Raw genomic sequence first — 121,896 nt, 5'->3', positions numbered from 1 at the left:
TTTCCAAAGTTTTCTTTTTCCATCACTTAATTATTTTCCTACTTACTGAATTTGCATATAGCTTAAGGTTAAATATCAAACATATTTGGGCATATTTGTTCATTTGATAATCATTATCAGCTCATAGCTAACGCTAGGACTCTCCTGCAATGGTGTGCTATAAATAGCCCATTTTGTTATATAACTCAGTGGAAAGATTTAGAAGCCTTTGCCCGAAGTCAGAGATGTATCAGAAGGGTTCAGGTTTTTTGATAGCAATTTTATCTCACCTGCTCTGCAACCGGATGCCTTATAAGCAGAGGAATAATAAATAATAAAATTCAAGCTAAAGGTTGTGGTCAGTTCAGGCACAAAGCCTTCCCTAGGCCTGATTTTGGAGAAAAAAGCTGCCATTCCTGTCAGCTGCCAGAAGTGATTTCAAGATGCTGGACTCAGCAGTGCCCTCTTACTGAACCAGAAGTCTCACAGGTATTGGGGCAAGTTTGTCTGAAGTTACGTAGGGTGAGATCCATAATAATTGGATTCTACGCTCTGGTACCGAACCCAAAAGAAACAGAAGACCAAAAGGAACAAATGGGAAAGAAAATGGCCCTCTTTCAAACTTGATGATTGCGCAGAAGAACAGGAAAGCTGTACTGCCCTCACATCCATACAGTTATGGTTGTGGAGCTGTGTGGCTGTGCAGAATGGCAGAATAAGATTCTGACATTAAGAACGTGTCTTGAAAACAAAATGAAACCATTAAAATCCGTACTAAATATGATTAATGATGGTAATAAAATGTTGGCAGTGAAAATTCCTTATATTCCGTTCACAGAATTTATAACTCAGCAAATTGTCTGACCATAAAAAATCTTGTATGAAAGTAAGGATACCGACTGTTTGGAAGTGAATTTGTGCTTGTCAGGCTCTAATTTTTCACTGAACCTTATGACTTAATTAGGATACTTGAGGAGTCAGTTGCAAGCAAAGCGTGCTCAGGTTTCTTGCTCTGACTGTGCTTCCAAGAACTTCGGCAGGTAAAATTAGCAAGCAAACATGATCGCTGGGAAATTATATTCTCTGGAGCTTTGTTGTCAACAGCTAAAACCTGAAGGCAGCATTTTTGTATATGGCTGAAACCAAGAGTGGTTTTAGTAGCGTATGCAAAGAATGGGGGAAAATGATCAGGTCAGGATGTCGTCTGAGGAGGAAGACCAGCCAGAGATCCCCACCGGCTCCCCTTGGTCTTGGGTAAGAGCTTATGCCCTAAGGTTGCATAAATAACACTTAAAGCTCTAGAAAAAAGTAACAAGCTGTGCTGTGTGAACCTAGATAGAACTGAGTATCATCAGCTTTTTTACTCTCCTGTTGAAGTTTGTGTTTCATGAATGGTTAGATTGTCTGTTCTAGTTCTACCTGTGGACATTTAAAAAAAAACTGAATGGGAAAACCTTCTTTTGCTTCTGCTGTGTATGTCAGATGCTACCAGAAAACCTGGCTGATTCTGTACTGTTTGCTTTGCTGTCTCACTGGCCATGTAAAGCAGCACTGTTGAAAGATACCTTTTAGGTATAATGGAGGGAAAATGATGTAAACAATAGTGTAAATGTTTGCTCTGAAGGTCTGCATTAAGGAAAGAGCCAGTGAGACCCCTATTACAAATACAGAAATGTCTTGCCGTAATTTTTTTAGTAAGATGGAAGCTGCCTTAATGAAAGAAGCTGCCTTAATGAAAGACAGTCTGCACTGATGGCCCACCAGCAGTGGTTGCATGGTCCCGTGTTTTAAGATCCGGGCTTGATGCCTAATGCTGCTAGAGAGGATGTGGGTCAGTATGGTTTTCTGATGGAAAGATAGAGGATGCATTCATTCCGAAAGGGCTTTGAGTGAAAATAGGAACAGCTTTACTGAATGATCTGGGAATTCTCTAAATTTCAGGAAAAGAGGAGGGGGTACCACCAGGGCTTTGAATTACTTTAAGAAAAGCATTAAAGTGATTAAAAAAAATTATATGTATGTCTTGAAATTAGTATTTATGGTTTCATTTCATAACCTTAAATTTCCATGTATTTTTATAGACATACACATCTATGATTTTTCTGGAAACGTCAATGTTTGAAATGGTTTCTAAGTGTTTGTGGTCAGGCACGAATGTGTGTGTAAGCATGGAACTGATATTTCCTGCAGGTACCCAAGGAGTTATCAGAGACAATTGCTTTTTGAAGGTAAAAGGCATAGAATAAATTGGTTTAGCTGATGATAGGAATGTGGATTTAAAAGTCTCATCTTGGGAGGAACATGCAGGGAGGATGAATCATAGAATCATTAAGGTTGGAAAAGACCTCTAAGATCATCGAGTCCAACCGTCAACCCAACACCACCATGCCCACTAAACCATGTCCCTAAGTGCCTCATCTACATGTCTTTTAAATACTTCCAGGGGTGGGGACTCAACCACTTCCCTGGGCAGCCTGTTCCAATGTTTAACCACTCTTTCAGTAAAGACATTTTTCCTCACGTCCAATCTAAACCTCCCCTGGTGCAACTTGAGGCCATTTCCTCTCGTTCTATCGCTTGTTACTTGGGAGAAGAGACCGACACCCACCTCGCTACAACCTCCTTTCAGGTAGTTGTAGAGAGCGATGAGGTCTCCCCTCAGCCTCCTCTTCTCCAGGCTAAACAACCCCAGTTCCCTCAGCCACTCCTCAGAAGACTTGTTCTCCAGACCCCTCACCAGCCTCGTTGCCCTTCTCTGGACACGCTCCAGCACCTCAACGTCCTTCTTGTAGTGAGGGGCCCAAAACTGAACACAGTATTCGAGGTGCGGCCTCACCAGTGCCGAGTACAGGGGCACGATCACTTCCCTACTCCTGCTGGCCACACTATTTCTGACACAGGCCAGGATGTACCAGTTGTTCTCACTATCAGGACACAGGTTTCCTGGTGAGCAACAGTATTTGTGTGTTGGTGAATGTCTATTTTTGATGGGTAGGAAGATCATTTATAGATGTTGATTTCTTAATTCAACATAAGTGGAAACTTTCTATTTCCACTGAAAATCCCCTATAGACTGAGCAGAATGGAGGCTGGGTGTGGAGAGATAGGTACTAAATAGTTAGCAGACAGTTGGAGCAGTAAGGAACATCTAAACCACATTCGATATAAACCAAACTCTGCGTATAAACAAAGAAGGCAGGGATTTTTTTTTTTTAAACTTCAAACATTTGCTATCATTTTATTACATAGCTATCTGTTTTATTAAAAATTAAGATGCCCTACACAACATTTTGTCTGTTGCATTTGTATGATGTGTACTTTAGCTTAAGTTTCCTTCTGGGAATTTCCTTCACATATAAGTCTCTTAAATTGCCAAGAGAAATCATGGATCCCACTGTTCTGTGGAACAATCTGTTCTGCAACAAATGTGTAAGTTTTATTAAAAGTTAAATAAACAGTGTTATTCAGCATATAAAGCATATTGGATTTCTGATAGAAATAGATGTGCTAAAGATCATTTGAAACTGTTGCTATTGGCCTTTAGGAGTTGCTGACTCTGGGCTTCTGCTAAGGACTTCAGAAAAGAAGGACCATAGATTTACTGAAGTGCTTCTGCATGTCGGTCTATCATAGAGTACAGAGAACATTGTGGTCCTTGGAGAGGATGACAGAATACATATATTTGAGAATATTAAAAGCTCATAATAGAGAGGTCTTCGATAAAACAATTCCCTAGGTATGCAAGGATAAACATATGAGCCCTAGGCTTTGAAATGTAGCATGTGATTAAAAAATTACATGCTTCCAGAAGCAAAAATTTGTTTTTGTAAGCATTTAGACCTCAAAACACTTCCTCTGATTTCCATGACGTTGCAAGAAGATCACACAAATATGATTTCATGCAGACATTTTCTTTCCCTAACGATATGAATGAGATTGTACATTTCTGTCCTTTTCAGAGGAGGAATAAAGAAAAAATAACAAATAAATTATGCACCACTGAGAGAAGCTGATATAACACGGTGGGGATGGTGGTACTAGAATTTAAACACAAGTGCCCTTAGACTTGAAACAGAAAGATACTTAGGAAGACAGCTTTATGGTAACCACACAAATTACGTAGCAAGAAAAAATTGCCCTAAAAATCTGCATAGTCAGTCCAGTTTCTTTTCCACTTTTGACCAGTCATTGGCAATGTGACAGCATGTGAAGTTTCAATAGAAAATTGTGACTAACCTATGTTGTTGGAAATGGGAATGTTTGGAAGGGAGGGCTCTGCCGGAGCAGTGTGACCTGAAGCCCAGGTTGCTGCTGGACTATTTAGGTCATGCTATCCTTAAGTATTTGCCTTTCTAGAACTCCTGTGAAAGTAAGATAGTTATAAATCCTCTGCAATTGTTACAGTGCATTGCCACAACTTTGTATGGATAATGCAAAGGTGGATACCTCTAGCCCATTCTTGTGCCAGTTTAGCCCATATCTAAATTGGGGAGAGGCTGCCATATGCTACAGTGCTCTCTCGTGTTGGGAAAGCTTATTTCACAGTTCTGGATAGCTTTGGGAAGGGCAGACTAAAGCCTCCCCAGTCCATCCCTGCCCCCTGGAAGCACTGTACTGGCAATATCCCCAGACTGCGCCCTGCAAAGGTGGGAGCAGGTTATGGCTGGGGAGGTGAGAAGTTCATGATGTACAGAAAAAGGGGTAGAAGACAACACGTCCACCTCAGGGGAATGGTCTGGCTGTGATGGAGGAGCCAAATGTGGCAGTGCTGTCCCACCAGTGTTTTGACAAGGCTGGCTCTTCCCCACTCCCCTCTTCCCACTGGTGATGAACCCTTGGTGACAGACTCTACCAACCTGCAGCGAGTGACAGTGTCTGCAAGTATCTGACAAGCTGGGCCACGTGTTACTGGTGAGGAGCTCGTCCCAACCTCACCATTAGTGTAGGGCTGGCACTGGGACTGGAAACCACATTTGAGCATATTCCCCAAACGAGATGGGCTCGGGGAGCTGGAGGGGGCAGGGACCATTCCTGCACTCACCTGTGCCTCCCTGAAACCATGCTCACCCTGGTCCCAGTGGTTGGGCACTGCTGTGTTGCGGGGTGGCCCCATGCTGCCTTGCTCTGCTCTGCTTGTGCCCACACAACACCAAAAAGCCACACCAGACCATAAATAACAGGAGCAGCGAAGGGGTGCCGTGGTCAGGACAGCTGTGTGCTGGGCACGGAAACCTGATTTCCCATTTTGTGACCAGGGCAGGCACATGCGGCAGCTGGGTTTGAGTCACGTGCTGTTGTTGGCAGCCGGGCGCGAGCGTGATGTGCGGGGATGAGGCTGGTGGTGGGGACATGGAGGAAGGCCCTTTATTCCAGTGATTAGTTCGTTTGGATTCCAGCTTTTTCATTGTTTTGCCTGTTCAGTTGGGGGTTATTTATGTTGTTTTTAAGAATGTGCTTGAAATCCCCATGCTCCGGGTCAGGCAGCTGTCTTGCCAGTGAAGGATGGTGTGAGGCTGCTCTGGGGGAGACATGTTGGGCTGTACAGCTGCTGCTCTGCAGGGAGAGCCACCAGCCGGAGTGGAGGAGTCCCAGGGTGGCTGTGGAGCTTCTCTTCCAACCAAATATTGCCTAAAATGGCCACTGCTGGGCCACGTGTGGAGAACATTGCTGCTCCCCCAACCTGGGGCAAAGAGCAATTGTATTCAGCAGGGCGACAGGACTATCTCGGATGGAGACATGGTGCCTGGCCTGACTTGCCCACCGGCATCCCTGGGCACTGCTGCCCTCCTGCTGTGTCCCCCCCGCAGCCCCAGTGGCTGACCCATGGGGGGGGGGGGTTCTGAGTTACACTTTGTGGTGGGCATTGAAAGCTGGTAACATATTTAGCAAAAAAAACCACATTGGAGAAAAGAGATTATTAAAACATCTCCAAGCTCTCCACACGGTGGTGTTTCTTTCAATTTGACCCCATAAAGATTTTTTTTTTACCTGATAACTAATAAAATACTGTGGGCTGCGTAGCTTAGGTAACAGGTGCTGTCAATGCTGTTCACAGTTAATTACAGAAATATCCAGGAGGGACATTGAAAGTACTCACCCACCTTCATTATCACCAAATTTTAGAGCAGGACTGGGCCTGTCAAAGCATAGCAGACACAAGGAGATCTGTGCAAATTCCTGAATCAAATACAAACTTCTCAATCGGCCCTAGGCAAAATTCAGGTTTTATTTTCCAGCGTTTCCACTGTAGGTAGCTCTGCTCTGAGATCCCGGCTCGAGACCTTCACATTCAGAGGAATTTCTATAAATTTCACCTGAACCGCAAGGGCTGAGCATCTGTGAAAATCACTCCTGAGCCCTTGTACTGGGTACCCAAATTAAATGGGCACACTTAAAAACTGTAACCTTCATTTCGCTCCTCCCCCCAAATTTTTTAGGTTAATTTAACCTGAAGCTTATACTGTGTTTTGAGATCCTCTGGGAGAAGCCTTCTAGAAATGCAAAGCCTTTCTGCAATTAAGTTGCCATCTGCTGCCAGTGCTACAGCTGCAGTTGATGCTGCCATGGGAGAGGGACCGGTTGGCTTAAAGGGCAAGTTTCTATCAGTCTTCACCCAGTCCCAGGCCAAACCACCAGGTCATTGATAAAGCACTGTCATTTCTCCAGAGCTGCAGGCAGTCCTGGATTTACCAAATTCCAGTGGGGGTAACAATTTAATTAGCATCAGTTTCTTTGGAAAGCTAAAAACATCTGCGTGTCTCACTGTGAGACTTTTACTGCAAGAAAACTGTTATCCTGCGTAAATCGGAAAGGATGGACTAGGGCCAGAGGCTGCTCTCACCCCACCGACGCTGTGCCGGCTCAGACCAGCTGGAGATCAAAGCCCATTTACCCAGTGGCTGCGGTCACCTCGAGTCTCCTGCGCTTTACAGCAAGGATGCCCCCAGCTACTCTGACAGCAGGACTGTTCCCAGCTGTCCCCACAGATGGGAATGGTCTGGGCTCTGGGACTGCCCCATCCCGTGGACCTTCCCCAGCGAAGGATCTCTCACACGGGGCCTGATTCCCCCCTGGCTTTCTGACCTGCATCTGATCTGTACCACTTCAGGCACAAGGATTCAACTACTGCCCTATGCACAAGGTCCACAGTGTGGGCTCTTGTTCTGTTTTATTTTGGTGGGCCTTTTTGCAGTCATCTGCTGAGCAGACCTCAGGCTTTTCAGAGGCAGGAGCTTCCTTCCCCCACAGTGGCCTTACCCCGCCGTGCCCGGCAGGTCAGCAGCTGCAGCCCGGGGAGCAGGTGCTGCCTGGTTGCAGCCCCTTGCTCCCATTTCGGAGGGCTGACACTTCAGCGACTGGAGGATGTCTTTTTGCAAGGGTAAATAAGTCTCAAAGGTATTCACCACAGATCTGCTTTCCTTCAGCATCAAGCACGTGTGCTGCCTTCCCACCTACTGAAAAACTAACAGTAAGTTGAACCCGGACCCTTCCCTGTGGTTCACACCAGAGCTCCCAGAGCACCTCTCTGGGAAGCTGACGGGAGACCGAGTCCTTTTGCATTTTATTTAGAGCAGATTGCTGGAGGTCAGCAATCCTTCTGTATCTGGAGATCATATCTCAGAGAGCCTGCCCTGTCTTAATATAGATTTGAAAGTTCAGCTTGGTCGATGGGGACAAAAGGCTGTGAGGGCAATAAGTGGTAGGCAAATAATATCAAGACTGTCAGCTGCTTCGCCCCCCAGTTCCTGTCACCTATACTGCCTTTGCATGATAATCTTTCTTTGCATGATGAGTAATGCTTTAATAACACTTATTTATCTTATGCTGCCATAAATGCAAACGGAGTGTTAACCTCTCTGTTTCCGACTCCTACTCCTTGTAGTTGTCTGTGACAGCTGAATCTCACCTGGAGCAGGAGTTTGCACCACGTCAAGGCCATGGCCTAAGGACTGGTCAGCCCAAGGGCAAGCTTCAGCAGCCCTGACCGAGCGGCTAAGCAAAACCTACACTGAGATCGGAGCTGCAAGTACAAAACACTCCTAAAAGTGGAGCACATAAGAAAAACCCAGCCCAAACAGGCAGAAAGCACAAACACATCTCCAAGAACCAAGGCTGCCTTAAAATCTGAGATTTTTGAAAGCAGTGATAGATACTTGTTTCCTGCTACCCACTTTCAGATGTTTGCGTTTAAAAATTTATCAAGCTCTTACCAGTCATGGCAAAGGTTAAAACTTTTTTCCATTTAAAGTCCCCTGTCTCTGGGAGATAAGAAGAAGCTTCCTGAAAAGCAGCAGAAGTCTGGTGCTTACACTGCAGGCTCCCAAAGAGTTTCTACTCCAAATCAACGAGCAGATAAGGACTGGGTTGTCATCAGCTGAGCGTTTCCCACTGCCGTCACCCAGGGAGCCACGAGGCCATGGGTGCCATAACGGGGTGCACATGAAAAGGGACCATTGTGTCGGCACCCCAGAATGTGCGTCCTCTGGTTTTAGTGGGCACAAGCTGGGGAGATCATCAGAGAAGAGCATTCGTGGCAAAATGTTCAGGAAATGCAGAACTGCCTTCTACTTTGCTCGAAATTATATATGGGGGGGTGGTGTTAAGGAAATGGGAGCAAATGGTCCTGTGGATCTCATTGCTTTTACAGAGCTAGAAATAATTAAGAAATTGCAAACGGAGCTGCAGATGTCAAGGGCTAGAGACGGGCGTGGAAGTGAGTGGGGAAGCAGAAAGCAAAGCTGTGCTTGCCTGTGGAGTAAAGGAGCAGTGAGAAGAGAAGGGCACGTTTTTCTGCAAAGCCTTGCGTATGCCCATCCTGACAGGGCACGCTGCTTACAGCTCAAGCCCCCATGCTCCCAGTTTAAACGCACTGTGTATTAGAAACGAGGCACACCCCACCTGGGATTGCAGTTCATGAAATGAAGAAGGAAAGTGTCCCTGAGACCATGCTCAGAATTCTCTCTTTTGGTACCAGTAGCTACCCTCACAGGAAAATCATCCGCCATTTTTCTGAGAGATTACCAGTATAATGTCATATATATGAGTGCAGAAGGAAAAAGAAATTCCTGAAACTATTTCTCGTTTAACCTATGGTCTGTATTGTTCCAGCTGAAGCTTGTACCTTCCGTTGCGCCTTCATCGCCAACCTTGAGCTCTCTGTACACCTGTGCCACTGCCCGTCATTGCTGTATTGGGATGGTTTCCCTGCAAAGCTGACAGCAAAGGAGAGTCTCCAGTCAGCTTTGCGGAGCCCGTTTGCATTGTGTCCTACAGGGGCCTGACACACCCCTTGTGGGCAAGAATTTCGTGTGCATGCGTGTGAGTCTTGTTTAGGTTTCAGCAACTGAAGTAACAAATGAAGTGGATAAAAAATGTTAAAGGTATGTACTTTTAATAAGGCCTCCGGGGAGATGGAGTCTTGGAAAATTCTGCAAGCACTGCCGTGGCACTCAGGGGCAGGAGTCAAGAGTCTGTTTATCCCTCAGTAGTACCACTTAGAAGTTATAGCTCTTTAAATCTTCAACAAGTGTGATTTTTATCTTTACAGTCTCCCAGGAAGTTCATCATCAAAATCACAGACCACAGCACAAAAGAGCAATCATTTACTCGAACACAGCAGGCACTATATCACAGGCACTGTTACCAGGCAATAGAGACATGCCCATTCACAATAGATTCTCCATCCTTCCTCCTGAAAGGCCAAGAAGAAAATACTTGATGGAGGGATTTATGTGGTTTCTATATTCTCTTGCCCTCTCTTCCTTTTTTCCCTTCTGTCTTCTGAATTTTGCAAAAACCTTGGTCTGATCTTGGAGTAATGCAGGTTTTGTGGCATCGCTGCTGAAATCACTGCTATAACGGATGAGCAAATTGTCCTTTGCCCAACAGAGATGGGGAATACAAGGGATGAAGGGGTTGCATGGCTGCTCCCAAGCAAGAGAGACCAGGAAGCAGCCCTCTTTCATGAGAGCCTGAGCAAACAAGAAAAACTGCAAAAAAGAAAGAGGCTGAACATGGAGGCTGGTCTAAAAAAACCATTTTTTATTCAGACACACTCTGCCTCTGAAGTCAATTGTATCAATCACCTAAGGCTGACCCCCTCAGAGGAGTAAGATTTTGCAGGATTAATCTAGAAATTAATCCAGTACACAGAATATCGCTACTTTTCTTTGCTCTTTCTTTACTTCTTCAGTGGCAACAGCCTGAAACTTGGAGCCTTTGAGCTAAGTGGTAGATATCTGATCCACGGATCAGGTGTATAGTTTTAACATTTTCTCCTTTTAAATACAGAGCCAGTAACGTGTCTGCATAGCCACAAAGACAAAAAATATGTTCTTTTTCATTCTAACCCAAGCCTATAGTTGTTTTAATTCATTGATTTATTAATGTTATTGTCTTTCAGGTCAAAATGGCCACATTGCAAAACTCTGTAATATGGAAAAAAATTAGCGAGAATAGCTGTTTCATAAAGATAATTTGCTATAATTCCCTAAAGCCCTTCTGGGCCACAAAATATCCTAAAAGGAAATAAATATTTTCCAATGAATTTTCATGAACAAGTTGCGGACTCCAGTGGTGTTCCTTTCTGCTTTTGCAGAAGTTGTATTGCTGCCAAAAGGCCTCTAAAGTGGAGGATTTCTAAACCAAAAGTGACCTCCAGTGGTCACACACATTATTTATGGCTGATGCCTAGTATTCCTCTTCCTCTTAGAAATGAGGCAACGTCATAATTAACAGCCTGCAGCAGGCATGGTCAATTAAATTGGATGTATCCCTTAAAAAAAAAAAGGTCAGTTAATCTGGATGTATCCTTACATCCAGATATTTTGTATACCTGCTAACCAGTATGAAAGTTTTTCATTTATTTACCTTTACATCAGTGTTTTACACCTCAGGGGTGGTTTTTCTGCATTATGCTGGGGTATAATGCACCATTCTCTTTGCTGACCCTCTGCACGTAGTACAGCTTTGATACTAACATCCTCCATATAGCCAACTGCTACAGGATGGAGGTGACCTTTTAGAAAGCAAATAATACATCATCAAGCATCTCAAGGTTAATTTTTACTTACACAAGCAATTAGGAGTTCTGCATAGCTTTGCTAATAAAATCATTAATTTTCCTTTAAAGTCTGGAAATCATGATGGATTGCCCTCTTTTTTCCTAAGTATTTGAGGATCCCATGGACTCATCATTTCTTGGATGCTTGAAGGCAGAGAAACATGAGGCAGAGGTATAAGTCGGGGCTTTGTGGGATCTCCACCCTGGTAAATCTCTCTGAGAAATCTCTAGAGTTCAGGGATCTCCTTTCATCATAAATGTCTGAGCACCTCCAGTCTGCCAGCTTTTGCTTAGAGGTTTTTATGAGTCAAAGGCATCTGCAGGGGGGTTTTCCTGCAGAGGGACACTTAGGAAATTCAATGGAAATATACTTTTTAATAAAGAAATAAATTGCAAGAAATATTTGTGTGAAAACTCTCTTGAAAAACAAGTTCCTTAATTTCTATTAGCCTAATTTAAAATAGAACAGATGATTAAACTTGAAGGAGAGTTTTCCCATAGGTATTTAAATGTCCTTCGTCTTTATAGCCTTAATTAAATTGGATTCACTGGCCGAGTCCTGGTATTTTTGGAAGGTCAGTGGAAATGCAACAGTCATTGCAATTGAGCTAATTTAAAGCAATACAGACATGACCTTTGGTAAAAATGTTTGGGTACTCATAAATCCCTTCTGCTGGAAATTTTATGTTGTGTGTGCAAGAGAGGCCAAAACTTGAATGTAAGTCAAGTAAGACTTGGCTCTCAGCTAAGATTGAGAAATAAACCGTAGCTCTTGGCCTAATCAGTGCAGCGCTGGCCCAAGACAGGGTGACGAAGCTATTTTCCCTTATGCTGCTGGATGAGTTTCAATAACCCACTGCAACTTTCTCAGTTGCTCCATCTGTTAAAAGGGGATTATGCTAATAACATCTTTTGTAATATACTTTGAGATTCATGGAGGCTGTGCTGTATATAAGAGAGGGGTAATGCATTCAATAAACAGATTATAAACACAATAATACTTTTCTCCCCCTCCTATGTAAAAAGTAACATTAAGTGAAGGAAGTTAAAATGATGGAAGAAGGAAGTTTGCTTTATTTTTCATTTCATCCGTCCCTTCTGCTCCCCTCCAGCAGCTGCGTTAGATTTGTAAAGTCGGAGCCCATGAAGATGGCCACCAAACATTTCTGCAGCAACACATTTGGATATAAACTGTGCCATAAAGCTTACGTTTTGCTCAAAATTAATATTCTTTCTCTCTCTTCTCCCCCTCCCCCCGAGTGGTAGGTTGTGCATAGTCAGGCCCTCATGGTATAGCTGAGAACAAGTAGTTTCCGGTAACTCTTATTTATGTGACTAGTTCACTGATTTTGATATTCTTCCTCCTCTTGTAAGCGCTGCTCAGTAGATTAGGAAATGGTACAGAAAAGAAAGCTGTGTTAGGACCTGTGAAACACAAAGAAGATGGATGGTAGAAGGGGAACGGCATTTTATCTTGGCATAACTCTGTGACAGACAAAAAGGTGGTTTATTAATAGGGGTTTGGCAGACATACTATACCAACACTTAATGACTGCAAGAAGAAGACCGAAGCAGGTGTCTAGTTTCCTGCTGGCAGTATGTGCCTAATGGGTGACAGGTTAGTGCAGCAGGAGAGGCAACGGTCAAGTTTCCTGACTATTTTCTCGGCGGTTCTGGGTAGGAGAGGAAGGTTTCTGCGATGGTTGAGACACTATGAAAATGTTCTGGGCTAAGTATTAACCCAGTGCTTACTGCGGGACCCAGATATTTAGCTTTTGCATGAGAGCTGGGAACTTTTCCTGTAGCCTATAAGTAGGAAACGACTATTAGTGGGACAGCCTGTGGGGACGGAGCCGGATTTGGAAGAAAGGCTGGGCAGAGATAGGGGGTTAAAGACAAGCGTGAATTGGAATCAGGGGGTGAGGGATGACAGATTGTTGTGGTTTAACCCCAGCCGGCAACTAAGCACCACACAGCCGCTCGCTCACTCCCCCCCCGGTGGGATGGGGAGAGAATCGGAAGGGTAAAAATGAGAAAACTCGTGGGTTGAGATAAAGACAGTTTAATAGGTAAAGCATAAGCCGCACACCCAAGCAAAGCAAAACAAGGAATTCATTCACTGCTTCCCATGAGCAGGCAGGTGTTCAGCCATCTCCAGGAAAGCAGGGCTCCATCACGTGTAACCGTTACTTGGGAAGACAAACGCCATCACTCCAAACGTGCCCCCCTTCCTTCTTCTTCCCCCAGCTTTATATGCTGAGCATGACGTCACATGGTATGGGATATCCCTGTGGTCAGTTGGGGTCAGCTGTCCCGGCTGTGTCCCCTCCCAACTTCTCGTGCACCCCCAGCCTACTTGCTGGTGGGGTGGTGTGAGAAGCAGAAAAGTCCTTGACTCTGTGTCAGCCCTGCTCAGCAGTAACGAAAACATCCCTGTGTTGTCAACACTGTTTCCAGCACAAATCCAAAACAGAGCCCCATACTAGCTACTATGAAGAAAATTAACTCTATCCCAGCCAAACCCAGCACACAGATCCAAAGGGATGGGGGCACTGGCTGTTGGGGAAAAGGTTTCCTTTCCACAGAGCATCCATATAAGATGTATGCAAGAGCTGGGCTGCATCCAGCCCAGCAATGCTCTCCCTTAGCTTCTGGCAGGAGCTGGAGGGAGCTTTCAGCCTCCACTGAGGAGGGCTGCCAAAGGCCAGAGACATCAGCCTTTATCCCTTCCTCTCATGGCATCTGGGGAAGGAGCCTCAATCCCAGCCACTCCTGGAATTCCCACAGGTTCCCTGGGCGCCCCTCCTGCTGCTTTCCCATGGGCTCGTTTCATCTCCACCCACATCAGAGGGAGCGAAATAGGATGCTGCAGGTTTTTTTACCACATTTGTGTTCAGTGGAAGGAAAGGGACGTCCCTACAGAAGGGCTCGTTTCCCCAGCTAAAGACAACAATTGTGTTGGACTACATCAATCCTTGAAATCATCTCTACCTCTCCACTGCCTACAGAGGGAACTGTAAGCTCGCTTAGGCTTCTGCTAAGGTTAGGGAAGATGCTACTCACTGGGGATCTGCTCGACATTTCTACATGGGAGAGGCAGTTCCTCACTTTAATTGGCTTCTGCCAGTTCACAGCTATTGAAAAACGGTGGCCTTATTTGCTTGGTAATGCCAGTGGTTTATTTTCTGCTTTGTAAAAGGCCTTTATAAATCCCCAGACAAGCATCCCTGAAACCAGGACATTGGGAGTGCTGGAGCAGACACCTCCTGACTGCTCGCTGGCCTCACAGCAGCCGTGCAGCACGTTCCTCACCCTGCCATACACATCAAGCAAACATTTCAGCTCATCCTACGCTGCCTACATTAATGACCTCTTACTCCTTATTATATTAATAAAACTGGTGACAAGCAGCAGCCAGTGAATGACTGACCAGGCTTTTGAATGTTAATATTTGGAAATCCTTCACTTTCTTAAATTAGGGAGGATTGCACAAAAGAGAGAACATGGCACAACCTTTTTGTTTTGTCCCTGTACAGCGTGTAGCAAAGTGGGCCACAATTAAAGCTTCTAAGCACTGCTAAACGCCAGAAAACAGCAGTATCAAATGTGAGTCTTAGTGCATGTTCTTTACCTTTGTAAACCGTGGGATAAAAATGAAGCTCTTTTGACTGCTGTACTGATTTTCAGGATTTATTTGCATTTGTTTTCATTTTTCCACTACCACGAGAGCTTTGCTGCAGAAAAGTTGACTTTGTTTCATGGAGCTGCAACCCATGATGGAAGCAGTATGCTTTAGGCAAGGTACAAAAGCAGATCTACGCTGTGGGGAAAAAGGGTGAAAAATATAAAGGAAAAAGACTAGCGGGCGGTTACGGAGATGGTCTTCCCAAGACAGGCCAGAGGTCCATTTACAGAAAACAGGCTATATTTCAGTGCTCTTAAGGTAGGTCAGATGGATCATGCTCTAGCAATGCTACACTTCCTGTTGATTACGAAGGGAATCCAGACGTAACCATCTTCATTATGGATGTCTAAGGTAAGAGGGGCAGCCCCAGGATCTGATCCCACTTAAGAAATGTGGCCTTGAAATCAGAGGGACTATTCTCTGTCCTTAAAGTCCAATAGGTGCATCTGGGCTGAATACAGGAGGACTCTTACATTAAACATCTTTGCATTGTATACCATGGGGACTCCAAATCTAATGCTATCTCACTAAAACTAACACTGACAAACCAACCCAGAGGCAGGAAATCTTTCTACTCAACTGATGCCATGTAATGAAAACTCTGACCTGGGTGAGAAAGGCTTTGAAAAGGTAGAGTCCTGTGTTGCCACCTCAAGCAAAATAAGAACAGCTGGACCTGTGTGCTTGCTCTCTGCAGGAATCCCTTCACATAGGAATAATTACATTATGGGCATTGCATAATGAAGAGAAAACAAGTAAATACGCTGGAGCCTGCTACAGTGAACAGATTATCTCTTGTTGTCACTATCTCTCTTTTTGCTAACTTCTTAAGTTGTGAAGTTAATTTAAAAATGGAGTCTGCTAGCCTGGAGTATCAGGAGGTGTTCATTTTTCACAGAGCAGTTAATAATCCTTCATCCATCTGAATGCAGGAGTACCTTTAAAATCCAACATACTCAATAAAAATGATTCACAAAATGGAGCTTTGAATTCCTTGATTTCACTTCAGGTGAAAACCAGCCCTGTGTAGGTAACAGAAATACCAGTCAGGATCCTCCACTGACAGAGGTGGATCTCTGACTTCCTTGGCCATGTCACTGGACTCTGGGAGAGGTTTGGGGCGCAGGTCTTGAGACCTGTCTCTCCATATTGTTCTTAAGCTACAAATCCAGAAAACAGAGAGCCCCAAGGCATTCCTGAGGGCAGCTGGTTGTTGCTGTATCAATCCAGTGCTGTTTCACCACCAGGCTAGCAGCAATGGCATCTTCAGGAGTGTAAAATAGACACTTGTAGTTAATGTTAGGACCTGTTGCTCTATTCTGGGGTCAGCCAGCACCATGTGGAGCATCCACTGGTGACCTAAACTGCATTCTCTACAGCCGGGGATCTGTAAAGCATCACCCATAGCATTGCGCTGCCTGCAGAAAAGCTATATGACATTTAACAAAAGAGAGTGATAGATGCCAGGCCACTGAGCCTGGTTTAGGCAAAATACTGGGGGAAGTAGGAGGAGAGGCAGGGAACCTCTAAAAGTGTGATATTGTTACACGGTGGAACAATTTCAAAGCCAGTTCAATTATTTTAGTATTAATTAAAGCCCAGTTAAGCCCAAGGGATTATTAACATGTTCTAAAGTACTTCTAAAGACTTTTAAAGCTTTTTATATGAAGAAATACTAAACTTGCTCCACAGGAATAGTACGCTCCTGCCTCATTGCATTCTGTGATGCTTCTCCCCAAGAATTTGAGTTAAAAACTTCCTCTTGTTCCGCACGTGCTGTTTACCTACTAGTCAGCAAAGTTGAGGCATATTTTGATTGGTTTTTACGACTGCCTCCTTATTCCTAGAAATAGTCCTGAACAGCATGTAGCGTTAGTGAGAAAAACAAATCACGTGCAATGAAAGGCACACTTAGCTTTCCCCTCTTCCTTATTTTCTGATCTCCAGGATAAAATCCAGCAGGGAACTGCTTCCAAAATCTGTTTATGAACTTGTGTTTACTTTTACATATATGTGGTCTTTACTACATGTGAACCCTATGTACTGACCCAAGGAACTCAGAACCTTTGTGAACACTGAGAAATTCAGTTTCATAACAGTAGTCTGAAGTTGATGCTGTTTTCTCTATTTTATATTTAAAAAAACAGAAGCTGGGTTGTGCGGCAGAGCACAGAAAGCCTGCGATAGTGCCAGCCACAATGGAAGTTTCCAAACTTCTGGACCCACCCCTCAGATACAGGATTGTTTTTCCTCTACTGTTGTTTCCACTTCAGGAATCTGATCTTGGGACAGAAGTTCTGTCCTCTCCATATTACAAACATACCCATGTTCCACAAAAATGACCTAAACTTACTCCCTAAAAGGCTAGCAAATCCCTTTTAAAAAACTATGAAGACTACATATAAGACAATGATACATTTTTTCTGTGGTTAATAATGTGCATGTGAGGCTTTAAGATTTGACTGCATGAAAGGTTTGAAAGAATCATAGTAAACCTATCTGTATTTTTTTTCCCAGATGGACAGAGAAAAGTGGAAAAAAAACCATGTATATTTTAATTCACTTGAACTTTAGTGCAGGCTTGTTATCACTCTTTCAAACCTGTCATGAAGCCGTATCTTGAAATCTGATGTGCACATTACTCTGTTGGTACACTTGCTGACTCTGGATGGTAACTTATATGTAAGTACTTAGATATCAGTACTGACTTGAAGCAACTTCAGTCTGTGGCAAAATTTAATCTGCTCTGAATAAATTACATTCTGATGGGAGGCTTACCACAAATCAATGGGCAGAGGGAGGGGAAGCATCACCTGCAGTCTAAAGTAGCTATGATACCCACAGGGAAGACCTCTGAGTAAAAGTCTACAAGCAAACAAAGCGAGTAAACAGAGAGAATAAAAAGCCTGGCTGATTTTTAAAGGTCAGCCCCAGATGTGACCATTACCTCCCACTTGCTGCCGTGACATTTATGCCACGCTACAGAGGCAGCTGCCTTAGACAAACGGACAAAGGATTCAATTCACAACACAAAAGGCTCGTACAGCTTTTCAGCGTGCAGCACCGTTGTGTACCTGTCATCTTCCTAACCCCATCCCCACTCCTGAAACTCATGCCCAGGTTTACACAGAAAAACAAATGGGATCAGAGAAATGCTCCTTTCTGAAAGCTCCCCACAAGCTTCTATAAGGTATTTGTATGTGACCTATGGCAAAATTTACTAGCAAGTGAAAACACACACAAACTGTGCCAGGTGTTATTTAAAGAGCAGGCAGCAGCACAGCAGTTATAGCAGTTTTCATTCCTGAGCACTTCTGGGTGCCGCAGAGCCTGGGGATCCAGCGTGTGTCACAAACCCAGTTTCTCAAGCTTGTAAACAGGACTGCTCTGGGTTCAGCTCCGCTGCCATACCTGTTTGACCAGAATACGTCTGAACTAAGCCAAGAGCTTCTTAATAGCTCCTGCCTTTTTTTCTTCCTGAGGGTCCTCTGTGTACGTGACTTAAGCACGTATCTGGTGTCTCAGTTTGAAAACCAATGGGACAGGTAACAGCTTGGTCTGTTCTCTATTTATCATGCAAAACCCAAAGTTTCCAGATTCTTCATGGGTGCAAATCCCATATTCTGCCAGATCTAGCTCTGAACTCATCTGCCTCGTACTTAACAGCGAGGGTCCGGACGACCCAAAGCTTGCCACAAGGCTAAGCCCAACATGCAAGGGCATGTATGGTGCAGATACCACAGTCGTGCAGCTCCACTATCTGCCAGCTTTCTGCCCCTAACTGTGAGGAGGAGGCAGTCATTTTAACCTTCCACTGGTGAAAGCCGTGTATAGCCTTCCTCGGGGGTCCGGTGGAGAGCTGCAGCCAGCAGCCCCCATTTCCAGGCGTGAGGGTGAGGCTGCCCCGTAAAGGAGAGGGCTGGGAGGCCCCCAGGTCTGGAAAGGCCGAAGCCACGAGGGAGGGTGTGATGATCGAGTGATGTGGAAACATCACCTCATGAAACACCTTTTGGTAGCCTGGGGTAGTTCCTAAGAGGAACATTCCCAGGTGCGGTGTTAACTGCAGTCATTAAAATATCTGCCAAAAGCAAGCAGCAGGCGTGGCGGTGGGGCCACCAGGCCAGCCAATGGAGGCAGCGGTCAAACATGCTCCTCGAGCTGAATGGTTTGCTGCAGATGAGGAAACGGCCTTTATCAGCCGTCAATAGATGTGTCATAAGATTTTAGATAAACAGCTGAAAATTTTTACCGTGACTAACGTGGGGTTAAGAAATGGGAGGAGCTCAGCAGAAAGAATTCAGACCTGGCCTAAGGCACCTGGGCTGGTGTATTTCAAAGACCTGCGCTGGAGTCCCATGCGTTAACCCAGTGCTGAGATGTACTCAGCGAGGTGCCTGGCTAAATAATTTAACTGCTGTGTAGCGTTCCTCCTACCTTTGCTCAAACTCACTTTCAAATGTGGTTAGCAAACCACCGTGCCTGGGCTCTGCTGCAGATTGCAGCAGTCCAACAGTTCCTCTTCTCCCACTGATGCTTAGCAAGAAGATTGGAGCTCCAGGACAGAAATGCCATGGATGCTGGGTTATTAAAAAGCATTCAGCATAGGTCTAGATTTTAAAATAATTTAGGAACTTGAGGTAGTGCAAAATGCAGCTATCCGTATTTTCAGCAGTGACAGGGCAGGGAGAACATCATGCTTGTGCTGCAGGAGCTGCCCTGGCTCCCACACTATCCCTGGAGCAATGCAGGCTGTGAGGGCTGGGCAAGTAAGAAGGCTCCATGCTGCTTGGGATCTTCCCACCCTATACCTGTGCCTCCCTCCATGTGATGCCTTGGGACCCCGGAGCTACCAAAATGCTTGAGCATAATGGCTCCTTTGACTTGAAAGTGATGATGCAGGCCAAATTTGAGTGAGGTGATAAAGCAGAACTGGTTTCTTGTTGGGCCTCCTCCGCTTCATATGATAAAGCTTGACTATGGTTTTCATGTTGCAAAGTACTTAAACTGTGCTGTGCTGACCTCCATGTGCTGTAGCCCCCCATGTGGCCTCCTACAGACCAGTGGCTATATTTTGGTAGCCTTCTTGTAGAAAGTAAATGCAGACAGCAATTCTTTGGCTTGGTGGGTTAAGACGTCAGGCCATTTGACTAGGAACTCACTACTGTAGTTTCTGACAGAGCTCTCTGTAGTTACATTTCTTTGACATTATTTACTCATGTCCCAAGCTTCACCTGACTCTACTTACACCTCTCCAGGAAAACTTAATGTTTTCAGTCAAACCTGACTATTCCAGATACTAGGAAATGGTTTTCTTTCTTTGGGTCATTTAGAAAGGTAATTTGGTCATATGCTGAATTTAGGATTGTCATCTTATCTTAAAAGAAGGCAGCCCTCCTTCCTCTTTGTTGCTTAGAAGATACTCTGTAGTAGAGATAGCATCCCCTCATCAAAGGTACTGGCTCTGGGTCTCTGTGAAAGAACAGATCAGCTGCTCTGCACTAGGCACCCACACTACAGAGAAAATGTAAGTCACCTCTGGGCATCAGAGGTGCGTCTTATAATTGTTTTGTAAAATCAGATGCTCCTCAGGGAGGGAAGAAGTAGGATGTTTCTAGCTGGTATTAGCAGCAACACACATACAGTGTGTACTTAACTACATTAAGAGGCATGATTACTGTAGGAACCAGATTTAAATTACCTGAGTAATTCACAAATGAGTAATTTTGTTTACAACATCTGTTGCATCAGTGTGATGAGTTAAACACCAGTCAGGTGATGTTGTGAGACTGAGTTGGAAGCTTGAGACAGAAGAGCCTCTTAGGTCACCCAGCCCGTCCCTTGGCTACTCTGCCATGCTTCCCTACAACTTGTTTCTGCACTATTTTCTTAGTCAGATTCAAAATATTTCATGTAACAGGGTTTTCGCCACCAGTTTATGATTCTTTTCCGCTGTGAGATTTCAGTGCTAGGGAAGAGGTCCTGAAAATGCAGCCTCATCCTGCGTGTCACTGTCACAGAATAATAGAATACAAGGCTGGAAGAGACTCAGAGATCATCCGGTCCATTTCTATGCCTACAGGCAAATTCAGCTATAATTAAAACATTTCTGACAAATGTGTGTTCAGACTGCTCTGAAACATCTCGGCCTCTTCCGGCAAGCCATACCAGAGCTTGCCTACTCCTGGTATTATAAAGTTTTCCTAATGCCTAAATGACTCCTGTTGCATTTCATGCTCACTGCATCTCCATATCTCTCCCAAGGAGACATGGATTACAGTTACCACCTTTTCATTTTTTCCTTGCAATATTTTTATATATTTTTCACTCTAGTGAGAGTATGAAGTATAGACTAATCTGTTCTCCTGCAGATATCATGCCATAATATCTGTTATGCCTGAATCTTCTCTTGTTTTACTCCATCTTCTATCAGCTATAAGAAATCTCTTAATTCTTAAATGCTTCATATTTAGCTGCGAAAAGTACAGCTTGGCTTAATGCTCCCAGACTGCCCAAGATGGGGTCATAAAGCCTCGCTTTAGGGGTCAAAAGGCAAATTTTGCTTTGCACTACAAGTTACAGTTTTATTATGAATATTAATGAATTTACCCTGACAGCTTAGGAGGATATTATTCATAGAATCATAGAATGGTTGGGCTTGGAAGGGGCCGTAAAGATCATCTAGTTCCAACCCCCCTGCCATGGGCAGGGACACCTCCCACTAGACCACGTTGCTCAAAGCCTGGCCTTGAACACTTCCAGGGATGGGGCATCCACAACTTCTCTGGGCAACCTGTTCCAGTGCCTCACTGCCCTCATAGTGAAGAATTTCTTCCTTATATCCAATCCAAATCTACCCTCTTTCAGTTTAAAGCCATTACCCCTTGTCCTATCACTACATGCCCTTGTAAAAAGTCCCTCTCCAGCTTTCTTGTAGGCCCCCTTCAGGTACTGGGAGGCTGCTATAACATCTCCCCAGAGCCTTCTCTTCTCCAGGCTGAACAACCCCAACTCTCTCAGCCTTTCTTCATAGAGAGGTGCTCCATCCCTCTGATCATCTTCGTGGCCCTCCTCTGGACTTGATCCAATAGGTCCATGTCCTTCTTATGTTGGGGGCCTCAGAGCTGGACACAGGACTCCAGGTGGGATCTCACGAGAGCGGAGTAGAGGGGCAGAATCACCTCCCTCGACCTGCTGGTCATGCTTCTTTTGATGAAGCCTAGGATATGGTTGGCCTTCTGGGCTGCAAGCGCACATTGCTGGCTCATGTTGAGCTTCTCATCAAACAACATCCCAAAGTCCTTCTCTTCAGGGCTGCTCTCAATCCATTCTCCACCCAGCCTGTATTTGTGCTTGGGATTGCCCCGACCCATGTGCAAGACCTTGCACTTGGCCTTGTTGAACTTCATGAGGTTCACATGGGCCCACCTCTCAAGCCTGTCCAGGTCCCTCTGGATGGCATCCCTTCCCTCCAGTGTATCGACCGCACCACACAGCTTGGTGTCGTCGGCAAACTTGCTGAGGGTGCACTCTATCCCACTGCCCATGTCGCTGACAAAGATGTTAAACAGCGCCGGTCCCAATACCGACCCCTGAGGAACACCACTCATCACTGGTCTCCACTTGGACATCAAGCTGTTGACCACAACTCTTTGAGTGTGACCATCCAGCCAATTCCTTATCCAGCGAGTGGTCCATCCATCAAATCCACGTCTCGCCAGTTTAGAGACAAGGATGTCATGCGGGACAGTGTCAAATGCTTTGCACAAGTCCACGTAGATGATGTCTGTTGCTCTTCCCTTATCCACCAATGCTGTAACCCCATTGTAGAAGGCCACCAAATTTGTCAGGCACGATTTGCCCTTAGTAAAGCCATGTTGGCTGTCACCAATCACCTCCTTATTCCCCATGTGCCTTAGCATAGTTTCCAGGAGGATCTGTTCCATGATCTTCCCAGGCAGAGGTGACACTGACTGGCCTGTAGTTCCCTGGGTCTTTCTTTTTTCCCTTTTTCAAAATGGGGGTTATGTTTCCCCTTGTCCAGTCAATAGGAACTTCACTGTATTGCCATGACTTCTCAAATTTGATGGATAGTGGCTTAGCAACTTCATCTGCCAGTTCCCTCAGGACTCACGGATGGATCTCATCAGGTCCCATGGACTTGTGCACCTTCAGGTTCCTTACATGGTCTCGAACCTGATCTTCTCCTACAGTGGGCGGTTCTTCATTCTCCCAGTTCCCGCCTTTGCCTTCTGCGGCTTGGGCGGTGTGGCTTGAGCACTTGCCAGTGAAGACTGAGGCAAAAAAGTCATTGAGTACCTCTGCCTTCTCTGCATCCCAGGTAACCAGGTCTCCCATTTTGTTCCAGACAGGGCCCACATTTTCCCTAGTCTTCCTTTTATCCCCAACATACCTATAGAAGCTTTTCTTGTTGCCCTTGACATCCCTGGCCATATTTAATTCTATCAGGGCTTTAGCTTTCCTAACCTGATCCCTGGCTGCTTGGACAATTTCTTTGTATACCTCCCTGTACAATTCCCTCCTGTACAATTCCTGTTAGACATCAGGAGAACTGAGCAACAGGGCTTGTGACATGTCCACATTCCTGGAAGGAAGAAAGCTCAGGTAGCTCCAGAGGACATCTGGATCTCTTGGCTACACTGGTGCTAGCGAACTAAACAGTGACAGTGTCCATCCTCTGGCTTTGATGCTACCTGGCGTGATCTAGTCACCTCCATGCTATTAAGCTCCTTCAACCCTCAAAGCCGGTTGGCCCCATTCTGATGCCTGTTGGAAATGCTCTGTGCTCATTCCCAAGCTGGGAGCTGCTAGCTGGCTGGGGCTGCAGCTGTGCCAAGTGCTGTTCTTCCAGCATCACGGCACAGACCAGAGTGTCCCAGTGCCTCCGCCTGTGCCTTGACTCTGTTTAGTTTTCTTGTACAGGAATAGCCCTTGTGTCCTATTTCACTAGCTTAAGTGCAAGGTCACCTGTTCCCTACGCTAGCTTTGTTCTCTAAGGTCAGCAGGGTGACTACAGACACTGGCACAGCGGAAGAAAAGATTTGATGCATTGTGTCTGCTTTAAAATAATTTTTACTCATGTCAGTTTGCATTTCCAAGCCTACTAAATAGGAAGGGCAGACAGTTGATTTATAACAGTCATTCTAAACAATGGAAAAAAAATCATTCAATAAATCCTAATTTTTTCATTAATTGCAGGACTGAATGAAAGCTCCTTAGGGTTGTTTTTCAAATGTGAGCAGGAGCAGAGATTAGACAACTCTAAAGATCAAATACTTCACTGCAACATTAACTGTACTTTTAAACTGCTGGCAGGGATCCTGGAGAGTCGCGTGGTTGTTACACCAGTACACAAAGAATGATTTACAGGACTGTCTCTGATCGCTGTTTTTCAGAAGAACTGAATGCACAGGCAGCAGCACTATTGTACCATTACCAACTCTGTTGCAACACATTGTTGACTTCTCTGCTAATGAAACATACTGTTTTCCTGTGGCAATTCCTATTACTGTGTTTCTGAGATTTATTATTTAATCATGGAACTTTGATTATTTTTAAGAAAGGAAGAAAAGGAAAGAGAGAGGGAGAGAAAGAGGGAACAAAAGTGAGGGAAAGAAAGAGAGAGAAAGAAGGAGAAAGAAAGAAAGAGAAAGAAAGAGAAAGAGAAAGAAGAAAGAAAGAAAGAAAGAAAGAAAGAAAGAAAGAAAGAAAGAAAGAAAGAAAGAAAGAAAGAAAGAAAAAGAAAGAAAGAAAGAAAGAAAGAGAAAGAAAGAAAGAAAGAAAGAAAGAAAGAAAGAAAGAAAGAAAGAAAGAAAGAAAGAAAGAAAGAAAGAAAGAAAGAAAGAAAGAAAGAAAGAAAGAAAGAAAGAAAGAGTGAAAGGGAGAAAGAGTGAAAGGGAGAAAGAGAGAAAGGAGGGAGGGAGGAAGGAAGGAAGGAAGGAAGGAAGGAAGGAAGGGAGGGAGGGAGGGAGGGAGGGAGGGAGGGAGGAAAGGAGGGTCAGTCTAGTCCTTTCATGAATATAGATATTTGAAAATAAATCTACTCATCTGAGCTGTTTTCTAGTTGGGTGGTCTCCAGACCAGACTGCAAAGACTGGAGAAAGAGGAAGAAGGGATAAATTAATACAAACCCCCCTTGATCCACCCTGCCAACATGTTCCTGATGTTGGGAGTAAGAAGGCGGCACTTCCTAGTGTACTGCCTGCCCTCACAGCTGCTCCTTCCAGCCCATCCTCAAAGCAGCTATTCTGGACCCAGCAGTGTGCACAGGTGGCAGATTGGGACCCTAACTGGTTCTTGTTTTGCACTGCTGATTTCCTTTCGGAAATCCAGAGGCTACAGCCAAACTGTGGGGCGGGCATTTTCCAGGGAATGAACCCAGTTGTTCCCCAAACACTGCATCCAGCTGGCACATCTGGGTTTCCTTCTTACATGTTCAAGACATGGATGGGGCTGGCACCTCTCCCTGGGAGGTGGAAGTGCTCCTAGGATTAAAAAAGTGACAAAGACTAAAGACATACACTGAGACCCACACCTCAGACTGTAAAATGGGATGAAACTGTGATATTTCATGTTCTAAAACATTTAGTGTTATCACTGAGCAGTCAACTGCTATATCTTCAAGCCACCATCTTGGTCAACAAAGCAGCAAGATACCTCTTAAACCCAAACAGGCACATGCAACAGAAGAAAGTAATTATATTAAATCCAGCATTTGCATACAACACACATCTGTATTTCAATTACTAATTTAGCCTGCAAGAGTATTTATTCATTTAATTATTGGTGCAATAATGTCAGTATTTTTGTTCTGCTTCTGAGAATAGAAAGGATAGACTTGTTAAAACAATGGCCATATGGAAAGAGATGTTTCTAATTCTGATGCTAGACTTCCTTTGTAACACAGAGTAAGTCATTTAATCAGGGTGTATCTCAGTTTCTTCATTTGGAAAATGGAATTAATAATACCTCCTGGCCCATAAGGTTGTTGAGAGACTTGGTAAATTGTGTTTGAATAGTGTGGTGCAATCCCTAATGGAATGCTCAAGTCCAAGGTATCACCGTGAACAGAGAAGGGCTACATGCCAGACCTCTACTGTCTTTTCCTGATGGTGCCACCCCAAACTTCCTTTAACATCACCAACGCAAAATGTTATTCTAATTGTACATATAAAAGAGTGTGTGAGTGAGTGCAGCGAACATTAATGGAACGCTTAAGAACTGCACCTACCAGAACTGGGTGAATTTATTTCTGTAATGCTTGGGGTTTTTTATACTTCTGATTCCTACTTATTTGTTATTGTTTCATTAGCTGTATTTAAATGAGAGATTTCAGAAAAGGGATCATTTCATGCCTTCTCTATTTGCTCAGTAAGATTCCACAGAGTATTCTGGGTGTCATACAACTTGAGAATGATAAAGAGTAGAATGAGTTTGTTTTTTTCTGGTGAGCATTTGTGCTTGAAAAATTTTGAGATTTGAATATGAGGGAATATGAATGTTTTCAGAACACACACCACCAGCAAACCTGGACATATTTGAATGTTAATTTTTCTACACACCAAAGGAAAATCTTTCAAATGATTTGTTCATATCATCATATTTATCAATCCTGTAGAATTAGTCCTTTCAGTGTAAAATTCCACTATGGAATAAAAAAACAGTATAAAATGCAGTACAGAATTTCTCTTCAATAACTTTTCCTTTTATGTTAAACATGAATCCCATCATCTCCAGCAACACTGGAAGCTTACCCTTTTTACTAGATATTAGTTTATTTCAACGTGTCTTGCAACTGTGGTTTCTTTAAAAATGAAGTCACCATCCACTCTTACTTCTATGTATTCAGAAAGAGGTTGTCATTGTAATCGTGTGCCACCTCAGCTTTGGGGGTCTGGCTCTGAAAGGACAGCCACCCTGTTGGGGCTCCTGTGCTGCCTGTCAGGAGGGGACTACTCAGGGAATAAAGTCCTGGCTCTGCTATGCAGCCCCTGACTCCAGGTTGCTTCAAAGGACCTGAAATGTGCTCTTCGTGTCCTACAGAATTCCTTTTCCTGTCCTACTGGGTATTAGAGGTCTTCCTGTACCATGAACAGATCTAGGGATGCTGCCATATGAAAAGATCTTTTCCCTGGCCAGCAGGGTGGGATTATAGCTCTGCCTCTGTCCCTTGCCTTGGGCATCCTCATCCTGCAAAAGAATAAACAGAGCTTGTTGTGGTCCATGCTTCTTCAGAGCTCACAGGGATCCCCTGCTTCCAAGCTCTCTCCAGCTGATGATACAGATCCTACTAGTAGAGGATTAAATCCTTCTGCAAAAACCCTGAAAACTGAGATGGTGGAAAGAGAGAATCGAGAACATCTCAGTACAGATAAAAAGTGAGGATGACACAAGGGCAATGTGGCTTACAAAGGAATCACAGGAGAGGTATTCATTAGAGCAGCTGGGCTTCAAGGACCATAATTGAGGCCTGGGTACATTAACTTCCGTGCATGGTTAATTAACTGTATTATTCCTCATTATTCTTTGTTTCTTTCAGATTCCATTGATGAAAGATCCTGGTTGGATTCGAAACGTCTGGACTCGCAATCTAAATGTAGGAATTTAACTGTTCATTTGCTTTTTAACTCCAGTGCCTTAGGACTGGCCTAGCTTGAAGCCTGGTGGGTCTTTGGGAAAACAGGGTAAGGCAGTGGTTAACTCTTGTCCATCTTCTGGTACCCAGCGCAGCATGTCCAAGTGTCACCCTTTGGACACTGTGTTACTGTATGTCCACCGTGGTATTACTATTGCTGTGAAAGGTTGGGTGGCTCTGTGAAACTGGTGGCCCTCACATGTGGCCGGTACTAGCAGGATAAGGATGGAAACAACACAAAAATTTGGAAATTTGGCACTTGACCTGGGCAATAAGCACAGAATCAGCAAACCTGTGGCAAATGTGAGATGTGAGACATGTCCCAAGCCAGGTAAAATGTACCCAGACACCCCTTCTGCTGCTCTCCTGGAAGGCAGAGAGCACATCTGTGAGGTGGTGGTCTTGGGACACAGCCATGAACTGGACAGAAGAACCACTCAGGAGAAGTAATGAGAAAGGGAGAATGGCACTTCCCACCCCAGTTATAGAACTGCCACTGCTGAATGATTGGTGAAGGAGGGAAAAGAGGCAGATCCGGGAAACAACCTGATGATTTCCTAAGTGACTCTGGTCTGTATTCCTCAGAGTGACCTACTCTTACGGTGATGGTGGTGCAGAATATTTAGAGGCTGACGTGTTTGAAATCACAGGTAGGACCACAGCATTTCTACCCAGCACCAAGCAGAGCCATGTAGACTTACTTCCACTTAGCTGAACTATTGGAGTCGCTGTACAGCTCTGTGTAGGTTTCACAGGAGACTGGGTGGAGTATAATGTTAGCATAGCTATACTGCTATCTCACGTAGATCCCACTCAGGTGTTTCCATACAACCTACACAGTGCAGCATAGGATATACTCTACAGTTTACGGAGGAACCTTCCTGATCCAGGAGTCTATGGTGACTTGCATGTAGATCCTCGGTGTGCTAGCTGGTTGGTAGAGCCTGGCAGCTTTTCAGCTTGGGTCTGGCAGATGTAGGTCAAGATTTCTATGAAGGTACGTCAACTTTTACAAATTGAGGATCTAACCTTTACGATGAGTTTGATATTAGCAAACTGGACAGGTGGATAAGTCGAACAGGCAGTCTGAAATGAGGGTGAGGTTGATTGCTGTTGGCAGGGGTTGGGTTTGTTCATCCAATTCAGTAGCTGAGCTATGCAGACAGAAAGGTACCTGGGAACTCAAAATGCCAGTAAAATAAACAGGGATTAGCAAAGGACAGCATAAAATCTGAAAATTAAACACATGTAAAGCAATACTACACATGTAATCTTTCATTCCCAAATTTTGGGAACATTCAGGTCCGCATTCAGGTGAGATTCTGAACATCTCCTGGGTAACCAAAACATGTCACGTGAACTTGTACTGTAACTTTGAAAGAACTGAGAATAATGCATTCCAGTAAGATTATACTTTAAGAAGAATCAGTTTATGTTTTATTTGGGCAAAATTTTGAATTCATTTTTATATATCTTTATTATGCTGTTTGTCCTAGATTTCTCATAACGTAGTACAGAAATACATGAAGAAGAGGAGGAGGAAGAATTTTGTAATGTGGATGTGCTATATTTAAAACATGCTACACAGATGGGAGATCATGGGAAATTAGCAAACCACTAACGATAAAAAAAATCCCAAAGATGTTGCAGACAAAAGACGTGTTCGCACTAAGCTGTGCCTATGTCTGTACAGACACGTTAGCAGTATGAAACAGAAAGTGAGAAAACCATATCAAACTGAATCTGCCACAGGAAGCAGAATTACACAGGATAAATGACACCTGACCTTATGAGCAATAAGCATGATCCCAATCCCCTGCAAGCAGCATGCAAAACACGCAGGGTGAATGAGCTGGGCTGTCACCTAGGGCTGCAGGGGAGGGGCATCTGATATCACTGGGATGACTGCACGGGGAGGCTTTTTTGTTTGTGCCCAAATTGCACTGTGGGGGTGGGCATGGGTTAAAACAGGGTGTCTGAAGAGTTCAGATCAGAAGCAGACATGTACCTTGATGTGACTCTGAGCTACCTGTGGGTATGACTTTGTTTTTTATTCTATTAAATAGAATTATTTTCTGTATTTTCTGACCAGGCCTTTGTCTCTTCTTGTACTATGGCAAAGCTTGATACAAAGTACTACATGCTTGCCTGTTCCTAGTCTTGCTTTTTTAAAAAAAAATTCCACCTGTTTGAAACAATGAGCAAGCTTGTGTAATACAGAGTTCACTGGCTTGCATGGGATTATGTCGCTTTGTGTGAACTGAGCATCAGGCCTGATACTTTTCAGACTCTAAACTCACTGGGATGGGAATTCTCTTTGCACATGATACGCTGGACACAGTGTCGCTGACGTGCGAATAATAGTAAAACAAGCTTGTGTTGCTTTTGTGGGCAGAAGCTGCTAGGTTTGAGAGACTGTGCATGGTATGTAGATTTGTCTGCAGTAGATAAACTATATGGTAAACCGTGAGGAGTGTAGCAGGAATGGGGCAGAATCTCTGATGAATTGTTAGATTTGCATAACGGAATATCTAAAGCATACAGACCACCAGGACAAAGGCTTTGTACCCCAGAACATGCTAGATCTAACGAAATGGATTCCACCAATTTCACTGAAGGAAATGATTTCCATAGACTTATACAAAATGCTTGTTTTAAGAAACACCTCTGCTAAATATATGGAACAGGGATGAATGATTTTCACAGCGTGCTAATTCTTGAATGCAGCCATTTTCTCAAAATAACTCTGAAACATAATTTTTAAAAAAAGTTCTTGTATGTATGTGCAAATGCTTGTAAGCCTTTTTCAAATTGTGAACAGAAATACATGGACACAGAGTTGACCCTCATTGGCTTTTATGTAAGGGCAGGATCTAGAGAATGATACGTAGAGCAGGCAGGGTTGATGACACATTCATTTACAGTATTTTAATACTGCACTAACTAAAATTGTTTCAACTTTCTCAGTTCAACATTGAATTAGATTTCTTTATAAGGGATTATTGCCTCCTGAGAGCCATTCAAATACATCATACTTTCTGGCCAGATTACATATCCCTAATAACACCCCTTTAAGACAGGTGTTTCACTTGCAAAAACTTGTGTGCATTTTTTACTTCAAGACTCTTTTATATTCCAGAGTCTTTGTTCAAATATTAATATTCAAATACTGAAATTTCTCACAACAGCAAAAATCAGAAAAAGGAAATCCTTCCTTTCAATCTACAGAATGTATTTCCTCCATTAAATAGTTCATTTTCCAAATCTGAATTGGCTGATATATTCTTTGTCACAGCAAACCTAAGTTTAATTTTCCAAATAATTATTTTTGAACTGATGGAGATTAAATGCTTTTTAATTGCAGTTCTAAAAAAAGGACTATTTTCATGATTTTGCAAAGCCGGTCACACCTATTAACTATGTAAGTACTCCAGATGCAGAAATCATAAAAATGAAGCCAGTTCCCCAGATAAGGTCACATAAATATGCATGTTCTTACAGAAGAGATAAAGAAAGATAGCAGGTGCAAAACTGAAATAAATGACAATATTCCTGCTTTAAAATATCTGACTTAGGGGCACCAGTGAGAGTTTTATATAAGTTCTCAGCCTAAACCAGGGGAGTGAACTGCTTAGATAAGAAAAAGACTGCAGTAAACAATGTTATTTACTGAGAAATTGCGCAGACTTGATGCAAGTAATTAAAGAGAATTTATTGTCCTGTGACTGCATGCACAGGATTTAATGCTGTGCTGCAACTTGTTTCTAGGATTTCAGTACAATTTTGATCATTATATCTTTATCAGTAACAATATATTTATGAGAACAAATCATCCTGGAAGCAGTAAGATTAAGTCAGTTCTGACAGCAAGCAAGACTGAAAAGATAATTTGTTTAAGCCAAATACATTTTTAAACATTATCATTGTTCCATACAGCTCAAATTTTGCCTGAAGAAATTATTATCACAAGCATTCAAAGGACAACTACTTTAAATCACTAAAATCCCCAAGAATGGAATTGCAAAGAAAATGCCTCTAAGACAGGTTATCCCAAAACAGTATCTCACCTCTCCCCTCAAATCACCTGATACTGAGTCTAGAGGTTAAAGATCAGAGAGATCTGAAATCCGTGCTGCCAGGTTAAGGTGTCCTCACAGCTCAGCACACGAGAAGGAATGAGAAGACAGTGTGGAAAGACCTGAGGGCCAAAGCTCTTGAACAGACTTGCACCCTTGCCCCGGCCTCGCTGTTACAGAAAGCCCTGCGGAGGGAAAGCGGGCGCCCTTCAGCTGGAGGCACAGGATCCACACCTGCTGCACAGGCTGCATTGGGAAAAGTAGAAATGATACACACAGTCGTTTAAAAAAAATGCCCTAATCTGGTTATATTCTACCACTTCAAATATTCAAGAAAGTTGAGTCTTAGTGAGAGCAAAAAAAAAGAAAAATAGTAGCAAGGGGTTGGATTATCTCACTTTTTTTCAGCAAAATTCATAAGATAGGGCTGAAGAGGGGAACTTTCAGGCAAAGCTTGCAGAGGCCTCTCCCATCAGTTCACTGGCGCAGGAGAAAGCACCAGGGTCCGACTCTCCTCATGACAGCCTGCTCACAATCCTCCATCTGCCTCTTTCTTGAGGGGAGATTAAAACCCTTTTCATCCAGTTTATAGGCAGCCTGAACTAATGACAGTACCTGAGATAGTGCAGAATTTTCTGACTTCAAAGCCAAGTAAACCTGCTTCTCGTAACTACAAGCAAGGGACGGAGTGGCACCAGGAGCCACACACAGAACAACCATTTTTGCACCCTAGTCTGCACAGAAGTGAAGAATTTTTCTGTCACGGTGAGAAGCACCAAGTATTGTTACTTTTAGTATAAAACTGATGTTAGACACTTCACTCTCTCAGTGGAGTTACAGAATGAACTTCAAGCTGAGCTCTATTAGCACGTAATGCTTAGCCTACCATAGGAAAAAGCTTTATACAAAATATCTCTTTATCTTCCTATTATCTTAAGTTGGCTATAGCTGTTACATCTTTGCTAGCTACAGGAAAGAGAGACTAGTTTGCATAGTAAGGAGGTAACAATACAGTGAACTAATCAAGATGTGCTACTTTAGAACCCCCAAGCAATAACTTTCAGAACCTGTTTGCGAGGATAATTCAATATTGGTAGGCAGTCTGATGTAGAAATTGCAGACATGAGGCTGAGAGGAAAGTAACAATCTTCTCAGCAGAAGGAGTTGATTTCCAAGTATCTTTTCCTCTTCAGGATTAAGGCTGCTATTTTCGTTTGCAAGAGATGCAGGAATAGTAAAGAAAAGATTATACCCTGGGAAGTAGAGCAGCTTTGTTTGAAGTTCTCAAAGCGTGTTTTGTACTATTTTGTTCTAAACAAATAATACTGATGATCTTGCTTTTGATTTGCTGTGCTTTGAAAACAGTATTCTGGGCAAAAGCTTTGCTAGTCATGCATAGATTTACTGGACTGATGAAAAGCTAGCTTTTGGGCTGGAAAGCATTTCAGTCCAAAACAGGATGGAGGGGTTTGCCATGGAGTTGTGTATGATCTCTCATTTCTTGTGTGTGTGTGCATTTAAACATCCGTATGGATTTTGCCTGAGCAGAGTACAGGTCTGTGTTTGAACATGCCTATGCAGGAATTCTGGGCCTTGGTTGAAGAAAGAACATGTCGATGATTTCACTCTCATATCCTTAATCTCATACACTGTGATTGCTTTGCTTTATCAGGGCTCAAGATTTTCTAAGCTTTCTAAGATTGCATTTAGAGAGCTCAAGCTTGGTTATTTACAGATTTGGAGCTAAATTACTTTCTGATGAGATTGGGCTGGGACAAGTGGACCTCCAGCAGGGTTGATGTATTTAGCCTCTCTTGTTCCTAATTTAAATATTCCTACACTCTTTTGCTTTGGCCATGTTTGGATCATAGGAGTCAACAGATACAGTTTCTCAGTAGCCAAGTATTTTGTTGCAGAGAACTGAGTTTTGGCCGTGGGAAGAGCTGCTAGGATATAAAGGAAGCATCGAGGTTTTCATGTTTTTGCAAGGCTGGATGAGATCTAGAGGAAAAAGCAAGGCTCTTTTGAGAACCTTCATCATCAAGACTTGTTGTATTCTGAGAAGGAAAAAAACCCTTGTCTGGTAGTTCGTCGGCTACAGATCCCCTTTTTGGGACTATATTTTCTGGGTGGGGGGGGGAGGGAAACAGTGTATCTGTCACAAAACCAAGCCCGAAAGTACTTGGTTCAAAATCAAGTTTGGTTATGCAATGCAAGCCCTGACGCCATGAGAGCTGATAAGCGTGTTATTGTTACAGATGAGCATTTTGGTACATGACCAGTGCCTCCTGCCCTGCTTCTAATTCCAGCTGCAACAGTTCCTGGAAAATTACAGTCCCACATTTGATCATTTGACAAAATAATCCTCTCAGTTTCCCTTTTCACCTGTCACCCCCCGCCTCATTAATGACTTAAATTTTATAGTACATTTTATACTTCTGATGACATCACAGTCCTCCTGAGGATGATGTCATCATCTCACCTCTTAACAGTGAGGCCAAAGAAGGAAGACAAGAAATGATGTCAGAAGTGTATTGGCTAGCATGTGTCACTGTCAGCAGACAATTACAATACTCGGGAACCGTGACCATATGGAAAGCAAAATCCAAAAGCTAAAGTTGGCAAAGTGCAAGGAGCTCAGGCGGGGCAGACTTGATGGCTGGTGCAGGCCAGATGCACCTGCCTAAATGTGACAGATTGAACACACTGCCAAAAGCAAGATGGTTTCATACGGAATAAGGCCGTCCTGTATGGCTTTATGTTGGACAAGGACGGCATTCTTTCTCTTTTCAAAGTAAGTTGTTTACTACTCAGATCTTCAAGCACCTGATACTGAAACAGTGGGAGCAGTCGATCCCAGAAACAGAGACAAAGCAAAACCAGCAGGACAGACAAAACTGGCAACAAGTTAAAGTCAAGGGGGCCAAATGTTTTAGAAATCTCTGCAACTAAATAACATCTACTTACACTTTTTAAAAGAAGTTCTCAAATAAATCAAGCATTAAGAGGCAGATTAAATGCCAGGATTTACACGCTGCAATAACCAGCACTACTGCACCTTCAAATGAAGGACAAAATGAAGTACTAGGTAATTGGACTTGAAGGGAAAAGAAAAAGAAAGGGAAAAAATAATGTGAACCAGACAGAGAATTCAGTAGATTATCACAGGTAACTGTAGGTACTGTATAAAAATATTTACTTACGTTAGGAGAACTATTCCTTTGTTAAGATGTTGGGACATTTAATTAGGTAATTATAGAATCAGAGTCCAACTACTTTCTGTTGTTTACACTGGAATAAAACTAGATCAACTCTTAACTTATATTGCCTGAGCTACTCCGAGTTTAATACTAATACAGAAAATGTCAGCACCAGACTCCAGAGCCATCTTTGCTTATGAGTTCATTATAAATTAAAAGCTAAAAGCTCAACTTTTCTATTTACTGAATCATTTTTACATGCACAGTGTGCATGCATTAACAATTGCAGTCATTCATAACCCAGCTACTATGTGCCTGAACATGAACTCCAGTTTTAGTGGGGGAAATGCCAGACATTACTGATAATGCATTAGATAATTAACTTTTTGGTTTGAGTGGTTATTTTGCTCACTGGCAACATACTTGCCAGGAAAATCTAGTGTCCCAAGCTAGAATTGAAGGCCTTTCCCCCCCCTGCCCCCGCATGAACTTATATAATGCTCTCTATGAATCTGTTCTTGAGTTTTATTAAGCTCTTATGTGCTTGTAGACTTTTTTTAAACCCAGTTTTATTAATTTACAGAAGACTACACAGCTTAACTTTTGTTTTACTTGTATTTTCATAGTAACTATGAGCCCAGATCATAGGCTAGAACTCCACTGTGCCAGAGCTGTACAAACACAGAGTGAATACGTAAACTATAAGCTCTTTGGGACAGGAATGAAGAGTTAGGTAATAATGGACAGATATAAACAGACCAGCAAAGGAGTGGAAAGAAAAACTTTCATGAGCAGATCCTTCGAAAGTTTGTGGACAGTTTTAATTCAAACCTTGGGAAACAAACTTGTGTTGCCCAACACAATGCCTCCAGAAAGAAACCTGTCAAGGGGAAAATGTTCCAGGAAGAAAACAGTAATAGTTCAGAACTTCATAATTCCTGAGTGTGTTTTGGAAATGACACCGCCAGGGACTGTTCTCTTGCAAGGGCAGAACATGCCTCCTGACTGTACTCCCTCAGCCATCTAGTTTTGTGGGCAACTCCAGATTACTTTTCAGGAACCATCCCTGACCATATTGTCCTCCAAACTCTGCATTGGGCTGAGCCAAAACCACAGCCATGACCGTGCTAGGGCTTGGATGGTATGGAAGATTATGTACCAGTGCTTGGTCGTCTACACAGGTGTAACTGGTGAGAATAGTTATCAGCTGAAGTGCAGCACAAGACAAGTAAGGATTTCAGAATCAGTTGGCAGAGGTTGTTCCAGAGAAGTAACCTGAGGAACATCACCCTGCACCGTGGTCACACAATCAGTAAGAACAGAGTAAAAAAGCACAGAAGGACAAAGATGGTGCCCTGCTGTTAACGGAAGCTTACTGTTGCTGCGCAAGCATTTGGCAGTGTCCACAGCGTCTTGTGTGTATCATGGCTATTTTTACATTGCTCCGTAGGAAGAAAAAACATGACCTTGCACATGGAACCATTAAAAATGTAGAGCATTATTCTGTGGGTTATTTTATGTCAAGCAGCAGATGGTTGGACATGATAAATAATAAAACACAACAGAGTATTTCCAAAGCTGAGGCTCTAGCTTCTGGATTTCTGAAAGAAGCAGAGAAGCTTCTTGTTGAGGCTGTTGTTGAGGCTGCGGAAAGACAGTGGTTTTGATTCAGTCTGTTACGATCATGTTTTTATTTTAGCATAGTAGTGAAAGACTGTAGTGGAACAATAAGTTACAGCAGTCCTGGACGGTGATGGCTGGAGGATACCACCCCCTCGGAGGGATCGTATTCCACACAGACGTGGTGGGCAGAGCACTGGTCAGGATCCACAGCCAGCACAGGCACAGCTTCTTGTATTTACATTGGGGATGGGATTATTTACCAGCACGCCTCATTGCCTGGAATGACTGACTGCCCACTCACAAGGGATTAGATACAATATGCCTGGGAAACAAAACTGCAGGTATTTCTGGGCTCAGTTGCATATTGTTTTCTCTCTGGGATTAAGTAAACACCCTTTTTTGTTGTGCCTGGGCAGAAATTGTCTTCACTGACTTTTTTGTTCTAAAACCGAGGTGAACTCATTAGTGTAGCTGTGTAACTGGGAATGGAGGAGAACAAGGAGCAGGGATTCAAGTCTGTGAGTGTGCACCAGGCCCCATCAGCCAGTGGTTCCGCCTTGTGCGCTGTACAAAGACTAGCCAACATGGAGGCAGAGTTAGCAGAACTACAGGAGGAAGATGTGGTGGAGAAAAGCAGTTTGAAGGACTACAATCGGCTGATGACCTAGAGGAGATTGCACTGTGATTGTTTTACAGTATAACTGGAAAGTTAACAGAAAATGGAAGGCTTAAGTGCTAATTACTCAACAAGGAACTCTTCCCAGGCTTCAGCTGCCTGTACATTTTGGGGACTAGAACATGTAGATGCACAAAATCCAGCTCTGAAAAACTTGTTTTCAAGCCTAAAATTAGCAGGCTCTTCAACTAATGAACTAATGCTTTTTTGGTGCGTATTTTTTGTCCTCTTTTTGCAGTGTTACTCTGTTTCCAGCTCATTTGTTTTGCACTTAGCACCGCCCTCTTCTGCCTTCTGTAAACAGACTTGAAAATGCCTGGAAGATTCCTCTATCAGTTAATTTTTATCACGGACATCCACTTCCCTATTCAGTTGCATGAGGCACTCAGTGTAAAAGGAGGTTACAATATGATTATAATGGAAGGGAACCACCGTCTGGTGTAAAAACTTTATTTCATCGCATTTATTCACAGCGATAAAGCATATGATCCTGGAAGAAGTGCTTCCTATGGCCATGAGCGTTGTGCTCTGGGAACCCTAGCTTCAATCCGTGCCTTTCAAGGACCTGCCCATCAGTCTGAACTGATGCTGAACTGGGCTGAATGATTCCCTTTTCCACTCTCTGGTTTTCCCATCTACAAACCTGAATAAAGATGCCTTATGTGTTAAACATTTTTGACATTGACTGAAATGAGCTGGTAAAAAAAGAAGGTATTTCTGTGACTATCATTTCAAGCTTGAAGTAATGGTTTAAGTAAACCAACAGAAACACTACCCCGAGCTGCCGAAGCTCCCCGCCGGCCAAGGCACAGCAGCGGGCGGCGAAATTGCCCCCGCCGGTCTCCGGGGAGGACCCATGAGAGGCGCCACGGCCCCGAGGGGCCGAGAGGGACGGCGGCCGCCCGCCCCCGGCCGCGGGATCCCTTCAGCGCGCCGCCCCCCCCGCGCTGACTCAGCGCCGCGACGCCCCAAGGCCGCGGCGCCCAACCGCCGCCGCGCGAGCGGCCCAACAGCCGCTCCGTCCCCGGGGGCCGGCCCGGCGGCCGCTACGCGATCACCCGGCTATCGGCCCCGGTGATGCGGGGGGCGGCGGCGGCGCTGCCCGGCCCCCCCGGCGGTCGGTAGGCGGGGGCTGGCCTGCCCGCGGGGAGCTCCGGCGCACCGCTCTGCCCGCGGTGCGGTTCGCTGCCGCCGTGCCCCGGCGGGAGGCGGGTCAGGCAGGGACAGCTCCGGCGCCGGCCCGGGGCGCTCTCCCCTCCCTCTCTCTGCCCCCCGCCCCGCCGCGCCTTCCCCGGGCGCTGCGGTCCCTCCCTCCGGGGCGGGACCGGTCCCCGTCCCCGTCCCCGTCCCCGTCCCCGTCCCCGTCCCCGTCCCCGTCCCCATCCCCGTCGCCGCGGCGGGCAGCGCGCACAAAGGCGGCGGCGGCGGCGAGCGGAGCCTGCGGGAGGCGGCGGGCGGCAGAGGTGGGTGCCGGGGCTTGGGGCGGCCGCTGCGCGGGAGGAGGAGGAGGAAGGGGAGCACTGCTCCCGGCGCTGAGCTGGGCCGGGAAGGCCAGGCTTGCCCCGCCCAGCGTTGGAGCCGCTGGAGGCAGCGGGTCCGTCCGGCCTGGGCATCCCGCCGGTCCTGGCGGGGCTCCGGGCGGCTGCCCGCAGCACCTGCTTTTCCCTTGCCGACGAGTCTGGCTTTTGGGAGTGACAGCAAACAGCGGAGCTGTTGGGTTCATCTGGGGTTGATAGTGCTTTGTGCACGGGGTTGGAGGGAAAGGGGCAATCTGATGCTTTCCTGGTTTATCTTCGGAGGGAGGTACCCAGCGCGGGGCAGCAGCGGGGAGGTGTCGGTTTGGGGTCCCTGCTCCTGCCGAGCTGTGTAAGCTTGTGAAGTCCAGTGCCCCTCTATGCGCTACTTCTCCTTTTACGTTAGAGATGATATTTTGCCTCCCTTTGGCTGGCAACTGCTGATGCAAATTGCTGCATTAGTACCACTGCTTCGCTAATACTTTCTCTGAGATGGAATAATGAAAGCAGTAACAGGCCAGAGGGATTTAATGGCATAGCAGAGCCTGGCTGGCAGTAATGCAATTGCTACATACGAAACTAAACTTTCAGATATTTTGGGTTTCTTTTATGTGATTTTTTTTCCCCTCTAGAACAGCTATTAGTTTTTCTGTTGATTAGTGTATCTCCTCTACCTTCAAGCAAAGAAAGTAAAAGAGAATGTATCTTGTGGAGAGTGGGGAGGAGACAAAACTGTGGAATATTTTTGTTATCTCTGTCAAAAAGAGGAATTGTGTAGAGGCCTGTACTAGTAACAGGATCTCAGCATTGATGTTGCAGACTAGCAGATCATTTTTCCTTTCACATGTAAAGTCATCGACCTTGATAGATCTATTGACCTCTGATTTGGTTCACAGTCTGGAGGGTGTTTTGGAGTGGTTTGTTTATTTTATTTTCTGGGTGGCTTTATCTGTGTCTCTGCTGTCTTAGGAAACAAATACTGGCAAATGTTTTGTGTACATAGATAAGGTTTTGCTGTCATCAGTGTACCCCGTTAGAAGTCAGATGGATATAATCCTATTACATTAAAATGAGCCTAATTCCATGAAGAGAACTGGAGAAAAAGCGGGGAGACAGTGAAGGAGATAAGATGGGAAAGACTCAACATAATTACGTTATGATTTTAGGCATAAAGCTATGAAAATAGCTTCTAATGGTTTTAGATACTTTCTGCTTTTCTGATAGCTCCATTTCACTAATGTGGAATATAGACTACCTGGTAATATCTACTTACCTGACTCAGCGTGGTCTGTTTGTAAGGGAGTTGGGCAAGTTTTAGTCTTTGGCCCTTTTCCATACCTGTGGATGTGCAGGTGCACACATTTGTTTATCTATGAACACACATACACTCAGCCATCATCAAAAACAGTTGAAATACAGTAAGACCTTACTTTAAACTCTGAAAATGCAGAAAATGTAAAGTTATAGCCTAATGAACAAATTTATTTTCCAATCCCACTTAAAGAAAGGATGCCAAGTCGGATGAGGTATCAGCATAGAGTAGAGCTGCTGCTTGTGCTTCCACTCTGATTTATGTGCCTCCTCTGACATCAGAACAGAAGCACAAGGCAGCACAGTACATGATCTACCATATATTCTCTAGTTATTTCAAAAGTTCTCGGTTTCAGGCATCAGTTTTTACTTTTCGATTTGTTGTAAAGTTTGATCCTATTTATGCAGCATCAGTCCAAAGGGGTGTCAGCCCTTGTGTGCTTTCCCTCAAAGTGTCTCTGTGAGGAGGGAAGCACTGTACAGTTGGGAAGCTGAAGCACAGAGAGATCAAGGGAAATGTGGAAGGTCTCCCAGGAGATCTCTGGGAAAGCAGGAGACAAGTCTTGAGAGATGATTTCAAGATTGCCTGAAATACCAAAAGAGGTGTCCCTGGTACTACCCACCACTGAGTCTTTCTTAGCTTCTCTCTTTAGTTGATACTAGCAATTGTATGGGTATGTGGTGAGTCAGATCATCCCATTGATCCAGCTGGAAATTATTTTTGTATGACTTTAGTGGTGTTAGTTTTCAGTGCAGACACAAGGGCAAGATTTGGAAGAGCTGGGCATGTATGGTTGGGAGGTTGGTGTGGGGACCATGGTTGTACACTTCAACTGGCCATGAAATAATTCTCTTGGACTCTTGTGTGCCAGTCTGATACCCTGACTGTGGGACTATAGGCCAGTCCTTCCTTCATTTGCACATGAGGATTCATTACAGGCAAGTTTTGAGCCTTCATTTTGAATTTTTTATTTCAGCCGCTCGGAAGAAAATATTCTGTCCTTTACAGGGGACTTTGTGAAGTATTGGACCAAGTAATGTTTCAACTATTTGAAAGATAGTGCAATACCAGAACCAAGTGAACAGTCAACTCATAGTCAAAGTCCGTATCTGTGAGTGAGTGTGAGTGAGCGGGTTCTGGGAGGGACTGGCAGCTTGGAAGATAAGTTTGACATTTGATCCATTTGACTCTTTGGCCATTATAAGAAGTCACAGTTTCTGGCACTGGCCTTGGCTAACTTGGAATAGGAGTCAAATAGTTCCTAATAGAATTAAGCCCAAAATAATCCCAACCCTAAAATATTTCTGGAGATTTGACTGGTAGGAAGCAAAATGCTCTTACTCTGGTGTAGAGCCAGCCACATGCTGCATGTTGCTTTCTGATTTGGGATGTACAAGTGAATTGCACCTGTCTCCTGACTGACCAGACGTATTGTCAAATCATGTGCAGGAATGTGGTCTGTCCATGCCGCTGTGACTATGGGGAAGTCTGGAAAAAATGTGCACATAGTCAGGTTTGGACAGAGTTTGCCCTCCTATTTACAGAACAACCAGAATCACGCTGCTCAGCAGAGTGGTCTGGAGTTCTCCCTCAACAACTTGTCCAAATCAGGGTCAAGGCTGCTTATGGCTTCCTTCCAGGTCATGTGTCCAGGTTTCCTTTCCCAGGAAAAAAGAATATGCAAGGAGAGTGCTTGTCTATGTCTCACTGATGCGCTTGGCATGCTGCAGTTGAGATACAGCCACACTGATAGACCCTGCTTGAAACCAATGGGAGTTAAACACTCTCTAAGATCTAAGACTTAGTAACTTGCCCAAGACTGTGTGGGAATCTTGTAGGAAAGACTAGGGACCTAAACTGAGGTCTCCTAAGTCCTGTGCAGTGCCTTCACTGCTCCTCTAGAGAAAGTAAATCCAGGCTCTGAGTTTGCTCTGAGAAATGCACAACTTTGGGGTTCTGGCTGGGACTTTACTCAAAAAAGTGGGATGGGAATTCGTGACAGTGACCTTGGGTTGGATTGATGCAGGAGCTAACAAATAGTTAAGAAAAAGGCTTTCGAAAGTTCTTAATGATTTTCAGTTTCCAACCTGAAATGAGTTAAAATATTAAGAAGTTTGAATGTGATGGTCACATAGCATTAGTGACTTTACAATGTGTTGACCATTTACTAATAAACAGAAGTACCCCTTTAAAAATAATGGAATGACAGTTATTATGAGTTTTTGTAGTTAAGAAGTTATGGTTGTGGTACAGACACGAAGGGCTAAGCTTAATTTTGAAAAAATCCATCTAGGGAATCTTCATCTGAAATATTTCCTTCTCTCCCCTACATTTTATCATAAATAGAATGTAACCTCTGATACTGTTTTTCATGGTAAAGAATATGTCAATAGTAAAATTCCATTAATTGCTGTAGAGGGAGTTGGTGTTCAATACTGCAAACAAAATGAATTGCTTCAGAGTCAAGAAAATAAATGTTTGATATGTAATAAAAGAGTGGCAGTAAGCACTTACCTAGGAGTCTTTGAAATACTGTCATTTACTTTTTTGTAAATGAGGAATAATTCTCTTGAAGGGGCCACAGTCTGATTCCCAAATATAGTCCAGTCTCTCTCAAGCTTCAAAACAGAAGCCAAGGGCATTTCAGGGGACCAGATGGATCGGGTTTGTAAAATTGTCATAGTTTCAGTGTCAGCAGCAGAGCTGCAGTGATTTATTTTAACTGAACACTGGCCCATCAATTTTTAGCTCCCTTTCACCATTTTGCAAGTTGTATGGAGAAGTTATTAGGAAAGTCGATTTGTTTTGTGCTTATGCCCATCACTTCAGTCGTGGACCAGGGTCTCATCATGATATCAGGTATTAAAAGTGTAACCGAAAGATGTTTCTGCATGTGTTGTTTTTCTTTGTGCTAAGCATTTGGTTTGTGTTATGTTTACCATTGCTGCAAATCTTCCTCTCATGGCCTACAAAACCAGTGCACAGTCATAACTGTAGAACCTGAGAAAAGGGGCTGAAAGGGACCTAAATGTTACATCCCTGCCAGTGAACGAAACGGTGCCGACGTCTGTTCGTGGTGGCCAGACCAGCTAGCACCATCTGTTCACACCTATTCTATAAAGCTCTCTTAACCTTTAAAAGAAGGTGACTACTTCTAAACTGGCCATGGGAGTAGTCCCTAGTCCACTTATCTCATTAGCTGTGCTGGGAATTGTTGGGAGAGTGCTTACTGGCCTGTGCCTAAAATGTACCAGAAGCAGATTTTGTAATTTAAATAGATTCACTATAGATGACCAAATAGTAATGGCTGGCTCTGTGATGTGATATGGTTTGGTTTACTGCTTTGGACACGGGCACAGTGACAATCTCTGTCCCAAAGATGACAACTGCCTGTTCCTAAACCAGTCCCAACAGATGTTTGTCCTGCTTTTCAACATTTTCTGTACTGGAGATTTCATATCTTCCAGAGGAAGTGTGTTCCAGTTTTTAATTACCCTTACAGCATGCTACCTAAATCACAGGGTTTTTTTCAACAACTGTTGGCTTTAGAGCATGTTGAATAGCACTTGTATTCCTAAGTAATTTGGATGTGTGTGGATATTTAACCTGCTACTCATTGTGTTGTGGCACCTGAGGAGACACTGGGTCTTGCAAAAGGAAAAAAAGCCTTTAGTTCTTATGCCTGGTAGTATTTTATTTTACAAAATACGGTAAAGAAAGATGAAATGGTATGGGGAAGAGCTGGGCTGTAAAAAACGGGCCACAAAGGGTACAATTACTAGCTTTTTCAGTGGAATTAGGACATAGTCTGTGTACCTGTATGAAAGAAGTGGATTATCTAGATGACAGTGCATATGATCTTACTGTGGCATGCAGAAGAGCAGGACTTTAAAGAATTAACTTTGTTAGGTCAATCTTTGCTAAGTTAATAAATCAGTTAAGTAATAAGGGAACACCTAGCTATTTATTTTTCACTTATTTTTCCACAAGATGATCAATTCTGAAATATGACTGCTGTCTTTAACAATCAAAAGAGTTGGAAATTTTCTGACCCTCCTGGCAGGTGATGCTAGTTAAATTGACATTAAAAATACTTTTAATTTCATAATAGATGCATAATGTAGAGCTGTTTCTTTGCCGGTGTCTCCTGGCAAAGAATAAAACTCAAGCCATTTGAAAATCCTGAGAGAAGCAGTACAGACTGTTCTCACTTGCTGCAAGCTTAGATCAAAAGGATTCTGAATTTTCCCAGCAGCAAAAAATATTCTATGCTATGTCCACTAGCATAGTGTGAGAACAAGAGTTTTACTAAATTCAGTATAATTAACAGGCAGGCACTGGGGGTTTAACCCATGACGTAGACTCATGTTTTCTGCTGAAGTTGCTGCTGCCTGGTTAGTAAGTGAAAGACTTCTTGGAGCGGCCAGAGTAAAATGTTGCTCCAAAACCACATGCAGTCTCTCTGGGGTTTGAGGAATGTTGGTTTCCTGGAGTACTGACATCATATGAACTGACTTTAGGTTCGGAGTATAAATTACAAACCTCAGACTCCAAACAATCTCCGCTTTGGTTGGCATGTGTAAAAGTTAGGATAAAGGGCCTACATCCATCAGAGTCCAATTTCTGAACTCTCCCCCATTTTAACTACAGCATTTTTTGTTCCCTGCATTTGAAATATAAAAGCATTTTTGTCTGGTTTCCTGAGGAAGTGGCGTTTGTGTGATTAGTCTCCCAGTTTGTCTTTTAATTCCACAGTGATTTTGTTGCACAGGCCAGGTTCAGCCCACCTTGAAAGGAGTGTCTATCACCAGCTGACCGTTTGAATGTGGCGCTTTCTTTTCAACGATAAGAGATTTTCACTGTATGGAAGCGAGCTGTACTGTGCCAGTTGGCCTCAGAGCTTGAGGATAATGTCTAACTTTTTTGATTCACTCGCATAAAAATAATCTCTGTGTCCTAAGACAGGACAGCCAGTGCAGCTTTTGTTGTGAAGAAGAATAGTTGCAAAATTCTCTGTTTAGGAGTTTAGGAGACCTGCTGGTGTAACTTGTTAAGAGGACGTGTGAGTCCTCATATTTGGATTGTTTGCCCATAACTCTCCTGAACAGTGGGGTGTAGGTACTGTCCCAGCAACTCCTTCCCCACCAAGGAAGTTGTGGCTGTTTTGTACCTAGAAATTTTGTTGCTTCAGCAGACCAAGCATTAACTGGGGTGAACTACACCATGTAATTTTGAGTCTAATTGCAGCCATCTTTAATCTTAGCTCAATAAGAAATGTGTTTCTTATTGTGCTTTAGGTTAGAAAAATCCCCAGTAGAAACTGAAGTATTTTTCCAAAGCAAAGGGAAAATTTTAAAAGTTTGCTTACATCTGTCACCCTGGAGGCTCACTTCTGAACTTAGGTCTGTGCCTGTGTGGTGCCAGCTTTTTAAAGAGTTCAGATGATGGCCACCAAGATAATTAGGGGACTAAGAGCTCATGACTTAAAAGGAGGGGCTGGAAGAGCTAGTTTTGTTGTCTTCAGGGTATTCAGTTACCTGTTGGGGGGTATAGAGGAAACAGAGCCGGAACCTTAGAGGTGCGCAGGGATAGGACAAGAGGCAATGGGCACAAGGTTCAACAAGGGAAATTCAGGTTAGATATTGGGAAGAAAATTTTCACTGTGAGGACAGGCAAACGTAGGAACTGGAGTGCAGGGAGGCTGAGAAATCTCCATCCTTGAAGACATTGAGAACTCAATGGGACCAAGGTCGTGGGCAACCTGGTCCAACTTGGCCCTCCTTTGGGCAGACTTTTGGACCAGGTGACCTCTAGAGCTCTGTTCCAACCTGTTGTTCTATGACCCAGCATAGGGTGTGGCATGAGTTTCAAGTGGAGTTCCCTATGAAAGAGCTTACCACTAGATTTTCATTCAGGAAGGCATGTTTCTAATGTATAATAGGAGCCCAGAAGTGCTAATACCAGTTAAATGCTGGAGAACTGAATATAATTGCCCTTTCTGCCATGAAGTTTTCGTGTGTTGACTTTTCAGTAGGTGGCACTTTCTAGATGCTTGAATTAAGGGCTGTGCAGAAATACTTCTCCAAACAGTATTTAGGGATTGTTCTTTCATTAGTTAACATCGTGTATACTAAATACTTCAAAAAAGTCTGTTTGGTTTCCAAAGTTAGTGCCTAATTTTAATCTTAATCTTTTTGTGATTCAGCTCCCCAGTTGTCAGATGGGGAGACCATCATCACTTTTCAGGGGCAATGTAGTGATGACTATCGTAAAGCCCAAAAGAACATAAATAATTCTTCCTTCAGAGCATGGTTTGTGTCCTGATACCCATGTATTGCAATAGAAACAGAGAAGAAAGCAAAGCTTCAGTCCATCCTATGTGGAGGGACTTTTGGAAAAAAACACAGGTGATCATTAGTTAATTAGAGCAGCTATGCATGAAGAGACCATTATAGCATTTCCTAACTTTCCAATGTTTTACTGTAATGCTTTCGCTGTATTCTTTTAATAGTTTTTTGTTTCTAAGTATAAATCAGTTAAAAATTGGAGCTATTTTTACAGCATTTCACACTTGCATCTTTTTGTTGTTTATGAAAGAACACAGCTGAAAGGGAGTCTCTTGTAGCAGATGATGCTGGTTAACACATGCCGCGCAGCTCAGTGCAGTGACTGTCTCTCAGACTCTGAGCTCAGTTCTGTTCTCATCACCATCAATGGGAGTTTCAGCGTTGCCTACCCTGCAAGTGTCTCTTATTGATGTCCAGGTGATGTAGTACAGCCTAGCAAAGAACTTGTATGTGAGGCATATACTTTATACTGAGTGCACAAGGACTTTGCCGAAATCAGTATCTTAGAATCTGCAAGAGGTGCTGGAAAAATAATGAAAACAATAGACATTGGAAGTCCTTAAAATCTGTACTGTTCAGGAAGGTATCTGCTTAAATTCACTGACATTTTGAGAGCCCTTAAAAGACTTTTTCAACTTTTAAGTATGTCTAAGTATGCATGCTGTGCCATCTAGGGGATTAAGTGTGTTGATGGATCATAAACAGGATGTGCCTTAACAGAGTAGAAGCAGGAAACTAAATGCTAAGTACTAAATAAATCCAGGAGCAGGGGAAATAAAGCCAATCACTTCAACCATCAACACATGCCTAATTTTTAATAAACCTGCTGATACTAAAAGACTGTTCTGAAACAAGAACGGTAAAGTTGCATTAGGAAGCACTCTAAAGTTCAGATGCTCTGGTTTGAAGGTTGCTTGTCAAACCCTAATGCATATCTATTGTGCATATGCATTATAATAATCTTTTAAGGGGAGAAATCCCTGTAAAGTGGGAAACTAGTCTTTGACTTCAGTGTAGTGGAAAATTAGATCTCCTTAAAACCATTCGCTTGCCCTGCCCTTAAAAGCCTGTAGAAATACATGAGAGAAGTATATTTGGTGTTGAGGGCACAATAAATGATAGGAGGAGATATTATTTTGGAAGTAATGCTTTTCTCTTCAGAGATAACTGGAGACATTTATGAGCTAAAGAGTCTAAAAGTCTGACAGTGGTTTTGAATGCAACTGATTTTATGAACTTTTGAAAGTTGTTACAATTCTCTGACTTACAAGGTCTGTTTTGCTTTTGTCTTTTAATAGCTCTCTACAAACACGTGTCAGCTGTAAATAAATTAGGTGGGACATCCTGATTCTATGTGAAGTTGTTAATTTGTGAAACAGGAGAATACCCCACTGCTGGAATCTCCATCTCTCAAATGTCTCTAAAATATAAAGCAGGGATCAAAACCTTATTTGTTCTACCTTTTGCCTTTCAGGTCCAAACCATGAATTACGTTGGACAGTTAGCAGGGCAAGTGTTTGTAACTGTGAAGGAGCTCTATAAGGGACTAAACCCAGCCACATTGTCGGGATGTATAGATATAATTGTTGTACGTCAGCCAGATGGAAATCTTCAGTGTTCCCCTTTCCATGTACGCTTCGGGAAAATGGGAGTTCTACGTTCTAGGGAGAAAGTGGTAAGAAAATTGGCAATTTTGATATGTTCTGTCTGTGGGTTAACTCTAATGGCATGAAAGTTACTGCATATTCTGTGGTATGCTAGTCAAGGTTTTCTGTAGACACTCTTTATAAAGTGCCCAAATTGAGGCAAGGTTCAATTAAAATGGTTGTTACTGATTCTTGCATTTCAAAGCATAATTTGTAAGACATTGACTATAATAAAAACAAAACAAGCCATGACATTTGTAACATTTATTTTCAATAAAGCAAATTTTTGAATGTGCTAATTTTGACCTATACTAGATTTCATTAGTGACTGTGTATTAAGACCCCTTTGTTTAACATGTTCAATGATAGTTACAAAAAGGGAGGTAATAATGAAGTAATATTTTCAGATAACAGAATGTTGAGGTTAACTGAAGCTAGAAAAAGCAGTGAGGGCCTTGAGATAAATGTAACCAGGCTGAATGACCTGGCAATATGATATCAGATGCAAAGTTGCCAGTGAGTAATGCATGACAGATTATTTTAGGAAATAATTTGTAACTACATACAGTCTAGGTTCTAATGTAGCTGTAATTGTTCAGCAGAAAGATCCTAATGTCATCATGGACATTGTTCAATTCTTACATAAATCAGAGAGGAATTCCAGTATTTAGGATGGGTAAAAGTTGAAAATGTTACTGTGCCAATAGTATATTGTGTCCTGAAATATAACATAAATGTAAACTTGTCCAAGTCTCCAAAAAAAAACCCGTGAAAGTGGAGTTGGTGGCAAGAATGGTTATAGGCAAAGAGAGAGATCCTCCTGAGAAGAAATGGAAATAGTTGGACTGTGTAGCGGTGAGATAAATGTGCAGAAGAAACAGACGCATGAATTGTGTTGAGAATGTAAAAAAATTTTTCTTATTTGTGCTTCTCATAGTGTAAAGAGAAGTCTGTTTACTGAATTTGAAAGACAGCATATTAAAAATTTGCATGCAAAGTGCTTCTTGCACAATTCAAAATTAGGCTATGAATTAAAATAGCAAAAAGATTTGTGTGGTGAGTGAAGCATTCAGAATTACATCTAAAAAGATTCAGGACTTTATATAATGGCTATAAACCTTCCTGAGTAGAGGAGCAAGACAGCAATGAGCTGAATGAGTTAGAAAAACATTTTGACAATTGATGGCCTTGTGAAGGGGTGAGGAGAAAAACAGAGGAGTTCACTATTTTATTTTTATTATAAGGTTTCCTACACTTCCCTGAGAAGCATGTGCCCAGTGACAGTGGTAGGATAGCTGAACAGGAACTGTCTACCTAAAATAACTTTCTTTTCATTTGAGAATATGTTTATTTTCTTCCAGGTTGACATAGAAATTAATGGAGAGGCTGTAGATTTGCACATGAAACTAGGAGACAACGGAGAGGCCTTTTTTGTGCAGGAGATGGATAATGATCAGGTAAGAGTCAAAACTAATTTTAATTTGTTAAAAAGTCAACGCCTGCTCTTCAGAGTCAGTTTTGAGTTTAGGAATGGTGTTGGAAAAACATACCTTTACCCATTTTATAGTCTTGAAAGTTTCTGGACAATTTTCTGCTATGGAAATTTAATACTATGCAGTTACTTTGTTTTTTGAGTCGTGAGATTGGAAAAATCTAAAGAAGGTAATCACATAACTAAAAAATAAATCAGAGTTTATGTGCATGCCAGTGTGTGAACAGAAGTAACATGTACACAGTTCACATGCTCCGAAGATGTGTACAACAGAGGTTAATATGTCCATAGACCTGTTTTTTTCAGAAATCTTTACTTTGAACATATGCACTCAGCAGACTGCCAGTAACAGTGCACATGCCCTGTTAACATCTGTGCACACAGTAATTCTCGTACTCACCAAAGACGTGATCTTGCAACTATTATTCATGTGGCATTATATTTAAATGAGAATGCCTGCTGTTGAGCTGTGTGATTAAATACTAGTCTATATAAGTTATGGTCACACTAGTTTTGAAAAGTCCACACATAATGTAACATAAGAAAAGCTTTTTACAGGCACTGCTCTTCAGATATCCCCAATAATTTTTGTCACTGTCCAGACCGTGATGAGCTTTCAAATTCTTATATTGAGTACGATACTGCTAGTTTCAGGTGAGAGCTGTGTGCATGTGCAGTATTCTCTGTATCTTTATATTTAAATCTTCTGATCTCTATATTTAAATCTTCTGTGTGGTAACAGTTATTTGGTGACTGAAAATTGCTAGAAATACTTCCATAAACATCTAGAGATGTATTATATATGATTGAATAAGAGGATGTTTGTGTGACCTAGTTATAAACCGCTGACCTATCTGACTACTATCTGTCATTTGAGTTGTGAAGGACAATTGGATTTTACAAAATGTTCAGATTATAAACTAGGATTTTGTTTCTGCTCTGTATCTAGCATCAGGTGGCTAGAGACTCATGCCATAACCTGGCCAATATTAGATGTTCAGAGTATCCTTTTTATTAAGAGTATTGTTCCTGGCTTGTCTAAGGAGATGCAGCTATGGAACAATTTGCATATGTTATAGGATGATACTGAGAACCCGGATGTCTAATCTTTGTTACTTTTCTGGGGAATAAATGACTTAGATTTTGGCAATTGTGCATAGATTTTAGAACCAGATTTATGACTGGCAGAGGAACTTAATATGTTGCATGGTTTGCATTTTTTCTTTCTCAGGAGGTAATTCCTTATCATCTTTCCACATCTCCCATTCTGTCTGAGGGAACTGCTTTAATGGAAGCTCAGCTGAAGAGGAACTCCATAGACAGGATAAGAAACCTGGACACCAGTGGATCCTTACAAGTACCACCCCAAGCCCATGGATCCCAGCCTTCTACTGAAACATCTCCAGTCTGTAGCTCTGTGAAAAAAAGGAGGAAAAAGAGGAGAAAGTCTACCCATAAAATAGACAGCTTAAAAAGAGAAGACAATGGAGACACGTCAGAAGATGAAGACATGTTTCCTATAGAGATTAGCTCAGAGGAAGAAAAAGAACCATTGGACAATTCAAGGTATCGCAGTGGAATTGAGATGTATAATGGAAACCTAATGCTGGGTTAATGTTCCATTCCATACCTTCTAACAGTAATTTCTATCTAAGTCAGTACATATGGTTGATGAACATGTTTCTTTAAGAAAAACCTTTAGGCTAGAAAGCTATTGAGAATGTTACTAACAAAAATAACGAAAATGATATTGAAAACATAAGAACAATCCTCCATCATGCTGTGAACTAGAAGGTGTGAATCAGATAACATTTCTCTCTCTCTTTTTAGTTCAGGTTATACTAATTCTTCTCTACAGTAGGGTTTTTTTGTTATCTGAAGTATATGACAGTTCAGTAATCAAGTATGGTTTTTAAATGTCACGTCTTTCCCTATACCTAGGATCCCTGTTCCAGATGTGTTCGTTGATGAAGTATGTGATATAAAGGCTCCTGCAGTTTCTACGTTTTCTCAGTCTGCATCTTACCCTCATTCAGATGGAGAATGGTCACCTCTTCAAAGGTACTTTTTCTGATAGTAACACCCTGCCCCTTCGGTGGCTTTTTGAACTATATGTTCTGTTTGTTTCTTGATTGCAGTATTCTGGATTTTGAAAACTCTAGATGTAAATTCAGCATTCGTGTAGCTAATGCAAAAAGAGCTTATGTTAATCAGCACTTGTAAATAATGACACCCTTTTTTTCTTTTTACCGACATGCTGTGCTGTCCAGTAAGCCTATAGATTGCACAGGGCAATCCTCTCTTCTCACTGTTCCAGCAGATGGAGGCCTGTCTAACTCTTGTCCTCAACAATCTTCTCACTTTTCTCCTCTAGACAGGTAGAACAGTTGTCCTCCCTCTTTTCTGGGCTGCTCTTTAATCTTTTTAACACATTAATACACTTTTAACACATTAATAGTGTGTGAACTTTGTTGAACTTATAACTGCACTTATTGCTAACCCAGACGCTTTGAAAGAAAGTGACATTGAAAACCACTTCCTCTGCTTACTTCTTGGCCAGTAAATTTCTTTACTGAAAGAGTGGTTAAACATTGGACCAGGCTGCCCAGGGAAGTGGTTGAGTCCCCATCCCTGGAAGTATTTAAAAGACGAGTAGATGAGGCGCTTAGGGACATGGTTTAGTGGGCCTGGTGGTGTTGGGTCGACGGTTGGACTCGATGATCTTAGAGGTCTTTTCCAACCTTAATGATTCTCTGATTCTATGATTCTTTGTGGGCATTGACTGGAGGTAAGTTGCCTTGATGAATCATCTGTTGAATGAGGATGGCTAATATAAAATCAGGCCAATGAAAACTTGGGTTAAAACTGAAGTTGATAACAAAAAAAAGGAGGAACTTAGCTAGTGAAAACTTACATTCCTCTGAAGATTGACATTTCCATGTGGCTTTTTACAGTCAGTGTATATTTTAATAACATTTTTATCCCATGGTTTTCCTGAGTTGTTTGCTTGTGTGTACGTTGCAAAAGTAAAAGTAAAACAAAGGCCTCGGAGATTAAGTGAGAAATAAGGTACTGGGAGGAGCCCAGTACCAAAAGAGAACCTCTCTTCCCTTGTTCCCTGGTTTGGGGGAGGGGAAGACTTCTGTATGTTGGATTGCAGTGGGGGAGCATCTTAGAGAGGAAAGCTGGCACTATAGATAAGGCATCTTGCCTAAAGTTTAGGAGACCCAGACTTAAGCCTTTGCTGTAGTGTAGGATTCCTCTGACTATGGACACTTTTCTACAGAGCTGAAAGTAGATACAGACACTTTTTATGATGTCTTAAATTCAAGATGTCTCGACATGCTGCAGCCAGGCCCTTTCTCTCCATTAAGTCAGTGGATAGAAGTCACAGCAACTCAGTTAAAAAATTTAAAGTAGGTGTCTGAATATGACCTCTACAATTCTCTATTGATGCTGGGGAAGCTTTGAGTAATAAATCAGACTAAATTGCTCATTGCTTATCTCAACATAGATGCCATACTAGGTGCCTCAGGCTGTATTGAAACTGATATTCTTGAGGTTTTCTCAGCTTCTAGGTCTGCTCTTTGACCTGACCATGTTGCAGCACCAAGTCAAGGTGAAATCGTGGAACATTCAACGCTCTTCTCCTCAGTGTTTTTCATGGGAAAGAAGGGCAGGTGCACAGGTTGGGATGGAGCAGGCATGTGCTCTGGGTGGCTCCATGAACTTTGCTCTGGAGTTCACCTGTCCTGCAGTCTAGATATACAGCTAAAGTGCTCTAGTAACTTGTCTGAGTAAGGCCCTCTCTGTGTCTGCAACTGTTCTCCTCTATGTGAAATAAGAAACTCTATTATGGCCACCTCAAAGGAGGTTCAGAGGCTCTCAGCTATTGTTGTGTACATGAGGTAGACCTCTTTCCTTCTGACTATCTTTTCCTGGTTTATTTGGCCTCAGTCAAGATGGGACTTTTTCTCAGGTCACACTGCTGCTTTCTCAGGGCTGTCTCTGCTTTCTGTGGGAAACACTGCAAAGATCAGCGTGGTTTGCTATTGCAGAACTGCCAACTGAAGGCCAAGTTCCTTATTCTTTGACATTGGATTACATTAAGTGCAGTCATAGCTGTTAAGGAGTACATAGGACTATGAAACAAATATTCAGCAGTTATGGGATGTGAATCAGATACGCTGATCTAAATGACTGAACTGAGGTTTCCCTTCCTTCTTGTGCAGTGTTGACAGGATGGGTGGCTCTCATTTGATCTGCAGTGTCTGCAGCAATCTGTGGAAGGCAAGAGAATTTCATCTGGGCTGCGTCAGTGCCTAACTTAAGGACAGAGGAATTGCAAGGCATAGTTCAGCCCAAGACAAACATCTCGGTGGTGTAAGGAATAAAGAACCCATTTTGAGTCTGATCCATGGATTTGCAGGATACTGTCGCTGGGTTACAAATCCTACACGGTCTTGGTATTCAGCCTTATTGACCCCTAGTGCAAGTGTAACATTAATCCAGGATTTAATTTGACCTAACAGAGCTAAAAAAAATCTAAAAGAATGTGATTGTGAGCTTTATTAGTCTTCAGTCTCATTTTAATTTGATGGCAATAGTATGAAGTGAATAGCAGCCAAAATAGTCCCAGTGTGGGTAAAGGAGACGACATCTGGCATTACATATGGAAGCAGAACTATACAAACAGGAAGTATACAAACAGGACTGTAGTAGGCATAATTACCATCTGTGTCCATAAACTACAGAGATTATTGTTGCTGTTCCAGAAGGATATTAGTTGGAGAGAGTAGCTATTGAGTGTTAAACAACAATATGGCATATGAAGGAAAAAGTAAAGGTATTTTTCTGTAATGGAAAACCAGCTCTCATCAGGAGGCCACCAACCCTATATTAATGTTTGTGGGTGGCATAGTAAATTCCAGCTTATGTTCCAGATGATAGAAGCAACAAGGCTGCTTTAGTATCCTTTTATACAAACAAAAGAATTTCCCCCCTGTTTGCCTTGTGGATGCATGTTTGCAGTCTGATTTGGTCTTGGGTCTTTTAAATTCAGATGACATTGCGATGATAATTCTGGTCTACCCTGAGGTTGTATTAGCATTTGTACAGTAATCTACACACAGAAATCAACTGAAAAGAATTCAGAAGATCTAACATTTTGTTACTGCTAAATCCTTATATTTTATTGTATAGAAAAGTAGTATTTATAGAATGAGAATTAAGATGTCTCCATCGTGCTCATGTTGAAAGTTCAGTAGATAGCGTGTATTTTGTGTACTTTGTTTTGGGAGAATGGGTAATATTTTGGGGGTTAGATGCTCACCCTGTTCCTAACTTACCATGGTTATACTCGTAGCTCTATCTACTCTGAACCAATAACACAGATGCATGCATGGATCATCGGGCAGCCTTTTGCAGCAAGAGCCTTCTCAGAGCAGAACTCTGTCTGTTTTAACATACACACATATGCAAGTGCCATATTTCTGGCACTTGCATGTGTGTGTCTGGGAATATACATCATGGTTCTTGGTGTCGAGTAACAGCCTGGGCTTCTTCCCCACTCAATTGTGTGTACAAGGGAACTGTACAATTTTTTCAGCAAAAATTATGGAAAAGGCAAGTTTCTCCCCTCCCTGGCCCCGATCAGTGTTCACACTGCAAAATGCAGAGGTTCTAGCCCAAACTGAAGCAATGCCTGTATTCTCTCAGGTCATCTGGCTGGGTAAGTGAATGTGGGCTGAACATACCCCAAAGCCCAGACTGGAGATTTTTCTGAGTAAACAGTAGGTATTTTGAAGGTTAAAATGTGTGTAGTGCACAGATTAACTCGTGCAGTGACAACATTGCCTTAAATCTAGATGTTTTGGGCTGAAAGCAGCAGAAGCATTACTGCCTGCTGAGATTTTCTGAAGTGCCCACGCTCCTGATTGCCAAGGTTTCAGTGGGCCCTAGATGCATGGAAAATACTGCAAATCCTACAAACTTGTCAGTGGGAGATTTAGAAGTTGCTGAAAAACCCACCAGGCATTTCTTGAATCCTTAGAACTTGAAAATACTCTGTAAATCACATTGTATTGATTCCTTCATCTGTCAAATGGTAGGTTATACCCTAAGGACTAACAAAAATTTGAAATTCTTAGGACCAAAAAAGATCTTCCACAGTTGTATTGCTTGTAAATTTTATAGTTTAGTTAGATAATGTAATTATCTGTAGCTAAAAAGTCATAGCATTTGTCCATATTCAAAGTACATCTTACTGCAACGTAGATGAAAACAAGGAATAATGTAGATAATTAGGTTGCTGTTTTTTCAGGTGTGAAATTCACAGATTTTTAAAAGCTGCTTTGTGTTAGTGTGAAGTAATTTTTTTCCTGTGACCAGCAAATTCCCTACCAGCTAGCTCTACAAAACTGCCTTATATTGAAAGAGCAGAATTGGTTTGGATATTCAGTTTACCCAGAAGAAGGTAAAGAATAAATCAAACATGAAGAATTTATACTAAACGTAGGAAGCCTTTTGTTTTTGAGAGTGAAGGTAACTCAGTTTGGACCTTTGGTTTAGGAATGTTGTAGATTCTTTTGTTGCTTGTAGTTTTTAAATCGGGATTGCACGAGTATACCAAAGACATGCTGTGGCTCAGACAAAAAATAATGGGCTCTGTTCAGGGGGGCTCTGGGTGAAATTCTGTGAGCTGCGTTATGCAGAAAGGCCGAGTAGATAATCAGAATTTTTCCTTTTGTCCTTGCAATCAGTGAAGCATTATTTATTAATGGCTGACTTAACATCACATTATTGAATTCACCACATAAAAATATGCTACAAAGTGATAATTTACTAATTAATTATTAAATATTTTATATTGAGTAGTCAGCAAAACAAACAGCAAAACAGTTAAATATTTTTGAACTGAAAGGGCTCAAATTCTTTGTATAGCTCTCTTGCTGGTTTCCTATAAACATGCATCCAAGGGTAGAACTGAACAAGTTAGCAGAAGGAAGTAATCAACTGGATTCCTTAGACTAATTTATTACTTAGTCAGGATAGAGTGTCTTGTTGATGCGAGTGAGTAATTTCTGTACTTCACATCCACTACAACAGTACTAATATCTATTAATCTACTGCTGCTGATACCAACCCCATTCTTATTTCCACACAGAAAAACAAAAATCCTCCTGAAATGTTCAGTTCCAATGCTCTCATTCCATCTCTTTCAACTTCTCAAATCCTGCTTCTGTGACAGCACTTACTAAAAAATGGATGAGACCTCTGAATGCCAGTCTAAGAGGATCCTGAACTGTTTAAACTGTTTTTCCATGATTTCACACTTTCAATTGGCTAATGATTATTTAGATCTTCAATGCTTTGGGTTGGTGGATATCAGTTTGGAAAGTGCTTAGTGCATTGTGGTTACTTTTCGTTTTGTAATATTTTTTGTTTGTTTTTCTTCAGCCCATCAGGTTCACGCTCTCCTACTCCTCAAAGTGACTCAGAACTAGTCAGTAAACCTATGGACAGAAGTGGATTGAAGAATAATCCCCACATGCACTGGGCATGGGGAGAGCTACCCCAGGCTGCAAAGGTATCCAACGTAATTTGTTTAATTCCTGCTAGCATCTATTGTGTTTTAATGGGGCACATATGCTTATTCTATTGCAGACTGCTGAAGAGGGAATGGATCCTGTTTTTACATAAAATTGCAGTGTTTTATGTAAGAGAATTGCATCTTGCTCCTTAGGAGGTACAGGAAAGTGCCTTGTGCTATGAATGTTCTCAACATTGATGATACACAGTAGAAAATGAAGAAGTACCTGAGACCTAGTCATGTAAAAGTTAGAAGCTTAAATAACATACAAAATCAAACCCAATGTCCTTCGGTAAATCACTGAAATTCATAAATGGTCTTAGATGGAAATTAGGTGCTTGGTGTTAGCAGTGTGATTCACAAAAATTAAAATCAGTTGCTTGAGTACATAAGCATCCAGAAACACCTGCAGTTCTGTATCTCTGCATGCCCAAACGTGCTGTTCTCTTGGCTGAGCCGACTGGCTTGGTGCCTGTCTCCTTCCTGAAGCCATTTGGCCCAGTTAGATGGCAGGATCTGTAGTGTGCCAGCAGCATTGTGTTCCATGCTGCACAGTAGCCATGTGCAGCTGAGTACACTGCAGGTCAGTCAGGTACTAGCCGGCTCCTTATGATAGCTATGGAGTCAGAGCATTCATACAGGAAAGGGGAGACTTAGGGCTTACGCCTGCCTCAGGGTGTGAGAAAGAAAGGTCAGGTTCCAGTGGCATACTGCAACTATGGGGGCAGAGATGGTGCAGGGTTTGGCCCCTTCTGCGGAAGGCTGGCTTCTCTGCAGAAAGGACTGCAGGAGTGATGGAGTCAGGAACAGTATAAAGAAACAAAATTCCCATTTTGCAGGCCAGGGAAGTGGGTATCCTCCTCAGAAAGAAGACTTCTGCGTTCTGGTGGTGGCACCAGAATTACAATGACACTATTATAATTTATCTTTAATTCACTGTTGGTAGCTAGTGACAAAAGCAGGGATGGGAATCCAGAATTCTTAATTCCTTCGGAAGAGCTCTGGCCTCTTCTTTAGTAGGCCAAAGATGAGCTGTCCCATCACCTCTGCATTATTCTTCTCCTCATGTATATTACAAGCAAATTGGGAGCTATTTTCTGTACATAGAGAACTGATTTAAGTGCAGAGGTCCAGGCAGGAGTTTCAAATTGGCATTTCCAGTCTAGAATTTAGGGTTTCCCGTTAGTAGGTTTTGGTGTTTCATTTTTATCCCAGTCACACAGCCTGGTGTGTATTGCAAATCTTATTCCTGGAGGCTTTTCCCTCTGCAGTCCCTGTCTATGTCCCTAGCCAAGCTACTCGGAGTTGATCTGGCCATACCTGAACTGGGAGTGATGCTTTGGATGCTGTTGATCTTCGTGTAAGAGTGTGTTTGCTGTGACATGAAGGTTATAGCAGCTATACAGCTGTTGCTGTAGGAGTTCAGCTCACCTGTAAGAACACCTCCTGTCCCACACTCAGAGAAGATCTAGAATTGTTCCTATAAAGTGATTTAAAATCTAAATCTAAATCTGGGGTATAGGTGAATGACAGCGTACCCCTGTCCTGGTCCCTGAGAGCATCCTGATTGTGTAAGGACTCCAGTCTGTGCTCCCTTCTCATGTTTGTTGGGGCTACCTTCTGAAGAAAAGCTAGGATTTGCGCAGGAAGGGAGGAGGGCAGGGTGGGAGCTGTGATGTGCTCCCAGGCAGGTGAGTGCGAAATGAAGACTGTAGTGCACATTGCAGAACAAATCTTTCCTGGCCCCGAGATACAGATGAATTTTGCGCTAGCAAACACACAGCAGAGAGGTCTTTTGTGCACTGTAGTCTCCACCTCAGTTAGTGGTGGCTTTCTGCTGTAGTTGGTTACCTTGAGAATCTGATCTCACTGGAGTGAACAGAACAGGTTAAACTCTGGCTGTTGCATTTTTAAAGAGCTTTTCTTTATAGCAGTCTGTTTATTTTTCCTCACAGGCCAGTTCTCTGCTCAAAGCAAAAGAGCCCAGTGTGGTGGATGTAAATCCTTCTGAAAGCACTCACTTTCGGGTCATCCAAAGTTCTCCTATAGAGGAGTTTAACACTGTGTCTCCTCTACCTGCCCTTGGACAAGCAGATGCAGCAACTGTTCACGAAAGTGAGCCCTTACCAGCTGAGACAAATAAGCCAGAGAGAGAGTCTCCAGGAGCAGCTGTACCGCTGTTGCCTGCCAATGAAGAAATAAAACAAGCTGAAGCTTGCTCAGCCCAACCAGCTGGCAAGACAGATTCCCCATCCAGAAAGAAAGGTAAAGCTGTTGATTCTGCACTTTTATATGTATGATTTTGTCTTTAAATTTCATGGTGATAAAGCACTTCATTGTCATATAAATTAATCTGTGCCCTGAAGGCACTTTCAGATCTGGAAAGGAATAAGCTTTGGAAAGAACCTTCAAAATCTGAGCTGTACAGCAGGCTGTTCACAGGAGCCATTGTAGTAAGATGGAAGATTCTCCTTGTCTGGGATTTTTGGCAGCTCTGTGCGTATGAGCAAGACTGCAAAACTTGCTCCAAATTCCTCCATATTTGACAGATTGAGAGATTTCACTTTTTGGTACAAGCACACTGTTGATCTGCTGGTTAACCTGCTCTGACTGCTTTCTGAGTTGTTACGTGTCGCTGGTAATTGCGGAACCTCTCTGCTCTAGAACAAAGTTGTAGTACGTCTTTTGCACAAACAACAGAGTTGCCATAAAATAAGGTGCTTTTGTTTCACATGAGCAATTTCAGTTCTGTGTAGTACATGTCCTGTCCTGAATTTGTGAAATATAACTCTGTCTGCTTTTCTACTTCTTAATTTCTGGGCTCTGTATGCATGGTATTTTATAATAAGTATTACAGTCTTCACGTGAAATTTATTTGCTTACAGATGTTATGTTTTAGAGCTCTGATTATTCTATAGTTAGGTAAGCCCTATATAAGCCTAGTTTGTGCAGCTCTTTTTTAATCAATAAACATACAAGTTTCTTAGTCACTTCCCCATGCCTTCCACTGTCTTTGAAGGCAAAAATGACAGTGTCACTCTGCTTACTATTTACAAATAGTCTTTACAAAACTTTTTTTCTGATTGCTTTTCTGATGTTTGATGTTGGAAGTTGGGACAGTGAGAAGTTGTGGGTTTTAGAATGAATTCCAAATTAGGTTTTGGCCTTACAGTGGTTGCTCGTCTAGATGTACCAGCAACAACAGGACAGCGATGACTCTGTGTGTTGATACTAGTGAAAGACCTAGGAGGGTTGTCTTGTCCCCTGCAATGGTGCATGGGCACACACAACTCATCAGTTGTATGTGCTGAACAGTGAGTTGTCTCCATAACAAGCCAGTTATAGTGTATTAGAGACTATAGTATAGTCTGTTGTGTTATTTCCCTTTTGCGAGGGGGGATTGAAGATTAGTTCTCAGAGATTAAATGCTCTGATTGCCTTACTGTGATAATAGGCCTATGCAAATACTCAGAAAGTTGTCCTTTTGCTGTTTTCCTACAGTGACCACTGACTTCTAATTCCCAGTGGTTTTGTCTGGGATAGGGAGGCTTCAGCATGTCTCAAAACTAGTCCTCTACTGTCCCATATTGCGTATTCAAAGTCTGAACAATATATAAGAGCAACTTATTTTGAAGTTTTTGGCAGTACCATTTTATACAAACACGGTTCACAAACTGTTATAACTTGTCTGGTTTCTCAATCTTAAAGTGAATAGTTAAACAGTAATAACAGTTCTGGCTTGTTACTCAGAAAATGCTCATTAATAGGCTTATTTGTGCCATCCCTTACAGACAAACGAAGCCGGCATCTTGGTGCTGATGGTGTCTATTTAGATGACCTCACTGACATGGATCCAGAAGTTGCTGCACTTTATTTTCCCAAGAAGTATAAGTCCTTTGCTTATATTTTTACTATTTAAAGAGCTCATGTCACCTTCCAATTTTAGATCAAACTCTGCATTGCCAACCAGATAAGACCTCTTTTTCAGACTCCAAGCAGAGGTGAAGGCAGAAGTAATATAAAACTCTGTAGAGAGGCATATTAGAGTTTTTGGAAGGCTTTGCATTTGGGCCTGCGAAGTGTGCTTGAAACTGATTTTCTATTCTGGTCAATTAAGCATCGTGTATTGATTGTGGATTGTTATGTAATGTACACTGATGTTTGTAAGTGTTACTCACATGCCCTGGGAGAGCTATTGGCCTTGGGATATATTTATCCCCATGTCCTTGCTTATTACCAGGAAGAACATATCTTACTGTTAACAATATTAGCACAGAATTACTGCTGTAATGTTCTACTGTGGGTGATCACCTATAAATATGAATGTTAGGAAATAATTTTTGGAAGACGCATGACATTTATTTATGAAAATATTGCACCCTGAAAATACAATTTCCAACTTGTTCTGATCTTTATTAGAGCCTCTTATAACATTTATAGTCTGCTTTCCACATCATACTCTAGTCATTTGACTAAAGTCATTGAGCAACAACTAAAGTAGCTTGCATATTTTATTTTTCTTTCTTGCTTGCTTAAACTCAGCTGTTGTAATTTTAGCATTTCAATAAAACTGAGAAAGATCAGTAATATGGAGAAAAAAGTTAGATTGAAAATTCCTTTCTCAAATGCATTCATATAAATCTGGAATGGAAAGCAGAGTTTGATGAGCCTGTACTTTGTAATAATGATCTCATCTATACACAGATTTTAAGTGGGCATAATGATCTATTGTTTCTTAAAATTTTAATCCTAGTAGTTTATATGTAGAGTATTTTATTTATATATACATGACATAATTAAACAAACATACACATCTTTTGTCTTGGGTTTAGCTATCAGTTTATATAATTAATATAAATTAAATAATAAACTAATATGTTTATTCTTGTTCCTATGTGGGAATAGTTCTACTACTATAAACTCTGCTTATAGTAGCATTATTTTGTCTACTAAGATTGTAGAGTTTATTGTCTTATTTTTGCTATCTCTTGTAAATAAGTGAAGCTATAATTATACATGCCTAGTTTAGGCAAGTAAGTAGAGGCAATCTAATATTTGAGGGTACTTGAGGCCTATACTACTTTGTTTAAATCTTACGGCAAAACCAAGCAAACTTCTTTTTTTTTGTGTGTGTGTGTGTTTTTTTTTCTCTTTCTTTTTTCCTAAGTGTGTGTCAGATGTAAACAGTGCTTGTTGAAGGGAGCGAATTTGGCAATGAATACATGAAGACTGAATTCCTGATTTTTCTTTTCCAGTGGGGATAATGTCCAAAGCAAGAACACGAATGACACGGGGCTGCGGTCTGCCAGCCAGTCTCCGCAGTCTTTCGGGAGCTCAGGTGTTGACAGTGGAGTTGAAAGCACCTCGGATGGAATTCGAGATTTGCCCTCCATTGCCATTTCTCTCTGCGGAGGCCTTACTGACAACAAAGAAATAACCAAAGGTACAGAATGACTTTCTGAATTACAGGCGTGGGCTGTCAGCCAAGTTTTAGCATCCTAGACCGAGGAAGCAGTGCCCTCCTGTGGCTGTACTCAAGAACGTGTTGAGAGGATAAATACTGTCCCTGTAATAAGTTTCCTTCAATTTTTCATACTTAAAATAGTAGACTTCTATAGGACTTACGATTTTTAACACGTTTTAATAATCCACTATATACTAAATTTTTTGAAAGTATTTTATTGGTATTTTTATTTCCTGATAGTACTACATTTTGTATCACAATAGTGTTAATGGTACTTTTGCCACTTGGTACAGTATATAGCTAGGAAAGTCACAGCTGTCCGTGTCAGGAATGAAAGAGGTGGTCTGTAAATGGGGACACTAGGAGCGGGAGTTGGAAACTTTAACCTGAGTTCCTGCTCTACCTCCAATTTCTTGTGTGACTTTTAGATAAATAATTTACAATGCTCTGTGCCTTTGTCCTGGTTTCGGCAGGGATAGAGTTAATTTCCTTTCTAGTAGCTGGTACAGTGTTTTGGATTTAGGATGAGAACAAATTGGAACAAACTTCCAGCTGCATAATGTGAAGATAAATGCGTTAAGACTTGCACTTTCCACAGTAATAAGGCATCATAAGATCATACGAGCCTGATGTTACACTGATTGCTGTTCAGAAGCTAGTTATTAAAACATTTCAAATATACTGTGATTTACTTGTATTGTTACCTGAATCACTTGTAAATTACATAGATTTTTGTGAGGGGAGTCACAGCCAGTGGAAGGGGTATTTATTCGTAGACATTTTCACTTTGCTGTAGGCCTTACAAGTGATCATTAAGTTTCTGGCTGTGGGTTTGCATATACATTGAGCCCATCAGTTCCTGCTTCTAACTTGGACAGAGGATCAGTGAAAGGCATGACAAAGTACTTCCTTGCCTTGTTTAGAAGCCTGATTTTCCTCCTCCCTCATAGTTCTATCTCTGAGCTTTCACTTAGCATGTATTTTGAACAGGAAAGACACCTGTCAGCTAACAAAGAAACCCTCAGCATTTTCTGAGATTGAGAGTCTCTGAATATGCTTCCATATTACTGCTAATCTCAGCACCCTAGTAATGAAGGGCTGACCCTGAATGTGAAACCTACGTGTCTGAGAGATGCTAAGACATTTGGGTTGGCCCATCCCAGGCATCTATAAATGCATGCTTTACATATGTAATTTTTCCCCCCACAGAAGAATTCTTAGAACATGCAGTAACATATCAGCAGTTTGTGGACAATCCTGCTATCATTGATGACCCTAACCTTGTGGTTAAAATTGGAAATAAGTAAGTACATTTCAGGAAAAAAATATTTTACTGTTGTAACAAAAACACTTCTGTGGCACTTCAGTGCATTAGATCAGTTTAATCATAGCTGAAAAATAGGTTTTGAATGTTCATAGCTTAGATTCATCCAGAAAGAGTCAACTCTCTAGTGAATTCAGGCTCTTCTAGTTACCTTTCCTCCTTTAATTTGAAAGTAAAGGGCAGTTTCAGTTGACCTGTTACAGCTAACTGACATAATTTGAATTTCAAGAAGCTAGTATTAAATGCTAATAGAGTTCATGCTCAGTTGGCAGAGTAAAAATGAAATAGGATGTGAACTTGCTGAGGCTTGCTCTGAGCCAGTTTGAATAATTAATATTTACAGGGATACGGCAGTCTGCTTGCAAGCACTCTGTACCCAGCAGTTTGTCTGTATATACTGAATATTTTGCTAATATGCCTCTATGGAGGCATTGCTTTTCAAGACTTGTCAAACTTCACCCACTGAATATGAGACTTCTATTTCTGCAAGGCTAAGACATTATTTCATAAGTTTATATTGCTGGTAGTAGTGCAGCACTATGGTCTATGCCAGATGCAGCTTTTTGGAGGATGTTTTAACTTGAGAGCTCCTTGCATCGGCATACAATGTTACAGAGTAGAGGAGAGATCGTGGCATTGTGCTGCACTTAGAGGTTAGGCTACCCTTGGTCATAGACATCGCTTATACAAATCTGATGTGCCTGGTGCATCCTTATGTGATAGTTTGTATCGTGTATGTTATGGCCTCATACCTGACCCCCTCTGTGGTCTGAGGTGAGTCACTTATTGCTTCCTTACCATAGTTCTCTGAATTTGATGGTAATGTTTACCTGCCTACTGATATGTTGGGAAGAGAGGAGTACTTAGTGAGGATCTTACTGTCATATTCTCTGGATGTCATGTGAGCTTCAGGTTCCCTAGACACATGGATGATAATACTGTATTTGTCCTACTGTCTGTAACAAGAGTTGACCCATGTTCAGTACATAACAGCAAAAGCTTGACATCCTACAGACTATGGCCACTAACTTTTATGTAGTTCCTTGATGGAAAAACAGTGGAAACAGCTTGTAAAAAATGTAGCTCATGCTGTGATAATGAGGTATAGTAAGGACATGAGGAATGTACGACAAATACCCTTTCTACTTAAGGATCTAGCTTCTCTTGCATACCTTGAAAAGTATATGCTGTAAATACCTGTGAACATACTGAGGAATAAGGTGGGTCTGCTATTACTGGTGCAGGCCAGAGTTTGACCTGTGCTAAAGAGGCTTCATGGCTTTAACCTGCCAGATGATAAATACTAGGTAGATGGTGAATTGGAACCTTGGGATTACAAAATGCAGTAATCGTCTCTCTTGCATGCTCAGGTACTACAACTGGACGACAGCTGGTCCCCTTCTGCTGGCAATGCAGGCATTCCAGAAACCTTTGCCAAAGGTGAGATTGAGCGTGAAGGTTGGTCAGAGGAGGAGTTGTGACATTCTGCCATTTATTAAGGCAGGGAAGAGGGTTGTTGTACAAGAGAATCTGCCCATCAGTAATACCTACCCACACATAACCATTCATCTAGCTTATGCTAAGGGCTAAATAAGCAGGACTAAATCTGGTCTGTGAATAGTGTTTATTTGCTAGGCTAAGATCATTACAAATATTTTGAAGAAGGAAAACTTCCTGTTTTCCTTCATTAATATCGATTGTAAACATAAATGATATTGACCCATGTTAGTGTTTGCTGTAGCTGAATACTTGGTGACTGCTTTCCATTTTATTTGTATACAGCATATATTATCAAATAAAAATAGAGACCAGGAATTTTAACCTCACTGAATAAGCTTTAACTACTAGATAAGGAAGGCCTGTAGCTTGCTAGTTTTCTATTTCTTGTTTGGTTGTTCATAACCAACCCAGGTAGGTAGTGGCAGATAGCTATGACTGTGACAGCTATATATGTTGGCTTATATTAAATGCATTGATGAACTCAATCCAATTCCACGTGACCTGGTGCCGCATAGATGCTCAGGACAGAAATACACACTACTGTAAATGTATATAGAGAAGTAGCATCACCGTTGGCACTATTTTGTATCCTGGTTAGCCATGGATTTAATAAATTTTGGAACCTAAACTTTCCTTCTGCCATTTGCAGCACTTCACATGTCTTTGGGTTTAATCTATGTGAATTCAAATGCTGTCTCTATTGCCATGAACATGGAATAAAAATTTCTTCAAAGCCCAGAATACTCTATACCACTGTGTTCTTTCTTAGTGCCGCATTACCTATGTATGCAGTTATGCGTAGCTGCACTGTAGCATCCCAGTATAAAGTAAATTGATCCTAAAAGTCCCAAACATCTGGTAAACCTGGCTTGAATTTCAAGGATATCACAGAGCCAGATGTTTTGTGCTTTACTGCAAATATTCTAGTAATCATCAAAGGTGGCATTCATCCCATGGAACTCAAATGCTTACAGAAGGTGTATAGTTATCCTACTCTGTATTTGTTGGGCAATTCCACAGAGTGATTGAGACCTTGATAGGTGGCTATTTGGTCTTCAGTGGCAATAAAGATAATGCAAGGTAACTGCATTTTTAATTAAACACTTTGATACCTGAGCCAGATGTTTTGGGTTTTGCCTAGGATGGGTAAATGGAAAGAATAGGTATGAAAGATTTTTGCTGTTTAGTTAAGGGGAATGGCAGTTCTTTCAACAGCATTATGGTTACAGCATTATTCACATAGGTTATCAGTTAAGAGAAGTCTTCCATGAGTGTGAAATTCAGTGTGTTCATCTTTTTAATGGTTAACTTATATTCTGAATGCTGATAACTTTCTAGACAGTGCAATTTTAATTTAGTGGAGAAGCCAGTATATATAGTTGGAACAGTCTGTATGATTGGGAAGGTTTACTTGGCTGAACTGTACCTCTGAAACTAAAATTACTCATTTATTCTACCAGTCATCCTACTGGTTTTCTTAACGACTTGTTAATTAGAGTTTTGATTTGCTGTAATAATGGAACTAAGGAATTGAAATACTAAGATACTTTATCAAAACAGGCTTTATGAAGTGATTGAAAACTGAAGTTTCTTTTAAAAAAATCACTCATGTTCTGCAAAATACACTTAACCACATGTCTAATTGTAAGCATGTGAATTATCTCACTAAAAGTCAATAGGACCTCTGCTTGATACTGTCCGTGTTTGAGAACCTCTTTAAATTGTAGCCATTGTTCTTGACAGTGGCATTCCATTCTCAGTAGCTCCATCTACTCCTTGTTTTTCTTATTTTTGTTTAAAAAGTTCTCAATATATTTCCTCAACTTTATTCCTCTGTCATTTCTTTCTTTTCTTATATACTTTAGATAGTATAGCAAAGAGAACCTATCGAAAACTGAGAAAAGGGATGCATTGTCCCATACATTAGCTGAATTCAACCCTCTCTCTTAACTGCTAAGAGTTCTTGGAATCATTGATGATTTTTTTTTTTTTTTTTTTTTTTTTTAAATCGCTAATCAACGTCACAGTTTTATTTTGGTGAATTTGCTTACAGTGGAGGCTATCATCTCAGAAAGCCAGTGGCTAAGCTATTCTAGGGCGTACCAAACACTGTGGCCACCTTTACTGTAATATTTTCCCCTTTCGTCTTTTGCTTGCTCTCTGAGTGAAAGAATTCAGCTCTCCTTGTTACAATGCATAAGGCTCCAGTCATTATGGGTATTGAAAGAAACTTTTCCCTACTGAGGTCTAGTATATATAACTAATGAAAGGTAGCCAGGGTTCAAAAAAAAACCCCAGTTCTAACAGTGTCAAATTCATAGCACCATACTAAACTCATAAAAGCTAGTAACTTCTTTGCTTTTTTCCAAACTGGTGATTAAATATGAACTTTGTAGTTATTTTTAAATGAGAGTAATCATCTTGCATGTGGGTTTGTTACTGTTTTGCATGAGAGCTCCTTCAGGAAGTGATATTTTTCTTTTTTTTTTTTTAAATATAATTTGCACTAAGTAACTTCAACTTAAAAACAGTAGGTCCTCCATTCTAGACATTATACTAATATCTATTTATGCTTTTTTTTCTTCTTTGATTTTATCTCCTTTTCATTTTCCTTTTAAAAATACCATAAGTATTCATGCTTAAGTTACTTCAGAGCAGCTCTGGATACCATTAGATTTTGCTTTAGTAGAATTTATGGTCCACAGACAGTATGTTTACTTTTATTCTATTTATTATCAGTTAAAATTGTGTGTTTGGTACTTTCTTTTATTTACATATATCAGGTTGTCCTTTGTTTTGGTTTTTTTTTATGTTACCATCCATTTATCACAGGCCACTGTGGAATCTATAATGAGGGACAAGATGCCCAAAAAAGGTGGAAGATGGTGGTTTTCATGGCGAGGGAGGAACAGCACTATTAAAGAGGTAAGTTTAGGAAGCAAGCAGTTTCCTTCTGGTTGCAGTGGGAAGGCTGGATACCTCCATATTCATCCCTCAGAAGTTTGCTTCTGAGAATGACTCAATATTCAATTTGACTGAGGATATGCACATTAAAAGATGTTTAAACAGTGTCTAAAGTCTGACTTCTTTTGACTTCAGAAAGCTTTGGATCAGACTCTACCTGAAACATTTGCCTGCAGTGTTTTGGTTCTGCATTTATTTTCATTACACAAACCTGAGGCAGTATTATCTAATGGATTAAATTTGTGTTTGAGAACCTAGAATTGAAGAGCTGTGCCACTAATTTAATGTTTTCATGCAGATTACTACCTTTCTGCAGCTTTCTTTTGATAGTTGAAGAACAGGCATATTTATGAGTAGTGTGAGCTGTAAAATTCAGCAAAACCTAAGATGGAAAACTGACTATATATTCATTTTGAAGTCTGTTTGAATTTCTTTTCCGAGTATTAAAAGTTTGTGGTAACAGTCTTAAAGTCATGGATGAACATTAAAGAACAGTGAACAAAAGCAAAACTTATATGAAATATTGATCTCCTGTCTAGACATATTTAATCTTTAAAGTTGGCTAATAAAACCTCTTCATATTAATTTATACTACTGAAGCATTAGAACTTGAGGGGAGAAAATGACTTCAAGTACATTTTTCATGTTTGTGCCTCAGTCGATGAACTTTTGTACTGATCTGTGGGTATGGGCTTCAGAGCACGAGATCTTAGTTTTTACAGTTTGTTGAAGTGTTTAGAATTTCTCTCTGAGTGGAAGTATTTGGTTATCTCTTGAGCTGTGGCAGCTATAAATGGATAAGGGGAGGTGTTATTGTTGTTTGTGTGTGTCATAAAATCATTCACTATTTAAAAATCTTGTGGGATGAAATTGATAGAGTTTAGCATCTACTCAAGGTAAAAGCAGTTTGGAAAGTTTTATTGGATTAAAGATTTTAATGATTCTGTGAAAGGTAATTGTCTCTTCCCTTTCCTGTCTCTTCCCTTTCCTGTCTCTTCCCTTTCCTGTCTCTTCCCTTTCCTCTCCCCCTCTCCCCCTTCCCCCTCTTCTCCAGGGTCATACTTTTGCTTTTTCAGGTGAAATCTAGCTATTTGAGGTGCATGAACTGAGTAGTTATGGGATTGATCTCAGAACTTCAACAGTACTAGATGTGAAATCTGATATTTCTGTACTTCCATGCAAAACTAAATCTTAATTCTTCTTCTGAGTTTTATATTTGCAATTTTTAGTTCTTTGTTGAGACTTTCTTCTTTAAGAAAACCATGAATCATAGAATCATTAAGGTTGGAAAAGACCTCCAAGATCATCGAGTCCAACCGTCAACCCAACACCACCATGCCCACTAAACCATGTCCCTAAGCGCCTCATCTACTCGTCTTTTAAATACCTCCAGGGATGGTGACTCAACCACTTCCCTGGGCAGCCTGTTCCAATGTTTCACCACTCTTTCAGTAAAGAAATTTTTCCTCATGTCCAATCTAAACCTCCCCTGGCGCAACTTGAGGCCATTTCCTCTCGTCCTATCGCTAGTTCCTTGGGAGAAGAGACCGACCCCCACCTCGCTACAACCTCCTTTCAGGTAGTTGTAGAGAGCGATGAGGTCTCCCCTCAGCCTCCTCTTCTCCAGGCTAAACAACCCCAGTTCCCTCAGCCGCTCCTCATCAGACTTGTTCTCCAGACCCTTCACCAGCCTCGTTGCCCTTCTCTGGACACGCTCCAGCACCTCGACGTCCTTCTTGTAGTGAGGGGCCCAAAACTGAACACAGTATTCGAGGTGCGGCCTCAGCAGTGCCGAGTACAGGGGCACGATCACTTCCCTACTCCTGCTGGCCACACTATTTCTGATACGGGCCAGGATGCCATTGGCCTTCTTGGCCGCCTGGAAATTTTACTTTGCCTCCAAGCAAAGGAAGCAAACATGCTGTTGATTTTTACCAAGTCTGTGCAAGACAGAATTGGGTTTTCAAATATTTTTCTAAAAACATTTGCTCTCTCCCCAACAGGAGATGCACAGCTTCTCATACTTGTATTTTTACAGGAAACAAAGCCAGAGCAAGGTATGAGTGGGAGTGGACTTGCAGGAGAAGACTCTTCACAGATGAGCATGGCAAACAGGTACCCCAAAAATTATCTGTACCTGAAATGAGCAGGAGTTACCATTTAAAAATGAAAGCAAGCTACGTCTTATATTTGAACAAAGAAATACTGCATCAGTGAAATACGTTTAATTTGTAATTTATTGCACCAAGTAAGTACAGATAGGAAAGCTCTACCCATGGCAGGGTTGCAGACCTTGCGAGTGCGCTCTGGCATTTCTGTGGTTTGGCTGGCAGCTCTGTGACACAAATTCCAGCCCCTTGAAAACAAACAATAATTGGAGCAGTTCTCCGAAGCTATATGTATCTCCCTAGAATTTTCAAGGGAACATCATAGATGACCCCGTGCTGTTGTCAGATCCCAGTTGCTAAAATTTCTGATTTATTTATATATATGGCCTGACAACTTAATTTATTCCTGCATATTTTGGGAAGTTCAGGGGCCTAAGACTTTCTAGAGTTTTCTTCACAGTCAATAGTCATGGTTTTCTATTACTTCTTTCAAGGATTGCAGAAGGCTCTTCCTTCTCGTGCTCCAAACTAATCGTACTGTATGGCCGGAATCTCTCCTTCAGGAGGGTTCCATAAGATGAGTTTTAACTTGCTTTGGAGGCTTTTGAGGGATGACTTAGCCAGGGACACCTCTCCTACCTTGCCCCTTTGCTGTACATACAGATCTTACTGTAAAGACAGCCTGTCTGTGTGCTGTCTGCACTTAGAGCTGAAAAGGGCCAGATTCAAATATGCTTTATGCTCATTAAGTTAAGTTCAAGGACCACATCTGTGAAACAAAAAGGCATTAACTGTCACTCTTTCTGGAGGTCAGTAGCTGCAGTCCAGGAGAATGTGCTGGAAGGAGGATTCCTCATTCTGTAGGAGACTAGCTGTTATCTCAGTTGCCTCTCTGAGTTTGAGAGAGCCACAGAATAAATTGGAAAGGCTGATTTTCCTTTTAAGGATGGCAAGTGACATTTAGGTCTGTTGTTTCTTACATGGTTGTTTAAAGATAAGCTTTAAAGTGGGATTAAGACTTCAACCAGACTAGAGTCTGCAACTGGCGTTATTTGTTTAAATTTTAACTGACCTTAGAAATCTGTCATTAAGAATTTATTGCTTGCAAGCAGAACATGACGAGTGGGATGTTGAGTAAAGCTTTTGAGATCCAATGTTACAAAGGATAAGATAGGCTTTTAAATGTTGCTAGTCATGACGTGCAGTACCTTGATTTTGGGTCAAGACTTCCTAACATCAAACAACATCCAGGTGTGATTGAAATAAGAGTCCAAATGCTGATGAGATTTGTAGGATCTGAAAGGATATTTTACCTTCCACCTAAGGCGATAGATTTGTTTACTGTTAGGAAAACTTTCTCTCTGAAGAAAAATATCCTTAACTAATCTCTGAAAAAATGGTTGTAGCAGAAAAAAATAAAAATTACGCTGATGTGTATTTAAACAGAATTGTGTAAAGGAGCTCAGGTTTTATGACTTATCGTCATACCCTGAATGGGGTAATCCTGCAAATCCTGGAAAAGAATAATCCAATGATCTAAAGTTGCTCATTGAAAGAGAAGAAGGAGTTACTTTCTATAATAAAATTTCCATCACCTGGATTTTTTTTTTTTTGTTAATTGATAAATTCTTTGGGGGAGGGGAGAAAGGGAGGAGAAGAAAGCCAGCATAACAAACTCCTCTTTCTTCATCTGAGAACTGAGGACTTTTGTAGTTACAGTATCTAATGGGTATTATTTTTTTTACTACTATGAGATTTTTGAGTCAATATGGCACGTTAATTTACATCCGTTAAATTTAAGTAATGAAAACTAGCTTATAGACAAGTGAACAGCTAGAACAATCCAAGTATGGATAATGGAGAACATGCGTGAATGAAAGTTCAGCACTTCATTGATATATTTAAAGCCATGATGTGAATGACCTCCCATGAGACAGTATTTAGGCGCAGAGAATCAATGACTTATTTGGTGACTCACTGTTAATGCATTTTTAATGGATACTGAGATGCATTTACTGACATGATAGCATCATTTTCTGTGTGCGCAATGTTCCAGAATAAAAGATGAATCTTCTTCAAGCGACGAAGACCCTAGAGCTGCCAAACAAAACCTCGGGTCATTACAAACCAGCTCAAGTCATCTCTCATTATTGTCTGGAATCAGTTACAAAAAAACACTTCGACTCACTTCTGACCAGCTTGTGAGTTAATTTTACATCCTTGTCCTGAAATGTCATTTCTAATACAACATGAACAATACTGCTATTCAGGGTTGTAAAGCTTAATTAGCTCTTATGTCTTACATTTAATTGTCTCTCTTATTATATTTTCAAAAAAAATCTTTTCCCTTCTCTTTTCACTAGTAAGCATGAATGTTGTACCTTGCAGTAAGTGCTGGGGTTCAGCGATTGGGAGACATGGGATCCCATTTAGAAAAATATCAAAATTAAATTCCAAAGTATGTGTTTGTCACCTAAATAAGTATACTGGAACCATGTCCTTTTTGTATTGTGTATAATGTGTATATGTCAACCCACAGGCCTCTCTTCTTTTTTTTTTTTTTTTCTTTTTATTCATCCTCTCCTTTCCTTTCCCCTCATTCATAGGCAGACAGTCACATTTTACATAAGTACGATTTTCTGTTAGTAACTTTTGAAAGAGCTGCTTGTGAATTTACTGTGAGGCCAGGCTATTAATTACTTGGGAGCCAATTCTCTTCCTCTGTCACAGAGGTGTTTTGACTAATGGTGACAAAACTGTTACAGTTTTGTGTTCTGCACATTCCGATTTGATCTGGAAAAATGGGCTACTTTAGGGAAATCCCGCACAAGGCGTACAGCATTAAACAGCCCATCACTTACTGCCTGAATAGTTTGTAAGAAATGTAGGATTTTTCCCAAGAGACAGGTGGGATGTGTTGGTAATTTTGTACAGCAAACAGAAAGTAAGGGTTACGCAAACATAGTGATACTTTTCAGACTCAGGAACCTCGCAGAAATTAGCTGAAGCTAAAACTACTTTTAGATTGGTTTCTTGATGAAACGGTGGGTGAGACTGATCAGTTACCCATCAGTTGCAGAAGCATTCCCACCTCCTTTTCACTTTCTAACTAATTGAAAAATTGCAGTGAAATATAACTAAGAAAAAGAGACACTTAAAGTATTAAACTCCTGCAGGTTTTGTGAAAATGAATGGTTAGGTCCACAAATAGAATCAAATCAGTAGTCTCTTGCCCAGCGTGTCGCTAAGTGACACAGGAGACAGTGGGAGGGAAGGGCAGGGAAGTGGGAGAGTTAAGGAAATAAGGGTAATAGGTCATATGGTATGAGTGGTGAGTTATTATAGGAAAGAGATGTAATACCATAGAACACAAATCCCCATATAAACACACTTAATTAGAGTTCATGGAACTCTGTTACCCACATTTCCTTCTGCATATGTATCTGTATCTCAGAATGGAACACCCCCATAGGTAGTCCTTATTCCATAATTTGTTTATGTGAACTTTTTGGGATTTTTTTTTTTATATCCCTGACTGTGAAACAGAATTGTTTGTTTGTTTTGTTCTGCTCTATAAATCAATGCCTGATGTACACCACATCAAGGCAAACCTCTGCTATCCTTATTTAGACAATAGCTCTGCTGAAAGCAATAAGATTCAGTGTGACCAAGGCAATGATCATCTATGGCTTTGTTTGCACTGTCCATTTCACATGCTCAGTTTGTTGATTATCTTGCTGATAATGTCTTGCAGAAAAGCTTAAAGCTCAAGAATGGCCCCAATGATGTGACCTTTAGTGTTACAACACAGTATCAAGGCACTTGCCGCTGTGAAGGCACCATTTACCTGTGGGATTGGGATGATAAAGTTGTTATTTCTGACATTGATGGAACAATCACACGGTGAGTTCATGAACAGGGAGAGGCTTTATCTGCAGGGACAAGTTGTCCTTGGGACTAAAGGAAAAAGTAATTAACAGGGAATTTTGAGTCACAGAATCATCATATTCTAGTGTTTTGGGGGGGTGATGGTGTGGTTTTTTTTTTTTTTTTTTTTTTTTAATTTGGCTTTCAAACAATGCAAGAATCATTAGCTGAATTCTTAATTTCATAAAGACACTTGCCATATGTGCCCATTATTTGTCACCTATTGGTGTTTCATGATAGTGTTTACAGTATTGGAGGACCTCCTGTGAAATCATAACCTTTTTGCTGCATCATACTTATGAAGTACACTGGCTACATTAAAAAGAAGCAGCACATGAATTCTGTTTTAAAAGGCATTACTGGGGCATTCCAGTGAGAGTCATTATTATTTAGAAGACGACTCCAAAATCAATGTCAGAATTAGAATTTGATGGAAAGTTTCAGATTAGTACTTTGAGTAAAACCCACAATTTTGGAGTGACCAAAACAATTCACTCACTTACTGATATTTATTTAACATTGGGGAAAACAATTGTGTGTGGAACGGGGAAACACGTAATAAAAATATAAGCATTTTCTTTTGACCTTTTAAAATGAAATGCTTAGATTTGTTTCAAAATCAATTTCTTTCAAAATCAAACTTAGCTATATCTAATTAGGAAAAAGAACAAGGAAAAATAATTTCCAAGAGCAATCTGGGGTGAATTAAAATACTTAGTTTAAACTGAAACTCTTTTTTCTTCCCTGTCATTTATCCATTGTAGGGCAAATTTTTTTTTTTTGGTGCCAATATAAAGGGGGGGAATATTAATTTGTTTTCTTAAGCTTCAATAAAGTGAACGGAATCTACTCTTCTCTCTGCTGTTGAGCTGACCAGAGAGTTACTGAATCACTGCACCTTATAATACCATTGCAAATCCATCCTAAGCTACTGCCCCATGTTTTCTCTCTAAGATGCAAGATATTCAGGCTGTGGATTTCTTGCTGTGTATCTGTATAATGCTTAGTCAAGTGAGGTGCTTATTTGTTTGAATTTCTACATGTTATTATAGTGTAAATAACTTTCTCTCGTGTAAAGCAGGAAATACATTGAAACCAGTATAACTATTTCATAATACTTTACACATGACCAACTGCCGGCTTTATGTGGAGAAGTTAGTTTGAAGTAAGCTAGAATGTCACTTCTCATGCTTGTGATTTCCCGTAAACTTCCCTTATGGGTAGATTTGGTTTATTTAGAAAACATTTCATGTAGACCTCAAAAAGTATGCTTAGTACTGGCTGGGCTACTACACAGGTCTGATTGATAGCCTATATGCTGTAACTTCCATGTTACCTTATGGGTCACGAGCTTATCCATGAAGACAAGTCCTGGGGCACAAGAGTAATTAAAACAACATGGCCAAGGATGGGCATGTCAGTCTATCTCAAAAGAAAGGGGAATAAAATCATCCTCTTCTGATCACAATCAGTACCTTACAGAAAACCTTATTTTCCTTTGCCCCTAACCAAATAAGTTAGTGGGGTTTGTATTAGCCTCATCTGTTATTATAAATATTGTGGGGTTTTTTTCAGTTCAATTATATTGTTTTTCCTTTATTCAGGTCAGACACTTTAGGTCATATTTTGCCGACTCTTGGCAAAGACTGGACACACCAAGGGATTGCAAAGTTGTACCATAAAGTGAGCCAGTGAGTATTCAGTAACTCTGCTCATGCATCTGTGGCTTGTTTGTGTTTATTCATTTGCACATAAAAATTAAAATTTCTCTAGGCTTCTCTTAACCTATAAGGGTGACAATTTTATCAGTATCTCGTCACTTCAGTGATGCTTACAGCAGATGTTTACACTGTGTATGATATCCAGAGCAAAACCTACTTTGTGATATCAAAAGCAAAAGCCCCCTACCAATGAGTAGTGATTGCTCTTCCAACCATCCCAAACAGATAGTTACAGTTAGTTCCAAAAAATGTAGTAATTTGAATGAGTTGTGCAGTTGCAGCAAGTGGAACTTTTTTGCAAACTGGGAGTTGCAGCAACATTAATTCATAAGATGCTAATATGCTTTCCCTTCTCTCCTTGCTGCGGAGATTATGAAATGCGTAAGGACTGTTTAGCCTAGGGTGGTCACTGTACGTGGAGTTCTTGCCAAACTTGACTCACCTGGAGTCATGCAGGGATGAAATCTAAAACACATGGAATGAATCCGTTTGGGGGGAGTTCTCTCTCTTTCCAGTGAGTAGAAAGGAAGTTTAGTGAAACAGCTTAGACTTGAGCTGTCTAAACATTAGGCTCCTAGTCAAGCAACATAAATATCACCCTTAAAACACAGCATGATGTCTTCTCTTGAGTAGAAACAGACCTATTTCGGATACTCACTGCTAATATTCTTGTTGCTTTATTTGTTGTATAAATAATGATGAGCTTCAAAGACATTGATGATGATATTTACTACTGATGATTATACAACTTATTTTGTTATTTCTGTGTATAAATATTTGTTGTAATTCCATTATTAAATTGCAAAGTTAGGAAGGATCAGTCTTAAAATATTTTTGTGTCATTGGTTAATTTTGAGAGTAGGTGATAAGTAAACATTGCTTAAAGTGCAATTTAAAGGCATTGAAAGTCAGTAAGACCCATGCTGTGAAGAGCCTGAGGAACTGGCTTTTACCTGGCAACACTAGTGTGAGCTGCTATATTATAGCTCAGTAGTTGATCTGTAATCAGTAATAGATACCTTCTGTGCCACTATGGATGGAAGGACCTGGTTTCATCATGTTTACTTGTGGCTTGTACCCTTTGTGTAATCCGTGGAGAAAGACAGGCACCTTCAAAAAGTAGCTCAATATACCTGAGATCTAATGATGTTTTGAAAAAAATATTTTTTTCCATTAGCTATTGAAGAAATATTGGGCAACAGTAGATCAGCTGTGCTTTAGGTTAGTTAATGTCATTAACAGGAAGAGTATCATGGTATGACCTACAAAAATATATTAAAAAAAACAAAACAAAACAACAAACCTGGGGATATTTCCTCTGATGAATATGAACAGGAGAAAAACAATCAGACTGTACCAACTCACATAGGGTGAAGTGTGGGAATGCTTCTAGGTGAGCAAGGCTAGTGCAAGAGTACAGGTGTACTGTTGGTTCCCTGGATATGTTTTGCAATGTAGTCAAGCCATCATGTACACTGAAGAATCAAAGACTGAGAGTATAGTGAGTTTTGTGATTAGCAATAGTCCTGGTTTCGTCTGAGAAAGAGTTAATTTTCTTCCTAGTAGCTGGTACAGTGCTGTGTTTTGGATTTAGGATGAGAATAATGTTGATAACACACCGATGTTTCAGTTGTTGCTAAGCAGTGCTTACACTAGTCAAGGACTTTTCAGCTTCCCATGCTCTACCGACTGAGAAGGCTGGAAGTGCACAAGAAGCTGGGAGGGGGCACAGCCAGGACAGCTGACCCCAACTGGCCAAAGGGACATTCCATACCATGTGACGTCATGCTCAGTACATCAACTGGGGAAAGCTGGCCGGGGGGGCCACTGCTCGGGGACTGGCTGGGCATAGGTCGGCGGGTGGTGAGCAATTGCATTGCCCATCACTTGCTTTGTATATTCTTCTATTATTATTGTTGTTGTTATTATTATTACTATTTCACTTTTTTAATTTCAATTATTAAACTGTTCTTATCTCAACCAACGAGTTTTCTCACTTTCACTCTTCCGATTCTCTCCTCCATCCCACCGGGCGGGGGACAGTGAGTGAGTGGCTGTGTGGTGGTTAGTTGCTGGTTGGGGTTAAACCATGACAGCAATTGAGAGAAAAAAGGAAACAAGGAGAAAAATTAATTGATGTCTGAATGAGATCAGATGAAGTATCTGATATATTCTGATGTTACGCATTCAGATTTTAACTTTTACAAGGAGGATTACTGATTGCTGTCTGTTCAGGTTGATATTTCTGCTTTACACAGAAAATAAAATTGGTTTTCTTTTATTATATTAAATGCAGCTGTTCTTATATATTCAAATTACTGTAAATGTTCGAAGAGCCTCTGGTACACACCACAACTGTCCTCTTAGTTAATCTGATTTGTTCTGTGTGCTAGGGTTATGCTAAGGTTCATTTATTGCTTTTTGTTTTACACGGATGATGAATTATAAATTATGGATGATGGAATCTAAATTATGCCAGAGACACTTGTCTGTGCTTTTATTCTGTATAGACATACGTGATCACAGCAAAGACAGGACAGCCTGGGAATTCACGTGCTGAGCAGTATTTAGTTCTGTGTATAACCTCTGCATTACATATGGTGAAAATGTTAATTAATTTTTTTAATTGCAGTTGTTATTTCTATGCCTGCCAGCATTGTCAATTGTTAGGGCTTTGGTGATCATAAACATAGGGGAAAAACATAGATTTGAGTCATGTTGTTTTTCAAATTACCAAGTTAATTATGTAGGGGCTAGATATTGCGGCTGAACACCATATAAATATTCAATAGTTAGATTTAATGACCATGCGTGCTCTGAATACAGTATTTCTTTATTTTATGAACAGTAATTTCTTTGTAGGACTTGCAAAGTAAATTGCTATTAAGTTGAACTAATATCATTGGACTCTGTTCTATCATGAACAGAACCAAGGGCAACCTGTGACTTCCGCCGAAACTCTTATTTCAGTGTCAAGTCAAAGATTACTTCTCATACTGTGTTTTGAAGTTCAAATTTGCTCCAACTTGAAGGAGTATGTTACTGCTGCACATAGACTAGTCTTTTTTTTGCAGAGGCCCAATAGGCAGGAGTACAACGTTGTTAATACAGCAAAGGCTAATACACCATTGTCTGCTTTATGCCAAGTGTTTTCCTCTTGGCAGATGTCATTTCAGTTAATTCTAAGAAGTATGGTTCTACTACGCAGGGGTGGATAGAAAACCATAAGAAGTCATAAGCCATGAGAAGACCAGAAATAAATGAGCCCTCTTTAAGTGTAAAACACTACCTGCAGTGGAACTAGACAGATTTTAATTATCCAAGTTTCGGGCATAAATGTTTTATATTCCCTTTAAATAAATCTAGGTTAAACATAAGTCTGTTTAAGAGTCATGATTTGATTTATGTAAAAACAAACCCACAAAATTATTAATGTCAAAATACCTGCTTTATTTTTACAGTAATGTCTTCTTTTATTTCTGTTCACAGAAATGGATATAAATTTCTGTATTGTTCAGCACGCGCAATTGGAATGGCAGACATGACCAGAGGATACTTGCACTGGGTCAATGAACGAGGAACTGTGCTGCCTCAAGGGCCAGTGTTGCTGAGTCCAAGCAGCTTATTCTCAGCTTTTCACAGGTACTGCAATGTCACTTTTATGCAGAAAGAAACTCAGAGGTTGGTGGAAGCTGAATTCTCAGCTTTTTTTTATGGGAGTGCTTGAAATAATTCATAATGTTTTTTTCTTACATATTGGTGCAAAACTTAATTAAGAAGAAATTTTGTTAGAGAAAAACTAAGCAATGTGACTATCTATTGAATTTTGGTCTATCTCTTAGACATGCCTCAATATACATTTGTGTTCACTGTTTACCAGTAGGTACTGCCTGTTGATTTCCTGTGTTGAACATGGTGTGTTAATATTTAGCTATGGGAAAAATGTTCACATACTAAAAACAATCACTCTTGTCTTGACTTGTAAGGTGTTCCAATTGACATAAATATTTTTTTGTGGAAGAATATTGCTTGGTGGGTTTTGAAGAAATTCATGTGAAAATGAAATGAACTTTTTGTACTCCTGACTGCACGGTGGTATTCTGTGTGGACAATGTTGTTCTTTCTAGGTGTTGAACTGTAATAAGTGAATAATAATAGCACAGATTATGAATATCTTACCTTCTTCCTAATTCAGCGAAGCATGTCAAGTGATTACCGAAAATATTTTAAGCTGTTAAAAGCTGCTGTGACAGGATATATTTCATTAGAATTTTTAATGGAAGGTTGTTCGGATGTTCTCCTGATTGAGTGATGTGCGACAGGCTGCCTTACTAGTCGTGTTCTAAGTATAAGAGACTGTGGAGGTATTACAGTGCACTTCTTGGCCTGATTAAATAATAAATGCAGTGAAAGGGTAGTTACTGTTATCTTATGCTCCTCATATCTAGAAATATGTTTAAAGGGATACTCTTCTTGGTATCTTGTTCAGACTAAAGAATGTCCATCTTTCAGTGTACACTATTGTAACTGCTGTGATGTGTGGGCAATAAATGAATTCGCTGTTATCCATAGATATAATTATTGTGGTTCTGAGGGCTCTGAGATCAGGTGTATGCGAGACTAAGGAAAGATGGTTTTATTCCTCTTTTGCACGTTCTCAAACTTTGATTTATACATGGAGCTGCTGTTCCAAAGGGCTGTATTACTCCTATGAAGCTTCTGTACTATTCACATCTTCCTTGACATATGTGTTGGTGCTAGGATGTGGGATTCTGAGCTGCTTAAGCACTTTTGTGTCATGCTGGTGTCTTCCTATGTTATGGGAACTCTAGACTCTGCCACCTGTTCAGCCTCCTTGCCAAGAGAAGCTGTTGTGAAAGGGCTTTTGCCCAGAGATGAGAACTCCTCTGTTCATTAATGAATTCTGTATTCTGTGAGGAGCAACTGAAGAGAAATAGGCGATTCCTTTATTCCTTAACTTCTGCTAATTAGCAGTGATGGAGGACCCTGACTGCAGAAGTATCTTAACAGGCTGAGGTGCTTCTAGCACATATGGTAATTGTAATCCTTTTTTTTTTTTTTTTTTTTTTTTAAAAAAAAAAAAAACAAAACACCTATACACAGTGAAGGCTAATACAATCTATGAATCATTCTGCAGTTCTCAGGAAGCAGTTTACTTGATAACAATTCATGTCTCAAGTCTTTATTTAGCAGCTACTCCCTGTAATCAACCACCCTTGCTCAGTACCATCTTTACAACATAGGTTTCAATAGAAGTTCCCTTGTTTCAGAGAATTTATTTACTGTGCCCATTATGTAAGCTTGGGAATGCTATTTTGTCTTCATGGGCGCTGTGATTTCCAAATGAAGATTTATTGGAGAAGGATGGGGGCTCTGTAGGAGTATCCAGCCAAGTGAAAATGTTGACTAAAGAAAATAAAATGGTTTGTGCTGTATTTCATGTGTACTTATTCAGCCTCCCTTTTTTATCATTTCAGGGAGGTGATAGAAAAGAAGCCAGAAAAATTTAAAGTTCAGTGTTTGACAGACATCAAAAACTTGTTTTATCCGAACACAGAACCCTTTTATGCTGCTTTTGGAAACAGACCTGCTGTAAGTAATAGCTGAATTTATTTCTGTTGCAGAGAACAGAAACGTTGCTGTTATTTCATGGTTCTGTTCCATTTAAAGCTTCTAGGTTCTAATGTGAATTAAGAATATTTTATTAGGCCCTGTACAACGGAAAATATAAAGGTTCTTCCTCAAAGATCTCACAATGTAGGATGCAAACAGAGGTGGAAGAGCAGCAAACTAACTACGTTATATCTGCATAAGTTAGCATAACAGTAAATACTGGTTGAAATCCTAACTACAAAATCCTTAAGCTTGTGTGAAAACACTGATCTCATTTTACTCCACACTGATACAGTGTCAGTGAGGTACCTGTGGACAGACAGAATTTTTTCCAGATGAATATTGGTGGGACTTACTCTTCAAACTCTAAGTACATTCAAAAACTTGGATGTCCCACTGAAATCAAAAGGTTCCACTTTGCGTGGAAAGTGTTATGTTGTTTGACGCAGAGAGGGGAAGACAGATCTCTGTCGCCCATTTGAAGGCTGTATAATTGGGCTATAGGCTTTTCTTACTCCTGTCCTAGCCCAAAGAATACTTTTATGCATCCAGAAAAGCGAACAGTCTCAGGGGCTAGGGCAGAGGCAGGAACCCCGGCGTGCGATTATCCCTTCTTTAAACTGTTAACATGATCCAAGAGACTGTTTTGGTACAGGCAGCTAACAGTCTTCCAGGCAATTTCTGGATATGATTGCTGTGGTAGTTTGGGGCATGGACTCTTCCCAATGGGCAGCTGATATAGCCATACTGGGGGGCTTGTGTATGTGGGGGTGTGGAGAGGTTGGTTTGGGTTTTTTTTGAGGGGAGCGGTATAGAGAGTTTAACAATTCTGACACAATGTCAAGAGACTTCCAAGTCTGAGAATGGGCACTCACACTGTTTAGTTTACTAGTGTAGATAACATTATAGGTGCCTTTGAAATATTTTGAAAGCATCCTGATCTCAGAAGGGTATATATAGAAGACCTGCTTTAGATGTTTACAGTTTCACTGGGCGCCTAAATTTAGATGCTAACTAAATTAGGCAGATGGGCCCTTTATTGTGCTCAGGAGCCCCACAGAGCGTTTGGTACTTCCTCCAGCTCTGTATTGTCAGGTAGTATTTGCTGTAGAAACTGATGTATAGTTATAGTAATGTGTAACAAGTAAACCTGGTAACACCAGCGTGGGGTTTATGGCTAAGGACCGTTGGCATGCAGCTTGGGTGTATCTACCCTGTTTTGGAAGCTAAACCCACTTAATTGTATGCCTGTATCCTGGTCACGCCATTCGGTCTTGAGAGAATGGTCCTTGACCCTTCATATTTCCTAGTATGATTAGCAAGAGAACACTTCAGTTGGTTACCTGTTTCTTTAGTTGGTGGAGAGAAATGGCACGTCTGGAGAGTAATTCATTCAGGTGCTAGGTGACCGTCTTTCTCCACTGACTCCACGAGAGCTAAAGGCTTATCACTGAAGTGCCTGAGGACCATGGATTCCAGGCCTAGCTGCTCAGCACTGTAAAGAGCTGAGATACGTTCACTAGCAGAAACATTGATAGCTTGGGGAAATTAACAGTGTAAATGCGGACACTGGCCATTGCCAGTGTGAATATGAACATTCAGAGACTGGGCAGTTCAGATGCCTAAATGAGGGACAGAGGTGCCTGGCAAGATATTTTGGCACTGAAACCATGGATGTTGTAGCTGCATTTGAGAGGATTCAGCATACCTTTCTGATGGGACTTTGTTTCTACATTTGTCTCATTTTTGTTAGGGTTGCTGACATTTATGAGCAGCAACTTTTTCAGCTTCATCTTTTAGCAAATTACATTTTTAAAAGCATTATGTCAGAGAGGACAGGAGGTCCTTACTGTCCAATTGCTATATTAAGTTGTTATACCATACACAGCTTAATTTCCATTATCAAGGTACCTTTAGATATATGGTTCTGAAATAATGTTTTAGACACTTTTGTGGTTTTGTATTATGAATGATGTCTACCTCTAGTTCCATTTTTTTGAACCCTAGGGAAACAAAATCATTATTTTCATGCATACTTCAATAAAATTTCAAGTAAGCAGTAAGTTAATGTTTCTAAAGGAATTACTGGTAACTCACTCCTCTGATCGCTGTTAGAGTGCAGTCTTCAGGTGTGAGATGTGCCACCGGCTTTGTGAAGATCAGGATCATCACTTTCTCAATTTTCTGTGCTGCTTTTTTTTGTTTGTTTGTTTGTTTTGTTTCTTCCCCCGGAATAAACTCCGTGAAATTTCAGTGCTCATGGATGTTACAGGTGTAGATAGTGCATGGACTGCCAGGATGCTGAATTCTTGAAATGACTGCTGTTGACTTTTGTTCAGTTACTTAATTTTTTTGGAACAGTTTTTATAAGATAGAGATAAAAATAATCTTTATGTCTTCATGAACATTTCAATCTTTTACCACCTCACCTTTTAAAACCATATCCAATGATTTATATTAGTAAAACGGAAGCTTTTTTTTTGCTCTGATCTTCTGGGAGTTATTTTAATCTTTGCTTTTGTCAAGCTTTTCTTCAGAACAGATCAAAACTTCTTCATTGCTTTCCTTAACAATTTGAATTTCTTAGAAGACATTCTTAATTCATACTTCTAATTGTACTTCCCAGAGTTGCATCTGCATTACCTGCTGGGGCTCACTGCTGCTATTTTGGCATATATTCCTTGCTTTCCCTTCTTTCCCCCTTGCTCCGACATGGAGTCAATGTATGGCACAAATCTGAACTCAGGAGCTAAGAGATGTTTCCAGGGGTTTTAATGTAGACACAGTTGTTATGACTTCCTTTTGTGACCTTGTCCTTACAAACTAATCACTATTTTACATGTCAGTTATGTTTTAACCTCTGTACACTGTTGCAAGATACTCGGTACAATGCACTCGGGAAACGAAATATTCTCTGAAAGAAAAATGAAAGTGCAAATGCTTTTACACCAAATACCATTAGTTTTTTATTAAATGTTATTTCTGTGTCAAGTGAAGTTACTGAAAAAAACAAATACGATTTTGATCAATAGTTTAAATTGAAGTGGCAAACTCCTTACCTAGCTGCAAATTGTCTGTTTCATGAGTATTTTGTTAGGCTGACCTCATTTGTAACATACTAGGGAATTTCAGATACACAATAACTAGGTAAATTTAGTACCAATACTGTGCAGATATGTTCTTCTGTGTAATGTATTTCACAAGAATAAACATTATTGTGCAAAGGCAGAACCATGATTTTTTTTTTCTTTTTTTTTTTCTCTCTTCTGTTTAGGATGTTTATTCATACAAACAGGTGGGAGTTTCTTTAAACAGAATATTTACAGTTAACCCCAAAGGAGAACTTATACAAGAGCATGCAAAGACAAACATCTCATCGTAAGTAATTTCTTATCCCTAACACCTTATAGACTACATTAATTTGCTGTTCTAATTTATGACTCAAGTTGCCCAAAGATGCATTTCATTCCTTAAAATATTTCAAATAAAACATAAAAAATTTAGAATAAAATATAGACTTTCCACTTTCCTTCAGTTAAACTGACAAAAAGGAATTATTTAGTATTTAGTTTAATATATTACATGATTGAAGTAGATGGAAAGGAATTATCAGTGTACCATTTAGTCAGCATAAAAATGAAATTAGCTAGTTTCCTGAAGCCATCTGCCTTTTCATGGCCTTTTCAAAATTTCTCTTTCCTGGAGCTCCTATCTAGAAGAGCCAGAAAACAAAACCTGAAGATAGGGCTGAGGGCTTCCAGCAAGATGCTTAGGCACTGCAGCACCTAACACTGAATGGACATAGGTTTTAGTAGTGTTAAGCCTGTCCTTAATCGAGGGGGAGCCATATGCATATAAAATACGAAGCATCAATTGAGCAAGGAGCTGCTTGAGCCAAGCTGGACAGAAATGGAGAAGCAAGTTAGGGGGCTTGAATATTTTAGCAGGTGATCTGGGCAGAAAATGGCAGCTGTTTCTTACTAGGTAAGTATCGTTGCTTAGAATGAATGGATTTCTTATCTGAACTGTGAATCCTCTCTGGAAGCTAGGCACCAAAATTGAGTTTAGTTTTATTCATTTGAGTAGGATGACTTGTCTGTTTAAAAGTAGCCATGCCTTAGTGGTTGGGGACTTACTAAAAATTCAAAGTAAGAAGATCTGAAATGGTTCAGCATTCTTTTTATTTGTTTGTTTTCCAGCTATGTCAGACTATGTGAAGTGGTAGATCACATTTTCCCTTTGCTGAAAAGAAGCCATTCTTCAGACTTCCCTTGTTCTGATACCTACAGTCAGTTCACCTACTGGAGAGAACCTCTGCCGCCGTTTGAAACTCAGGATGTACATCCAGCCTCATCTTAACTGTATCTCCAAACCGTTGGCCTCAGCTCAAAGAAAGAGTTAGCTTGTATTGAAAAGACAGCACTTGGCTTTTGCTGTTGACAGTTCAGCTGGAATCTGTGATGTTGTGAGCATTTGTATTCTTTTGCTGTGAGCAAATTTAGAAATGCTTTTTCACAGTCGCGTTTCCCGATGACAAGGAGTCTTACTAGGAATAGGAGTTGCGTTTCTAGCTCTTCACCCAGCTCCTCAAATTGTGCCATACAGTTTCATTATTTAAGGTCAAATAAAAGTGAAGTGATGCTGGAGTTGCAGTTAAACATGCCATAAGGTCGTAAAGTGGTACTGTATCTTTTCTGCATCACTGAAGTCATCTTTCATCTCATCAGAACCCCCTGCAAGTAAGGGAGCTGAAGGTGCTCACCAGTCCTGACATCGTCTGGTGACACGGACAGGGGTTGCAATCCATATGTCAAAATTCCTTTCTTTGAAGGAGCAAATGATTCTTCCTCTTTCCCCTTGCTTGACCAACAACTGTTTAAGAGTTAATTACTGGTCTAGATCCTCAGCTGTTTTAAATCAGTGTAGTTATCAAAGTCAACTGAGCTGTGTTGATTTATTCCAGCCTGTTGTTTTGACATGGTAACACTTTTCTGAGGAAATAAATGATGTGTAATCTAAATAGAAAGCAAATTAAATAAGATGGCCAGATTCTGGTGGTATTTCTCAATTTGAGAAGTATCATGTTTCAAGAATAGCTATTTGGATTAAGGTAGGTGTGCAAGTGGAAGATACAGGCCACTGTGCGTAGTGCTCATCTTACTGAAGTCAGTGATTTTCAGTAAAGACATCTTGTCCACCAAATGTGCCGAGTTTCAAGACCGTTAGTGAGCCAAGGACACTAAGGATTTTGTCAAAATGTAATAGTTTTATTTGAAACATTATTTTGGCTAAAATGTGAACTTTGATGCTGGTGAATGATGCATCTCAGGTTTTTAGTGTATGGAATTTTGGGGGGTTTTGTATCATAAAGAATGGATGCTTTTAGTGCAATTTACTCTCCTCCAAGATAATGAAATCTTCTTTTTCATCTTTTTTTTTTTTCCTTATTTGTCCAGACACAAGCTGTAGATACTGTTTTTGCTACCTGCTTTTGCCTGCCTTAAGACAACTGTGCGTGCTACAAGCAATACTGCAGATCAGTTGATAATGTTTTCCAAATGGTCTGCCTTTAGACAATGCGGTACTTTACTTAAAATGTAGGCATCAAGTGACCATATGCCAAGTGATCCTCAAATGTGCTTGCAGCTAGGAAATAAACTTTTTTTTTTTCTGTTAAAATAGCTTTAAAAGTCTAATTGTTCTCTGAAACACAGAAAATGGCATCATGGGATTCCATGTATATTGTATTTCAATATGGCTAAAACAGTGGTTCGCAAGCTGTGGTCTCTGCCAGCTTGTGATCTGTGAGGCTATGGTACATGTTTTGCAGCTGCTCTGTAGTGTTTCCAGTTAAGAGTTTAATAATAGGAAGGCAGAGAGGTACAGGAGAAATTTTAGTATGTGACTGTGGTCGGTTGGCACCCAAAAGTTTGGGAACAGCTGCTCTGTCTCACATTTGTTCTGTTTCAACAAATTCTGGTTTTGCATGTCAAGAGTGATAGCAACGTAGGTAGGATGGTAACTCTATAGTAGGGGTTTTCTAACTTCTAGTGCTGCAGACATTATGTGGGATGTCAGGGGGCCAATTTGTGATTTCCCCGTGCCTTCAATAGTAATGAATATAAGTGCAATCCTTTATACAACTGCAGTGTGCAGTGGTGAGCCCTCCCTAGGTCTTCCTTTTCACATGAACGTTGCTGCTTTGGGCAAAGTGCACGCCCACTTTGGAGATACCCAGATTAAACAAACACAAAGAGGAAGAAATGCGTGTTTAACAACCCAGACTGATTATGCTCTCTTGAAAGTTTAAAGAAAATGCAAGTATCTTTTTACTTACAGATGGATGAAATGTGGTATGGATTTTCTGAAGGACAATCAGTGGGGATCACAGGTTGCCAAACTGAGATGGTTGCATCTCTAAATATAGCCACACTTTCTTTTAAGTATCTATTAATACTTGTCATTAATGATTGAGTTATTGGATGAATATACTAACTGCATCCTATTTTAATTCAGTTTTGGTAAAGGCCTATTTCAAGCCATTTATTATGCAAAATAAAACCAAACCAACCCTTCTCTTCAGTAAGAGGCTGTCAGTTTTGTGTTTTTTATCCTTCCCGGTAGTTAAGATCTATTCTCCGAAGGTACCGTGCACAGCAGCTTCCACCAGAAAAGATGGTCCCTGAAAGTTCTCCACAATTAAAGCCTGTGATGTATTTATTTATTACTTAATAAGTAGCTAATCCAGGGTTGTTTGTTGTAGTATTTCAAACCAAATGATAGTGTGAATGAGTGGTCATTGTCATTCCGTCAGATTTTTAGGCGTAGTGCAGCACTGGTACAGGTAACCCTGAGACGGGGAATCTCTGTCCCAGAGTTTTTCAGGACAGTTAAACAGAGTTACGGCTGACTCGCAGCAGATTGCCAACACTAGATCAAGCGTGAAGTTGGACTAGATGACCTCCAGGGGTCCCTTCTGACCAACATTTCTGTGGTTCTGCAGAGTGAAACGCCTTCTGACATACTGTATACCCCTTTGTATCTGAAAGTTGAAGTACAGCTGAACAGTGAAATGAATGTGTGTTTATTAACTAATGTTTATCCAAGTTGCTCACAGAAAAGACTCTTAAGAAAATCAAAGTTTCGACCTGCTAGAAACATCACCGTACTTTTTCAGAGCATGTAAGACATTTTGATTTGGTAGCTGAGCAATTTTATGTGTAATATTTAAACTGCTTTGTTAATTCATGTAGAAGAAAAAGGGATGGCTTAACAAATTCCTACTCTTTCTGTGAAAGAAAAAATTCAACCTTGCTTGCAGTGTAATGCTGGTTTCTGTTACAGAAAGAATATTTGGCTAACATGAGTATGCAGACACATTAAATCACAGTATATTCTATTTATACAATACACGTAAACTAGAATATATGGCAGTGAGGAGTGACTAATGTTTATTTTCTTGAAGCTGATGACCATACCGCTCCAGCTGTGTCATGTGAGGAAAAGAATACCATACTTGTTCCATTAGTTACGTTGAAGATAAAATGTTACTGCTGTAATTTGGGGGCGGAGGAGAAGGAGGGTACTGGGTGTTTTTTATTTGTAGATATGGATTATTATTTCAAAGCCTATTTATATACAGTATTTACTCTGTATATGTATGTGCTACTGCAATGATGAAAATCATTTTAACACCTCATTTTGATCTGCTGAATGCAACAAGGGTAGAAATATATATTGTAATAAAGGCAAATATAATTTTTTCCTGACTTTTCTATTTTTCTGTATGCTTTGATAGTGGCAGAGTGCTTTTGCAGAACTGCTGAAACTGTAAAGCGTGGCTTTTGTAGCTCCAGGTTCAGTTGCCTCTTATCGGGGCTGTCTGGTGTAACTTCCAGCACTTGCAAAATTTTTGGTGTTCAGCTACAGTGTTTGACCCAGAGGCTTTTCAAATGGAAAGAGTTCACTGAGGGAGATGGGGCCAGGCCCTCGGGTCTGACTGTTTTGGGGTATAGTAACAGCACCTCGGAGCCAAGAGCAACCAGATGGGAACTGGAGTAAATTAGACCAGTCAGGAATGAATGCTCCCCACCTCAGAATTTTTTTGAGTCTTCCTTTTTTCTAACTCCTAGTGTGACCTAAGGAAAAAGTAGCCATCTGTTTTGAATGGGTGTGTTGTCACTCATGGCAATGAAACCAGATTGCCTTTTTTTTTTCCCCCCCCCTTTTTCTTCTTTCTCCTCTTCTTTGACATTGGCCATTCTGCTGGTGAGAAGCAAATACCCTTTCCTCCTGTCCGTGAGAACACAGCGCTGCCTTTTGCTCCCTCTGTGGGTTTGCTGAGCAAACTAACTGCAGCCGTAGTGATACTGCCAGGCTTGTGTTAGTTGGTATGAAAACAAAGATGTTTGGGGTTGATAAGGCTCTGCGGCAGCTCAAGTTCTGTGTTAAAAATACAAGAGCAGCCGTATTTGGGCAGCCTGCAGTCACTGCTGCTTCAATCTTCTCTATTTTCTGTATGTCTCTGGCTTGTATAAACATTTACACTGGAGCTCTGGAGACAGGCTTTGAAATGAAGGTGCCTTTTTAATTAAAAGTCAGAAAAATGGTGCTTTTGCATCAGCAAACCAATCTTTATAAGGACATATTCATTGCTCCTGGAATATCCCATTAGCACTAGAGGTAGAAAAGTCTGAGAGAGCAAACCTGAGAAGCAAAGGCCATAAAGTTGGGGGTTTTTTTTGATGCCATAGGGAAGGTAGGGAGTATTTCCAGACTACTGCATTAATTTTTTCTTATAAATAAATAGTCTTAATTCAATATGCATTACAGATGCCGTCAAGTACCTCAGGAGAGATCAGTGCAAGAGGCAGAAGACCATTGCTACTAAAAGCTAGTGCCTAAAAATATAACTGATACAACTTTCAACTCTTCTGTGAATGTGTAAAAAGGTGAAGCCTGGAGGTTGTTCTTGGTGTGGGTTTTTTGGGGGTTGGGTGTTTTGGTTTTTTGTTTTTTTTTTTTTTTCCTTTTCATAAAAGTCTGGCAAAATACGGTGGTGAAGGGAGTACACTCACAGTGCCACAACCTAAGGTAGTCCTAGCTCTTTTGTTTGCAGTAAAATCCAGCCCCTGATTTTGTTCTGTAGCATGTTGGAGATACGCAAGGAAAGAGCTAGTTGTAAATGAGAGACGAGAGGCTGGCTGTAAAGAAAACCCAGCAGAGTGCAGAGGAATTACAGTTGCTGAATGCTTTGGGGAAGAGATCCTCATCAAGACCTTTCCAGCCATTGGGATGTGAGGGAGAAAAATAAAGGCAAAATGAGAAATGAGTTTTCTTCTAGGAGGAACTAGAGAAAGAGAGCAAAAACAGAGCAAATGGCTGAAGAGCAGCTTCTTGTTTCCATCCCCGTGCTGAACGTAGGTGGTACCAGGTCAGGCGCTGAGCTCTGCCTTTTGCCTCTTAAGCAGTCTTGCCTGAGATCCCACATGTCTGCATTGCACAGAAGAGGTGGGAAGGCCATTTTGGCTTCATTTGCCAAACAGGAGAGAATAACATTGACCAAAAGGAAATCTATGCTTAAGTGTCCCAGGGGTACTGCTAACAGCAAAACAAAATTGCAATTACAGCTGCATTTTAAGCTTAGGTAAGGACTAGGGCTGCTTTATTTTTTCATGAACTTGGGAAACAAAGCTTTCACCTGCAGTATATACACCTCTGTAGTACCATGCTTGCATCCTTTTAATAAGGCTTGCTTCAGAAAATAAATGCAGACATAATTTATCAGCCTATGTAAGCATGTGCTTAAGTCGCTCCTCCCTGCGCTGAAATTTATGCATATTCTTAAGCACTTTGCTGGATTAAGCCAACTAATGCCAAGAAAGCTGTGTACTGGGGAGATACGGTTTCCGAGCTGAAGAATTGATCTGGTTTTTCTAAAGGCTACTCTTGGACTGTTTTTTAGCCTCCAGCACTGTCAGGTGTTCTGCCCGCTGCCAGCAATCTATTTATTGATACAGGAAATCCATTTTGCCTTGCCCTGCTTTTAATGAGTTTTGCAAGCAAGTGGCCCCTTCCTGTGACTCATTCTGTGTTTTCTGAGCGGGAGATTGTGGTTTTAAGTTTCACGTTGGAAAGTAACCGCTGTGTCTGCTTTCCTTGTCTGCTGGAATCTCAACAAGAGGAATACATTTTGGAACAAAGAAATGTAAATGGAGTAGAACAGTTCATGTTTCTTTGCAAAATTGTATAAACATCCTTCTTTTTCAGGACAGTTAAAAAGACTAGTGCAAAGTGAAAGTAGATCATGTTTTAAAATAACAGCTTTATCTGAGAACATTGCTGTTAACACAGGCAAAAAAAGACATTTTCCCTGATATCTCAATATGTGTTGGCCCTTTGATTTATAGCCAATAAATATCCAAAAACTACACAGTGGAGGCCTTTCTCTGATCTTACTGACACAGGAGCAGCTCCATTAGCATCTGGATGGCTGCTCAGATATGCACAGCTACAACTGCAATCTGAAGTATGAATAGCGAGCGCTACAGATTTCCATTCAATTCCTGATCCCTCTCATCCCTTTAGGATACTGGAGGCAAAGAGGTAGGAGATGTGGATGTATTTGTTTCTGACTTTTGCCAAAAATATGGTGGCGGAAGGAGAGAATCCTCTGCAAGCTTGGACCGTTAGCACTGAAAACTTAGATTTACGTTAAAAGCAGCCATAAATACATCAAAACCAATGACCGGGACAGTTTCCATTCCCCATTGCTAGATACAACTATTTATATTTCAGGCTCAGTGGCTATGTCTGTACAGATAAATCGCTGCCCAGTAAAGGGCAAGGACCGTTCTTTGGCCCCCTTGCCAACTGGCATGCTTTGGTGAGTGTCCAGCTGCCTGCCTGCCAAGTCGGGGTAATCGCTGGCCTCTGCTGGCCCTCAGACTGTGCCCAGGCATTGCTTGGAGGAGCACTGGCTGGCCTGGCCGAGGTCATGCCGGGGACCATGCTAGCAGCATACCGGATAGGTGATTGCATGCCAGAGCCTGGGCTTGTGCCCTGCCGGTTTGCTGATGTGTCCACGCTGTACCTGGGAAGAGCCGGGTCTGGGTCCCAGGTCTGGGCTGTAGCTCCTTTCCCCACGTGCGTCCCAGCCGGCTGGATAATGAGATATTGGGACCTCTCCTTCCAGAGGGTTTGGGATGAGCTGGGCTCTTCCTACGGGCTTGAGGAGGTGCTTTGGTTCTTCTGCAGTTCAGTTTGATCTCAAGAGGAGGCACTATCTGGTCCTGAACTGCTTTCACCATGTGAGGGAGGCTGAGATCATCCCTGCAGTTCTGCAAAAAGGCCAGAAAAATTCAAAAGCTCTGCTAGCACAGGTTTCTTAGAGACAAAGTGTGAATGGGGATGAACAAAAAATCATACTTGAGAGCAAATAAACATGTTGGGAAAGCAGGAATTCAACAGATCATGTTAAAAATGTGACTTTTCAGTTACCCATCTCAACTGTCAAGTTCAAGCTGGCAGAGACAACAATTGCAAGGAAAAATTGTGAGGCTCAGAAACTGAAGCAGCTTTATTGGGAAGGTACTGAGAGGAAAGAAAGAGGGAGACACAATATTGTCATACTCACTTTCCTGCAGGAGTCCAGATATCATGTAAAAATGCAATGCTCTGTATTGTGGACTTCATTTCTGATCCACGTACTGTGCGAATGGAAATAACATGAGAAATGTCTTTATTTCTCAAAGTATGAGGGGGTGGGGTGCTTTTTTTGGGGGGGGTTGTTTGTTTGTGTCAGTAACAGATTGTATTGAGATATGGTGACTTAGGTAGCAGTTCAGCTGTTCACATCCATGTTGCTTTCTAATGCACTCTGCACAACCTGAGAGCCTGCACAAGTATTACACCTCCCTGCAAGGTTCGTTGCTTCTCTCGCTCTGGACTGCTCCTCTGCACACAGCCTTGGTGTGGAATCCCTTCCATTTTCTTTTGACCCAGAAAATTCTTGTAAACTAAGGCTGTGGTTTCATGGGTGGCTGATCTGATCTGCTGGTTTGTTACTGCGTAAAGGAAAAAGTCACTCTCCCTGTCTCCTCCTTTGCTCCTCCTGATTCTTCACCCCACCCTCTCGCTGCACTCCCGGGGTGGCTTTGTTCTGCATTAGTGAGTTAAATGGGCTCAGGGGGAAGCAGGACCTTATGCTTCTGCCTATGTCCCATGAAATTGCAACCTAAATTTTACTACATCCATCTCCATCCTACACCTGACCTCTTCATTCTTATAGTAATCATCATGTAATTGCGGGGAGACCTTATAAAGTGACATGCCTGGTGTCTATCAATGAACTTGAGAGCGTGGACGTAAGCACATCCAGATGAGACTCTGAGTGGTGACATACCACAAATAAAAAAATCGCAGGATCAAAACCATCTGCCCGAGACAGGAGGACTGACTGGGAAGCAAAAACCTGGTCCCAAGTCAGGAACAGGATCCTGCCCATGCCCTGACACAGACGTCTTGTGTTGGCTGAGGTGAATCCTTCAATGTGCTTTGTGTCTCAGTCCTCTGTGCACAAGACGGGGATGATGGCAGTTCCTCTGTCCCAGGCATGCTCTGAGGACAAGGCATTAACACCTATGAGATGCTGTGATATGAAACTGAGGGGTTATGCAAGAAAGATATTTGAACCGCCATCAGTGGCTCAGCTTCTGAACACCCAACAGCCAAGTTTTGTCCTCACTGACCTATGGGAGGGGGAAAAATACTGTCTCCATTTAACAACAGGAAAGAAAAGGTCTTGGTAGTCTCAGTAACTTCACCTTCAATTTCTTGAGTCCGGTGTCAGGGTCCCAGGTACTGTGTCAGCCTTTAGTCTGTTCAGAAGAAGGATTGAGAAGAAGTGCAGAGCTCAGGGCAGACCCTAATTTGTAAAGTAAAAAGCTTCTGGTCTTCAAACTTACAAAGTGGCACTGCTTTGCTAATGTCCTCTGGTACTGTGGTGGCCTCTAGGATGTCTCATCATGATCCCTGCAGTAAGAGACCCAGAGAGAACCACCTACCAGAATAACGCAGAAAATTGAAATTGCATGTATAAGGCTATTTGGATTTGCTGGAAATGGGCAGAGAGTTTGGGTGGTGTGTAGAAACACCAAATTAGTGTTAGTCATCGTGACAGAGAGTGGTATACACCAGGGCAGCCTGGCTTTTGTGGGCTAAGTCCAAATGGCTAGGAGATCTGCTCTTGGGGTCACTGTATAATGTTTGTTTGCTTGCTGGTTATGTCCCAGCTAATTTTGCAATGCAAGTCTAAATCCTTCAACCGCACATCCAATTTGTAATTTAAGCCTGCATAATTTTATCTCTGCTTGCTTACACCCACTGTCTCCTGGTTTACACAGGCCATTACTGGTTTCTGTAAGAATTGCTGCATTGATTGATATGCGAAACAGGAAGGTAGGATGTTTTAATGTGGAACGGTATTTAGAGAGATGCAGCATCTGTGTCTAAAGTGAGAGATAGTTACAGGGTTAGACAAGTAGGCCATCAATTACAGGAGACTGAGGTTAGGACCATCTGGCTGTTTGAAACAACACCAGGTGTTAGCAGAAGCAAATTTCCTGTGTTGCAACATAGGAGGAGAGCGGCAGGCAAGAAGCAGCCCTCCAGAGCGAATCTCAGCCATGAAGGAGGCCGCTTCTCATTTCCTTTTTTAGTGCTGTCTTGTGGGAAAAACATCACTTGAAGAGCCTGACACACCTGTGTCTCCTGCTTTGTGCCGCCCGGGGCCGCGCGGGGGGAAGTTCTCAGCCGGGGATGGGGACCCCCTCCTGCAAGAAGGGCTGAGCAGGACTTGTACCCACACAGCCGGCTCAGCCGGCTCTTGGCTTTTGGTCCCAGCTGCATCCTGACCCTTGCTGATGGACCTGAGCACCAACGTCCTGGTTCGTATACCCAGCACCCATGGTCCTTTCGAGGCCCTCCCGACCCACAGTACAAGGTGCCTCCAGACACGTGCAGCCCTGCCTCGGTTTCCCTCCCTATCCCGAACTGTCTCCAACAGCCAAGGGAGAGGCAGCCAAGGGTGGGCTGGTTGCTGGCGGAGAGGGTCAAGAGGTGCAGAGAGATGACCATCACCCGCAATCTCCTCAGCGGAGGAGCATGTACTGGCAGCCATTTTAAACCATTCAGTGCTACTGGACCATATTTTTGGTCACTGGTTTGGTGTATGCAAAAAATACTCCTGCATTACCCATCTGTGTATTGTTAAATTTGAACAAGCCTCCTATGCACTTATGCCGCTTCAAATTTTCTTATGTATACTTGATAATACTTTATTATGATTATTTACATTAAAAAGGGGAATAAGCCATAATGCTGAAATTCATCCAGCCTAAAAGTTACACTGATAGAAATAAATCAGGAAACAATCACATCTTCCACTAAAGTTGCTCTTACTGTACTAAACTATAAGTGTAGCTAAGACTTGACAGAGGCTGTGGCAAGAGGCAGTTTCCAAGGCAGTTGCTCCCGGCGAGCCCCCCAGCTCAGCAGAGTCCTTTCACAACAAGCAGGCGAGAGGTTAAGAATTAGGTAGATGCAATCTCAGTAACTGACAGCAGAACCTTAGATTGTTTTTTCCTAGTTTCTGTTTCTATCAGTGAGAAACATCCCTCATGGGTTTATTTTAAACTTTAATTATTATATTTTAATTATCTGGTAACAGAGGGAAAAGCCTTTGATTTGGTTACAAATGCTGAACTTACATGAATTCCTCAATAAAACTCTTCATTTAGGGAACACAGCAAAGGTTGCTAAGTGACAGTGATGCAGTTCTGTATCAGAGCACTTCCAAACCCCCATCGCCAAGAAGAAAATTAAATAGCTGGGGGCACTGGCCTGTAGGCAGGGTGGGGAGGCTAAAGGGCTACGGCTCATAAGCAAGCCTGTGCCTACGTATTTTTAACTACCTATTAAATGCAAGCTGGTTTTCAGAAGCTCCAAGCACTTATGACATCCACTGAATAATGGCAACGGTGCGATGTCCAGGTCACTGCTATCCAGGTACTCTTGTGGAAGGGGATAATATGGTCTTAGCTCCAGCTGGATTGGAAAACATCGGCTGTTATGCAAATCGGAAGGGCTCACACCGTTCATTAAAATGCAGCAACGAGTGCTGACCCAGGGATAACATTTCCAAAACGTACCGGTGACAAACACGGCGGTAGAGTTTTGGCTAATCTGAATTTCAAAACACTGCCTTTGAAGAGAGAGCGTTCGGTGGGGAATACAGCAGATAATAGCAATAACTATTGCTGAAAATAATGCTGTGATTGCAATTCTTAATTAGAAAAATGGGAAATTCCAGATATGTGGTCAAATTAGGTACCTACTGATTTACCGGTGAAACTGATTGATATGTATTAGTAATAATCACATGCATGGCCTTCCATAGTGATAAGCAAACACTTATTAAATTTAAGAGGTGTAAGCACATAAGTCAAATAAAACCATTGCCTATTTTCCAGAGAGGGGTAATCATTTTTATGTTCCTTTTTTTCAAATTATTTTGTCCTATGTGAATATTTCATATTTTGTGCTTAGGGATGAAAAAGTAGTATTTATTTTAATGATTTGCTATACAAATGCTTTTTAAAGTTTTTATGTGACAATTTGTCAGGTGTAGGCTTGTTTTTTTTAATCTGGAATCATTTTACATTAAAAGAAAGTCCTATTTGCAAAGCAAATGAAACTCCGGCTTCTAAAACTAGGTAAAAATGAGACAGAGGGTTGGTTTGACTCTTAAATGAATATATAAAACTAACACATAACCACAGAATTCTAAGATTGGGCTAGAAAGAAAATATCCAGAAAATTGTATTGACTGCATTTATCCAGGACATTTTCTTTGGTGTTTTGGATGGATTATTGCCTATTATGTATTTCTTCTTTTGCATCCACCTCTCCCTCCTTCTTTCCTGGAGACTTGTGCTTGCATTTCAGATTGTGCTTTCTTCCTAGATGTTTTATTCTTACCTTCCTTAAGAGCTGCCTGTTTTGTGTGCCAGTGTCAGGATCTATTTCTGTTTCAGATGGACTGTGAGATGGGGTTGCATTGGGCCTGATCCTGCCTAATTGCTCATCTGCTTCTCTGTTGTCAGGAGGCTCGGCTGTAGGGTTGTGGCAGCCACAAAATGATAGCTGCTCACGGCACCAAGGCTGTCTGCAAAGATTTCACAAGGACTTACTTTATTTATTAACCTCTTGAAAACTGCCAGAGGTAAATCAACCTTCAGCCTGCCCAGTCCAGCAACCAGTTTTAGCTAGGAGTAACAATGCAATGGGTTTGTTCTGAGAAGCTGCATAGCACCACTTACAAAAATGCTTACAAAAATGCTTATAAAGTGACCTTTATAAGGCCCTCATATAGGAGCCAGATGACTGGCTCCATTTGCAGCTCTAGCCTGGCTTTGCACATACTTTCAACCCCGTGTAAGAGCGTTCAGGAGACCTGGCCCCAGACAGCAAGAATGTTGTGGTGAGAGAAGTAGAGCTCAGTGCAACTTAGACTCAGTTCAGCTTATCTAAGCCGCAGGGTGATGGATCTGGCACAGACCTGCTGCACCGGATGAAACATGTCCCTGCTCGGGCAACCACCACTGCTTTGGCTTTTCTGCTTCAGAGCCCAGCGCCAGTGCTTGCTGGCCGTGCAAAGTTGAAACTTTTGAATTTGAAAAAGCCAGACCCATCTGCAAATGGCTCCTCTGCTTGATCAGGTCGGTGCAGGCATGTAGTAGCTTGGCTGGCAGTGGTTAGCTCCGCGGTAAAACAAGCCTGGCCAGCAAGAACAAGATGCTGGCACAACCTGAATGGGTCTGCTCCTGCAGCCAATCTGTCAGTACCCCAATAAGTACCCTGGGATATTTAAATACCCCAGGCTGAGAGTGGTGCGGAGGGTGATTTTGACCCCTTGACTGTTGAGTCAATTCCTGTGGCTTATGGGTCAGGGGATTGTTTCAGGTACAGCCTTGGGAAGATGCCTAAACAACCGCTCTGCAAGAAGTCCTAGGAGACACCGTGCATCCACGCGCTTCTTCCTGCCTTTTTGCTCTGAAGGACAGGATAGAAAACCTGACGCTGGGATCTGCGATACAACCTCCTTCCCTTTGGCTTGGTAGGAGAAACCAAAAGAAACCGAGAAAGAAATAACACCACAACTGTCTTTGATTGGACTGAGAAATGCATTCTGAAGAATAATATGAGAAAGGCATCAGAATTTTTGCCTGCTTAAAATTTCCCGTTGTCTTCTAAGGAGCAAATACTTTGGTGTATATTTTGTTTAGCCAGATTCTTTTGCTATGATGGTCTGTCTACAATGACTAAATTCTTGTACTAATGACTGCACGATGCTGCATTTAAAGAATATAATACATTTATAGCCCACTGATAAAAAAAAAAAGCTGTATAAAAGCCAGGTATTAGCTATTATTAAATAAAAATAATTTACAGCTTACCACAGTCACAATGAATGAGATTGACTCACTCACGGGCTTTAGGACATTTTTTCTAGTTTTTGTTTTACAAGACTGTACATGAAGGATGTTAGCTCAGTTGGAGATTTTCTCTTTTATTCTATGCCAAGGTTTTCAGAAGTGACTAATGACTTTGGGTGCCTAACTGGAAACATTGTAATAACGCCTGAATTTCAGAATGGCTGAGCACCCATCATCTGAAACTTAAGTCCTTTTATGGTTGTTTAAATTCAGCTCTCAGGACTGAGATCCTCTAATTCATCAGTAACTCTTGAAAAGCTTGGAAGTTACGGAAATATATTAAAAACTTGAAGATGCAATTACCTCCTTAAAAGCCTCCCCATACCCAATTTTCCATGTCCCAACATATATGGAATTAGAAAAAAAAGAAATTGGCAATTTTTGAATGCAATATGCTTTGATTTTATGATAAAGAAAACATTGCATTCATTTCCTTACTACAGTGTGGTAGTCCTGCTTTTCTGATAAATAGTAACATCCATAACCTTGTTTTTAAAAAGCATTGTGTCAATTTTCTAGATCCTCAGCATAAATCAGTGAATTGGTTGTGGGAATTCAGCCTTCGTTTTGGAAAGGTAGACACAACTCTGTTGTCTTTATATAGGGAGGAATGATTCACGGGACGTAGCAAGCACAAAAGTCTTGGGATACCTGGGGATGAAAGCCCCATGCGAGCTGACAATACCCTTTATTTCACAGACCTTCTGGTGCCGTGCTGCCATAACCCACAGTTATGTAGTGGACAGGTATTACCTTTCGCTAACATTACCTTTGCAGATACTGAGTCAGATCTTTCTTTGATATCCACTGGCGCAAACTACCACTGCTTAAATTACGCCATTTGACTCCAGGTGGGCTCAGTATTTTATTGCTCACTGGGAGGTGAAGCCTTCCCTTAGATAACTGGAGAGCTCTGGCTGATTATCTCATAAAAATCAGCTATTGCATCAGGCACAGAATAGGAGGTAGTCTCTTATATGAATTGTAACTGGAAGCTTTTACTCTGTCTAGCCAGGCTGTTACCCAAAGCTTAGATTAGATCTGATCTTTTTATGCTTCCCTACAGGTTTGCTTTGATTGTCTCCCCATTTTCCAATAACCACTGTAAGAGACCACTGGGCAATTACTGAGGAAGTCCCTGGGAACTGTTCCCAGCAAGTCTGATCCGAGGCAGGCAGGGTAGAAGGCACTTGCCCAGGATCACATGCTCCCAAATACACGGGGCACACAGATGGCCATTCCCAGAAGTGGATGCCAAGAAGCAAGTTAGCGAGGGGCATGGGAACAGCCTGGTGACCGCAGCCAACAGCAGCGGTGGGAGACTGAGGGCTGCAGCTGGACTGTGAGAAACGAAGCAGCATGTTTGGTTTTGAAATGAGAAACCCAAATGCTTGTCTAAAGCACACTGGACATCACTGAGCACCCAGTTTTACAGTGGCAGTGCTATACAGAGGTGCTGTGAATCCTTTATCTCTGCCTGACTGATCATTTCATCACCTGGATGGCCCTGAAAATTTAGCTCCAGGCAAGGACAGAAGAATAAGTTTATCTTGGCATCTTCTACTCTCTTTTTATTAAAGGGTTGTAGCATCTATTATTTCCTCCAGCTGTTTCCCCATGTCCTACCTCTCTAAGCCTGGACCGTAATCCTACACTCATTCCTGTACTGGCTTCTTACCTTCCCAGTCTCTGTCTTCATATCACAAGACTGTGTCCTCTCTCTGGCTTTGGCCGGGTGACCCACTGGCTCTATGGAGGACACAGTGGAGCCAGCAGCTCCTTGCACTTTTTATTGGAACTGTTTATTTTATTTCTTCTTGTTCAGATGAGCCTATTCCAGTCTGCAGTATTGAAATGCAGCAAGACACATGGAAATCCCGCAGTGTGCAACCCCAGCCATGGCCAGGATCTCCAGGACCTTGCTACCTACATCTGTCCATCCCGTTGGATAGGCTCCACTCCTCTCCTCCTGGCTGTGAGGCTGCTGAGCCCCAGGTCTACTCAGGCACAAAGTCTGGCCAAGAGCAGCCAGACCTGTTGTGCAGCGAGGGCTGCACCATCCATCCTTACAGCATGACAGCCTCTTTTCTGCTGTCCTGCATCCTCTGAATTGCCAGCCTGGCAGCTGAAGTCCTCAGCTTCACCACCATGGTGCCAAGGGCAACCTAACGCCACATGCCCCTGCATTACTCCTTCTTCTCCCTCTCCCTTCACACGATGTGACGTGCTGGAAGGCTTTCAGGAAAGGCAATAGAAGAGGAGGGTGCGGAAACCTTCTGGCTGCCCAGCCACCCTTCAGCTGATGGTGAGCAGCTTGTCCTCCTAGACGTACCCAGCTGCCTAGACACTTCTGTTCATGGTACCTATGGCATTGTCCTTCAGCTAAAATATGTGACTTCTGTTTTAATAAGAGCAGAATAGCAAGACATGTATGTCAGACATCAAAGGGCTTGGGACTTAGGAGTTCTGCAGGTATAAAATGGAGCAGATAATTTTTTTTTTTTTAATGAATCTGAGAGTTTGGACAACAGCATTGTGCAGAGGAGAATAAAATCCACTCTATTTGTACTCAGGCAAATGTACATTGTACTGAGTTAGTGTTCAGACTGGGTAGAAAAGGGAGGGCAATGGACTCCACAAAGAGGGTCTGAGAGATGACATTGGAGGCATAACCAAACCAGCAATCTTTGCCTGGCTCATCACCAGGGAATAAAGTTTACCCCACTTCTGAGGAAATTAACAGGGCCCTGGAGGTGTTTCTGAAGAATGAGACACTGTCATCTGCACTAAGCATGGCTTGATATGACCTCTAAACCTCCAAGGCCACATCTTCTGCTTGTAAGGAAGCAGAGCCTGCCCTGGAAGTGCGGTGTCTGTAAACACCATGCTGCTACAGCCCCACTGGCAGCACCCAGGGCAGCAAAGTCCCCCAGCAGAGGTGCAGCTGAAGGGAAAATGCCTGCCACCCCGAATGTGTCCCCTCCTGTACCACTTTTGCTGGCAGAGTGATTTTGGTAGCATTTCTGAATTTTCCTGTTCCTAGCAGACACAGCTTTGGGAGCTGAACTTCTTGGTGTAGACTAAGACTCACAGAAGATGTTTTCATATTTACTTGGCTACTGGTTTTACACAAGTGCCTGTATCTCTCAATGCTGTGTGCAGTGCTGCTTGTGTCTTTATGGTGTAGGGCCATGTTGGGGCCACCCTAAGGGGTTTCCTATAATAAAAATTCAGGGAAATTTCAGTTGCCCTACCTGTCCCTTCCCTGTGCTTTCAGCAGTCTTTTCCATCCATGTGAAAAGCTGTTGAGGTGGCTGCTTGCCAAGCTGGCTACTCTGCTGGGTGCTCCTCCTCCTCTCGCTGCCTTTGCCCCACAGCCCTGTGGGATGTTGCAGCTCCAGATTTCCCCCTTTCCCGACAGGTGACCATGAGCAGGGAGCAGGACGTGTCTGTGGGCTTGTGGGTACTGGGGTTTTTCTCAGGTGATGCCGCAGCGGTGGGGGACACAGCACTGCACAGCTCTGGAAGCAGAAATAAAAGGTGACATAGCCAAACCAGCCTGAAGAGGCTAATGGACGTGTCAATGGGAAATGGTGTCCTAATGCCTCTAATTTCTCTTATAAATTCCAGTGTAAGTCACCAGATACGCCTGTATCCAGTATAAAAGCCTAATTTTTTTTTTCCTCCATAAAATGCACCTAAAATTAAAGTGTGGTTTACTCTGAAATTTTCTAGGAAGATGTAACTGATATTAGATCCTGGTGGCCTAAGGAGATACCAGCTTACTGCTGCCAGCACCACAACTACCGCAGCAGCAGCAAAGGCAGCAAACCTGGAGGTGGTGGATCTAATCGACCCTCCTTTGGGCCAACAAATACACAGATGTATCTTCGTCCCTGGAAAATACGCGAAAGCCCAGTGAAGGTAAGAAATGTATTTTGTTCTCTTTGTAATACACTCTTTTTTCCCTCTCCGTCTGCCCGGCGGTGGCTGTGCTGTGCCAGCACAACCGTATCTGCCGGCCACCCCCGCAGATACGACATTTTTGAGAGGTCTCCTCCAGCTCCATCTTGTCCCAGCACAGCACCACCCCCCTCCCTTCCAACACCCCTCTCGGGCACTCAGGCGCCTGTGCCTAACTGAGGCAGCGGCTGGTTTTAATATGAGGTCTGAACACTGTTTTGTTTTTTTTTTCTAGATCCTAAATTGCTTTCAAAGGGATGGTGCATCATTCTCCCCGCCTCCAGCCCACCCCGCGCTGCTCCAGGAGCGGCGGGGACAGTCTTTGCAGCTTCCAGAAGATGGTGCCCTGCTGTTAGGAAACAATGCTGCGAGCAGCAGTCACTCCAGTTCACTGGCACAATGTCACACAAAACGCTTTGTGTCTGTCAGCACATTCCTGGAAGGTCACAGTGAATGATGAATGCTCCTGTGTAGGAGCTGAGGACGGGTTTTTTTTCCTCCTTTTTTTTTTTTTTTTTTTTTTTCCTTCCCCATGAATTGCATCACTTGGCGGCCTCTTGGCTTCATTCATTTGACTCCTGTGGTTACAAACCTTTCCCAATTGTTGTGAGCCTGCTTCCTCCACAACCCCTCTGTGGCCAAAGCAGGATATTCATGACTGACTGGCCTGGGGAAGCTGGATAACTTCCAGCTACTTTCCACAGCAGAGTTGCTCACTTCCCTCCCCCCGAGGTCTGAAATATCCTGTGGTTCTGGTTAGCTTTCTCTCCGGATGCATATCAGCTAAAGCATATGCATCATCATGTGATACCCAAGGTTGTTTCAGTGCAGCTAATTGTGACAGAGTCTTTATTTAGATGCCATGTATAAAAAGATGAGTAAAGCACTCCAATATGAAGTCAGAAGGGTATTTGACTTGATCCTGAATGAAAAGCTGATTTTCACTGGCATGTAGCACTGGAGTTCTCCACTGAGCTTTGCACATATGTCTAAGATGTTTAAATAATTCCAATAAAATATGATGTCATCTTTGCAGCTCCATTGCCATTTCCTATGATTTGGTTCATGATTTCTTTCCCCTCTGAGTTCCTAATTGCTCATGAAGCTTGTGCAATTGAATGGGGCTCTTCTATTTTTTCACACTCCCTTCCCCCCATACAGAAAGCTCAGACCTGCTAGTTTTAATTGGGGAAAAACACCTACAGCCAAATTCAGTGTTACTTCTCAATGGGAATTTACCAGCACCTGAGTGGCAGTAGTCACTCAGCACAACCCAGCCAGCCACACTGAAGGGCATTTTGTTGGCGTGGGGAATGTCTGGATGGGGAGAGGGGTTCAGGAAAACCCATGCCAGAGTGAAATCGAAAGAGGAACACTTGCATTTGCAAACGGTGTTCATGGGCCTGTTCACAGGCGCATGTGGGCACACGTCCTTCCAAAGGATGGAGGCACATTCAATGGTCAGGACAGGTTAACAGTCTCCAGTACGCCTGCTTTTGTTTGCACAAATGCAGCAGGGCAGAGGTTCTGAGAAGGGACTGCTGGGACCCTGAGAGTACATCTGTTGAGGCCTCATTCTCTGTCCCTGAAGCCATCTGGCAACATCCGTACTGTTAAAGTCTCTTTGCCTTCAAAACTGGGTGGCTGCATCTAACTTGGCTAGTGAATAGTCCCTGGTCTAGTCCAGTCCCTGTACTGTGCAACCTCCCTAGCTGTGCCCAGGAACTGGTTGGAGGATGCTGGCTGGCCCAGGTCAGAAATGGTCCTGGCACTGCTGTGACCATTCTCCGGTTCAGATGATGGGGGGGATCTGTGCTTGTGTCCTGGCTTTATGCATGTGGCTGGACAGACTTCTGTGGGCTGTACAGGGTTCACCTGTAGGATTGGGAATCTTCATTTTGGATAGAAGAAAACCATCCTCAGGCTGGAGAAACTGGGTGGGAAATTGGTGAGAGGGAGAAGTTGGAAAGTAAATTCTGGGTGAGAAAGAGAACAGTGTCTAGACTTCAGTAAGAGACTAAATAAAGCCAGAGGGAAATAAATTCAGAGGCCAAATGAGTCCTTAGGAGTCAAAGTTTGTGAACTAGAGTCAGAGATATTTTCCAGAAAGCTGCAAGGAAACACATGTTGCTGCCAGTTCATTGGCACTTAGGGAGAAACTACTGAAACTTCAAGGGTTTTTTTCAGCAGCAACAGATAAGGACATTTTGCAAAAGCTTTGGTGAAGACAAGAAAATTGCAAACTGCTATCCAATAATGGCTATATGTTGCAAAATGTGGGATGAAAGGAAAAGATCTGTGAAATCTGAGGACATTTCACGCTTTATACATTTCCAGAGAATTCATCAGATCCTTCAAGTTGTCGAAGAAATGTCAGAAAGTGGAAAACCAGAGGTTTTGCACAACTTATGGGTAACTTTTTAAAGAAGTACTCAAGTCAGAGAAAGTAATTAAAACTTGTTTGGTTTTATTTTGATTTCATGAAGTCCCTTGGTATTTTTATTTCCCAGGTCTACATTTACAGGCTCAGGTTTATTTGTCACTTCCCTTTGTACAGACCAAGAGCTGTTCCATGTACAGGCACACAAATAGCATCAAAAACCTTCTTTGAGCAAAGGTCGCTTCTGATCAAGTGAGCTCTTTGAAAGCATCACTAACAGATTGATAACAATATGTGGAAGCAGGTTTGCCAAGAGATCTAACAGGACTGAAGCCACCTTTTTCTTTCCACTTCAGCATTTCTCGGTGTCACTAAAGGGAGTTGCTAGCAGGACCATTATCCTGTGTATTGCTGTATCGATCCACGGTGGGTTGCCCTGTGTGCCACTTGTGAAAAACACAATTCTGTTTTTCACAGAATTGATGTCTGTAGACATCAGAAATACTGATGTCTACAGGGTTTTGGATGAAGAGCTGGAGGCATTGTGTGGTGTGAAGCTAGATCTGCAGCACGTTGCAGAGATGTGACAGAGATCCATGCAGATGTGCCATAACCAGCTAGACAGCCCAGCTGTGGCCATGCAGGCTTCATCAGAAGCTGTACATGCTCATGAAGGATGCTGGGTTTGCAGTCGGTGGCTATAAGTCCACTGTGTCTGCTTTTCACAGGTTGCCTTTAGCGCTCTCCGTTGTGTCTACCTGAGGATGGGAGATCCTCAGATCTCCTTGCCACATAGGCACCATATTCCCAGTATCTCTCAGGTGGAGATGCCATGTATACAGACCAGTAAGAAGGGCAGTGGTGCTGTCTGTACCTGTCTCCAAGGGCTTTCACAGAGATATTTGTATAATTACTCAGTGATAAGGATTAGAGCTCGTCTGACTGCACAGGAGAAGAAAGCCTCCCAAATCTCGCTTTAATGTCTGTCCAGGAGCAAACCACAGTGTGCCCTGATGCAGCCAGAAGAGCCTGTAACAGAGAAGATAAGGAAAAGCAGCCTCCTCTCATTCTCAGGGCAACACAGCTTGAGTACTCATGAGTCACAGTTTGCTCTCAGCCCTGACTGAAGGAAAATGCTGGCTGACATGTCAAAGGAACTTCAGAAAAGTAAGGGCGGGCTCTAAGGACCTTCTCAAGGTATTCTGACATGCACACCACGCCATTTGAACCTGAAGAACAGCAAAACTGTTACCCAACATCAGTAGAGTGACACCAATACGTACTCATCATTGGGATGGAGGGAAGGAAGGGATTTAGCACATGCACACACATACATGAGGAAAAAGAATTAGAACTTCTGAAGTTCTTCGAAGAAGGTGATTTGCTGTGCACTTTGAGGTTTGACCCATGCAAATAAAAACTTCCTGCATATTTTGTTCTCTGCAAATGGCACTTACATATCAAGGTGCTGAGCACTTCGAGATATTTGTGAGTGAGACCTCAGCTCCCGTAGACAGTTCAGCTGGAGTTTCCCTGGCTGTCATGATCCACAGGGGCAGCAGAGCTACCTCGGAAAGACAGCATGGCTTTCTCTGCCACGGCCCATAACCGGCACTGGCAGAGGAAGGCAGCACCATGGCTGTGTCCTTGGCTTCTCTCCCTGCTGTCCCAGTGGGGATGGAAGAAGGTGGGGACAAACCTTCTCCACACATGAGATGGCTTGCTCCTGGGTGGTGCAGGACTCCTGTGTCCTGGCTCCTTCATGTGTGTGCCACAGACAAAACCCATACTTTGTTTCTATTTTGTTCTTCTGAGGCCCCTGAGAGGGAAAGGCCAGGATACTGTGGGATGGACGTGAAAACTATCAAACACGATTCTCGATTACCAGTACCACAATTCACAAGGCAAATTCAGCATTGAAGTCAACAGGGGTCTTTTTAATGGCTTCAGCTGGGCTTGGATTCTTACTCTAATTGCGTGCCTATGCAGGGTTTGAAGACTGGGATTCATCCACCTAAATGTACGCCTTTGATGAAGGTGTCTGAGGTGGATCAGTACAAAGAGACAGATGTAGTCAGACAGCGAGTCAGACTATCTGACCGAGCCCATCCCACACCGTTAACTGTTAAGAGTCATTAGGGAGATTAATCTTCCAATTTGGTGCCTTGAATAGTGCCCGAACTTAGTGGGAAGAACAGGTTGAAGCACCTAAGTACCCAACTGAAACAGTGGGAATATTACTGCATAAGTTTCCTGTGCAACACTTCCTAAGCTTAGGGTGGAAATGTGCACATGTTGCTAGGTCTGATTGAGGGGTGAAGAAAGAAGATAATAAATTAGAAAAATGAAAATTAAAATAAACATTTATTTTTATGCTTTATCCTAATGTATCTAGAATGTTAAGAATTTATCACCTGACATGAAAGACTTAATCATTACTAAAGCCTTTGGCAATTGTTTTAATAACATTAATCAAGATGAGCTCATTTAGTGCTAATGGGGGTGTTTTAAGTACTTTTATAGGATTTTCACTGAAATACAGAATTAAATAATTGGGCCATTATTCTAAAGTGTTTTCGTCATCCCTCAGGGAAGTCCCAGTTTCTTGGTTTTCATCTGCTTGGTTTTATTTCCTCTCAAGCATTAATTCTGATTGCCCTTGACAATTTCGGAGCACCTCCTCCCAGTTATTAATTTGACCCTCTTCTGGGCAGTCTGAATTTGGTTGCCCCTGCTAATCTATTTTGTCAATGCAGTCATGTACAGGAAAGATTTAAAATATCACTAAATGAGTGTGGTAATGGATGATGAGACAGGAAGGATGGTGATTGCCATTGGCTAAAGGCTCTAGTGAGTTGAGTTTTTCCCAACACTCAGACTGGATGAGCAGTTGGTTAATTAATTGCCCAATGTTGCGTATAATATTACCTTAAGCATGCTTAGTTCTTATTAGGGGCTGTGGTCTTTGCAATCTGGAATGCATTGGCACTTGCTTCAGGCGTTATGGAAGGAAGGCGAGGGGTTATGGACTTAAGTCAGTTGCCTGAATTTATGTTCTCAGTGCCAGCTGATATGCCAAAATGTGTCTGAAACATCCCCATAACTATGGCAGGTGTAATGCAGGACATACAGTAGACCTTTGCCTCTCTTGAAAAGAAGTTAGATGCCACGAGGGATGCCCTGGGTATCTGAAATGACACTAAATGTTTTGGGCAGCTGTATTGAGCCCTACGATTGGGAATCCATTTGAGATTAAGACTCCACATGTCCATCTACGCGTAAACTAGGTATCTAGACTCCCGTTATAGTCAGTGGAGATCTAGTTAATGCAGTCACTGAAACCCGGTGAGTGATTTGGCTGCTTAGCCACTATCTGTCTACAACTGGAAAAGCTGAATCACCCTCCAGACTCTGGTGACTGTATTGAGTAGATCTCTGCTAATACAGTGCAAACTTGGATGCCTCAGGCTCAATTCAGCTGACTAAACTTTGATGTCTAGTGCCACGGTAGATGCTCTAGAGTCTCCTGGCTGGCCTCCAGCTGTATCTTCAGAAGAAGAAGGTCATCTCTGCCAGCCCAATGAGGATGTCTCAGACAACCTATGACACCTAAAAAAATTGCAAGGCTACATGTGGGCACCAAAGCACTGCTTTTTGTCACAGATCATAGGATGCACTACATTAAGTCACTTCAATACAAATGCTAAAATTCTCTGAATCATTCATGTAATGATATGTTCATTTAGATGATAGTCATATTAGAAGGTTTTATTTAATCTGGTAGGAAAGCCTGTATCAGTCATTCCTAGTTTTGATAATCACAGGAGATGTTGCCATTTCAAACTCACCCCAGTGAATTGTCAGGTCATATTCTACCAGTGTGTTTGGTAATTCACATGCCTAAGCCTGAAGAATGACAGCAAAAGTTAACTGCAATACATTTAAACATGAAACAATGCATATTTTTTCATATTCAACCAACCTTATGACTGCTGTTTTCTATTTTTTTGTCAGAATAACTGGAAGTTTCTAATCTCTTACTCCATTATGGTGATTCAAAATAGTACAGGCTGGTAGATATATGAGGGGAAAAAATGAGGAAGAAGAATGTATTTTCACTTTATATTTTGTCTGGAAAATAAGCTCTGAAAATTTCTTTGAAAAGATTATCCTCAGTGCAAAGATATTTACTCAGATCATTGTATCAAGCACCATAAACAACATGCATTACATATAGCAAAACTTCAGCTTCATAAATCCCATTTTCCAAGGCTTTATGTGATAATGAAGATCACATTTTGTAACCAAAGTGTGTATATCTTGCAGCTTTTACGTTTTGTTTGGTTTCAACTGTTGGCAAATTACTCAACATCTCAGATAGATTTAACAATTCCTATCTTTTTATTCACAGAAGGAAGTTGAACTATTATACTGAGCAACTAATATGACTGAGAATAGTTATTTTCAGGATAGCTTAATCATTGGGTAGGATTGTCATATTCATGTCACATGTTAAGATGTCATATTTTTACTGTGCGATGGAAGCATCTCTATTTTGGTGTGCTTTGTGTTCCCACAGATGGGTCTCAGGTTTTGCAGCATGCATTGGACATGGCTTATGGCTATGCCAAATATATAATGAGTGCAGGATCCAAGTAAAAATATGAGACGTATCCTGTTTACACTTACACAGTTATAATAATTCAATACTCTACACAAGAATGATGGAACAGGGTTTCCATTTTTGGAGGTTAAACTCTGCCCACATGTGTGACGTATGACCTATATCCTACAGTTGCAGGCTGCAGCTGACAGACACACGTCTCTTCTTACATTACATACAGCTGTATGTTACCAGTCCAAAACCACTTATGCATCCAGTCCCTGAAATTACTTATTCAAACCTTCCAAAGGTCTAACTCGATTTGAGCTTCAGCTAAGCCAGAACTGAGTGAGGATTTCGGGATTCCAGCTACGGCAGATAACAGATGCAAAAAAGAAGCTGAAACATTGACACCTCTTGTGCCTTTAAATCACAGCAGTGTTGCACCAAACAACAGTCGAAATAGCCATAAAGAACCATGTCTGGAGAGGCCAATTTTTCATGACTAACCCCGTGGGTTAGAGCAGAGGAAAAGCAGCTTGATTAATTGTAACATTTGTTTTCATTTAATAGATTCATAGATTTCAAGGCCAAAAGGGAGCACTCTGATTATCTAGTCTGACCTCATGCAGAACAGAGGCCGCGGAGCTTCACTTGGTGATTCCTGCACAGACCGAGTGGTTCTTCCCTGGTCCATAAGGAAACTCTCCAGCCAGCTATATGGGTGAGCATTACCTCATGCAATATACTGGGCCGTATTCTGAGCTCATTTTACCAGCTTGTAAATCCTGAGGAGTTTCACTTGGCAGCTCAGGGCTTACATGGATGAAAGTGAAATCAGAATTTGACTCGCCCTTCCTCACAATATGGTAGCCAGCAAAAAGTTTTCTTTACTCCCCTGTATAAAAAAGTGTAAGATACATATTTATGTATTTGCAGTACATTGCTTAATCCTGAAGTGTCATGTTTAGACCAAATCGGTGAAGTTGAGGTAACTGGCCTCTTTGGTCCCATCATGAATTTTGGATTTGGTTAGCTGACAAGGAAGACTCCTCAATACTTTCATTGCAGTTTATAGGTGTGTCTGACCTTCTCCCTTGTACACATCAGAATTCATCCCTAGTATCTGCACTGAATCCAGCACTTCTCATATCATCAGAGCAAATCCTCCAAGAGATTTAATTTAAGAATCCACCATATCAATAAGCAACTCTTTTCAAGCACTTTCAGAAGCTATGTGCTTACCTCCAGAGAGGAAAAAAGTGAAAAGAATTACATTACAGACTGAAAATCTTCAAGCGTAGTCAAATTACATATTTTTCCTTACTGTTAAAAGCAAAACCAGCATATTTTAAACACAGCTCAATCTAATGTGACAAGAAATGAAACGATTCAAGTACAGTCACAGTTCAAAGTAATATTCTGCTGCTCAGAAATATTCTGCACCTGTGCATCTAATTATAGCTAAATAGCAGAGAAATAGTGTTACATTGTAGTCAATGGAGAAAAAAGGGGCTAGGACAGCTATGTGTGTCAATCAGGTTACTAGGTTTTCTCAGTTTCTGCCAGCCAAACTTTTCAAGGCCTATATTTGGCTGAGACTGCCCGGTTTCTTTGATATGCACAATTTTTTGCACCTATGATCTGTATGTTGTGCATTAAGTAGCAGTCTTTTTCAGGAGAAAAGGACATAGTTCCTTTAAGCCCTAAGTCTAAAGTGAATATATGAAAATGATCCATGATGCTATTATACTAACCACACTTCCCAAGTGATACTTTCTAATATCAGAAAAATTTGTTGCCATGGTGACTGGCCTGACCTGAAACAGTTCAGCTGATGCTGAGCTTCCTTTCCCTTCCCCAAAAAGGGAACTAAATATAATCTTTCGGAAAGGCAATTCTTCTTTTGATTAGGTAATGGCAATCTCTGATGACCTGTTGTTGATGCCGTATCGGCTTATTAACGCTCTCAGTTAGAAGAAATGGAGAGTTTAAAGAAAAGTGGGCTTGAAAGTCGGCTCCAATTTTAACTGAAAATTATCCTTGTGAAAGGATGTTGTGCCGACCCATCTCAGGACACTTTCTAATTTAACATCTTCTGAATGGAAGTGGAGAGTTCAAATGTGCCATTGAAAATGCAAGAATTCCAGTAGTGGGTGAATTCAGCATTACCTGCCCGCAGATAAGGTGGACAGTGGCATGTTAAAACTTCCTTTGATCCTTAGCAACTTCGTTAATTGGCCTTATCATTAACATGCATTTTACTTTAATCCTCTATTGGATTAAAAGGTGATCATCTCATCATCCTGAAGTGATGAATTTTTCTGTTGAAAATTTTATGTTCTTTGAAAGGGATGCTGAGAAGAAGGAAAAATCAGAGTGCCATCCCTCTGCAGCTCCAGCTGCAAGCTGGGACATGTTGCATTAATGGTTAAACAAGGGCTGAAATCCACAAAAGGTCACAGGCTCCTAAGAAAGGACTCAGATGGCTTATCAGTGTTTAAAGACCAAGAATGCAAATCACAAGGCCCATACTCAGCATGAACTATGCCTTCACTGGTTAAGTTTTCTAGGCATCTAGGGAAAGGCTCCAACTGTTTTGTGTGATCCAGCTTGCCTAAGGGGCGTGCCTGGCTTGCCTAAGGGCAGTAAATTGAAGAAGCTTATGTATATAACCTGGAGGTGAGGGCAGCCTGTCTTTAAAAAGTAGGCCACGCTTCTTCCCAGATACCTTAGCCTTCCTGTATTTCTCAGAAATTTTTTAATGACCTCAGTTTAGGGATGTGGGCTGTAGTCCAGGAGTGGAGTTTGGGGGAAGGAGCTTGGGATCCTCCTTGTCAGCCCCTCCAGAATGAAGCAGCATTGCCAAATGTAAATCAGCAAGGATGTTGGTCCCTTTTCCCTTACTCCTCGAGTAATAAGTAATCCTTCCTATACCAGCATCATCCTCATCCCAGCTGAGTGCTTTCACCACCATTCTCCAGACTTAGACTTCCTCTTGCTTCTTTTTCTTTTGGGTCCAGGGCTTTTGCAGGGCTTCTGCACTTATGGTTCAAATGATGTTTTTACTTTCTGATGGGGTTTCAAGCTGTGAATTTTGGTCTTGCATAGGGGCCTGTGCTTTGGAGACACACGTGTACTGGCATTTACTGGCATGCTTTTTAGGCAACAATTCATCCAGTGTGTGGACCCCCAGGTCTGGACAGGGAAACAAGGAACTGAATGCAGCATAGTGAGCTCAAAGAGACATGGCAAGTGTCCCCATGTCTCCTTGTGGGATATGGTGTATACTAATGGCAGGAGAAACAACTAAATTGCTCTGTGTTCTTGGCACATAATCTCATCTTTCTAAGGTCTCCTTTCACCAACAACGAGATGAGGGGACTCATTAAGAGCTGCTCAGAATATTTCCAGTGAAACAGTGCCTGACTAGAAAATTAGGTTCTTAGCTAGTCAATCAAAGAAACTGATGAAGAACAACATTGCTCTAAATTTTCACCCTTTTGGTTGGAAAAAATTAAAAAGTAGAATTGTTTGACTTTCAGCCATGTTTAGCTTACAAGATCTTTGCTTTGCTAGATCTTTTTTCAGGAAAAGATCATTCTGAGCATCAATATTTATATAAGACATTTCAGAAACCAGCAATGAAAGATGATCTTGAAGTGCAACAAGCAGTGGTGTTATAAGTGGGGACACCAAGAAGGCAAGATTTGCAGGGAGAGTAATGTCCTTCAGTATATCAACTTATATAATTGGGGAAAAAAATGGGCATGCAAGTCCTTCCTCAGACTTCACTAACTTAACTTGCGGAAAGGCCCTTGCTAGTAGTAAAGGACAAAGAAGTATGTCTTCAGCTTCTCCAGAATTGCTCTCCAGAGTCTGTAATTGCTCTCTTTCACACACATATACATACACAAACAAGTTTAAAAAACACTTGCACAGGTCTGCGTCTGCCAAATACTGTGTTCTCTGAAAGGTTACAAAGAAACATGGGATTCCTCTTACTTCAACAAACTAACTGACTTTGACAGCTAAATTTCTCCTTAATTATGTTTAGAACTTCCTTTATATAGAAATGTGAGTCATTCTGACAGGCTTAATTTGTACTGAAAAATGAATGTGTTAAACTTATTAGCCATTCAGGTTAGAAAGACTGTAAACAGTAGATTGATGACATTTGCACTTCATGTACTACACACTATGTGCCTATGAAGTGAAAATATAAGAGTCGGTGAAAGGCATGCTGAAGATTTGATAGAAGTTGTATCCTAATCCCTTTCTGCTCTTGACTTGATGTTTCCTTGTTATTTCATTTTCTATAATGAGGAGAATATGCATGAAAAGATGGCCCTTCTTTAACTGCATCATATTTATGGCAATGTATGCATATTTCCAGCAGAACTAAACAACTAAGAATAAATACAGCAGTTTGATGGAGTTAATAAAATACTGCATGATAGACCAAAAAATCTGTTTGAGTTTGAAGACCCATCAATTGATACTTAAGGAGATGTTGAAGTTCAAACCTTTGTTTAGCAGCCTTGAAGATATCTGGGTCTGAACTTCTCTGGCTTGGTTTCTGTGCTAAAAGCATGCCTGACTGGTAAATAAGAAGTGGAAGGGAGGGGGTAGTCACAAAGTCAAGTGTGATTTAGTTGGGAAATGTCTCAACCTCTCTTTCTTCTCAGTGGCAAGAAAAGCTTTCTAGAAGGTGATTCACAGGTGAAGCCTAACTCAGATGCTCATAAACAACCTTTAGTATTGTCAGATGAGCTCAGGATGTGAGCTGACACCTGAGCCCAATCTGCACACGCCTCTGCGTCGACATGTTTGGCGAGAGCTGGCAGGTTCTCAGGCAGGGGAACTCAGGCAGAAGAGTTCACGAGCTTTCTCCAAGCTCTGAGACTACTGTCCGTACAGTTGCATCAGGCACTTGGGTCTCAAGCATTGCTATGAAGGGTGATACAGATCTCATCTCAGAGTATGTAAGTCAGCTTTTTGCGTTGGGTGGTCTTCTAGATGAATGCCTCTCCCTCTGTAGGAATACATAAAACTGGGAGGTTAAATTAGGATGAATAATGGTAGGAATAACTCCTCTGTTGCCTTTATAATCAAACAGTGGACAAAATCATACAGTCTGAGAAGACTCATTTGCTTATTGTGCTATGATCTTGGCTCTCTTTATGAATTGGTTGATGGGACTTTGGATCCAAATAAGCCCCTGTCTCAGTAGGTCAGGCACAGGGTGGGAGCCACTAGCTAAAGTTGAGGCTGATCTTGTCAATATAGTTCTTTCTCTGTCTCCAATTCTTCAGCAACTAGTGGTTCAAGAAGCTTCAAGAAGCCTAGCCATATCATGTAGGACACAATATTTCAATGATGTCCTCCATATTTATTTTATGGAGAATTTTCTATAGCCAAATACTTGAAGAATCAATGGTAGTATGGGGAGACAGTCTAAATTAGAGACATTTTAAGGATTTGCTTAGAATCATAACCTTGTCACTGATACTTTAAAAGTCTTTGTAGCTCGTCAAATCCAGTGAGTATATCTGTAGTCAGGAAGGAAATGTCTGCTGAGTTTACTTTCTATTGCTATCCAGATCCTCTGCATCTCTCTGGAGTGTATCATGAGTGTGGAAGAGAAGATAATGAGAATGCAGAATCCCTGTCAAATAATAACCCACGAGAACAAAATAGGATTACAGGTGTATGCAAGTGAACACTCGTCTGATCTGAATGTGCCAGTTCTATGAACCCTTGCACGGCTGACAGCTTTGGTGTGATGTACTCTGCAGAGAACTTTGTTTTTCTTCCTTTGCAGAGAACTTTTCTGCTGGGAATTTATTGTATTATTATCTTCCATGGCAAATGTTTGCAGCCTAACGTAATGGATAATGAAAACATGTGACTCATTTGGGGCATTTTAACCTCTGTGTGTGTGTGTGTGTGTGTGTATGTGCTTTGCATAACAAACTTACCCAATTTTGAACGTTTGTAGTATCAGAACTGTTCCATGGGTTGTGCATCACATTTGCCACCAGGCCAGACTGCAGATCTCCAAAGTCCTCAAGGATTAGGACTCCTGTAAAAGCACACGTCAGAAAAAGATGCAATTGTATATACAGAACCAATACAAGCAGATCAAGTACATATAGAAGTACAAATTAATCTAGGTCTTTTGGGTATCTTTTTGTTTGGATATGACTATCTTTTTGGGTAGGACTGCAGTAAATTAGTAGTTTCAGATTTTTTTACTATAGTGAATCAGAAAAGATAAGTCCAAGTGAATCTCTGTGCTCTTGTTTCCCTGGGATTATAAAGCTGATTCTATGTGGTGCAGTCTAAGCTAGGTTGTACCAGAAAACAAAATAAAACAAAAAACCCCACCCAATATCTAACAACTTCTAAGAGAACATTTCTAGGGTTGCAGATGCAAAGATTTAAACATTAACAAAATACCAGAATTAATGTTGTCTGTGGTTTTTCATTCGCTTTCTTAGGTTACAGTCTTGAATTAAATAGTCACATATGATTTTTCCCACTCTGCCAGGGGGATGAATCAGAACTGTGTTGTGAAGGCATCTGTTGTCTGTTAAGTCCCCTGACTCATTTGTTGCACAAGTTGGAAGATGTGAAATGAATGAGGCGGGGGACAGCAGGGATAAAGCGGGTTGTCTGGTGGCTGAGGTAGATGAATGTCACTCAGGAGAACTGGATTTCATCCCTGTCTCTGACACAAAGATCATATGAGGAACTGTGCAAATCATTTAAACCAGGGTTGTTATTTCCCGTCATGAAAAAGTGGAAATTACACTCTGATCTTCCTATTGCCCAGATATGGATTTCAGTTCCTTCATGGATCTCCTTGTTACAACCAAACACTTTCTGGCCCTCCTGCTTCATTCTTGCTCTGGTGAGCGTATAGAATCATAGAATCATAGAATCATTAAGGTTGGAAAAGACCTCTAAGATCATCGAGTCCAACCATCGACCCAACACCACCATGCCCACTAAACCATGTCCCTAAGCGCCTCATCTACACGTACTAGAGTGTACTAGGGACCTGAGTCCCCTCATCCAGGAGGGACCATGTCAGGACCTTGGCAATTAACTTGCAGGCTCTGTGGCACCTCCAAAGCTCTTGGGTCCTGAAAATAACTCAGGACAGGGCAGAAGTATCCTAGGAGAGGTGGGGGTACAGACTGTGCACTACAACCAATGGAGGACCATCTAGCTCACTAATCTCGTGACGTTTTCCTCAGTTTTGAAAACTAAATTATACCAGATTTTGTTCACATTAAACAGGTTGGAGCTGACCTCCTCTTCTCAGCAATTCCTTTGTGCTGTCCCACGCAGATACCTCATTGCTCATCAGCAGTACTGCAGCTGGCAGAGCTTGGCTGCTTGATGTAACAGGGATGCTGCAGATTTCGCACATCTGCACTAGCAGGGCATGGGACATGTAGTCAGGGAAAGGACTGAGCTGAAAGATTTTGGGCTCAGTCTGCAGCTCTGAGGAGGGTTGTGTTCAGCTTTTCAGCTTTTCTGCTGAACTCTTGGGCTGCCTGTTCTTGTTCCAGTCCAGTTCCAGTCCCACCCCAGTCCCATGCCTAGCTCTTCACTAACCATCACAGAAATCTCAGAAAGTCCAAATATGCCCCATTTAGGGATTCTTATCCCATTCTCACTCTTTCCCTTTCCCAAAACTCCTTTTCCCTCACCAAACCTTCTGTCAGTCTTGGTCAGCGCTCAAACTTCTCCTTGCCAGCGTTATTCCTCTGCACTAACACTTGGTCTCTATCCATGGGGTCCTCATCCCATCCCTTGTGCACTCCTGAGCACAGTTTCTTTGCAGCACACAGTCCCACCTCTTCCCTCAGCATGGCCATGCCCACTGCTTGGACCTATGGCACACCTCGTTGTTCCCAGGCTCTACCGCCTATTCCTCTTCCAGGTTTCCCAGTTTGCTGGGTCCTTCCTCTGTTTTAGTCCCAGTTTCTATTCTTTGATGACATCTAGACCTAGTCTTCTTCAGAAAAATCCACCTTTTTCTACAAAATTCCTTTTCCTCACCATCTTTGATCTACCTCTTGTCCTTGTCCAACAGGAGGTAGGTAGCTCCCTTCTCTGCGATGCTCAGTTTCAGCAGTGGGTGGACTGAGTGCAAGAGGGACCAGCTCCCTGGTGCCACATCCAGTGCCCAGGACTGCTCCAGCTCAGGCCACGTGGGGACAGCCATTAGAGAGGAAAATTGATTTCATTCCTACAGTCCTCTGCTGCAGAATACTTTCTTTTAAACTTTCTTTTTCCCGTGGCTGTGAAGCATGTACGATTCAGCCACATACAGATCTTGTAAGGAGCTGGGACATGCTCAGTGAAGACAGACTGCCTGGGGATTTCAGCTATTAAACTCTGGCAAGTCTTTATGAAGTATGTGTAAACTACTACTTGTCAAAGACTTATACGTTTTTAGGATGTGGATGTATTTCACAGGGAATAAAAATGAATAAATAAAATTTATCCTTAACAAAAGCCCTGCTCTTCCTCCACACAGGGTTCTGCAAAACACAGACTTCTAAAGCTTTGCAACTATGTTTTTTTAAACATTGTTTAACAGTTGTTTTTCTTTTTCCTCCTGCTTTTTGTTTTTGAAAAGGTCTTAGCAATTTTTAAAAAATAAGGTAGCATGAGAGATGACAAGTGTGAAATCTCAGAAAGTTTCTCCAAGCTGCAAATGAAAACATGGTTATACAATAAGAAATGTCAGGCAGCCTTAGCTGGGATGAAAGGATAGACACAAAGTTGAAGCACAAATGGACCTGCTATGTATGTCCATAACCACATGTTATTTAGCCAAAAATGTTCTTAGAAGTCAATTAGATTATCTCTAGTCCTTGTACTCAAACACCCCAACTAGGATAATATAGGCATGTAGATACAAAGCAAATGCCTTTCCCTGTCCTTCAGTGTCTTTTTTAGGAGTCAGATCCAGATTCCCATGTTCACTGAGGAGTAAACCACCTTAAAAGGAATGGAAAAAGTGAATATATGGGATCCTGCTGGATTCACCACACTGCAGTGGCGGTTCAGAGCCTCTCAATGGCGGCGCCTGGCCTTGTGCATCCTCATGGATGAGTGGGGCTGCCTCTCCGGCACGTGCAGCTGAGTTCCGGGAAGCCACAAACGGGGCCGTTTGCATCTGTCTGGCCGTGAAGCTCGTCTGAGAGGAGGAGGAGAGGGAGATCTCATAGCTCTACTGCTAAGTAATTTTTGTTATGGAAACTTATTTTTAATTTGTTCCATATGAATCTTGGGAAAATGAACCATTTGAGAAGTTTATCATAATTCTAGTCTAGATAAACAGCTCAATAAAGAATGGAAAATATGTATTTTGTCAGAAGGCACCACTAAAAAATGGTCACATATGGCAATGATTTCCTCAGTATTCAACAAAGGATTGGCTCAGGAGTCTTCTCCTGTAGATACAGATCAGATTTATCACTGTGGTAATGTCACCTGACTTGTGCGATGTTTAAGCTGTGAGTCAGCAGAGCAGAGAGACGTAGTTCTCCAGCATGTACAGTATTTACCCTGTCCTTTTCCACTTGCTGGCACTGATTTTGTTTTTAACATTATTGAGGAGTGATTCTTCATAGTTAAGGTTACAAATGAGTTTGTCTTAGAAGTTTGTTTTGGCTTCTCCCTACGACCTACCCCGCCACTCCACTGCAGCAGGACCTTGGAGCCCGTAATCCAAGCCAAGAACAAGATAATGTGTCTTTTCAAATTGTGAAGTGAGTGGAAGGTTTGCTGGATTACGGCTCTCAGAAAATGAAAGTGCTCCTACACCAGAAAAAGAAGTCCTCTTTGTTTTGCTGCTTTGTCCACCTTCTTCAAGAAATTAGCAGAGAAATGCTTTACTTCTCTGTGGGACATTCTAGAAGTTTCCCCATCACCCTGGAAAGAGAGCTCCTGTTTTACTCATCAAAATTTAAGGACAGACAGTGGTTAGAATAAGAAAAAAACAATAAAGGATATGTATGTCAGCATTAGCTCTTTGTAATGAGCTGAACAGACTGTGGATTTGAGCACTTAACGTCTGTGGGGCAGTGATGTAGGTTTAGATTCATAATTTTTAAGAGCTAAGTGAAGATCACGAGCCTAAATAAAACAATGTGACCCAACTAAATAATAACTGTCAACCTGAGGCCACTGAAGTTGCGGACCCCTCTGTTCAGTGAGTGTGGCCCTGCATGTGTCGTGCAGCTCCATGCCCAGCACAGTCCCTGCTCGGAGCAGCCAGGAGCTGGCAGGGGGAACTGGGCAGAGCAGCACCCAGACCCTGCGGGGCCCGCTGCTGCCGATCAGGGGACCCCTAACACCCTGTCAGCAGCTGCCTGCTCCTGAAACATACTCGTGACAGCACCGTTATGCCCTCTCCACTAAACTACACTGTCAAGGGTGAGGATGGCATATTGCCCGCCTCTACCCCATCCTTCTTCCCACACGGAAGGGAAAAGCCACTTCTGTTTGAGACCTTGAGGTGCCTCAGTGCTGAGGAAGGTCTGGAGTTTAAAAGAGTTTAAATTGCTCTCTCTCTTTTTCCTTTTCCTTTTTTTTTTATTTCCTTTCACCTAGCACTGCCTCTAACAGGCAGTTTGGGAGGGCAATTCTTTTGTGATGTACCAGTTTTTATATAAAAACTTGGTAGGAATTGTGGGAGCCTAATGCAAGGATATAAATTCCATCCTGTGTGTCATGTACGTAAAAATTGGGTGTTGTGGTACATGACACATAGGTAGCTTTTTACTGGATTTCTCTCCGCGAACAACAATGCAGAGCATCAGAATTCAGTTCAATGTTTAAATACTTTTGGTTTAGTGTAGTATATTATTGTTACTAGCCACAGCAATCTCAGTCTAGGCTTGCAAAGAGTAGGGTTCTCATATCCGAGGGTTGCTCAATGAACACAACCCTCGCATGCACCCACAACACTTGCTCTCTCAGTCCAACGTACCTCGGACATGTCCCACTTACCAGGCGTGCAGTTCACAGACAGCCTGTGCATAAAATTACAGAGAAGTAGGGCTGAAAGGATCTCAGGAAATCGTATATTCCAGCCCTAGATCACTGACGTCTGTTTGACTCTTGTGAATTATTAGGATAGCCTGTTCCTCACAGGAAGATGATGCCTCACAGCATTCCAAGGGAATCTATTACACCAGGTTCACCGTTTCTTTCTTGCTTCTTCTTTCCACTGTCATTTAGGCTCATTATGCTTTTTTCTTTTCTGCCCCTAGACACAGAGAAAAGAATATTCCTTTCCTCTTTGCAGCTGCTTTTCTGTATCTGAACACTGTTGTTCTGAGGCTACTCACCCTCCTTTCCAGTCTCTACAACTCCTTTTTTTTCCATTCTTTCCTGTTAAGCCACGTAGACTAGGTCTGACACATCCAGTCTGCCGAAGGTAGTAGATCTGAAGTAGGTCTGATGGAAAGCTTTGGAAGGGAGTCAAAAAGAAAATAACATGGCAACACCATTGCAATGGGATCAGCTGGACACTACTCAACCAGAAACCAACTTCAGTTGACTACTTTAAATTTAACAGATTAATTCATTTCAAATGAGGCAGCACTACAGATTTTTAGCCCAGAAAATCCCACAGTGGGACGGTTGCCTTTGCAGATGTGGGAAGTGGATACTAACATCAACATTAGAGCTGAAACCAGTATAGCCGAAACGGTATCATGAGACAGGCCATCTGAAGGCATGTGACTTGCTTAAAATAGTGAGCTTTAGAAATGAGGAAGCTTTATTAACTACTTTTACTTGCCTTTGGTTTATGAGCCTGTAGGGGTAACATATTATAACATTCTCAAGTTTTCTCCTGGAAGC

The 121,896-nt window shown here is 41.8% G+C and overlaps 1 protein-coding gene across 3 annotated transcripts; it reads left to right on the top strand.

The window, feature by feature from the left end:
* The first annotated feature begins 1,024 nt into the window (after positions 1 to 1,024).
* On the top strand, positions 1,025 to 89,259 carry LPIN1 (lipin 1). Of its 3 annotated transcripts, XM_076332764.1 has the most exons (22): positions 1,025 to 1,233; positions 27,283 to 27,339; positions 47,601 to 47,801; positions 49,134 to 49,229; positions 50,496 to 50,830; positions 51,206 to 51,325; positions 51,535 to 51,642; positions 56,723 to 56,852; positions 58,811 to 59,120; positions 60,647 to 60,740; positions 62,111 to 62,298; positions 63,529 to 63,622; positions 65,014 to 65,083; positions 67,976 to 68,068; positions 70,146 to 70,222; positions 72,272 to 72,416; positions 73,970 to 74,118; positions 75,747 to 75,833; positions 79,353 to 79,505; positions 81,362 to 81,476; positions 84,772 to 84,875; positions 85,697 to 89,259. In XM_076332764.1, the coding sequence occupies exons 1-22, from the start codon at positions 1,144 to 1,146 to the stop codon at positions 85,854 to 85,856; spliced, it is 2,976 nt and encodes a 991-aa protein (XP_076188879.1). In that variant the 5' UTR covers positions 1,025 to 1,143; the 3' UTR covers positions 85,857 to 89,259. The 3 variants fall into 3 exon arrangements, with proteins under 3 accessions (XP_076188879.1, XP_076188880.1, XP_076188882.1); XM_076332765.1 differs by lacking the exon at positions 51,535 to 51,642 and having other exon boundaries at positions 1,026 to 1,233; XM_076332767.1 differs by lacking the exons at positions 1,025 to 1,233; positions 27,283 to 27,339 and adding an exon at positions 38,356 to 38,416.
* Positions 89,260 to 121,896: the final 32,637 nt, after the last annotated feature.

Source organism: Aptenodytes patagonicus, chromosome 3 (genome assembly GCF_965638725.1).
Source record: "Aptenodytes patagonicus chromosome 3, bAptPat1.pri.cur, whole genome shotgun sequence".
Lineage (NCBI taxonomy): Eukaryota > Metazoa > Chordata > Aves > Sphenisciformes > Spheniscidae > Aptenodytes > Aptenodytes patagonicus.
This window is presented reverse-complemented; position numbering and strand designations above follow the sequence as displayed.

Excerpts from the sequence above, each read along its gene's own strand:
- LPIN1 (XM_076332764.1), top strand. The coding sequence starts at position 1,144 with ATGCAAAGAATGGGGGAAAATGATCAGGTCAGGATGTCGTCTGAGGAG. Across the intron at positions 50,831-51,205 it reads GAACCATTGGACAATTCAAG|GATCCCTGTTCCAGATGTGT; the intron begins GTATCGCAGTGG and ends CCCTATACCTAG. Across the intron at positions 75,834-79,352 it reads TTGTACCATAAAGTGAGCCA|AAATGGATATAAATTTCTGT; the intron begins GTGAGTATTCAG and ends TTCTGTTCACAG.